This window comes from Eleutherodactylus coqui, chromosome 13 (genome assembly GCF_035609145.1).
Source record: "Eleutherodactylus coqui strain aEleCoq1 chromosome 13, aEleCoq1.hap1, whole genome shotgun sequence".
Taxonomy (NCBI): Eukaryota; Metazoa; Chordata; class Amphibia; order Anura; family Eleutherodactylidae; genus Eleutherodactylus; species Eleutherodactylus coqui.
The window spans coordinates 37,577,827-37,722,005 of NC_089849.1; the positions used below are offsets into that span (position 1 = coordinate 37,577,827).

The 144,179-nt window shown below is 44.1% G+C and overlaps 1 protein-coding gene across 1 annotated transcript; it reads left to right on the top strand.

Moving 5' to 3' along the window:
- Positions 1-3,433: 3,433 nt before the first annotated feature.
- On the top strand, positions 3,434-95,816 carry RND2 (Rho family GTPase 2). Its single transcript, XM_066585829.1, has 5 exons — positions 3,434-3,663; positions 27,785-27,872; positions 63,465-63,574; positions 89,861-89,995; positions 95,064-95,816. The coding sequence occupies exons 1-5, from the start codon at positions 3,487-3,489 to the stop codon at positions 95,310-95,312; spliced, it is 759 nt and encodes a 252-aa protein (XP_066441926.1). The 5' UTR covers positions 3,434-3,486; the 3' UTR covers positions 95,313-95,816.
- Positions 95,817-144,179: the final 48,363 nt, after the last annotated feature.

Below are 144,179 nucleotides of genomic sequence, written 5' to 3' on the forward strand. Positions count from 1 at the left end.
CCTGTCTATGTTATACATGATACTCTTCAGCCTATATTATACACGATAGTACTCTCCAGTCTATATTATACATGATAGTACTCTCCAGTCTGTTATACATGATAGTACTCTCCAGTCTATATTATACATGATAATACTCTCCAGTTTATATTATACATGATAATACTCTCCAGTCTATATTAGACATGATAGTGCTCTTCAGTCAATGTTATACATGAAAAGACTCTCCAGTCTATGTTATACATGTTAGTGCTCTCCAGCCTATGTTATACATGATAGTACTCTCCAGTCTATATTATACATGATAATACTCTCCAGTTTATATTATACATGATAGTACTCTCCAGTCTATGTTATACATGATAGTACTCTCCAGTCTATGTTATACATGATAGTACTCTCCAGTCTATGTTATACATGATAGTACTCTCCAGTCTATGTTATACATAATACTCTTCAGCCTATATTATACATGATAGTACTCTCCAGTCTGTTATACATGATAATACTCTCCAGTCTGTGTTATACATGATAGTACTCTCCAGTCAATGTTATACATGATAATACTCTCCAGTCTATGTTATATATGATAGTACTCTCCAGTCTATATTATACATGATAGTACTCTTCAGTCTGTGTTATACATGATAGTACTCTCCAGTCTATATTATACATGATAGTACTCTTCAGTCTGTGTTATACATGATAGTACTCTCCAGTTTATATTATACATGATAGTACTCTTCAGTCTGTGTTATACATGATAGTACTCTCCAGTCTATGTTATATATGATAGTACTCTCCAGTCTATATTATACATGATAGTACTCTTCAGTCTGTGTTATACATGATAGTACTCTCCAGTCTATGTTATACATGATAGTACTCTCCAGTCTATGTTATACATGATAGTACTCTCCAGTCTATATTATACATGATAATACTCTCCAGTCTATATTATACATGATAATACTCTCCAGTCTATGTTATACATAATACTCTTCAGCCTATATTATACATGATAGTACTCTCCAGTCTACATTATACATGATAGTACTCTCCAGTCTGTTATACATGATAGTACTCTCCAGTCTATATTATACATGATAGTACTCTCCAGTCTATATTAGACATGATAGCACTCTCCAGTCTATGTTAGACATGATAATACTCTCCAGTTTATATTATACATGATAATACTCTCCAGTCTATATTATACATGATAATACTCTCCAGTCTATATTATACATGATAATACTCTCCTGTCTATGTTATACATGATAGTACTCTCCAGTCAATGTTATACATGATAATACTCTCCAGTCTATATTATATATGATGACACTCTCCTGTCTATGTTATACATGATAGTACTCTCCAGTCAATGTTATACATGATAATACTCTCCAGTCTATGTTATACATGATAGTACTCTCCAGTCTATGTTATACATAATAGTACTCTCCAGTCAATGTTATACATGATAATACTCTCCAGTCTATATTATATATGATCACACTCTCCAGTCTATATTATACATGATAGTACTTTCCAGTCTATGTTATACATGATAATACTCTCCAGTCTATGTTATATATGATAGTACTCTCCAGTCTATATTATACATGATAGTACTCTCCAGTCTGTGTTATACATGATAGTACTCCCCAGTCTGTGTTATACATGATAATACTCTCCAGTCTATGTTAGACATGATAATACTCTCCAGTTTATATTATACATGATAATACTCTCCAGTCTATATTATACATGATAATACTCTCCAGTCTATATTATATATGATGACACTCTCCTGTCTATGTTATACATGATAGTACTCTCCAGTCAATGTTATACATGATAATACTCTCCAGTCTATGTTATACATGATAGTACTCTCCAGTCAATGTTATACATGATAATACTCTCCAGTCTATATTATATATGATCACACTCTCCAGTCTATATTATACATGATAGTACTTTCCAGTCTATGTTATACATGATAATACTCTCCAGTCTATGTTATATATGATAGTACTCTCCAGTCTATGTTATACATGATAATACTCTCCAGTCTATATTATATATGATCACACTCTCCAGTCTATATTATACATGATAGTACTTTCCAGTCTATGTTATACATGATAATACTCTCCAGTCTGTGTTATACATGATAGTACTCTCCAGTCTATGTTATACATGATAATACTCTCCAGCCTATGTTATATATGATAATACTCTCCAGCCTATATTATATATGATAGTACTCTCCAGTCTGTGTTATACATGATAGTACTCTCCAGTCTATGTTATACATGATAGTACTCTCCAGTCTATGTTATACATGATAGTACTCTCCAGTCTATGTTACACATGATAGTACTCTCCAGTCTGTTACACATGATAGTAATCTCTAACCTATGTTATACATGATAGTACTCTCCAGTCTATATTATACATGATAGTACTCTCCAGTCTGTGTTATATATGATAGTACTCTCCAGTCTATGTTATACATGATAATACTCTCCAGCCTATGTTATACATAATAGTACTCTCCAGTCTATGTTATATATGATAATACTCTCCAGTCTATGTTATACATGATGGTACTCTCCAGTCTATGTTATATATGATAATACTCTCCAGCCTATGTTATATATGATAGTACTCTCCAGTCTATGTTATACATGATAATACTCTCCAGCCTATGTTATATATGATAGTACTCTCCAGTCTATGTTATACATGATAGTATTCTCCAGCCTATGTTATATATGATAATACTCTCCAGCCTATGTTATATATGATAATACTCTCCAGTCTATGTTATACATGATAGTATTCTCCAGCCTATGTTATATATGATAATACTCTCCAGCCCATGTTATATATGATAATACTCTCCAGCCTATGTTATATATGATAATACTCTCCAGTCTGTGTTATACATGATAATACTCTCCAGCCTATGTTATATATGATAGTACTCTCCAGTCTATGTTATACATGATAGTACTCTCCAGCCTATGTTATATATGATAGTACTCTCCAGTCTGTGTTATACATGATAGTATTCTCCAGCCTATGTTATATATGATAATACTCTTCAGCCTGAACTATATGTGGTCATATTCTACAGTGGCCCGCGCTATATAGTCTGTCCTTGCTTGTATTGTACGGGTTATACTAGTCCTATACGGTCTACGCTGTGCTCTATCACAGCCGCCTTCAGCACACTGAGCGCTTCTCTCGTTAACCCCCTGCTGCCCGCACATGTACGGGACACGCTGCTGCAGCCACAATCCTCATCTATTCACTGTCTCACGGACCGCTGAGCCCCGCCCATTATGGTAATGAGGACACCTATAGTCGGCTTCTCATTGGTAGGAGGCGTGTCCCCCTCCCTGGCAGGTCGGAGGCGCCGCTGTCCGGACTGTGCAGTGCAGGAGCGATGTTGGGAGGCTGAGGACGCGGTGCATGTGTGGACTGTACCGGGGGGCGCTGATCCGCTGGGTTGGGGGGCTCTCCATGAGGGAGGACACAGGGGAGACCATGGACAAGCAGATGTCGCGCTGTAAGATAGTGGTGGTCGGGGACACTCAGTGTGGGAAGACGGCTCTGCTTCATGTGTTCGCCAAAGACTGCTACCCTGAGGTAACCGGCTCCTGTATACCTGTCATCACTCCGGAGAGCAGGGCTAGTGTGTAGTCAGCGACTAGTCATCGCAATAGAGCTAGTAGATAGACTACTACTAGTCATCACAATAGTGCTAGTATACAGACTACTACTAGTCATCACAATAGTGCTAGTATACAGACTACTACTAGTCATCACAATAGTGCTAGTATACAGACTACTACTAGTCATCACAACACTGCTAGTAGATAGACTACTACTAGTCATCACAATAGTGCCAGTAAACAGACTGCTACTAGTCATCACAACACTGCTAGTATACAGACTACTACTAGTCATCACAGCAGTGCCAGTATACAGACTACTACTAGTCATCACAGCAGTGCCAGTATACAGACTACTACTAGTCATCACAACAGTGCTAGTATACAGACTACTACTAGTCATCACAGCAGTGCCAGTATACAGACTACTACTAGTCATCACAGCAGTGCCAGTATACAGACTACTACTAGTCATCACAACAGTGCTAGTATACAGACTACTACTAGTCATCACAGCAGTGCCAGTATACAGACTACTACTAGTCATCACAACACTGCTAGTATACAGACTACTACTAGTCATCATAATAGTGCCAGTAAACAGACTGCTACTAGTCATCACAACACTGCTAGTATACAGACTACTACTAGTCATCACAGCAGTGCCAGTATACAGACTACTACTAGTCATCACAGCAGTGCCAGTATACAGACTACTACTAGTCATCACAACAGTGCTAGTATACAGACTACTACTAGTCATCACAACAGTGCTAGTATACAGACTACTACTAGTCATCACAGCAGTGCCAGTATACAGACTACTACTAGTCATCACAACACTGCTAGTATACAGACTACTACTAGTCATCATAATAGTGCCAGTAAACAGACTGCTACTAGTCATCACAACACTGCTAGTATACAGACTACTACTAGTCATCACAACACTGCTAGTATACAGACTACTACTAGTCATCACAACACTGCTAGTATACAGATTACTTCTAGTCATCACAACACTGTTTGTATACTAGCACTGTTGTGATGACTAGTAGTAGTCTGCATACTAGCACTGTTGTGATGACTAGTAGTAGTCTGCATACTATCACTGCTGTGATGACTAGAAGTAGTCTGTATACTAGCAGGGTTGTGATGACTAGTAGTAGTTTGTATACTGACTACTTCTAGTCATCACAGCAGTGCTAGTATACAGACTACTATTAGTCATCACAGCAGTGCCAGTATACAGACTACTACTAGTCATCACAACAGTGCTAGTATGCAGACTACTACTAGTCTTTACTACTGTGCTAGAATATAGACTGCTAGTCATCATAATAGTGCTAGTAGACAAACTATTACAAGACTTCACAGTAGTGCTAGTATACAACATATTACTAGTCATCATAACACTGCTAGTATACAGACTGCTACCTATATAGTGCTAGTATACAGACTACTACTAGGCTATTGATAACTACTAATTATATAGTGCTAGTATACAGACTACTACTAGGATACTGATAACTAGTAGTCATCATAATAGTGTTAGTATACAAACTACTAGTTATATAGTGCTATTATATAGACTACTGATTATACTGCTAGTATATAGATTACATTTACTAGTCATAATAATAGGGCTAATATATAGATTACTAGTTATAATTATAGAGCTAGTTTACAGATTACTACTAGAAGTAAGAATGGTGCTAGTTTACAGACTACTAGTCATAATAATAGTGCTAGTATACAGACTACTAGTCGTAAAGTGCTAATATACAGAGTACTAGTCATATAAATAGTACTAGTTGACAGAGTACTAGTCATGAGAGTAGTGCCTGTATACAGAATATTACTAGCAGTAGTATACAGACCAGTAGTAGTCATGGTAATAGTGTAGTATACAGACAGAGTTAGTAAGTAGCATGTGCTTGGAGTAGACACATTAGTGTGTACATTATGGTATTCTATACTCTGTAGTATTGCGTTACTAGTCTACCATAAGGACGTGTGTGTGTGTGTGTGTGTATATATATATATATATATATATATATAAATTAGTATGTGTAGTAGCTAGTTCTAGTATACTGGACGATGTGTACTAGTGAGTTATAATAACCGGTGTGTTGAATAGCCAGAAGAGTACCATTGCTAGTGTATTATGCATGCAGTGTGTCTTAGCTACTAGTGTTTTATAGCAGCTAGTATATTGCAGCCAGTACAGTATAATAATTACTAGTATTGTATAGTATAGCCAGTACAGTGTTATAGTTACTAGTATTGTATAGTATAGCCAGTACGGTGTTATAGTTACTAGTATTGTATAGTATAGCCAGTACGGTGTTATAGTTACTAGTATTGTATAGTATAGCCAGTACGGTGTTATAGTTACTAGTATTGTATAGTATAGCCAGTACAGTGTTATAGTTGGTAGTGTATTGTAGCCAGAGGTGCATTATAACTGCTGGTATATTGCAGTCAGTGCTGTATTCTACTAGTTTAGTTGTATATTATAACCAGAACTGTCTTATAGTTACTAGTATATTACAGCCAGTACTGTCTTATAGTTGCTGGTATATTACAGCCAGTACTGTCTTATAGTTGCTGGTATATTACAGCCAGTACTTTCTTATAGTTACTAGTATATTACAGCCAATGGTACATTATAGTTACTGGCACATTATAGTTCTATTATAACTTCTAGTCTGTTATAAGCAGCATTGTATTACAACTAGTTACTGCATTACAACTGCTAGTTTTGCAATGTCTTATAGGGCATTCATTATAATCCATCCTGCCTTATAGCCACTAGCGTTACAAACTATAATGCCAAGTGTGTTATAGCCCCTAGTGACTTATTTGTTTACTGATCTGTTATATATACTGTTGTGTTGTAACTAGTAGTGTGTTAGTGTCGTGTTTTTTATCCAGTACTGTTACTTTTGTTTTATAATTACTAGTCTGCTTATAAATTTTTGCACATAATGTAACTAACTAGTAGCACAGTATATTTACTATTTCGTTATAGCTAGTTTGTTAAAAACCACTTATGGCGCATAGCTACTTGCCTGCTATATGCTAGTACATCATAGGCCACTAATGTGTTCTAGCTACTAGTCTTATATACTAGTGTGTTATGACTAGCGGCGTTACCAGTAGTGCATTATAGTTAACTGATATGTTATAAACCACAATAAATGTGCTAATGTCAGTAGTGTGTTATCTATACATTTACTAGTCTCACCAGCAGGTGTTGGGGCCAGTAGTGTATTATAGCTGCCATTATTATACTAGTGTGTTCTAACCATCAGCGTGGTAAATAGGATCTTCCATCTCTCCTAACATGTGTTCTAGTAAATAACTGTAAATAGTAATTCAGGAGCATGTATTCTTATAATCCTGCATTCCTCTGTTATTCTGCCTGGAAATTTATGAATAAATTGACAACTGGGTGTTACCAGCTGGGGGTGTGTCTCACTGCACACTGACATTGGCCAATCAATAGTGACCATGTAGGGACAAGGTGAATAGTAACACCCAGTTGTCAAAGTAGTCATAAATTTCCAGGAGGAATGATAGAGGAACAGCACAATACAGAAGTCTGAGAAAGAGATGCTATAGAATTGTTATCTCAGAGGTCTTAAAGGGAACCTGCCATCACATTTGAGCATCATAAACTATGTTAAAGGTAAGGGGACTGGGAGTCCAGAAGCTGTATTTCATACTCATCAGGCGCTCCATTCCAGTGGCGTGCCCCCATGACGTTGGCGTCTGCCAGCAGCTTGACGTTCTGCACGCACACTTCCCATAGAAACGAATGGGGGATATGTGCACAGAAAGAGTCAAGCTGCTGTGCGCCAAATTTGCAGGGACACTGTATTGGAACGGGGTGCCCAATGAGTATGAAATGCAGCTCCCAGATTCTGTGTTCCCTCACCTTTGAGCCCCATTAATGTAGTATATGAGGCTCAGAAGTGATAAGTGTCACAACTAATTTACTATCGCTAGTAGTCTGTTAGTTCTGACTGGCAGAGCATTATCATTAGTAGTGTATTATAAGCTACAATGTTGTTACATCTACTAGTCTGTTATAGATATTAATGTGTTTATTATTTGCAGCCATCATAGTATAGTAGTATATTACAGTAGTACACAGATAACTTGTATCTGCTGATGGTAGCGGACTGGTATGTCTGTGGGGTATAGATACTGGTATATAAGTAGTCCCTGCAGTGCAGTCCTTAATACAGGTCTGATGTCCTTCCTGCAGGGTTTTAACTGTTTAGCATGGGATCTTCCCTGCCAATCATTGTCCTATTGATGGTCATTTGGGCTGGACAACTTCCAGGACGCAGATAAGCTGATATATGCTAGTGGGGCCAACCACATTAAGTTGATTTCTATTGATGTCTAGCCAAATTGGGCCACCAGAAGAGTCAGATTGGCTCTGGGCACTTGCATATGAATTCAGAGTCCTTGTACTATTTACTCTCTTGGTTTTGAAGGGATTAGTTCTGGTTCCCTAGCTACTAGTTGTATTGACTTCTATTGATTTTGCTACACACTGTAACTCCATATCGATACAATGTATCATATGTGGAGTGTCACAAATCAGTATGCAAGGTGTAGTCAAAAACACAGATCCAACGCTGTATGTCAGTACTGGTGTCCGGTATTGAAATAACAGCATTCTGGAATAGGAAGGCATGGATGTGCTACATGATGGTATGGCTGACGGGCCCCTGGATTTCACTTTTGTATTGTGGCCCCTGTAAGAGAGAGAATAAAACCCAATAGCAGAGTTGAAGAGTAGCATGTGAGAAGCATGCAAAATATTCGCCCGCAGTAGGCAGTGAATTGAACCCATTGATTTAAATAGGTGCAGTCACATGCATTTGGGTGTGCATTTTGGTTGTGTTACCTCCCCCACAGCATATCCTATTTTGGTGCATATTATGCACCAATTAGCTCATATTAAACTTAATTGGCCATTGAAATTAAAGGGTGCATGCTTGCATGTTTTTTTTGCGCTTGCAAATACGCAGGGCATGTGTGTGCAAACAATACAGTAAAATACACAGGCATGCTTAAAAACGCAACACCCATTGTGCAATTGCGCAGTGCAAATGTGCGTGTAAATACACCTATGCCTGTGTGAAACTGGCCTAAATCCTATGGGATCTCCACTATGACTGAAGTAAGGAAAGCATACTCAAAGTGACTTCCAATACTGTGATACATGTATAGAGCCATCTTTGGACCTGTGGTCATTCCAGGGACTCAACGCGGTACCTAAATCTGATGCACACAAGGATGGATGACTTCCTGGATGAGCTGCACCTATCATAACAGAAGGAGGCCACTTCAAGTACGCTTTCCTTACTTTAGTCATAGCGGCGGTCCCACGGAAGAGATGTGGAAGACTGATTTCAGCTTCTCACACGCTACTCTTCAACTTTGAAATTGGGTTTTACTCTCTATCTCTTACAGGGGCCACAACACAAAAAAATAAAATCCATGTTCCAGGTCCCCCGGGGGCCCGTCCACCATACCATCGTGTAGTACATCCATGCCTTCCTCAAGTATACTATTGTTATTTCAATATAGGACGCCAGTTTTTTGAGATATAGCGCTGATCAGTCCTGTATTACAGTACTATACGGATAACCTGTATCTGATGGCAAAGGACTTCTATAAGGGTTATATCTGCTGATATGTAAGCAGTCCCTGCAGTACAGTCTTTATAGCACCTCTGATGTCCTTCCAGCAGGGTTTGAACTATGTAGCATGCGATCTTCCCTGACAATCATTGTCCTATTGATGGTCATTCGGGGCTGGACAACTTCCAGGACGCAGATAAGCTGATATTTGCTATTGGCGCCAACAGTGTTGGGTTGATTCCTATTGATGTCTAGCCAAACGGGCCACTAGAAGAGTCAGGTTGGCTCTGGGCACTTGCATATGATTTCAGAGTCCTTGTATTACTCTCTATGGTTTGGAAGGGATTAGTTCTGGTTCCCTAGTTGTTTGTTTAACTTTACTTCTATTGATTTTGCTACACATCCCATATTGATACATTGTATCATATGAGGAGTGTCTTGTAGAATAAATATGAATGCTCTATTGAAATCTCTCTATGGCAACATCAGAATACACCCCCTCCATTGTGTGGAGTGATAATGCCCAGCGGTGCCTGTGGGGTGCTGATAACGCTTTGATATATTTGTCATGTTTCATGTGACAGTCTAGCCTCGCCTCTTTCTGTGTGGCAGCGTGATCCATTCATAAATCCAGAGCATGGTGACAATGGTAACTTGTGCCAATTCTAATCTACTGATAGTTGGGGTCACACTGCTGGCATTTCGTCATTTGTGTGCCCGGAGTTGGTTCTGCATTATGTGATCACATTGCTGCATTCCTGGGAAATTATCGCCGTGCAGCTCCACTTACAGGATCCACGCTGCGCCTATCAACTACAAATGCATTATATCGCGGGTTAGAACAGCAAGCGGGTTATTTACAGGTATATTGCTTGCACTATTAACTCCTTAGGTGACAGATCATAGTTCTTGTTAGATTGTGTTCTGTGCCAGCCCATTATGCAGTAGAGCCCTCTGAAGGGTTAATAAAGTATGCGTCTACAATAGCATCCAATTCAGGCAGCTCAGTAAAATATCCCCCCTTTTCTCGCCCCAAAGTGGAATCATATGTCAGTTTCCAGTAGAGTACAGTGGAATCCTACAGAGGATTGTTCCCAGCGAATTTTTATTTTTTTTTTGCGTTTTTATGAAGCGCGTTCTTCCACAGAGACCTAGCGAAATCCTACAGCTATATACAGGGAAGGGTGTAGCGTGTATGCCAATAAGCAAGCATGATCATGCAGAACCAAGCTGTATATGTCCAGTAAGTTAACCCTTTGGAAACACCAGGATCTCTGCATTGATTGCTAATAAAATGTGCTCTGACTGTTATAGACAAAAATGGTCAAACTAAACCAATAGCACACAAAAAGTTGTACCGTTCGTGTCCTTTTAAGCACATTGAGTAGACGCCCATAATGCAGGGAGAAGAAGTAAGGCCCATTTAGAGGAGCTGATTCTCGTTCCAATGAGCGAACGGGGGAGTGATGTCACTGCTTACTCGTTCGCATTCTAAAATGACTGGCAAATACATCGTTGGCGAGTTCAAATGAGATTCATTCAGAATCATTCAGTCCCTGTATAATGGTCCATTGAGATGAGGCGATTCTCGTTTGAATGAGCGAGTGACGTCACCACTAACTTGATCGCACTCGTGCAAAGTGCATCGTTGGCTCATTCAAATGAGAATCATTGAGTCCCTGTTTAAGTTAGTACAGGGGCTGAATGATTGCAGTTTAAACCAAACGATAAGTAAACGAGCCAATGATGACTTTTATGCCTTCAGAAGCTGAACGACAAACAAGAAGCGAATATTCTCATTCAGTCGTTGGCTCATGTTTCGCTTGTTTGAACAGTTTTTTTTTAAAGAGAGTCATTCCATCTAAAGACAACCTAAGTGAACCTCTGTGGTGTGGATTTCTCCAAGACCTAATTGACAAAAGGAAATGAAGGAGATATGAGTTTCACATGTGCTTTGCCCACTAAATAAAGGCACACAGCGCCTGGTTACTGATAGATCTGTTATTATCAAAGATTGATGAGTGTGATCCTTGCCGTAATGCAGACAACTTTATGAAGGCGCGTTATTGAAATGCATTAAACAGGAAAATGCTACAAAAGTGTTGCTAAAGACCTGGGTGTATATAATAGTTAAGCTGTTATTATACGAACGCTAGCGGCTGCCACTAGCATTCACGGGTTGAAACCACAAGCGCAGATGTAGCCTGACAATCAGCACTATTACACTAGTGTTAATGGAGCTTGTGTGGTAGCACCCTTCATGGCCCTTTTACACGGGCCAACAATCGGGTAAACGACTGAACGAGCCCTGACGTCACCGCTATGGTTCTTAGCGCCTGCACAAGCATTACGGCTTGCTGGCTTCTCACTTAGGGCTTCACCTTCTATGTTAAGCGCTGAAAAGGGGTGGTGGTGGTGGTGGGGGGGGGGGGGGGGGTTAACAGAACGATAAGACCACAATCCAGTGATAGGTAAAAACCTGTGAACGAAAAGTGAGCAATTTTTGTGCGTTTAGGCCTCCTGCACACGGGCGGGTCGGACTCTGCATGCAGGAATCCCGCAACGGAGTTCGACCCGGTGACCCCAGCCTACCTCTCCCCCGGTCTTCTTCTCCGCTTCGGATGTGCGGTACAGAGGGCACCGTGCTGTCGCTATGGCAATGACGTGGCTCCCGTGACCATACTGCAATCAAGCTGGCTGTGTGTACCCGCACAAAATCGCACCATGCTGCAATTTCTCCCCCGCAAGTGGAAAATTGCAATCGATTCCGCAGCAAATCGCGTATCTCATAGCATGCTAAGGGCTGGATTTGCTGAGAATCCGGAGGAGAAATCCCGCTCCGGATTTTGCAGTGCAAATCTGCCCGTGTGCAGGAGGCCTTAGTGCTCATGCCCATGAGCGATGCGGAATATGCCAGCGAATTTACGCCCAGGAGTTCTGTGAATCGAAACAAAAAAGTGCCAGCAACTGATCGCGTTTTTTGTGGATTCACTTCCTTTGATATCAATGGAGCCCTACCGCTGCGAATCCACGGTAAAATAGAACATGCCGCGATTTTTTCACGCTTGCGGAAATCCGCAGTACAAATCCGCATCTGTGCATTGGCAGGCAGAAAGCTATTAGCTTCAATAGAACGTTGCCACTGCGGAATTTACGACCGGGAAACGCGATGCAAATCCGTCGCTGGGCATTAAGCCTTAGGCCTAATTCCCACAGCCGGATTTCCACCGCGTAAATTGCGGCGGAAATCCACGGCATTTCACTGCAGCTATTAGGTTCTATTAAACCTAATAGCTCAATGTACATGCTGTGGAATTCCGCAGCGTGAAATTACCCGCGGCATGTCCTATTTCCCGAGGGAGTACACATGGACGGCTTCCATTGTAGTCAATGGAAGACGCCCATTACGCCATACTGTAGCACAGCAGAAGTATAGCGTGAATACGCGCCCCGCTGGCCACGTCATGTGACGCTGCTGGCGCGTCATTTGCTGTACTGCACATGCGCGCCGGAGCGTCATGCAGGAATTCGCACAATGGATCCGGAGGTAAGTTTGGGGTCTTTGGGGGGGGGGGGGGGGCGCCGTGACGGACTCCGCTGCGGTATTCTGCTTGCGGAGCCCGTCAGGGCCGTGTGTATAAGGCCTTACACTAAACAATTATCGCTCCGATTAGTTCATTTGAATGAATTTTGAGCGATAATTGTGTAAATATCCCATTAAACTGTTTACGAATGTTATTGGTTTAGTTACTTTGTGTTTTTCTCAGGGTGCGTTCCCTGGTAACGGTTACCGGTACCGGCTGATGGCCACCATTGGGAGCAAAATCTTGCCATTAAAAGGGAACCCTAACAGTGAATTCAGGTACCTTTACTTTGGCCGATTATCGCCCGAATAGTCGCTTGAAACGGCGACTTTTGGTGATAGTGTACCATGTTTACCCCGCCACCAACAGGGCACTGAGCGGGGTCACTGAAACAAAGCAACTTGCCTGCGACTCGGTGTAAACAGGAGTCATTCAATCTGTTCAATGTTAATGAAAGCGGGCGACCAGAAGCACAAGAGTGATAGTCACTGGGACGACAACGCCCTTTACATAACAATTACACCACATTTTATTAGTAATTAGTGAATAAATCAAGGTTATTTCTAGAAGGTTCACTTTTTCTTGCACTGTATGTGCCCTGCCAACTGTACAGACCTGCAGACTTATTATCTGTATATAGCTGTGCCCATTATAAAGTTCACAAATGCCATGGGATCCTGTCAAAAAGTTCAGAGTACAATCCCAAATCTATTATTAGGTCAGAATTCAGGCACTGCCGAGTGCAGCGTGATCCTATGACGCAGCCGGGGTAATCCTGGGGCCGTTCTTTACAGGTATAGGCGCCCGCCTAGGATAACTGCTATTAAATGGGCCGATGCAGTGCCATGGGGAAGTCAGGCTGGACTTCATCATCATGCCATAGAATATTCTAGTGTGTCAGTCCATTGTGATAAAGTATATTATAGTGCCTATTGGAAACGTTATGACCTGTAGGTCTTCCGGCTCTCATTCCTTTTATTGTAGCAGGCGCGTAGTTAGAGGACGCTTGGTGCCAGAATACGCCAACATTTCACTATGCTGTGGCTATGGTACTTAGATGTAAGGGTAGGATAGAACCAAGGGCGTAACTATAGAGGATGCAGGGGATGCGGTCGTACCCGGGCCGAAGAGCCTTAGGGGGCCCATAAGGCCTCTCTTCTAGATAGAGGGAGCCCAGTACTATAAATAAAGCATTATAGTTGGGGGCCCTGTTACAGGTTTTGCATGGGGGCCCAGGAGCTTCAAGTTACACCTCTGGTATAGAACTGAATCTTGGACTCCACTGCTCATGAAGATATATAGGTTCTTGCAGTGTCCATTTTGCCTACACGCTCGAGTGTTAATGTGTTTTCGGTCTGGAGAGGAGAAAAGGTCTTCATACACCTTCAACAACTGTTGTACGAATGATCATTCATTTGGTAGCTGTTTCCACCATCTTCTCCATAGTCACACAAGTTTGGCTCCGACGAGCGTTCATGTTTAGGGAATTAAGCCTCAGCCGGTCCCCTCTGGCTTATCTCCCGGAGAACAAAAAGATCAGGCGTTAACGTTCAACTTCCCGGATCATTCTTTCCATCAACAGTATCTGTCAAAGAAGAAAGTTAAGCCGCCCCATACACAATAGTGAGTCATTTGGCCCTACTGTGGGTCCCGATGACTAAAGTCTATAAAGTGTATGGGAGGCCTTAAGACGCTGCCAGGCACCTCTGGCCAAGGCTTATCTCTTGTGAGAACAAAAAGATCAGGCATGTAAAATTCGGCATTCCCTATCCTTCCCCTCTCCAACATCATCTTTCGAGGGAGAGTTGGCAGACGTCCATACCCATTAAATAATGAGCCAAAATTGTTGGGGTTGGGGATTTTTTCTTTTATGTGTATGGGGCCTTTTAAGGGGACTAGTAGTTGAATGCATCCTATTAATTCCGGTGATTGGTCACTTCAGGCGGGGGAGAGATTGACTATAGAGTGTTCTTCTTTACTGAAGTGCAAAAAAAGTCTTCCCTGGTGATCACTACTTCCTCTCACATATCTCCAGTTTTGAGGACCTCTTGGAACATCTGCCTAAGTATGTGTGAATGATATTGACAGCTCTTCCTATAAAATCCACTTTTATAGGCTTGCAACAGGTTTATGGGCCCTTTAAATGTAACAAGAGGGTGGGTGTGCAATGTGCTGAAGTAAGGAGAATGAGGGTATTGGCCAATAGGTATGCATCGCGTTCTCTTCCAGATGTAGCGTTGAAGGCTATTAAACATGCAGAAGAAAAATATGTCCACTTGCAGCAAAATTCGCAACAGATTTTTTCCATCCCTTCTTGACGTACCTTTTAAAATAAAGCGAATGTCAATGGAAAAATAATAATTAATGTACCGGGTGTTTCACTTGAAGCGTAACCTTTTTTTTTGGGCTGCTAAATTGTATAGAACTGAATTAGTTTTCAGTGGTCTGGCGTTTTTCGACTACTTGTCCCATCACGGGTGTATTATTCGTCAGGGCGCAGCTTTTCGTGGCGCTCATTTCACATTTTTGGAGAAGGTGGGGATCACTTAAAGGGGTTGTCTCGCGGCAGCAAGTGGGGTTATACACTTCTGTATGGCCATATTAATGCACTTTGTAATATACATTGTGCACTAAATATGAGCCATACAGAAGTTATTCACTTACCTGCTCCGTTGCTAGCGTCCCCGTTGCCATGGTGCCGTCTAACTTCGGTGTCTTCTTGCTTTTTTAGACGCGCTTGCGCAGATGCATCTTCTCCCTTCGGCTGGTCTTGGAAGCATCGGCGTTTTGGCTCCGCCCCCTTTTCGCGTCATCGCGTAGCTCCGCCCCTGTCATGTGCCGATTCCAGCCAATCAGGAGGCTGGAACCGGCACACATCATGGGGCGGAGCTACGCGATGATGCGTACAAGGGGGCGGAGCCAAAACGCCGATGCTTCCAAGACCAGCCGAAGGGAGAAGATGCATCTGCGCAAGCGCGTCTAAAAAAAGCAAGAAGACACCGAAGTTAGACGGAACCATGGCAACGGGGACGCTAGCAACGGAGCAGGTAAGTGAATAACTTCTGTATGGCTCATATTTAGTGCACAATGTATATTACAAAGTGCATTAATATGGCCATACAGAAGTGTATAGACCCACTTGCTTTCGCGAGACAACCCCTTTAACAAGGCTATGTAACAGTAAGTCCTCGTTGCGGTTCAGAAGTCATCCTCTGTGGCGCATCTGATCTCATCAACAACAAAGTAGCTGTCAGTATTGACTCTTATGGGACATCATTGTCTTGAACACAGATATTGTGAAATTACTTGGTTGCGCCTCCAAAGTTCAGCTGCGGTCATCTACTTCTAGACTTCATTAGTCCTACTTCTAGGTGTTATGTCTTTGCAAGACTACGCCATCCGTAATTGCATCATGCGACCATGGAGGCCAATTGCTCCTGGCTATAGTGATGTTTTAGTCATAGTGACCAAATAGTTGTGTCTTTTATTAGTCATAGTGACCCAATGGCTGTCGCAGTCACTTGAGGTCAGGAGTGTAGCTAAAAGATCATGAGCCCGGGTGCAAAAGTTTATCTTTGGGCCCCCCAACTTCTTTTAACCCCTTTAATGCAGAGGCGTAACTTGAAGCTCCTGGGCCCCAATGAAAAACCTGTAACAGGGCCCCCAACTATAATTCTTTATTCCTAGTACTGGGCTCCTCATATGGAGAAGAGAGGCCTAATGGGGCCCCCTAAGGCTTCTGGGCCCAGGTGCAATCGCATCCTCTATAGTTATGCCAGTGCTTGAGGTCATTATGGATGGTATATCATCCACATAGGCTATAAACATTGAAGTAGTAAGATTAAATAAGGTCAATAAGTGGAATAGGTGGAATAGAGCATCATTTTGAAGGCAAGTACATTACATATAGTCTTTTCTCTGATTTGTGGGGTCTTCGCAGATGGTGGCTTGTGTATAGGAAGGTGCTGACCAGAATTGCCCACCATTTTGCTCAAGTAGAAAGAAACCAACATTGCTCATTATAGACACTTCAATGTTAAAGCAGTCAGAACCCCCAAAAAACCCATGCCATTCTTCTAGGATGGAAGGTGGCCTGATGTCTTGGAAGACGGGAGTGGGAGCATGAAGAAGCATGGATCCATTTGGGGCTTTTCCTATGGAGCCTTCTGTCTTCTACACGTGTGACCCTTATTTTCTATGGAGACCCTGTTTTCACAAGCTGGTTCTATAAACATGGTGCCAGAGCCAACTCATTGTTCCTAGAAAACGTCCTTTAATCATCGTTGTTGACTTTGCATCGCGTTGTGGTGCTGCGTTCGGATGTTCTCCACCTCCTGTTTACTCGGCTTTATGTGGTAATTGTTATCACAGCTCATTTTTGATATGATGTTTCTTTTATGGTCAATGATGGCAAGAACAGTAAAGGCTCGTATCTATTGTCGCTTACTAATTGACCACATGTCTCTGAGCCGGTTTGGATTTCCGAGAAGGGTGTTTGGATTTATGATATCCTCAATATTTCCTCCACTTGATGTGTCTCTGTCATCCCTCTACTCACTTCTTAATTATATTTTATGATATGTTGACTTGTCTCGCTGCCAGTATCCAGGTTTCCTTGTAGCGCAGGTGTAGGTCAGCAAACAGTCTTCCACTGTAACTTATGGTCTTTTTTTCCCTCACGATTGTAGGCTTTTGCGGGCTGACATATTTGCTAAAGAGATATATTTTCCAGATTATATTGTCCACACATGTTGTGAGTTTGATGGTTGATCAGGGTATAGCTAGAATTAGCTTTTAGCATTATACAGTGATTTATTGAATGACGTATCCTCTACTGGACCATAAAAAGACAGGATAACAAGTTTCATGCGGATGATAGAATACCAAAGTGACTTCTAATATTGTAGTAATTTACAGCAGGGCTTTATTATTTCTTAGAATTCGCAAGGTTTCTTATTGGCAGTGCTGGAACTTTTAAGTACCAGATATGTGGACTACTCAACACCGGACCATGAGGGTAAAGGTGACCAAAGCTGCCAATTTCAATCAAAACACTAATGTTTTAGCCAACCGATGACAAACCATTATCATTTGGAAAGAAGGTGGCCATGTTTCAAATTTTCATCCTATACGTAGTTGCTAGTAATTGACTGTATTCGGTGCAGTTGGCCATCACACAAATGATCATCCCGTGGAAGAATGTTCAACAAAGATCAATTGTCCGATGTCATTGAAGGTTTATGGACAGTTTGAAGAGCAAATGGCCAAGATGGATTAAATGTTTGACTGTTCATGCATAATGATCATTCACAAGATGATCAAGGACGATCAATGGTTAGAGATCACTCTACGTCTGTCGAAGGTGTACACTATCATACCAAAAATATTAGTAAATATGGATTGTGTCTTATTAGCATGTCACATCTCCTAAACAAGGCTATATAAGATGCAGATCCTTGGATATGTCAGCCATAGTTTGTGATGGGAACTACATGATATTGGGTATACGGGTTATGCTGCTGCACACATGCCGTCCATCATAAAGTACCGTGCATCAGTCCCGACTGCAATGGTGCAACTGTCGTCATTGGACAGTTGAGCAATGAAGGGATGTTCTATGCAGTGACAAATCGCGGTACTCCATCTTCAAATCAGATGGCTGTATCTGGGTGTGGAGGATGAGTGGGGAATGCCTTTTGTATGAGTGTGTTGTGCCAACAGTTAAGTACAGAGGATTTTCTGTTATGGTCAGAGAATGTGTTACGTGGCATTGTCTCGGGTTGATTGATTGGTTGTAGTGACAAGAACCATGAACATGGAGGTGTAGCTTGACAATAATGTGCTGCCGACAATGTGGCAATACACTGGAAATGGGCAGCAATACTTTGGACCATTTCTTCTTCAAAGCTACTTAGGGTTCTTCTTCAGGCTTGAAGACTGAAGAAGAACCCTAAGTAGGTTTGAAAGCTCGTTATAACATTATGTCTTTTTGTTAGCCATTAAAAGGTATCGTATCTACAAGATTATTTGGTTTCTGTGTCTCCCAATATGACAGAGCACCATGTCATACAGAACACAGTATTGAGGCTTGGTTTGAGGAGCAGAATGTCTGAAAACTTCATTGGCCAGCCCAAACTCCGTATCTTAATCCCATTGAGCATCTTTGGGACGAACTAGAACGCTATATCCTTGCACGCCTAATACCCTATCATCCCCTTTATCACCATATAGCACTTTCCAAGAGGAATGGAAGCAAATCTCTCCATACATCTATCGGAATTTGGTTAAAGCATCCCTAGGAGGGTTCCTGCAGTCATGGTGGCCAAAGGCCGTCCAACATCATATTGAAAAAAAGTCATAAAATCGAATTTCATCACCTTCTATGTGTGCCAAAATACTTTAGTCAACATATTTTATGTGAGCCTCGCAAAATATCCCCAACAATTAATATTGGGGAATAAAGAAGAATCGGGGATGTAGAATTTTAATTCCCAATCTTTTGATTCCCCTTGGAGTTAAGCTCATGTCTGAGCTATCTGGCTGCATCTTTCTTAACTGTCCCCATGTCAAGAAAATGAACATGTAGCAGAACTAAGAATTCACGTGTTTGAGAGAGTCTGTGGAAATGGCTATCAGTCATTAGATTGCTATTGAAGGTTTATGGGCATCTTTAAGGACATTGAATTCCATGGTCCTGTCGAAGATGCGAAGTGCAGCCTGAGGGAACTAGAGCAAGCACCGAATAGGTCATATTCACACATGGCAGATTTGTCAGTGAACTTTGAAAAATCCATTCAAGACATCTAAGACGGGTTGTTTTTGCGGCATAAGCATGGATTTTTGCAACACGTGAATTACCCTTCTTCATTATTATTTCGGTGTCTAACTTACATGGCCAGCTTCAGTTACTGTGGACTAGATTTAAGACTGAGATGTTTAATGTCTACGGATGGTGACCTTTCTTTCCATTTTAAGATGCTTCTCCAATCCTGCCTTTCTTAAGAGGCGGTGAAGTCGGGAGAAATAGTTGTTGTTGGCCAAGAGCTGTTGGAGGTGCACCTTCCATAGTCCTCGGTCAGATGATTGTTCAGCCAATGACTATTTTTCCTGACTTCTCTACACACATTTATGCTCCGCTGGGTATGCCTATGTTTTCAATTGGGGGGAATGGAGATAGTAGCTGCCAGACGCCTCCGATGGTGGCTTATCTCCAGGAAGAATAAAAGGGTTGGGTGTTGAAATTCAACATGCCTGATTCTGCTTTCCCAGAAATCTTTTGTCAAGGGAGGAATCAGGAGGCCGCCATACCCAGCAGATAGTTGGCTGGTCTTATTTGGAGAAAGTGCAATCTAAGTATCTATTTGAAGAATAATTCGGGCAAGAAAATGGAAGCATGTAGAATTATTTAGTAAATGTCAAAGGGGTTAAGTGTTTGATCATTGGGAGTTCGACCACTGGGACCCCTACTAGTCACAAGAATGATGGGGAGTGGGGTCCTTGTTCTCCTCTATGACCGTAGTGGCGGTTGAGCATGCGGTTCTCAGCTTGTCTTCAGCGGTATCATAGAGATAAATGGAGTGGCAGCATGCACGTTCGGCCGCTACTTCAGTCATACAGGTGGAAAATAGGCCCTCCATCAGTGCCAGCCTTAGGCTAGATGGCATCCCCGTGCTGGTGCAGAAATCAGTAAGATAGCAGCATACCCACACCAGAATAGCTTATTGAATAAACACTGTACCAGAACCAAGCTCATAACATAAGTGTAGCACCAGAACCGCATTCAGGACATAGATACAGAACCCAGCTCAGTATACAAATGTAATACCAGAACCAAGCTTGTAACATAAATACAGTAGCAGAACTTAGCAACTGTGTTGCAAAGGCCCCAATGGGCTGATTGCAGCCCCATCAGAGGAGAGCAAACCGAGCCAGGAGGAGGATGATTCATGTAGCTCCACAAAACACTGCCTTATGGAGGATGATGACCTAAGGGGGGCGAATGTCCCCAGCCTACATCAGCCTGGTGCCCACCTTACAGTCTGGTGATCGGTGCCTTGTGTAACACAACGGGTCGCACTTAGGCAGGCCATGAGCCCCGTACTGGTGATCAATGGGGGCCCAGCAGTCAGACTCCCACCAATCACGTCATATACTGATAAGTTGCGTCTGTTGGAGGTCGTCTTTGTTAGTGACTCTTCACTTTGAGTTATAGAGGGGGTCACAAGCAGAAAACCCCCCAATGTCGTCTGTATGCTGTAATGTAATACATAGAAAAGAGTTATGGAGATTAGACAGCGCCCTTAATAAAACGAGGCAGACTGCCTACACAATGTCCACTAATACACACTTTCCGTCTAGTTTTGCGCCCTTCTGTTTACTTCCCGTAGACTTCAAACAATTGCATTAGCTGAGAACATCTGGTCTTAATCTCATTAGGAGGGTTTTAACGGTAGTGAGTGCGGATTAACACCCCGATGCCTTTACATTTCTGTCTGATATTTTAATTGAAAGTGCACTTATCAGGTTAAAGTAATGAAACGTTAAACATTTGGCTGCAGATGAAATGTTTGGTGACAGAAGTGCAAATATCGATACTATGGTAACAAAACTGACGGAGTGCAAGGCGAAGACTGGGTTCAGTAAGAAGTGGAGCCGCTTTCACATTGTCTCTTTCTGAAGTCGCGCAGTTGTTGAGTCGTCACATGGGCTTAAAGGCAAAACATTTTGGAGAAACCTGCTTGTGGACAAAAACATAAAAGAAGTAGTAGTTCTCTCCTCACCTTACCCCTAGCGTTCCTATTCCGCAGTGATGCCGCCGACAAGAGGCACATGTGACTGCTACAGCCAATTACTGGCTGACCTCATTCAATCAGTGATTGACTACAGTGGTCAACATTATCGAAGCGTCACCGCTGCGGCAAAAAGTGGAGAGAGAGTAACAGGACTTCTCAGCCCCATATTGCGCTCGCCCATATGAATGTAGCCTAAACGGAGATGCCGGACTGCACCAGGTACCACTTTAAAGACAAAAACTTCAATCTGTGTGACCAGTCAGGCCAGACTGAGTAAAACAAGCAGAGCCTGATGAGAGGATAAATATGCACTGACTAATGACGATTTGCTGGCTTGGCTGTTCTACCTCCAAGCCAACCAGTCCACCCATACACAGAAGCAGATGTGTCATTATGGATGCCCAGCACCAAAATGACAGTAAGCCTGCAGCATTGTGAGGACCTGGGCTCATGGTGTGACATCACCCTGGACCTGATCCTCGCACCATGGCTGGTGTCCATGACCGTCATTCTTTGAGGTCCACAAACTCGGATCATGATGGCTTTCGGAAATCTAGAGCTCTAGAAGTTTGACTATGCATTAGAGATTTGACTTGGCCACTTTCCGACTGTCTTGTTCCCAGTTGGTCTTTGGAGGTTGTCCTTCTGGACAGATTGCATCTGCCATGCTTTCATATGAAAAAAAATGCACCAGCCACTGGTCAAAAGGCCCCCATGTACATCAAGCAAAAGTCTTCCCAGCCCATTGACTTTGACGGGACTGGATGACTGTTGAATGTCTATGGGAGCCTCATGACTTTCCGCCAACAGATGATGTCCTGGGTGGAGGAAGGAGGAACGGACATGTTGAATTTCAACACTCAAGGCTTTTGTAGACCCTGGAGATAAGCTAGTGTCTGGCTACAACTTTCCCCTCTGTCCCCAAATTGTGCATTCACGGAGAAGTGGTGAACGAGTGTTTGGCCAACAGTTCTTGAAGCTGTATGGGCACTTTCAACCTTTGAGAACATTATAAGTTGCCGAACTTTTGGGGTCTCTGGATGACCTGTATTGTTTCTGCGCCTTCCTTCCCCATTTCTACCTCGCCCGTCTATTCTATCCCTACCAGTTTTAGCCCTTTTGAATGTTCTCCTTTGTTAGGATGTGGAATGGGACACGTAGCAGCCAGATCAGCCAAGGAATAGTAAGCTTCCCTCGCATCCCATAGGAATAAGCCAGCCTCATTTACATAACTTGTTATAAGGTGATAATTTCCTCCACATCGCCGGGGACTTTTTTCTTCACTATTCCACAAGATGAATAGGGTTGTGGAAGAATTCTTGTGATTCATTTATCATCTTCATCTCACATTTAAATGAGAAGGTCTGGCAGCTTGAAATGTGAAAGCATAAAGGAAATATAGCTGCATAGGGAAAACTGAGAGAGGAGCGCGAGTTCTTCTATGCAAAGGAGCTCATGATTTAGCAAATGAGTTACATTGGTCCCTTCCTGAAGCGAGCTAAAAAAAGGCGATTTTAGTACATGTGAAAATTGCAAGTGAAGCAATGTGTTTTTCTACAATCACAGGAAAAAAAATTGCAGGTTTGCAAGTGTGATATTGGTCCGAGTCTCTTGGACCTATATATTGCATGTAGTGCGCACCCTTAGTGCTGAGACTTGTAGTTCCATGGCGTTCGTCCTGCTCTATAGCACTTGTGACAGGGGGGATTTATCAGTGTATTCACTGAATTTCTGCCTGGAGGTTCTATATTGCAGCTTACAGTCATAGCTTATAGGAGCTACAGATGTAGCAGAGCTAGTAAATGTGCCATCTGGCACAACTCAATATGGTGATGATGGGTTATATCTAGTTTTACTGATTTTTGGCTCGGATAGTCATCACAGCTCACCACAAATAGTCATTGCATGTAAAATGTAGCATAATAATATATCTACATGAACATTTATTTCATAGTTTTTACTTGATTTGTGCAGAAAACCTCTGTATTGACTTGGAAACTGTCAGCAAGTAGGCTGTTACTCATTAATTTTATCATGGCCAATCTTTAATTTTACTAAGCTTGCACTAATAGCACATGATTGTGTTGGGTGATTTGAGGAGAAGGTAGTATAGTGCCTACACTGGACTGCAAGGGTTAAGGTGTAAATAGCCAATTCATGTCCACAGCACCATTATGTGTCCATTTGCAAAGTAAAGACATGTACAGATGTAGCAAAGTTTAACTCGATGGGGATAACTTTCTGCAGAAAGTTATCAGACGCCATTGAAAAGCTATTGTTATAAGGGGTATTCTGGGACTTAGCTATTAATAACCTACTCTCAGGATAAGTCATCAATAGGTGATAGTGGGGGGTCCGCCATTTGCTCAGGAGCTCTGCAGATCAGCTTTTCATCAGACCCGCTGTCATTGTAAACTGAGCTGGAAGCGGACAGCTCTGTCCATGTTGCAATGCCTCAGGTATCATATCTACAAGATTACGTCGTTTCTCTTGCTGAGAACAATCACATTTTGCTCTACTGGCTAACACGGTACCAGATCTTTGTGTTCAGGTTGGTATTGCATGGAATTCAATGGGAGCAGTGCCTGCAATACCAACCACTTCCACTGTATTGTGGACAGAGCTGTCAGCTTCTGTAATGACAGCTTTCCCGTAACAACTTATCATCTAGGATCCTGAGAGGCAGATCCCAATGATCAACTACTGGTGACTTATCCTGAGAATAGGTCTTCGATAATTAAAAATGTAGCTGTGGTTTCTAAAAACTTTTGGCAAGTCATAGGAACATGCTAAATGTTTTGATCGCTGGCTGTTAAGTTGCAGAGGTCTCTACTGATCAGCTAGAGAATGTGCTCATCCAAGTGCCGTCATTGCCCACAAGCTGAAGACGAGCCCATAACATTTCTATTAAGCTTGTCTTCAGCTACCAAGCTGTGACGGCACTCGGCCGAGTGGTTCAGCTGGCTTCCTCTAGCTATCACTGTGGTTTCAGCAGCCAGACCCCCGTGATCAAAACTCTTGAGATGTCCCTATGACATTTTAAAAGTTTTTAGAAAGTGCAGTTACATTTTAAAAGGGGTATTCCCATCATGGCTGCTCATAGCCAAGATGGGAAATTGCTTGCGTAGCTAGTGGCCACCCGGCCAGAACCTACGGATGGGAAACCCATGGGAAATTGCTTGCGTAGCTGGTGGCCACCCGGCCAGAACATGCAGAATCATGAACGCTTTCTGTAGCTCTTCTTGAAGTAAATGGGAACAACGGAAACTGCGTAGGTGTAACTTGGGGAGTTATGGTAACAGTGTAGCATGCTGTGCTACTCTGTTTTCGTAGCTCGCATTCATTATAATGAGCCCTATGGAAACAGCTTGGCGCTACGCATTGTGCTCTTTCTGACAGGTAGTTAGGTAAAGTGGTCAGGCTTTCCATGGCTGACATGGGAATATGCCTTTAAATCTTGGAAAACCCCCTTAACACAATAAAAGCCATAGTAGAGCAGTTGAAAGGACAAACGGTGGCACAGAAAGTTACACTTTGCTACATCTGTAAATAGTATTCATCAACAGCACCTTGCTGACAGTTTCCTGCAGAACAAGATTTTTTTTGCACGTTCGACAGAATAAAAACAGCAAAATACGTGAAAACAGAAAACATGGCAAAGATGTTACAAAGATACTGGATTTTACTTCTGTTGACTATAGAGCCGGCTTGAAGGCAAATCTTCCTTTTCAATGTCAAATTCAGCTCTGCTACATCTGTAACCAGAGTGTAATAAGGAGAGCACACAAAGCCTTGTCTAGTAGTAACTGCTCAAGTAGCTGTCTTCATTAATCAGACCGTGTACCAAAAGTCATTAGTAGGGAGTAATTGGCTTAGTAAATGGATCTGTCTTGGCTTCATTGTCTCGTACAACAAAGATTTCCCATGCGCAAATTTTAATCTGGATGCTCCTAGATGGGTGGGAATACTGTAACCGGCGCACACCGCGGCGGCTGCGCTGTGCTCGTGGACGCACCGTATTACAGAATTAGTCATAATGCAGTCCCATAATAGAATTGGTCCATATTAGAGAGCCGTTATAAAAAGGGGTATTCTGGGTCTTAGTATCGATGACCTATTCTCAGGAAAGTTCATCAATAGTTGATCGGCAAGGTCTACCGCCTAGGGTCCCCGCCGATCAGCTGATCCTTCTGCCCACAGTCAGTGCAGCAGGTCGGACATTGCCATCAGAGGTCAGGGCTGTAATAGACTGCTTCACCCTCATTGAAATCAATAGGAACCATGCCTTCTGTTATACTTCTGGCTCTGACCGCCACGAGGTGCTGAAAATGTAATAGGAGGCATCGCTCTTAATGACTTCAATGGAGGTGAAGCCTTCTATTACACTTTCTCCCCTGATCACCAGTGATGACATACAGCCCCGCCACACTGACAGTCTGCCGGAGGGTCAGATGGTTGGTGGGGATCCCGAGCGTCTGATCCCTGCTGATTAACCATTGATGACATATCCTGAGACTAGGTCATCAATAGTAAAGCCCAGAATACCCTTTTAGGTCCCTGTGTGAAAACTGTAACGGGGCCAACACCTACCATGTGCCATTTATAATACTGATGTCTTGTGTGGCAGAAGTAATTTTGGACCCCATCCAGCAACCATTGGCTTATGGTTAAAGTGGCCCTAGGTGTCGGATGGAGGTAGATGCCAATAAGCCGCCCTAGAAATTATCTAACTGGGTTGCACCAGGAGGATCTGGACTGGACAAGGACTCCACCATGTAGAGGAATAACCAGCGTCCTTCAGGAGGAGGAGCTGGAATACATATACTATAATAGTGGCTGATTGGCTGGCTGGGGACATCACCTTCTCACTAGCCAATCTGACCACAAACGAGCAAATGGATGTGCAAACAGTGCGAAATAGCAAGGCGCATGCGCGAATATCACCGTCACATGGGTCACCCTGACATCATGACGCCAGCCAGGACCCTCTTCCGTGTTGCAACCTTATCTAATTGGCTCATATAGCTTTATGTATACTAACCTATATTTATATATATAAAAAAATCTTGACCATTGTACAAGCACTTGTACCTGTTGTATCATCCTTATAGAATGATAGACTGGTAGGAAGGGCTGTCCAGGGTCATTGGGTCCAACCCCCTGCTCAGTGCAGGATCACTAAATCATCCCAGACAGATGTCTGTCCAGCCTCTGTTTGAACACTTCCATTGAAGGAGAACTCACCACCTCCCGTAGTAACCTGTTCCACTCATCGATCACCCTTACTGTCAGAAAGTTTTATCTAATATCTAATCTGTCTCCTCCCTTTCAGTTTCATCCCATTGCTTCTAGTCTTTCCTTGTACAAATGAGAATAGGGCTGATCCCTCTGCACTGTGACAGCCCCTCAGATGTTTGTAGACCGCTAATAAGTCTCCTCTCAGCCTTCTTTTTTGTAAGCTAAACATTCCCAGATCCTTTAACCGTTTCTCATAGGACATAATTTGCAGACCGCTCAGCATCTTGGTAACTCTTCTCTGAACTTGCTTCAGTTTGTCGATGTCTTTAAAATCTGGGGGCCCAGAACTGGACACAGCATTCCAGATGAGATCTGAGTAAGGAGAGTAGTGGGGAACAATGACCTCACGTGATCTAGACTCTGTGCTTCTCTTAATATTGTGTTTGCTTTTTGTGCTGCTGCATCACATTGTTGACTCATGTTCAGTCTGTGATCTATTAGTATACCAAAGTCTTTTATTATTTCCTCATAGATTGTAAGCTCTTGTAAGCAGGGCCCTGATGTCTATTGTTCAACTTGTTTATTAGTTGACTCTTGTATGTAGTCTGATTTGTGGAATGTGTTGGCGCTAGAGAAATTAATAATTGTAATCAATGGTGCTACTATACGGAACAGAAAAACGTAGTCAGCATTTAGGGAAAGTATCTGAAAAAAACCATATACTGATCCGCATCCTTCCTTCCTACATGTATGTCCGTATAGCATTTTCTGTGTGTGCTTACTGTCCTATAGTAATCTTGTTCTCTCTGTTTCAGAATTATGTCCCAACTGTGTTTGAGAACTACACGGCCAGCTTCGAGATAGACAAGCAGAGAATCGAGCTCAACATGTGGGACACGTCTGGTGAGTCTCTGCTTCTGCTCTGTATCGGCAGGCTGTCTGGGAGTTACACAGCGTGGCAGGTGTGCTGATCTGTAGCTGGAAATAATGAGCTTTTTATGTGTTTTCTGGATTTTCCCAGCAAAATAACTTTTTTTCTTTTTTTTTTTTCTTTTAAAGAGAAACTGTATCTAAAAATATAAGCTGCTAATAAGAACTACCGCGGTAGCCAGTTATTATACACACATACTGTATATAATATTTCATAATTACACTGAATGGCCACTTTATTAGAGACCCCCGTTTAGGAGTGAACCGCAGCAGTTCGCCTTGGAGTAGATTCCAATAATGGTGAAATCGTTCTACAGGAATTTTGGCCCCTGTGGACGGGAGGGCCACTTGCAGTTGACGTAAATTAAATTGAGGTACTGCTATGCTCTAAACAGCTGACAGGAAGGGGTCACCGATTCATGCTGCTTGTGCCAAATTCTTATCTCACCATCATCATGATGCAACAGAAATCTGGATTCATCTGACCAGCCGATGTTTCTCCAATACTCGCTGATCTAAGATTTGTGCTCTTTAGCACACTGGAAACTCGTATTACATAGCGATGGCGCTGGACCTGGAAGTACGAGTTCTGCATTCGGGCACATTAGATGGAGAATCGGAGTTGTATTCTGCTGCAATTTGCTTGACTGTGCGACAAATGATTTTTGACATCCTCCGCTGACCCCTTTTGCTGACGAGTTGTTTACGTCCACCGGATCCCCTTTCGCTGGATGTTTTATCCCATTCTGGTTAAACTCTACACACTTAACATGAGAAAACCACACAAGACTGGCAGCGAAATCCCGGCTAGTCTAGGACCGATGATGAAGCTTCGTTGGAAGTTTTTCTGATCATTGGATTTTCTCTATTGTCTAATGTGGATGCACACTGAAACTGATACACGGAAAACAGCACTGCGGGGGGAGCTGAAGTCGATAAAAAGGCAGGTGTCCCTAATAAAGTGGCCATTTTGTATGTGCTTCTCACAAATAGGCTGGGCCAAGAAAAAGTAGCCCGCCACCATAAGGTTATGAGTTCAACCCCCACATGGTTCAGGTAGCCGACTCAAGGTTGACTCATCCTTCCGAGGGAGGGATGGGAATAAATTACCTGAAAGCACTGCGGAATAAGTTGGGCTATACAAACAAGGAAAAAAACGCTGCGGATTTTCTAACTCTAACCGCGGTTTTGCTGCATTTCCACTGCGGAAATTGTGCAGCGTTTCTGCAACGTGTGAATCAAAAATGCATCACTGTGACTATCGCGCTTCCTTGTGAATGTAACCTTAGCAGGTTAGACATTTTTTCGGGCCTGTTGGTCATACATTCCTGTACAAGGTGCGGGATATTTCACTCTTTCCGCACGCCGCGCGATGATTTATAGATCTCCAGACGCAAGGGCCATTTTACTTGTAAATAAGGACATATTTTAGCGTCTGCCTCGCTATTACCGGTTGGTTAGTAATACGTGTGAAGGGAGTCTATCATTTATAGAAAGAGAATTGAACGTTGTGCGCGCCAATAAATCAGGCGCCGTAGATCTCGGCTCAGGCCCCTCCCACTTGCTGTTGTATGGGAACATAAATCACTTTTAATGCCAGCCCGTTGAACCAGCGATTATATATCCAGTTATTGGCATTTGAAGCTGTCATACTGGGAAGTAATAAATGTGTTTTATACCAGAAGTAACGTCAGGATAATACCCTGTTAGTTTAATGTCACAAGAAGCCATCATTATCCGCTTTTATGGCCTCCTTCATCTTGGAACGCAGTCTTCACTTCAATTCCAATTTTTTTTTTTAAACGTCTTCTAATATGTGTATAAATGTGTGATGTGATGTGGAAGGAGCGTATAACGCCCGTCCGTGCGGCGGGGAGGTCACATGATGCAAAACAAACAGGGGGGGGGGGGGGGGGACATTTGTATCGGAAGTGATCAATATCAAGACTGCAGACTGTTTATTGGGCCTCAAGATGGTCTAAGAGGAAGTCTGGATGTGTTATCTATAGTGACCAATCGCAGCGCAGCTTTCATTATACCAGAGCAGTTCTAGCAATGAAAGCTGAGCTCTGATTGGTCACTGTGGGCAAGTTTAATTTTTTTAGACAGTCTTGATAAATAAAGCCCAATACATTTTTGATTTTTTTGCTTTAGGTGTATTCACACCCAGGATTGGAATTTTGATCTGTAAGAAATTGTCCAATTTTTCTTGCGCTTTTATGTGTTTTTGCAATTTTCATACCCAATTTCCATTTATTTTGCATTAGTTTTTTTAGGAGCATTTAAGGCCCCCTTCACAGGAACGTATGTGTATTTGCACACAGCTGAGCGCTGTATATTTGCTGAACGCTCTACGCTTTTACGTGTGGGCATCGGCGTATTTCACTGTACGTTTTGCGCCCACAAGACATGTTCATTTGCACTCAGAAACAAAGACGCACCGATTGAAATGGCTAATTAGTCTAATGAGTTCCAGGTGGGTTCTTCTTCCTGCACGATTACAGTGTTTCACCCACCTAGCATATTTTGCGCACATTTGCGCACCCCTATTGACTTCTATGGGGTTTTTCAGTGTGCAAATCTGCAGATTAATAGAACATGCTGCGTTCTTTTTTGCGCTCACGTATTGTCCAATTCCTAGCCACAAATGTATTTGCATGTAAGGCAATATATTTGATTGCCTGCGAATTACCGCACCTCACACGCGCAATATGCAGTAATCTTACGCTCGTTTGACCCTAACCCAACACGGCCATTTCTGCCGCTAATTCATTGTAAATATATTTCCTCGTGGATAATGCGTCCCATTTGGACATACCATATCAAGAAATACATCATGTTATTTGTATAGCACCAACTTATTCTGCAGCGCTTTCAATTAATTTATCTGTTAACCCCCAGCAAGCTGGGTTCTCATTCTACCGACCTCGTAAGGATGGAAAGCTGAGTCAGCCTTGAGCCGGCTACCTTCAGGTTGTGAGCGAGAGCTTAGGACTGCATTTCTGCAGCTTTAACCCACTATACCCCACATGAGGCTCTGTTGTACCCCTACAAGACGGGCAATAAATGTATTATCAATGGGGTCCAACCACTGAGATGACATGAGTCCCCCGTCCCCCATTGTGAAAGGAGTGATGGTCGCCCATCAGAGGCGTAACTTGAAGCTCCTGGGCCCCAATGCAAAACCTGTAACAGGGCCCCCAACTATAATGCTTTATTCATAGTACTGGGCTCCATATATGGAAAAGAGAGGCCTTATGGGGGTCCTAAGGCTCCTGGGCCCTGTGCAACTGCATCCTCTATAGTTACGCCCCTGTCGCCCATGTGACAGAGATAGCGAAACGTTTTCCTTGGATTTCTCTGTGTCTCATAGACAGTGGATGGAGCACTAGTGGTGCCAGTGAGAAGAGGAAGGGGGGGGGGGGGGGCAGCTTGGCACATTTACCCCTCACCGCTTCTCTTTTGGCCATACAGAAGAGCTGGGAAGAGTCACGTGACACCTATAGTCTAGGAAGATTGTTTGTAAGGAGTCGGGAAATGGGCATCTTGCTGGGTATTACTGGGCACATAGATACCATAATCTAGATAGAATCAGGCTTCCTCGAAGAGCTAACTAACATAAGGAGCCCAAATGTATGCAAAGCCATGACCCATAAAGACTAGTCATGCTTATTAAAGGGGCCCTCCAGGCAGAGCTGACACTGTGCGGTGCCTACTGCATGGCCGAGGGGGGCAACACATGGCACAGGGATTCTCTTTTCTTGTGTGTAGCGGGCATAACATAACAGTAATCACTTCTGCCTGGAGTTCCCGTAAAAAAACAAAAAAAAACCTTTCCAACTTTGTTGTCTTCGGGGAATATTCCTGTATGTGAGCTCGGCGACAGTAAACATTTTACAAAAGCGGGTAACGTCGATCAAGCGTAACGTTTCAGGAAACACAAAGCCATTCCCTGCATGGGTAATAGAAGCCAGATGTGGACGCAGGGCCTCGGCTTTTTTTCTTCCTTTTTCTCCATTCTTCACTATGAGCCATAACTCCAAACACAGCGAAAAAAGTGCGCCTCCTAATAATTCACATTACCACTGAAAACGCTCCAATTCCAGATATTGGCTTTTACGATGAACCGAAGGCAGCTGTAAAATATCCGCTGGAACGTTGCAGTCACGCCGGGCTAATTTAATGCAGGAATGGAAAACAAATTCTGCTTTTCATTTATTTTCGCTAATATTAAGAAGTGGAGGAAGCAAAACTCCGTCCGACTCCCAATAACAACGATGACTCATGGTGGCGCTCGTAGGCGGGTAACGTGTGTGCCGTCATGTCTGGAGGGTCATGGGAGGCAAATTGCTCAATGCAGCTTCTTCCTTACCATATTGAGTCACACCCCGACAGAAGTCAATGTAAACATCACTCCCTTTGTTGTGGTCCTATGAAGTTTTTATTGCTGTCCATTGCAGGTGTGCCTCGGTGATGTCCCGGTGATCCAGTCAACACCACGCATGACTTTACCCGCGTTGCGGCCACATTGGTTCACACTGATGCAAGTGTGGTTTGACTTTGGAACCTAAGAAATGCCTTGTGGCAATAGATGTTGTGTTGCTTGTGGTTAGGGGTGTATCCAGAGGAGCAGCTTCATGAGGCCCGTGTTGCGTATACAGTATATACATTGCCGTTTAAAGTCGTGCCCACACCAATTCATTGCCTTAAAGGGGTTATGGGAGATAAAAAAAACAAAAAAATAATAATCTGATTTCCTCCAGAAACAGCGCAACTCTGGTATTGCAGTGTAACGCAATTTATACAAATGCATCTGAGCTGCATTACATAGTTAAGAATAGTGTCGATTCTGGAAGAAAACATCCAGGTTTTTCTAATTTTCTACATTCGTAACTCCTGTATGTACCAGCCAAGTTCTCTACCCTACAGAAGGGGTTAAAGAAAGTCGAAATTTTATGCTATACTGCTGCCAACCCCCAAGTCTCCCTGCGCTGCAGTCGCCCCGTTGTACGCATTTATTACCATGTTATTTGCCAGATAAATGCAGCTCGTTCTGCAATGTTTTTAATATTTTTTCCCCCAAACCACAGCAGTCAGATATTGACCGGAGGTATAAAGAGGTAAGCAATGCGCTACAAACAGCGCGGGTCTTTTGTCGTGTTTTTCCTGTAATTTTTGGTGTATTTTTGGAGTCCATGTTTTTTTTTTCAAAACATGGCAGACTGTAATGTGTTTTTTTTTTTATATTTTTTATTTTTGTCAGTCTTTTTCCTGCAAGCATAAGTCAAAAATATGAGACCAAAAGAAGTGGGACGGAAGCAAATGCTCCATTTTTGTGTGTGTGTCGTACTTCATGTCTTCGCTTTTTAGTTACTTTTAAAGTCTAAAAGTGAAATCGGGTTGCGATAAAAGAAATAAGACACTTTACAAAGTTGTACAGAACCACAACCGTCAAACAATAAGACACGTTGGGAGGAAAGTCTTTGTAACTGCAGCTTACTGTGATGCGGAGCGCCCCTGGGGCAAGAAATACTGGCTGTTTGTACAAAGGGAAGGGTCCTGGGAGACCCCTGTACAGTGGCAGATTAAGGGGGCCGTGGGGCCGGGACTGTTCCAGCATTGAGCGCCCCCTCACACACAATGCACAACCCTTCCCCCCTCAGTAGAATATTCCTTGGTAGGACATTGAATAACTATTTGCCGTGGATGTGCACTGGATTTTGTCCCTCCGGTTGATGCGGTGATATCTGCTGCAGATCTCTACCAAATGCTGTGTTGCAGATTTTCCCGTTGTGGAACATCCGCCACAGATCTGCTACATGTGAATTTGCCCCCGCTACAAAAAACTAAAAAATGCTCTATAGGAGAAGCTTTATAATGGGGCGGGCTTGGATACAACAGCTCAGATTTAGTAGACCTCGACATAATACCGTTACCATATAATGTACTCCAGCGGGGTTAGTGAGTACAGCGCAGTTACCTTCAGTGATCACGGGTTAGGTCATCTGTTTGGAGTCGTCCGTATTTGGTTTTCTTCTCTCCATGCTCAGACCACCATTGAGACATCTTCTAGCTGTGACTCTCCTCTGCACACTCATCCCATCCTGCTACTGCAACCCCTAATCAACTTTTCAGTGCCCCCTTATAGTACTAATGTCTCTACTGTGGCCCTATTTAGTAATAGTGACCCTTTCTGTAGCCCCACTTATTAATAGTGACCCCTTCTGTGGACCCAGTTAGTAAAGCGGCTCCTTCTATGGCTCCACATATGTGCCTTCACTTTGTAATAGGACCCAATCTGTGGACCCAATTAGTATTAGTGACCCCTCTGTGGCCCAGTTAGTACTAGGGTTTTCTCTATGCCTCAAATAGTATAGTATTATGGGTAGAGGTCACAGTTGCAGGGAGAAGAGTGGGTTAAGTTCCACACTGCCTTCTGACACTGTGTAGGATCTTGCCCAAGCTGGTCACATGACATCTTTGCTCCTCCCCCTGGCTCCAGTACTTTGATACAGTGAGTGCTGGAGCCAGGGAAGGACGGATGACATTGTGCTGCAAACCTGTGCAAGTTTCTGTAGGAAGGCAGTGTAAGAGCATTCAGGAATTTAACCCCCTCCTCTTCAGGAATTTAACCCTCTCCACTTCAGGAATTTAACCCTCTCCACTTCAGGAATTTAACCCTCTCCTCTTCCTGAAACCAGAGTTTTAGCAGCAGGGCTAAACTTGCAGCAATGGATTACAATAGAGGCAATTTGGACAACCGTGCACCCCAGCAGTCGCACACCATGGCTGTAGATAGTGGCACCTTGCAGGACCAGACTGTCCTGATTGCAGTGTATTCATCCTCAATGCCATATAATTACAGGCAAATTAAGAGACTATTAAGATGTGGCCCTCGCAGACTAAATACCTGAATATATTCTTCTTGCTTGGAAAATATTATAGGAAGGTAATGAGGGGATCTCTCTCCACCAGGCTGCCCGCTAACTGCTAATGAGGCCGCCTTTATAGCTGCAGTTAAGTTGTACAATGTCTGCGCTAATTGCTCTGCTATGTTCAGGCTTGAGGTCGGCTCCTTGTACGTTGTGTGATTTCACTATGGTAATAAGGTGTTTTAGGGTTGCAGATTAAGAAAATGTAAATATACTTTGCATTCGGGTTATACAGTGCAAAATCAGACAAAACTGTCACAACTTGTTGCTCCAGTTATAGCATTCAAAGGGGTCTCTAGAATGAACAAGTAATGTATACATAATCTGCTGCATGTAACCAGGGGTTGTACAAATTTAATTCTTGGTGCTCCGGGCAGTGCTGATTTAATCCCATAAATTGTGCCCCCCCCTCCCCCCCCCAAACCAGAATTTACAGCCATGAAGCAGGATGCAAAGAACAGCAAATGAGAAGTTAAGGAGGGTCTGGTGTATTTTAGAAAACTTTTTAAAAACTTAGGTACACTTTTAAAAAAGTTTCACTCGGCTCAACTGTTCCACCAAGTCCTGTGACAGATCATGTGACTGCTGTAGCTGAATGTTGCTGAAGCAGGTGGGTGATTGGCTGCAGTGGTCACATGTACCTGATGCAGGAAGTAGAAAGCAGCTGGAGGATTGGGCATGTGCGAAACAGCAGCAGCAGGGGAGCGTGAGTGGCGATTTTCCAAAAATGTATTTTGCCTGGATAACCCCTTTAACCCTTTCCAATCCACTGTCTGACCTCTAAAGATATCATGATTTAAGGCTGTACAGCCCTGATGTTGGAAGACGTCCGTCAGGGTTCTCTTACTGTATATTGCCAGCCTCTCTGCTGTCAGCGCCTATCCAGTGTGTCATCTCATGCACTACTGGCTTTAGCCAGCAGATAGCGCTGTTGTATAACGGCAGAAAAAGAGTAAGCCCCCTAGGAAAACCAGGATACAAATTGGATTGGAAAGGGTTAACAAAATCTGTCACTTTTAATAAGCCTTAAGGGGTTGTCCCACTTCTAACTATTGATGATCTATTCTCCAGAGTGAATTGAAGTGAACAGGACGTGACCTGCAGTAGTACCACTCTGAGCCACTGCATAGTTTACAGAGTTTTCTGCTTCCATATGTTCATATATTACAGCATTGGCCCTGGGAACAGCTGGCCAGCATGGTTCCTGGGTGGTGGACCCCATGGATCAACTAGTTAGAAGAGGGATGACCCCTATCCTCAGGATAGGTCATCAATAGCTGATTGATGGGAACATACTGCTTGGGATCCCAACCAATCCATGAGACTGGTCACTGTCTATACCAAGCTGTCTTTGGTACTGGAAGCATATAGCTCCGTACAGCGTGCAGTGGCCTCAGCTGGTATTGCATGCTAAGTCTCTTTTACTTCAACGTTATCTGTTGGTGGAAAGTCAGGAGGCATCCATACACCCATGCACATTATGATAGTCTGCCAGTCCCACTGAAATCTAAAGGGTTTGGATGCCTTTTGCCTTAAGCGTATGGGTGCCTATAGGGGCAGAATAGGAGGGCAATAAGTCAGACACATCCATTGATGACTTATCATCTTTGAGAGCAAAGAATCGGAACTGTTGAAAACCAACATTTCCAAGCCCTTCTTTGAAGAGTTGAACAACCCTATACATATTAGATGTTCAGCCTGTCTTGCTGAAGTTGCCGGGTTCAGCTGACCTTTATCTAATATATACGTCCATAAAGATGGCCAATCCGATGTCTGTGGGATTTCCAAACCCCATTATGTGAGTTAAATTAAGCCCCTTTTACACAGAATGACTTTCGGGCCCTTAAGTGCCCAACAGCCATCTAGCGATAATCACTGCTATGCTTTTACACAGGAGTGATCATCCATCACCCAATGACTAGAGGCGGAGCGGATCGGGGATTGTTTTAGCCAGCCCACCTCCCTTTACACTAAACAGGCCGTCGTTCGTGGATGAACGATGCAGCGGCAGACCAACATTTTTTTCCTGTAGGCCAGATGATTTTTAGGTCTGCATGAAAGATCTGATCAGCGATATATTGTTGATCGGTCTTTCCCTCCAAGCACAATGATTGTGTAAACCGCTCAATCTAACCAATGATTTGCGCGATAATCGTGCCATGCGAATGGGGCTTTAGCCATGTTTCATTCTCAATGAGCGATCCAGTAGTTCCCATCAGATTCGGCGCTGTCAGTCGCGCACTCCTTTCTCCACCGATTACCTTGCCCACGTACGGACTTGTACATCTAGTCAGACGGTCGGTTTTGTACATCCCATGCCATTTCAACAATACTGTGCCATCAATTCAATCGCGCTCCGTTGTCTTGCAGAGCAGTTGACTGGTCAAGGACATCTCTTGTGGCCATAGGAGTGGATGAATGGAGTCGTGAAAGAAGGGCTTTTATTTATTTTTCTCTTTTTCAAGTGTAGATTTTCTTTACGTCTCGAGGTTTTTTTTGTAAAATATAATGGTACTTGCCTGCAATCTCTTCAGCAACATTGCTAAGCCCTTAAAGACCGCCGACTGCTAATGATTGCACAGACTGAACAGATTTCTTACTCCACTAATGTCTCCACTAATATATTATTCAAGAGCTCGTAATTACTACCTGTGTTAATTGATTATCGGCTCAACAGCCTTCTGTCTTTGTATTCTGCTTATTGATCTTTAAGTAACATTAACTACTGTGTCCTCCTTTCTTTAACTCCTTCCCTGCTGGGAGGCGTAATTCAAGTCTGCCATACACGGGATGTTGTGTTTGCTGTCATTGCCGATTAATTGCCGCTAGAATTCCAGAGAGGCCTTTGTGGATCGGCTTTTCTGCTCGCTGTTATTTGCTGATTTTTTAAAGTAAATATTTGGAAGCCGGTTTCTCTGTTTGAAGGCCAAAGAGCAGTAATGACAGGAGCGTAAGACGTGCCGGTCATATAACTCTGCTTACACAGTGACCCCCCCCCCCCCCCCTCCATCCGGTCAGACCAGACCATCAAGCTCTACATTGAAATGCATCTATTCTGCGTATTGTATTCTACACATTGCAGAAGGCTTCCTGGATGAGACTGTGTTCTCCTGTGTTCTCTACATCAGTCCCTCTGCAAGTACCACCACTCAAGGTGGAAAATTGATAAATTACTTCTTAATCCTTTCCAATCCACTGTCTGACGCCTGAAGACGTTATGATTTAAGGCTGTACAGCTTCGATGTTGGAAGACCTCCGTCGGGGTTCTCTTACTGTATATTGCCAACTTTTCTGCTGTCGGAGCCTATCCAGTGTGTCACCTAATGCAGTACTGGCTTTAGCCAGCAGATAGCGCCGTTGTATAACGGCAGAAAAAGAGTAAGCCCCCTAGGAAAACCAGGATATAAATTGGATTGGAAAGGGTTAAATAACCAGTAGTCTTACTCTTTTAGGACTTGTAGCATGAAGCTCCCATGGCCCAATGCAAAATCAGTTGGGATATGTTCAGAAACTTTTTGCAACCAATTATCTGAACGGGGTTGTTTCGATGGCAAGCACATTCATTTCTCCAAGCCTCATTCAGATGAGTGGCATAAAGTTATGCAACTGATCTGTTCCGTCTAAATATACCCTAAAAGGATCCTTCAGACTAGCAAATCATCTATAAGCATTACTGGCAAAGGTGCAATTCGGTTCCTTCAAGAACCAGGATAAAACTGGTCGTAGGTATTGGATAATTCAACTTGCCAATTTTGACAGGACCAGTCAAAAAACCTATTTTATATGGTGGCCTCTCAACTTTGCTAATGGCAGACGTTGGGGTGATTAGGATCGGCTCACTGGATTTCAGTTGCCTAATCCTTTTTATTAAAGGGGTTGTACCAAGATACACTTTTATCACCTATCCACAGGATAGGTGATAAAAGTCTGATTGGTGGGGGTATAACTGCTGAGACCCCCACCAAACAAGGGTTCTGGTTTCCTGTCCTTCTCACTAAGGACTTGCTGCCCCCCTACAGTGCAGAAGAAGCTGGGGCTGCCCAGAGTTGGTCCATGCATTTTCAGTGGTACCACTGGAGATAGCAGAGTACAAGTGCTTGGCTATCTCCGTCAGCCCCATGAAAGTGAATGGAGCGGTGGCCGCATATGCACAATCACATCACTGTGGGTAGGAGAAGTATCCCTGCAGTAACAAGAAAAGTGGGACTTGGGACCCCTATTCTTAGCATCATGGAGGTCTCAGTAGTGACACCCTCACCAATTTGACTTTTATCACCTATCTATGTATACACCTATGTATCTCGGCGTAACCTCTTTAAGGGAGATAAGCCAGCATTAGAAGTTTCTGGCAATGATTAATTCCCATTTCCACATTCAGAACATATGCACATTTGGCTTAGGATGCCTCTGTATTGAGGCGTCACATTCGGACGACAGCTCTCTAATGAGAAAGCCTACCCTAAGGCTTATTTCGCCTGACACCCCTATAGACCTACACACTCTGCTTGGCTGAAGCTGCATGTGTTCTGGATATGGAGATTGGAGAAAACCATTGGCAGAAATCTGGCTAATCTCCCCAAGAACAAAAGCAGCAAGAATCTTGAAGTCCAGCTGCCTGATCCTTATTTCCTTCAACATCCGCTATCAGGGAAGAGTTGAGAGCCCACCCCCCCCACCCTCCCTCATACACATTGGTTGATTGTCCAGACCATGCAAATTCGTCAAGCTTGGGCGGTCATGCATTTAATGTGTACGGCCCACCATAGTGTGCAACCGCTGCAAATACAATCCTACAATGGATACAGCAGGTGCGATATCAAGTTTATACTTGTCCAACACTATATACAGGCAACCAAACATGGCCCCTTGGCGATGGTAGTGCTGATGAACAACCTCATATTAAGCCTCTTCTTGGCATTGTCAGCTTGTAGTGAGTTCCCCCATAACAATGAAGCCATGTTGTGGAGAGGTGACGATTTTCCCAGGACACCCCTTGTTTACAAGAAGCCAGATCTCTGTCCTTTCTGGGATGTAAGGTTTTCTGGCTTGGCTTTTTAACATTTGTTTTCACCCTCTTCTATTGACTACCCTGCTGGGGACAATGCTTCACTCAGAGCTCCATCATTCTCATGCTAATTTCATGGCGTTTCCCCAGAAGCCTTTGCTGAACTTTGCAGTAGACAATTCTCCGTCCCTTTTGTCAGGGGAGCTGGAAGCAAAATAGTTGTGTTTATCAGAGCAAGACAACGACCCAAATATGCAGTGAATAAGGGATTCTGGGAGATAGCGCTGATTATCGAGTTGCTTGGCTTGTGTTCTTCATGTCGCCAAAGGATTTCTCTTCGGTTCTCCTTTCTTAGACTGTTAATGTTAACATCTTTCATGCCAAGATGATGTGCTTGATGAAGACGATATATTCCAAGTTGGGTAACTTTGAACTAAGTACTTTGTGTTGTGAAGTCCATTTAAGGTTCCTCTCGCTATTCGCCTAGGTTATGTCAGTCTGTTGCCAAACCTAAAATGATGGAGGTCCCCAAACAGCACAGGATATCTGTCTTCAAGGAAGGTAAAGATCAAGAACTCCTTAATGTGATGATTTAGGACAATCTGGAGCTACGAGGTCTGAAGGAAACTCTTGAGGGCTTTCATGATGGGGTTGGTCCTTTAAAAGGAGAAGACCAATATAGACAGAATGGAAGGGTTAATTCACATGGCCATATTTTCAGTCCGAGTGTCGAGACGACAACGGACTAGACTCTTGACAGCTCACGGTCCCATAGTGTAGAGAGTGTAGCGATTTCTTTTTTTATGGATCTGAAAAATGTGAAGCATAGGCAAGTTAGAAAAACCCCAAAACCAGCCATGTGGACTGCATATGGCTAGGAGAGGGTAATGGTGATCACTGCTTTCACAGCAGGCAGAGATGGTACTGGCTCTAGCTGCCCATGTGAAACGGTGCTGATGCATCATGGGATGGCTAGCACAGCATAGAGGAAGAGAAAGCAGGGAGAAATCTAAAAATTAAGATGGTGTCTAATACGTATCAGACAGGAGGCTGCACTGCATGGAAGTGACTGCAATATACAAGAAGATGTCCAAAGTGTGACAGACAACCAAGTGAGGGATGGAAAATGTGCTTTTGCTGGAATAGCCCTTTAAATATGACTTATCTGTAGCTTTTTATCATAGACCTAGCCTACATAAATATACGCTATTAGTAAGTTAGTATGTATACTTTATTCCCTACCCACAGGATAGGGAATACGTTTCTAATCAATAGGGATACAACTGTTGGGACCCTCTCAAATGACAAGAATGGGGGTCCCATGTCCCCTCTATGAATAGAGTGGAGTCTGACCACAAACACTGTTCTTCCATTCATTGCTATTATACTGTGCTCAGCTATCACCGGCAATCCCATAGAGATGAATGGAGCAGCAGCATACATGCTCTGCTGCCACTTCATTCATACGGGGGACCTGTGAACCGTTTTCGTAATTAGTGGGGATCCCAGCCATAGAACCCCACTCATCAAACCCTTTAAGCCCCCTATACACCAGGGAATATTTAAGGCTGTAGCGATCACAGCTGTCGGGCACTGAAGGGCCAATTGGCTATCCCATGTAAAAGGGGCTTAAATCTCGTGACAACGCCTTTTTAAAGAACTGTTTACTAATAAAGCGGAATTATGGAAATCAACGCAATTTCTAGTGTTGTCTTTATAGTCATTGAACCCCTGCAGTGGGCCAATACTGGACGCACGTGATTCTATATACATATGAGAAATGATAGAATTGCGCTATTTTAACCATTATTCACATCGCACGGAGCATAAAATAATGACTTGCATCAGGCAAACAATCAGCATTTGCTGGTTTAATAATTTCTGTCTGTGCGCCGGTCCCTTGTGTGCTATATTGATAATTATTCATTGAAGATGAAAGTGTTCCCATTGTTTAATCGCTCTCTGCAGAAATCATTTGTATAAAGCACAAACTATATTAGAAAGACTATTCGGTGTATTATGAAGACGCCTCAGAAAACTAGAAAGCGTCTGAAACTTGTTAAATCCCCACATCCAACACTCGGTTGTAGAACAGGGAGAAGAGGTCCAGTGGGTCGGTGCCCGGGGGTATCTGGCACTGGGCTTCCTCAGCAAGGCTGGGCATGGGCAGTGGTGAATGTTTCGCTAACAGGAAGTGCCTGATGCCTGAGCAGACCCTTGTAGTGGAAGCGGAAACTCCTTTTCTGCACCCAAGCTGTTGTTTTATATAGCTCCCCATTCATTTGGATGGCCGGAATGTAATATAATTCCTGTACAGTAGGCATGTATATCTGGCTGCACTCACAGCAACCCATTTTAAGGGTTTAGTCACACTTTGTTTGAACTCTACGTTTGGCATATACAACTAATGTAGGCATAGAGTTCTGTTGGCCAGACATATGCCGAAAACATGTTTCCTTGACATCTTGTTATCCAGGATATGTCCATTTGTCTTTTTATCTACTGTATTAAAAAGTGTGGTTGACTAAAGGCCCCCATATACATTAGAGAAGTTGTCTGAACCTGCCGATTTGGTGACTGTCCGATTGTCGAATGTGTTTGGGGCTTCCAAACTTTCCCGATAGTTGGGGAAAGAAGTTAAACTTGTTAAACTTTAACGCCCAACCCTTTCATTTTAACCAGAAAGACGCCGTGACCAGAGCTGTCTGCCTGCCACTGTTTTTACTGCTCCCATAGGGCAATGCATGAATGCTTGGCATAACTAAGCATCCATGTATATGGGTTTACAGCTTGGCTGACAGGTGTACGGGCACCTCAAGCCTTTTAATACAAGCTAATCCTGCAAAAAATGTACACTGAATCATCCCTTTTACTAGAGCCCTCATCTATTATTAGAGCACGTTGGAGCTCTTTTAGCCTTCAGAGCCGCAGCAGTTCCTCGTGGCATAGATTCCACTAGGAGTGTTGGATGTGGAAGCTTCTTACAATTGGCAAAAATTAGATGGAGGTCATGACATGTTCTGAACAGCCGACAGGAAGGGTTCATCAATTCATGCTGCTTGCACCAAATTCCGAACCTCCTATCAACACGGTGCACTAGACATCTGGATTCATCTGACCTGGCGATGGTTCTCCACTGCTCCGTGAGGGACAACGGGTTGTGAGTTCAGACACGTTAGACGGAGCGCCACTGTTGTATTTGGCTGCAATATGCTTGACTCTTTACTTCCACAGGATCTCCTTTCGCTGGATGTTTTTCCTTGACACCATTCTCAGTATACACCACTACCCAAGAAAACCCCAAGTGGTTGGCAGTGTATGAAATCCTGGCCCCAGCTAGTCTATCACTGAGGACCAGGTCTTCCTGGAAATCACTCATATCACTCGATTTTCCCATCTAATATGAATTCACACTGAAACTGTTCCATAGAAAATTCACTTTATTTTATGCTGCACTCCAGGGTCACATGACTAAATTTCCATACAGGCCAGCTCTAACCGTGAATGAGCTGGAGTCTCTAAAGTAGCCAATCGGTGTATCTTTGTTGCTGTCGGAGTCGATGGCCACCAAATGCACTTTCATAGTTGCAAACATCTCGAGAACACTTTATGTCATAGTAGTAGAGTTGCAAACTTCTCGAGCACCCTTCACATGTCATAGTCTTACAGTTGCCAAAACTCAAGCACACTTCTTCACATGGTGTGAACAGAGCCTAACAATGTTGGATGACCAGTCTGTGCTAAATACTTAACAGTGCGAATCTGAATAAACCCTACATTCCTCCATACTAATGATTTCTGCAGACCACCATGAGGATTAGTTGCACTAGAAGAAATGCTGCAGGGTCGGTTCGTTTGTCAGAAAGTCATGATAAAAAGAAAGTTAATTTATCATGAAACCCTTATTAACACACAATGGTATAGGCAGGGTGATACGTAGAAGAGACCACCCGCCTCTTGGACATTTGGTTTCGTCAGAAGAGTGGGGTTGACTTTGGGTAGACAGTATCTTGTTTCTGTGCAATGGTTTAGAGGTGAGAATGAGAAGAATGATGTATCTCTTATTTCAGATGTGTAGATTGTGTAAGCAGATGGGAGGGGACGGGTACAGATGAATGGGAAAAGTCACCAAAAGAACATGACACTTGAGGGCTAACTGTTCCCTTTGGAGGTGACTGTATATAGTTGTCTGCGGTGACTGGTGGATTCCAGTTTGTCAACTTGTGTTCAGATTGGCTTCAAGCTAAATCCTGAGTTCTCATGGCTCTTGAAAGACACAGTAATTACCACATTGTTCTTGTGCAGACAATAGGTTTTCGAGTCCCACGACTCCCGTCATCATTTAGTAATTTTCTAATCCTCGTTTAGTGGCATTCTTCATCTCCCCTATGATTATGGCCATCTGGATTTAAAGAACAGGTCGCTAAATTACATCATTGCCCTCCACCTGTCTAATAACCAGGTTGTCATGAAAAAATAGACACACAAAGTTATAAATTAACATAAGCAACTAATTAAAAGATCCTCTGTACCATGTGATTAGGGAATAGGTTGCTTGTCAGTTGCAAGGATATTTTTGTCGCATAATGTATACTTTACAGATACCATCTCAGTTCATCCTCATTCAATTTCGGGTGCCATCTCGGGTTAACCTTGTCCCATCGCTGCTGCCACCTTGGCTCATCCTCATCCCATCTCAGGTTATCTTCATCCAATCTAGAGTACCATCTCAAGTTATCCTTGTCCCATCTCTGGTGCCATCTTGGGTCATCCTCATCCCATCTCAGGTTATCATTGTTCCATCTCTGATGCCATCTTGGGTCATCCTCATCCCATATCCGGTTATCTTTATCCAATCTTAGGTGCCATTTCAGGTTATCCTCATCCCATGTTGGGTGCCATCTCTGGCTATTCTCATCCCACCTCATGTGCCAACTCGGGTTATCTTTAGCCTATCTCAGAGTGTCTTCATCCAATCTCAGGAACTATTTCAGATTATCCTCATCCCATCTTGGGTTATCCTGTCACCAGTCGTGTTTTTGGGTTCTCTTATCTAATAGTTGGATGAAAATGTTTCTATCGTGTTGAGTTGCACTTGGTTAGTAATCTCCCAATTTTGGATTTACACAGACTTGTGTTTTGGCATCGGGATTTGTGGGTAAATTGAAGATTGAACAATGAATCCATTTGGCATTAGACATAGAAGAGAATGTTATGAAACCTTTGATCAAGCTTTTAATAATGGACCACCTGGCTAAGGAGATGGCCCACCACAGTCTTAGGTTCTCCAGTCCAAGAGCACAATATCACACACTAACGAGGCAGACTATAGCAGTGGAAATGGTGGTTGAACATTGGGGTAGTAGTGACGGTTATCAGCTTTATCTAACCTGTTCTTTGATACAATAGTTGGATGTAAATGTCTTTCAGCATGGCCACCATTGGAATACGGAAACAGCCATGTAGGTGACGCTAGCGGTTTTTCTAACTCACATGGTAGTAGTTATGGGAAGTCTATACCGCATTGAGCTACTGTATCTGTAGCGGTGTAAGACCACCTACTCAGCTGTCTCCGCACTCCCAGTCGACACATACAGTTGGAATGGGGTTGGTGGAGGGCAGATATTGAGATAGATGTGGGTCACATATCCTGCAGATATGACATTAAAATTGGAGATTTGGATATACCCATTTAATAGTATGCAGGTTTATACCATTTGATGTGTAGAAAAACACTCATGCAAATTTTCAAAAAACAGCTCACCATAAGGCCTCATGTCCACGGGGAAAATCAGGCCCGCTACGGATTCTCCATGGAGAATCTGCAGCGGGTCCCTCCTGCCCCGCGGACATGAGCGCTGAAAATAGGAATAAATCAGAATAAACTTACCTCCCGCCCGCTCTGGATCCTTCCTTCGCTGCAGCGTCATCTTCTCTGCGTCGCGGCCGGATCTTCTTTCTTCGGCCCGGCGGATGCGCAGGATGACGTCAGTGACGTGCCCCGCGCATGCGCCGGCCCTAAGAAAAAAGATCCGGCCGCAGCGGAGAGAAGATGGCGCCGCGGCGAAGAGAAGAACCGGAGCGGGTGAGTAAAATCTGATTTTTGTCTCCCGCGGATCCGGACGGCTTCCATAGGCTTCAATAGAAGCCCGCGGGAGCCGTCCCCACGGGAGACCCGCATGAAAATGGAGCATGGTCCAGATTTTTTCATGCTCCATTTTTTTTAAAATCACTTTTATTGACCATCCGCGGGTATTTATCTACCCGCGGGTGGTCAATGCACCCCTATGGGATGCGGATCCGTGGGCAGGAGAAGAATTAAAATCCGCTGCGGATTTTAATTCTTCTTTTGCCCGTGGACATGAGGCCTAAGTGTTGAATGTTTTGACCGTGTCATGATGTATGTTAACATGTCATTTATTTTCCGATGGATCTGCCTTGTGGAAGACATATGTTTACTGAACTCTGACTTATAAAAAAGGAATTCCTGTAAAAAGGAAAGCCTTGGCTCCTCGGCCGCGCTCTTCTGTGGACATCGGTATGTTAAGAGCTCTTCTTTTCACGAGAGCTGTAGTCTGTAATAAATGTTATTCTTTCCATATCTGTATTGACAGACGCGCCTCTACTTCTGTTTGCTTATGGAAAGTCTTTGTGAAATGACTTCTCGATGCTGACAGTGATGCATATGCATGTGTGCGCCTGTGTGTCCCCTGTGATGTCAGCTCCTGATTGCCAACAGTGGAAGCAGGTACTTACAGTATATACATTTAATCTAGTGTGATCCACCCAGGGAGCCTGACTTGGAATATTTATACCATGTTTTTTCCAGTCAAGAATAAAGTTAGTTACGGACATAAAATGATAGTTTTCGACTAAAGTTGGCCTAACTTAAAGCAGCCTTCTGGTTTAGCAGCAAACTTGTCCTGGGATTGGAGGGGAGGGGTATGCATTAGCTGCAGTTGTTCTTTTCTGACATCCCTGTAATCTACTGGTTTTGGGGTCCTATTTTCGGCTATCCAAGGTGGTTAATGCAGTTTTCAGGCTACCTGATCCCCCACAGTGCATTGCTAGTGTTAGTCTACCAATTGTCTATATCCGCTCCCTGATTGGCCAAAGCTGCCCATGTGCTCAGCACTGGCAAGTCGGATAGCAGTGCACAATGTAGTTAGAAAATTGTTGCAGCCATCTTGAATGACCAAAAATGGGGCCCAGAACTGGTGGGTCAGTAAGGAACAACTACAGGTAATATACACCCCTCCAGTCCCTGAACTATTTTTTTCCCCAAAGAATGACGCAGGGGAGCCCAGGGATGAATAGCCCCACAGCCGTGTCACATGGTTGCAAGTGCCCTACAAAACGTTTCCTCCCATATCTCTTCTTCACCTCTTGTAGTGTGGCAGCTAAGCAGTAAGCATCTAATATAATAAAGCCTACAGGCTCTTTCTTGCACCACTCTTTGACCCCTGTTCGTGACCTTTGGTGGACAATTTTGGTGTCATTGGATTTGTGACATCCTCACCACCACCGTAAAATCATAAAATCACAAAGTACCAGTGAATGGGAATGGTGGCATGAAAATAGTTGCACTTGACTAGTTCATCACTGATGATAGAAGATGATTTCGACAGATCTTCTTTCCTACTGGAACTAAAGCCCAAGGGTTCAGGGTGCAGGTGAAATAGTAGAGATCTATTTACCCATGACACTAGGAAACACATGCGAGTGCCAAGCTCCCCGCTACATTCCAGCTAGACAATTTACCCCAGTCATATATAATTCATAGTGGGATAGTGTTGTGTGTCGGCACACTGCTCTTCTTGTGTTGCTTGTGAAAGAGTCAGTGTTTGCATTCAGCTGCTGTGTCTGCGAGAGCCGAAGGAACGTCGGGAGATTTAAGTGACTAGAAATATACAAACATGCCAAGTCTGCACCACCTAACACTTCACACGCCACCAGCCTGGTAAACTAAAATATTTACGGGGTATTCTAATTAACGGGGCGCGGTGACTGTTATTTATTCATGTGCGTGCAGCTGGCTGAAAGGATAGTAGAGTGCAGGAGGTCCATTATTCTTCATGGGCGTCAATAACCCCCCCTACAAATTAGCCATGTTGACCGATATGAGCACTCAGGGGCCAAAGGTTACATCTTAGGAGGCTACATTACTGCTCAATCAATTGTATATTATTGATAAAAGCTGTCAAGCATATTTAAATATCCTCTGATAACTGTTTATGCTTTGTAGAGCATTGACTATAGAGTTGTCTACAGTTGGGTCCTTGATGGGACAACTCTTGAATTTCTTGCCTTCTATCTAATCATCGGTCATCTGGACGTTGCATAGCAAAAGCTCAAGGTCAACTTTTGGTCAACCTATGATTCTGAAAGGTTGGAATAACCAGAAGGACCTCAGCCAAAATAGTACGTGTTGGGTCTCTGACAACAGTCTTCTCTATTGCTGTTAAGAACTTCCATTCTTCTGGTGCCGGATCTGCCAAGTGCCAAAAAGTAATGCTCAACTGATCCCATTGACAGTAACGGTGTCCATTGGGTTTTCGTTATGGAGTCTAGCATTTTGCCAGAAATAAATAAATAGCACTGTATGCGGTACCATTTTTTGTAATTGAGCAGAATCTGCAATGGATGCTACAGACAAAACCTCTGGGATAGATGAAAACAAGGTCCTGCGTTTGAGCCCCCAATAGAGACAGAGAGAGCGAGAGAGACAGTGAGAGAAAGAGCAATAGAGAGACATTGATAGAGAGACCATGATAGAGACAGACAGAGAGAGCAATAGAGACAGTGGGAAAGCGATAAAAACACAGCAAGAAAGCAATAGAGAGACAGAGAGAGGGAGAATGAGAGAGACACAGAAAGAGAGAACAATAGAGAAACAGACGGAGGGAGAATGACAGAGAAACGGAGACCGCAATAGAGAGACACAGAAAGAGAGAACAATAGAGAGACAGAGAGAAACAGACAAAGAGAGGGATAGAAAGACAGAGAAACACACAGAGAGAGCATAGAGAGACAAATAGAGAGCGATAGCATTAGAGACAGAAAGAAACAGACAGAGAGAGCAATAGACAGAGAGAGCGATAGAGAGACAGAGAGAGCAATAGAGACAGAAAGAGAGAGTGAGAGAAAGACAGAGAGGGACGGACAGACAGAGCAATACCGAGACAGAAAGAGAGAAACAGAGCGAGTTAGACAGAAACAGACAGAGACAGACAACGAAAGAAGCAGAGAGAGAAAGGCAGACAGACAAACAATGAGAGAGACAGACATAGAGAGACAGACAAACAGAGAGAGACCTGTAGGCTTTTTTTATATTAGATATCTGCTCCATATACAAAGTGACACTCTAAATAATCACCTAATCAAGCAGATTTAGAAGCTTACAACAACCACCACTTTTGAAACATTTTATGTTCGCGTAGCGACCATCGGGTCAATGTAGATTTATAAAAAGTGATTTTGCTACCAGATAGCCGATATAAGTTGAGTGGATTTTGCTTGAAAGCCCCCCCAACTTCATCCTTCATCAGTGGCTTCAGTTTGTAGGGACCCTTCTTACAATTCTGACAAGTACGAAAACAACCGCATTCCAATGAAGTTGGAGGCACACATGTATATTCTGGACGCATTTGTGTGTTCATAATATGGGTGAGTGCCCTGGCTTGACTGCAGGTCTCCCGGCCCACCCAAACTCTGAGCATCATCAATTCCCATCTATGGAGCATGAGCAAGAAAGGAGAATCCCCTGGCCAAACGAATTAGTCTTATGATGGAACTGAACAGCGCCAAATTGACCCCATTGACTATAATAGGGTCCATTCAGTTTCCGCTCAGCTGCCCAACATTTTGCCGGTAGAATAAGCGCTGCATGCAGCAGTGTTTTGTACCGGATCTGTGATAGACCCTCCGAATGTCTTGCACTGGGGTCCAGGGTTTAGGCTCAGATGTGAACCTGGCCAAGGCTACATTCACACACAATGGATTTTCTACAGCGGAATATCCGCATGTAACATACACATTTCACCTATCACTGGAAAGGGCGAAATCTGCAATGAAAATTTGTAGCATAAATTGGCACACTGTTGCAAAGTGTTAGGGCAGCAGAAGTACAGTCCAAAGCTCTCACTCACAACCTGAAGGTTGCAGGCTCACTCCCCGCATGGTTCAGGTGGGCGACTCAAGGTCAACTCGGCCTTCCATCCTCCTGAGGTCAGTAAAATAAGTATCCAACTTGGTGGGGGGTAATAAATAAAGTTACCTGAAAGCGCTGCGGAATACGTTGGCCGTTTAGATGAGGTTTAAAGTGACCCTCTGATTTCGGGACAAAATTCTGTTCTGGGACAGAGTGGTGGGGGGCATGTTGCATGCAGTTCTTATTCTCAGCCGTCCATCAGGTTCATCTTTTTGGACCCTGTTTTCGGGCCATCAAAAATAGATTCAACGATTTTCTAACTACCTGATTCTCACTGTGCACTTCTCTATGATTGGCCAGTGCCGGTCACATGAGCAGCCCTGACTAGATACATTTCATTAGAGTTTTTGCTACATGCGGAAATACAGTGTTTTAGTAAGGGTGCATTTAAGGAGCTGCATTTCTCATATCCGTTTTTTTTGGCAAAGGTTCCTCCTTGTTGTGACATCTTTGTTAAAGTATCTCACTTTATGACACGTTGCACTTAATTAAGAGATCTACTAGTTAGATGATCATTTCCCTTTACGATGGTCTAAATCTCTACAACCCACAATAAGCACCGCTTGTTATATCTTTGTGGAGCAGGTGACAAAGGCCATGTGTTCCTCTCAAGGTTGTCTTTTTCAGTCAACCACAGGGTCAAAATGCACTGCAACAGCTGCGGGATTGTGAACACCCAGGGATTGTTAGACCGCACTGCCATCCCACGCTTCATATTAAGTGTAATAAAGCTAATTATCTGGCAGCTGTAAATTCTCATCCTTCCGTTGACCCCTGGTACAGTGGGTGACTGTCCTACGGGCATCGCGGGACTGATGTGTAATAGTAGCAGGCTCTCCTTACTGTAGAGAAGGCTGCAGGGGACGGATATCTATTCGAATCTTTTACAATAACTGGTAAAGCAATTAATTTGATAAAAAAATGAAATGAACCCTTTTGGTAATGATAATATACACACCCATCAATACATCATTTATGGCTTTCACGTTGTTTTCAAATTACCAACCCCTTAGCAATTTCATTTGGTAGAAATAAGGCATTAGTGATATGAACATGGGCCATTAATTTTTCAGAAGTGGTTCCCAGTGTGTTATCAGGCACGAGCGCTGGAGGATTAATGGTAATAACAATTCACTTTCAGTAAAAATAAGGTAATATATGAAAATATTAACCTCTTAATGCGCTCCTGGTTGGTAAGGCTGTGCCAGCACTTGACGGAAGCGCAGTTGTTCTAATGTAGAGTACATCCCAAGGTCTTCTGTACTTTAGTTCTCTAGTTCTTGTCCTGATCACTATCGCGTCATCATGGATTCTAGGAATTCGTTTGTAGAAGTATGTAAGGGTCACATTTCTCGTGTTTCTAACTTTTACTCGCTTTCAAAAACTCCATCGTTTATTGGAAAACAATTGGTTTGGCCTTTCTGATGCTCTACGTCAGGGGTCCCCCACTCCAGTCCTCACGGACCACCAACAGGTCATGTTTTCAGGATATCCTATGGTAAGAACACCTGTGGCAATGTCTGAGGCACCAACAATAATTACATCACCTGTGCAATACTGAGGACATCCTGAAAACATGACCTGTTGGCGGTCCCTGAGGACTGGAGTTGGGGAACACAGCTCTACGTTACCCGATACCACTTGTAGTATAAGGGTACCTTCACACAGTTCTATGCCCACCTCCATTCAGAGTAAACAGGCAGTTGTTCATAGATGAAGGACTACCTGTTTACACGGGCCGATAGTCATTTGGTTTTTAGCTCACCCAGTCCAGGTAGACTACAACAAGTGAGCTATTCTTACTCACTTGCCCTGTTGGACCCCATGTTTACACAGGATGGCAGTCTTCCTTAATGGCTCTTTATAGCGATCACTCGAGCAACTATCGGCCTGTGTTAAAGTACCGTAACATGAAGCTCTTAAGCTCTAATGCGAAATCTGTAATTGGGCCTACCGACCTACCATGTGTTATTTCTATCACCGGCGTCCTCTTATTTGGCAGAGGCACGCTTAGGCTCCCTCAAGCTTTGGGGCATGGCATGGCTACTACTCTTTAAAGTTACAATAAACACAACATTAGGGTTGTATTATGGAAAGCCTGGAAACAAGGCTTCAGAGTTGAACATATAGGTAAATTGGGCTAAAGATAACTAAGCATTTTTTTTCATAGTTTGATTTGAGAAGCCTTGACGAATGCCAATCAACGAGATTGGCTGTCATGCGAATCGCTCCACGGTGGCTCAGTGATTAACACTGTAGTCTTGCACTGGGGTCCTAGGTTCAAATCCAGCTAAAGACAAGATCTGTATGGAGTTTGTATAGATTGTTTGCAGGATTTTCCTCTGGGTACTCTGCTTCCCTCCAAAAAACATGCTTAGGATATGTTCACCTGGAAGTGGTGTGAAATCTACTGCAGATTTGCATCAAGAACTGTGTCAAAATCCAAACCAACAGTGTCAAAATCAGCACCATTTCTGTTACGGGGAAATTTGAAAATTGTGAACCCCAGTTGAGACGGGGCCCATAATATCAATGTAAAGTGCTGTGTAGTATGTATGTGGTATATAAATAAAGGTGATGAACTGGCCTTCACAAAGGCCAATTCAAAATGTATGGGGGAGCAAGCGAATGTACGACTGTCCTGCATACAGTTTCATCATTGCGGGCGGCACATTCCCTGTGTGTATGAGGAGGTGTGATGCCTACAGCGATGATTCTATTTCAGCTGCACAAAAGATGTAATCAACTGAGAAATGAGAGTTTATGTGTTCATCAACTTGCCCTGCGCTAGGAGAGGAAAGCCAGCACCAATGACATAGCAATAACATAATGGCAATGCACATAACATACACAATAAGTACAAAGATGTAGCAGTATATACTATAAAAATGTTTCTTTTTTGGAAGGCAGCTCCTGCCACTACTTTCATAGACACGGCCAGGCCAAGACTTTCCTAGCGGCATTAGTTCGCCTCTGTAAGAGGATCCTGTGATTCTCGTTTCTACCATAATTAGAACATATAAGATTGCCACTGATTAAATACTAATTAATAGTGTGTTTCTTCCTATCCGGTTGTCATTCTTGATGCTGATACTGGGCCATACAGGGAAGCCCCATGCTGTAATTTCAGTGATATCTCACGCTTTCATGTTCTGCGCTTGCCTTCTCCGCACCACAGATACGCATCTGCTTGTCTTCCCCCCAAGGCCACATTGATAACGTACTGGCAATATGTTCATTACAGCCTAGTGATGCAGTTCCTATAGTTGTGACGGACGTTGTTAAGGCCTGACCAAGCTGCCAGAGTCGTTACTTCGGCTGTGTTCCCTCCGGGTGTGGGATACGTGATACAAAAGTTGCTAAGGTTGGGTGAAGGTTCACAATGTTACATAATTCAGTCTTCCAAATCTTGGAACTGATACAGTGTCCACATTGCAGCTTTATATCGCAGGAGGTATGTATTGACATTCAAGGCAGTAAGTCCTTTCCGGCGGTCGGTTTTCAGCTCGCTGTATGCACTGGGATTATCATAAGGTTCTGCGGTTAGAAGGAGTCAACTGAAATGTAAAACAAACAGCAGGGGCACGTCTATATGCCGGTGTCATGCCGGGAGCATCCACAGCTTAACTGGGTAGATGCAGATAACCTGCGAGGAAAGAAACACGAATTGTTCTAAGCGCTTCCATATTTAACTGTTTGGTGAAGAAAACCCATTTTAAACACTAGATAAGGGCTCTGCATTAGGAATTGCCATTTTATTTCTGTCTGTTTCATTTTTTGGAGCAGGAAGAAAAAATTCAAATGGAATTAAGCGTTTCCATTTTCCTCATTGAATTATTAGTGTGTTTTCTTTAAGGAATGCTATCAGTTTCATTCCATTCCGCTCACTAACTGGTGGCGTCACATGAGCATTCTTGCCATCGGATGTGTAAAATGCCCTTCAGGTTGGCCATACATGAATTTTGAAAATAACAGGTTGTGTGCGTAGATGAGGTATAACACAGTTTGTTCATTATGACTTGCGGTTTTCACTAGTTCTTCTCTCTGGAGATTCCATCTCTTAATTTTCAGTTTTCTCTGAGCTGGTGGGTAAAGACTAACTGCTATGAGGTGTTCCATACACTGTGCATGGAGCAAATGGTAGATTCTGCTCCCTAACTTTCTCTAGCACAGACTGAGAAATGGCAACATCACGTAAGTCAATGAGCAATGTAGATGTGATTCCAGTAGCTACAACCCAGTAAAGCCCTCACTGTGGCTGCCATATCTGCATGTGTCTTTCTGCTCTTCTCACTCTTCAGCAGCTTCTTCCTTGCCCTTTAATTTCCATAGACTTCTATGGGCAGCATGAGATAACTCCTGCCCCCTTCTCCTGCAAGAGCTCTATATGTTTTTAATGCACCTTACAAATGATTGATGTGGGCACCGTTGCTCCTTTTTTTAATAGAACAAACGGCGCTGGAGATTGCTCGGCCCTCTGCCAGTACGGACAGCGCTGGAAGCAGGTAATACTGTCAACATGGCAGTGGCCCGGTTTGATACTACATGTATAGCTTTCATTGAATTAATTGTGACCTATGCCTGTAGTACCAAACTAGGCCGCTGCAATGTCCATACTGATAGTGGGCCCCAGCATTCCAAATGGGGACCCCCACCGATCAATTGTTAATGAAATAGTTTGTGGATGTGTCATCCATAATAAAAGTCCTGGATGACCTCGACTTTAACCTTAGTTCAGACATGGCAGATTTGTTCTGGATTCCACACTGAATATCTGCTACACAGGACGGTACAGAACGTGAATGAAGTTTTGAAAACCCCATTCACTTGATAGATTTTTCCATTAAAGGCTACTACCAGGGTCACAAGTTATCCCCTATTAACAGGATTGGGAATAACTTGTGGGTCACACCACTGACATCCTCGCCGATCTTAAAAATAGGGAGTCTCATGTCCCCTTTTGCCTGTCACTGCAGTGATGTCATAATGAAGGGAGCGCTGGATGAACATGTGCAGGCGGCGCTCCATTCATCATTGGGGCTGGTGGAAATACCCAAACTCTTGTACTCGGCTACCTCCACAGTCCCATTGAAAGTGATTGGAGCGTCAGCACAAGTAGCGCTGCATTCATTCTCCTCATCACTGGGAGAGGAGGTACACACAACTGCTGTTGGTGTGACCCCGAGCAATCAGCAAGTTATCCCCATTCTGGGATAGAGGATTACTGGTGATGCAGGTACAACCCCATTTTAAGGGCAGGTTGCGGGTTTGCACCTCTGTAACATAATGCTTGTCTTAACAAATACAGTCAATGTTTCACCCTCGGATTCGTTTGGTAAACAGTTGTGTCTGCGGCATTAAGGAAGTAACACAAGAACAATCCATTACCCGCTCTGAAGAAGTGCCTCAAGCCTTGGGCGGCATAATTACATAATCGCCTCAATACATATATTACTGCGGTGTAACTGTGACAGTACAAGTAAGGGCTCTTTAAACGACTGCATCTTGGGTTTATTTTCCCTTACGTACAGGGGTGTAACTAAAGGGGTGTAGAGGTAACAGTTGCACCCAAGACCTGGTTCCTTAAGAGGCCAAAAGACTTCTTTGTCACATCTTCAGACATCAGTATTACAAGTAGTACTTGGTAGATGGGACGTGGATGGATCCTAGCAGTGGTCTAAATATAAGTTACAGAATACCGTAACTGTCTCTAAGGAAAAATATTGCTATATGGTTGCTACATACCGTGTTCAGCCTTGGAGTAGGGGGCCCATGTAGACCATGACAGAAATGGGCCAAGCTGGGCTGATAGGAGAATGCTGGCAGCTGGGGCGTAACTATAGGGGATGCAGTTGCACCCGGGCCAGAAGCCTTAGGGGGCCCATAAGGCCTCTCTTCTCCATATCGGGAGCCCAATACTATGAATAAAGCATTATAGTTGGGGCCCTATTACAGATTTTGCAACAGGGCCCAGAAGCTTCAACTTCCATCTCTGGCTGGCAGCGTAGCTGAATTTGGAAGGCGTCGTGTAAGGCACCCATGCTTAATACTTGGCTCTACATTGCAGAAATATCATTATAGCGATAGTATATGGGATCATTACTGGTGTCATTCAACTTCATTCCTGTGTCAATCTGGTAGCAGAGGAGTTAATGAATCTCTACAGAAGCTGCAGGTTTTCGCACACCTCCTGCTGTCACACTCTTCAGTGTAGCTAATTATTCCTTCCACAACTGCAGACAGCGGTGTAATGAGGGATAAGACGATTCCTAGGGGCTGCGTCAGCAGTACAGAGGTAGGTCCCATACTGAGAATTGGACCCATTGCAGTATTGATGACTATTAAGGTAGGTCCTTTGGTGATATAGACATACAGTGATATAGACATATATTTTCTTGGGCATAAAGTTGAGCACTTCATTATTAACTGACCAGCAGGTGGCGCTGTTATATATTACAAGCAGTGCTTTTTTGTCTATCTAATTTGGCATTAATATAACCGGTTCTTGAGTTGTAGTCATACCCAAGGTTGGCGCTGACCCCTGTGGATGATAATATTATTTGCGGCCCCTTCTCCTGAAAAACACACGTAATTGTTTTTTTTTCTTCTTCGCTTTCTAAAATATGCGGTTTCCCCGATCCTTAACTATTTGTCAAAAACCTATTTATTTTTCACTCTGCTCGTTCAGTCCTTGACCTTTACCTCAATGTTCTTACTTCCTACACATGCTCTTCTGTTGACTCCGAAAATCATTTTGCCACTTAGTGTCATCCAGCAGCTGTCACCTGCTGTGCCGAGCGCCCGGATGTAGGGTCATACATAATTTAGCACCTTGTCTCCCCTCTCCAGGCTAGCAATCATTGTACTTATGGATATAGGAAAAAGGCAGATGTGACTTTCCGGACCATTAACCCTGTAACGTACCTTGTAAAACACTTGTTCCCATCATCTCAAAATGGCCGCCATGCTTCGGGTGACAGCAGTTATTACTTTTATGGCCCTCTATTTATGGTTATATATCACGGGCGCAGTGAGAGGTAATGAGGGACCTTGCTCATGCGAGTTTACAATGTAATAATAATCTCTCTCTATAAATTTATGGCGATGACCGACGGCTGGACATCACCGAACAGATGAAGTAAACAGCGTGGAAGAAAGTGATTACAACTTTCACTAGAGTCATCTATAAAATGGTCAGAGCATCAAGATACTTTGGGTAATTTAATAAAAACCTTCACTTCTATGGGTTTGATGTTTTGCACTGCAACCAAAGATAAAGGCTTTCCAAACATTCCTTTAGCAATCCAGTAGATACACTCAATTGCCATTCTATTAGAGACCCCCATCTAGTAGCCTGTTGGACCTCCTTTAGCACCACAACTATTCTACTAGGTGTTGAAATCATTCTACAGGAGTATTTGGCCATGGGGACAAGAGACCTTGTAGTTGCCACAGATTAGATAGAGGCACTGACGTTCTGAACAGCTGACAGGAAGGGTTCATCGATTCATGCTGCTTCCACCAAATTCTAACTTTCTTATCAGCATGGTTCCACAGAAATCCAGATTTATCTGACCAGGTGATATCCCCACTGCTCAGTGATACCGTCTTTGAGCTCTTTTGCCCACTGGCAGCTCATGTTTCTGTTTCTCTTAGCATTGGCGATTGAACTGGTCATTGTGCCCATCTGTGCTAAGGAATGATGAGTTGTGCATTCGGAAGAGTTACTTGGACACCAGTGTTGTATTCGGCTGCATCTTGCTTGACCTTGTAGTATCTATTCATCAGAATGATTGTTGACATCCTTCTCCGACCCCTATCACTTACACGTTGTCTAGGTCCACCGGATCCCATTTGACCGGATGATTGGCCTTGATCACACCATTCTCAGTATACTCTCCTCACTCTTGTACAAGAAACCCCCATGAGGTTGGCAGTGTATGAAATCCTGGCCCAGCTGGTCTAGCACCAATGACCAAGGCTCATTGCAAGTCACTCCGATCACTCAGATTTTCCCATCTAATTCGCATTCACAATTAAACTGATCCATCGGAACCTTGTTCACTTGATTTTATGCTACATTCCGTCTAATTTGCATACAGGGAACCTCTAATTGTGGAAGGACTGGTCTGTTTGTAGAAGCCCTTTGCTTGGGCCCTTACAGCGAAGTCGAGGACCTCTCTATGATGTAAAAGTAGGGCAAATCAATAAGCATTGTCCTGACGAGATTCATCTTTTGGGAACATTTTCTTTAATTGGGTTAAGTCCTGAGTTTTGATTTTAATACATCACTACTTTGGCCATTTCCCAGTTCTAACTCTTGTTGCAGGCCCTTTGATGACATTTTTGGACAGGTCAGATGTATTTTTCTCCCTGTCCAATGTCATGCAGTTGGGGGGGTTGATGAATCGATGGTGCTGTTCAGGTTACATTTACTCTGAGATTAGATCTGATGTGTGCTATGTGTCACATATTATGTTGCTATGTGTGTCTGCGTTCGTATGCAGCCTCCCTGCAGGCTGCCATCCCGTCTGACCTGATTGCTCGGCTTGCGTTGGCTCTTGGTGATTACACAAGGCGAGGTCGTCTCTGTGTATATGTCACAGGTATGCTTTGTTGCACTGAGAAATATTTCTCTTTTTTCAGAGGTTTGTGCTCGCAGCCAAATTCCGGTTACGAAAAGTGTCAACTCGGTGTTTTCCATCATGTGTCACAGTGAATTGGGCAAGATGTAGCTCAAGAGGAAGGGACACATGGCAAGAAAATGAAAGGCCTTGCAAAAGGGAAAGACTCCTACATTGTGCTACGTGATCAGATAGCCACAGCTGCAAAGACAACCGCTAGTGGTCTGACTGATTCGTTGTGTCTGTAGCACCAAATCTACTCCATCTGTTTTGCCATTTTTCTAGTTCGTCTTTAGCAAAAAAATATCCAAGCTTGTTGAAGTGGCGGGAAGCTTTCCATCTGTGTGTAGTTGAAGGGTCGTTCATTTATGGTCATCTTTACTCCAATGTGACTATTATATCTCTAGGGAGTATTGTGTAGTGAGAAGCAATTATTAGAGTTTGTGTACCGGTAGAGAATATTGTGTGGATAGGTGAAGATATGCTAATTCATGTAATTATGTTTTGAGCCATATGTGAAAGTGGCAAGGCCGTGATTTCGGGAGTAGAGTCGAAGTCAGAGACTAGGTTAGATGGTGGGCAACAATGGCATACATTGTATAAGGGAGGCCATGCCACTGTTTTGGGACTTCTATGTAGGGACAGGGTTCAGCGACATCCCTCCTGATGTGCTAATCTTGTATAGCTAATACTCCCAGAGCCTTATGAAAAAGGGAAAATCTTTTGGATTGTTAGCCTTGGCAGTCTCCTCCAAAACTGGAGTCAGACGTAGCACCAGGGCAGCCTGGCACTATTCATTGAGGATGCTTGGAACCATTCATGTGGCAATCTATCACTACTCATGGATCACTCTTGCAATATTCACAGGGGCAGTTGGCCACTGTGACATTATGTGACAAATTAGTTGAATTGGCTATCGAAAAATAAATATATTGAAGGAGTTGCTCAGTTGTAAACTATTGATGGCCTATTCTCAGGATAGGCCATCAGTAGTAGATTGGCGGCAGTTTGCTGCCAAGGAGCCCTGTCCATCAGCTATTCTCTCAGCCAGTGAACTCATGTGTGCAGGATTAGACAGCTCAATTCCAACTGCAGTGGTCAGGCTTGGTATTACAGGCAAAGTTCCCATTGAAATGAATGTAATTCCAAGCCTGGCCACTGCAGTGGGAACAGAGCTGTCTGCTTCCTGTAGAAATCAGCTCAGTGCACAAGCATTTCTGATTATAGAACAGCTGATCAGCAGAGGTCCCTGGCGATTGATCCCTGCTGATCAACTATTGAAGACACATCCTGAGCATAGACCCCCAGTAATTTATAGCTAAACAACCCCTTTAAAGTTAGGGGCAGGTTAATGAACACTTGGAGGTTCCCCCCGCCCCCGTACCCCAGCTGCCCAGTCATTCTGCACTGATACCCCTAGTACAGTCATTGTGCTGTTTGCTCTCCTGGCTGCTGTGACCGCAGTCGGCTTACTGTGACTTGCGTACAACTTGAGGTGTTTTGTGCTGCTGCAATGCTAAACCTTAATGTGTGGCATCACATAAACTGTCACTAAAAGGTCTTCATGTGTGTTTTACAACCTGTGTGTAAATCACAAGTTACAGCTCAGTTCACTTTATATTTATGTCCCTTTTTTATGCTGTCGTCTTGGCGTTTTCTCATATATTGCAAACTGCTTTGACGTGGGGAAGAAGCGGTTACAGATCCGGAGAAGAAAGGAAAGTGCAATGTGATACAGAGATTCTCCAAATCATATAAATGATAGAAAACCTTAATCTTAGATTCTGTGTAAATGACCCAAGCTCCTGCCAACAAGCCATAGACGGCCATCGACATCCGACTATAGTCTGTAATAGGACTGGGAATTGATTCGCTACATTCGGTTGTATTAATATTCGACTAGGTCTTGTATTTGCTTGCTCCTTTGGGTTAGTAATAGACATTTTTAGAGGTGTACACATGGTCGCCAAAAGATGGAAGGGGGTTGTATGTTCTTAAAGAACACAGTTCACTTGTTAGTATAACTATTGTCTGAATAGTCGCTCGAAATGGTCATTAAAAGCCGTGAGGTTCTTTGGAGGCTTGTTTTAGAAATGTAAACCCCTCCCCAATGCACGATCACTGATTGCAAAGTTCACTGATCGCACATAAATACATGTGAGTAGCCTTTCAGTGAACACTCGCTGCTTCAGTCTCTTGCTGGTGTATCGTGAGTGTATCCTCGAAGACCAAAACCAAAGACCGTAGTAGCGGGTGTTCTCTCGAAGACCAACAAGGACTGTTCAGTCGAGGATCACTTGGATGTCTTTGTGTTTTCGGGAACCAATCAGCATGAAGATAAAGGGCAAAATGTTCAAAGAAAAAAATCAGGAACCAATCAGCATTCGATGGGAGGTGCACACCAAAAAGTGTAGACCTCCCTGCAAAGTTGTTCAAAGGCAACGATGACCTGTTTAATCAGACTATGATTAAAGGGGTTGTCTCGCGGCAGCAAGTGGGTTATACACTTCTGTATGGCCATATTAATGCACTTTGTAATATACATCGTGCATTAAATATGAGCCATACAGAAGTTATTCACTTACCTGCTCCGTTGCTAGCGTCCCCGTTGCCATGGTTCCGTCTAACTTCGGTGTCTTCTTGCTTTTTTAGACGCGCTTGCGCAGATGCATCTTCTCCCTTCGGCTGGTCTTGGAAGCATCGGCGTTTTGGCTCCGCCCCCTTGGACGCATCATCGCGTAGCTCCGCCCCATGACGTGTGCCGGTTCCAGCCTCCTGATTGGCTGGAATCGGCACATGACGGGGGCGGAGCTACGCGATGACGCGAAAAGGGGGCGGAGCCAAAACGCCGATGCTTCCAAGACCAGCCGAAGGGAGAAGATGCATCTGCGCAAGCGCGTCTAAAAAAGCAAGAAGACACCGAAGTTAGACGGAACCATGGCAACGGGGACGCTAGCAACGGAGCAGGTAAGTGAATAACTTCTGTATGGCTCATATTTAATGCACGATGTATATTACAAAGTGCATTAATATGGCCATACAGAAGTGTATAACCCCACTTGCTGCCGCGAGACAACCCCTTTAATCAAAAAGAGACTATTTTTTAGGGGAGCTGAAAGCGACTAGTGAATGATTACTCTCTTAACTCTTTCCAATCCAATTTGTATCCTGGTTTTCCTAGGCGGCTTACTCTTTTTCTGCCGTTATACAACATCGCTATATGGTGGCTAAAGCCAGTACTGCATGAGGTGACACATTGGATAGGCTCCGACAGCTGAGAGGCTGGCAATATACAGTAAGAGCACCCCAACGGATGTCTTCCAACATCGGAGCCGTACAGCCTTTAATCATAATGTCTTTAGACATCAGACAGTGGATTGGAAAGGGTTAACATCCAGTTTGTGGGCGTTCTATTCAGCAACCATCCGGACGATAGTTGTCCCGTATAAGGCCATCCGTCTGCAGCCGGTGTTTGCCACAGGCGGCACACAGACACATTGACTTTTTCACATATGCGATTATTTTTCCTGTTTTTTTTTTTCCACAGACCCACGGTCTATGCAAAAAAATCTTAGCATATCCTATCTTTGTCCATATCATGGGTGAGAGTAAAACATGCAATGCCCACTACCCGCAGGGCTTGGCCAGCATACTAGTATACCCCATGTGCTGTCCGATGTGAGTTGTGCTGGAGAATCTCATGAAACACATGAAAAGACCAGCCAACGCCAAACTACATGGAGAGGACGGACATGTCCGACCAAACAGAAGCACACGATACTTGTAAAGTATATGGAGTCGTGGTCGCCATTCTTTTAAAAATTTATGAAATAAAGTTGGGAGTTTTAGGTTTCTGCCGAGTCTTTGGATGAGTTGGATTTTTTTCTTCAACTCTTATCTGCATTTGTAAATAATCTCATAACTAGAGATGAGCAATCATACTCGCTAAGGGCAATTACTCAATCGAGCATTGCCCTTAGCGAGTACCTGCCCGCTCGGAAGAAAAGATTCGGCTGCCGGCGGCAGGCAGGGGGCGGGGAGGAACGGAGGGGAGATCTCTCCCTCTCCCCCCCCCCCCCCCCCCGCTCCCCCCTGCTCATTGCCGCAACTCACCTCTCACCCGCGCCGGCAGCCAAACCTTTTCTTCCGAGCGGGGAGATACTCGCTAAGGACAATGCTCGATCGAGTAATTGTCCTTAGTGAGTATGCTCGCTCATCTCTACTCGTAACTCATTGACTTGCCAAACACTAGAAGGGGATTCCAGGATTAGAAAATAGGGTGTTCATTGGCACCACTCTTGCCCATGGGCTTAGTCTGGCATTACAAGTCAGCACCGCTCACTTCAATGGGGATGACCTGCAATACCAGACATAGCTGGTGGCGCTTCCAGAAAAAAGCAGATAACGGTCTAGGCATTCCGCCTAAGAAGCTAGCTGAAGAGAATTGCTAATCACATGAGAGATGAGAATACCAGAAAGATTTATGTTTGCTGGTAATTTCCTTCATCGAAGAAGGTGTCGTGAATATGGGCCGGACTTTGGAAGATGGTTGATTCCCGGAGGCCAAGGGTTCTGTAAAACCCAATTATCTAGGAAGGACTGTGGGCATGATGTGCTGGACGGTTTATAATAACGTTTTTATTTCTACCCAGACCGTAATGTATTTTCTTCTGAAAGTTTTATTGCTGTATTATAACGTGTAAGTGATAGAAAGACATTTACTAATCTCTCTTCGCTCTGGGATAAGATATAGAGACATCGAATGGAATTGGCTAATGTTTTCTCCATTTGCAGGCTCAGCGTATTATGACAATGTCCGTCCTCTGGCGTACCCGGAATCCGACGCTGTACTCATTTGTTTTGATATCAGCCGGCCAGAAACGTTAGACAGTGTATTAAAAAAGGTAAGTAGGATTATCTTCTAATATAGATCTACCCTAATGGGAAAATGTCAACGTAAGTTATGAGCAGTGATTGGAGTAAGTTCGAGACTTAACTCCTACTTAAAGGGGTTGTATACCATTAGAGAAAATACGGCTACTTTCTTCCAGAAACAGTACCATGTCTGTCTATGGGTTGGGTTTGGTTTTGCAGATCGGCTCCCCTAAAGTGAGTAGGGCTGAGTTGCAATACTATACGTAGCCTGTGGACAGGGGTGGTTCTGGTTTTGGATGGAAGCAGCCATGTTTCTCTGATCCTGGACAACCCCTTTTTTCACTGATGACCTATTCTCTGTCCAGTTAATAGGTCATCAGTGAAAAAAAAGGCAGACAACTCCTTTTATGGTATATTTAACACTGGATGTAATGTAGGCAGTGTGTGTATAGAGGACAGTAATAATTGAAATAATTGTTCGTTCACAACTTTACTCCCCAGTGTTCAAGGACAGGAGTGTTTGCAGTTTATCTGTGTTTCCCTTTCATCCCATAAAAAGTTAGTTTTCCCATCAGATCTATTTCCTCTGATCACATTGATATGGAGGGAGGTAGTCCATGTTGACATGACCCTAAAAAGCTAAAGTTTCCCCTTGCCCATTTCCTCAGAAGCTGTGGGAAGCCAGATAGTTCCTCTGCAGTAGCCGCTGTAGGCAAGTTGGCCACTCACATGACCTTTCTATAATATAGGGGCAGCACAAAGTACGGCCAATGGAGGTTCTCCATTCCGGGTAACGGAGGGTATCATCGGCCCAGCACAAAAATGTTGGTTGAGGGGGGGGGGGGGTTCCTGGAGCTGGACCAAGGGCAATTTACTGTTCACCCTGGCTGCCACATTCTGAAAGTTGATGAGTCTTCAGAAAATGGGGGTGATGATGGCAGTGCTGTGATGTAGGACCTCAAGTCAGCAGTTGGAAGAAAAGCCTTCATTAGCAATGCATTGCTTTGCCGAATCGGCACCTACATCAGGCTGTTAACAAAGATACAAGATCTGATAAAAGTTTAATTAGCAAACGTATAGATAACGGCTTTTCTTCCCACTGCTGACTCAAGGTCCTGCCTTACAACAATGCCATTATTCCCCTCTTTTCGGGACATTTATTGCTCGCTCACGGAGGCCATCACTGGTTCTTTCTGGAGGCTGCGGCTTTAGTAATAAACGGTCATGTGTCGTACCGGCTGCTCAACACAATAATGTACCAACATTCCTCTATCCTGTGGACCATGGAGCGCTGCTTTCTTTTTTGTAGTCTAAGACACTACATGCTGATCTGATTGGCCGGTGCTGCTCACATGGACAACACTGGTCATCTAAAACAGCTGTAGTGTCTTAGACTAATGATGTACACTGTGCGTCATGTAGTCAGAGAAGCCGTGCAGCCATCTTTGGTACTTCAGGACCGGAGGTCGGCTTTAATTACAGTTACATTCTGAAAGGGGTTGTCTCTGATAAGACAACCCCTTTAAATGTCATTCACCTCTTAATAAGCCTGCTACATCTTGGCCTGCCTCTACGCCAGAAACCGAAATACATACCTGCGGTGAGAACTCTGTATTATAATTTGTATCAATTTTTGGTCTAGGTAGTCAATGGTAAAGTTATAAAAAATCGCTAAATTATAATGCAAATGTGTCGTCATGTGCGACTGGAATAAATTGTCATAGAAAATTGGATAATGCTTCGGTTTTCACTAAAGGGTACTTAAAGTGTGTTAACCCTTTCCAGTCCACTGTCTGACCTGTGAAGACATTAGGGTTTAAGGCTGTACAGCTCCGTTGTTGGTAGACGTCCATTGGGGTTCTCTTACTGTATATTGCCAGCCTCTCTGCTGTCGGAGCCTATCCTACGTGTCACCTCATGCAGTACTGGCTTTAGCTAGCATATAGCGCCGTTGTAGAACGGCAGAAAAAGAGTAAGCCCCCTAGGAAAACCTGGATACAAATTGGATTGGAAAGGGTAAATAGGCACAGGGGCACCATGGAAAATTGGGGCTACTTTGCTTAGAAGTGCTTAGGATTCCTGCCCAACAACACTCTCATTGATATAGAGCTATTCGGGTCAAACAACTATTAATATTGAATATTCTATATTCCCATTGGAAGAGTTGCAGGGCTTTCATGAAAGGAACAGAGACAAGTGTCTGAAAGTAGCAAGTGCATCAATAAACACAAATAACTATGGCAATAAAAAGTACCACCACACAAATCAGTTGATGTGATCAGACAACATATGATTGTGAAGAGGAGCATTAGGATAATTTTTTTCCTGTCTGTCGGATGGCGCTATATTGTTATTATCACTCATTTGTAGTACTTTAAAATCTAGTTGCCATGGAAAAAAATGACCACTTATCTTTCTATAGAATTTTATGTTGTTTTCCTCCATTTGTATGTATTTCCTTCTAGTTTAGAGGTCTGAATTGCCGACGCTTGCAGAGATCCCACAATTGTATCATTGTTCATGTTTAGAAAATGACTATGTAGATGGAACAGTATAATTGCACGGTCCCTGCCTGATTGTACTACTACATCACCAGTTGTGCTAAAAGTCACCACTAATTTTGTTTATTTACCACCTATTGGGAACAATACGAACCTTCACTTTTTAAAATCTCATTCGAGGTTCTACCAAGATTGATTTTTATCACTCATCCATAGGACTGGTGATAAAAGTCTGATCGGTGGGAGTCTAACTGCTGAGGCCTCCACTGATCCTGAGAATAGGTGTCCCATGTCCACCCTTACTCCTCATTGTGAGCCCACTGTGCACCCCCAACAGTGAGGAGGAGGTTGAATGGAGCAATGGTTGAGCATGTGGCGTTCTGTTCCATTCAGTTTCAGAGGGACTGCCGGAGATACCCGATTACTTATATTTGGTTATTTCCTTCAGCCGCATTGAAGAGAATGGCACCACACATGTGCGACCACTGCTACGTCCAATCTACATGTCACTGCAAGTGGTTGCAAAGAGCCCACGATGGTGAGAAATTGGAGACACTGGATTGACGGGGGTCTCACCAGAGATATCCCAACCAATCAGACTTTATTGTCTAATCTATGGTTAAGTGATGTTTGTATGGCCTTCTTAAAGATTATATACTAAAAATTTGAATAGATTAGATTGATGTTAGCCAAACCTGCCAATTTTGGCTGGATTGTCCGATCTAATCTGTATGATGACCTCCTGCCTCTCCCATGACGCCAATTGTCGGAGAAGAGAATGATTGGGCATGTTGAAATCGCAACTGCCTAATCCTCTTCCTCTTAGGGAGATAAGCTACCACCAGAGGCAGCTCAGTGTGTGCAGAGTGGTCAGAAGAGATGGTTTTTGGCTGAACTGGAAAGCCAGCCTTATACTATTTTTATTGCTCGTCCCTTTAATGGCAGTCCTCTATCCTGGGACAGTTGGGCTCAGTGCTTGTGATCCTTCATCTTCCCCATCCCATGTGCAATTTTGTGTCTCTCCTTTGTAGACTGATTCTTGTAGAAAGAACCATCCATATGATCACACCTTCCATGGGTAAAGTAAGGGGTCGTCTGAATAAGACCACCCATTATGTGAACCATGATGGAAAATCTGAAATGGAAAAGTCCAAAAGCGCTAATAGTATTAGAACTATTTTTTGGATTTGAGGTATAATGGTATAAAGGATTATAGAAACAATTAAACACGATCCCTTTTAATGTTCTCGTAGTACACCATTCCAAATGTTTCCCAAGTAAAGCTAAAAGATCTCTTGAAGTTGCTAGGTCCACCTGCCCATCTGCGGGGAATGTGAGAAGGGAATGCATTTATTTGGGCAGTTTGCTCAGTCACACACATGGGCAGCTGTCCCAGAATAGTCGGATCACAGTCTAGACTGGCTTTTGTTTAGAGCGCTACAGGATGTTCTGTACCGGGCACACATCAGGGTGCTTACAGTCCCTTGGGTTGGTTAATTTGTGAGCGTTTTCCATACAGTGTTATCATGCATTAATCATCACATAGAATTCTGCAATGGAAGTGTTAATTACTAACCTCCTAACACTAGGTGTAGATATCTAATTGATGCCATAGAATTTACTAGAAATCATAGCTTCTTGATTTCATTTGCCGGTAGACCGCCGCCCTAGTTGGCCCATGCAGTGTAAAGAGCAATCACTATTTACCCCAGTTCTTGCTGTTATGGTAATACCATTAGACTGGCCATTGCTATCAAGCAAGAGAAAAATTGTTCTATGTGAACAGACCCTAGAGTGAATAGATTTTTAGATTTAATGCTCTAGACCGGTAGTCTCCAACCCGTGGCTGTCGAGCTATTGCAAAACTACGAGGGTTGCTTCAAATCTAATGCCCCCTATCTCATGTTGGCACATGACGTCAGAAGTGGATGTTGGCAGCTGGGCAATAGAGTTTTAATCTTCCTGCCAATATCCGGCAACCTGACATTCATCAACGCATGCTGAGCCTTTATGGTGACCAAACATTGGATGTTGGTACAGTGAGGTGATGGGTGGCACCAGAGGCGTAACTTGAAGCTTCTGGGCCCCCATGCAAAATCTGTAACAGGGCCCCCAACTATAATGCTTTATTCATAGTACTGGGCTCCCTATATGGAGAAGAGAGGCCTTATGGGCCCCCTAAGGCTCCTGGGCCCGGGTGCAACCGCATCCCCTGCATCCTCTATAGTTACGCCCTTGGGTGGCACGTTTCAACAGTGACAACAGCAACTTGAAAGACAAGTTACGCTTTACACAGCTGTCACATCATGAAAATGGCATCTTGATCAGCTAATTTATGCGAATTGACTAATTAGAACCAGGGAATATCCGCTTCAATGCATTGGAAACGATGATTTGCCATTTTGTACATATATGCTGATCGAGACGCTCTTCATTTCGCAGTGTGCGAGCTCTGCATGGCCATCCGGAATATGACTTGTCTTTCACATGGCTGTTACCACTGTTGGCACGCGCTACCACCTCCTCACTGTGCTAACATCCACTGTTTGGGCTCCGTAAACACTCATCACGCATCGGTGAGTGTCAATGGTGACATTTTTTCCGCATGGAGGAATTCAATTACACACCTTTTCTTTTATACCTTTCGTGTCAGACACCATTTTGTCAGACTCTGCTCCCATCTGTCACATGGCAACAAACTTTACCGGATATTGGCGTGAAGGTTCAAACTCCAACATCCGCTTCTGATGTCATGTGCCAACATAAGAAGATAACAAGCATTAGTTTTGGGGCGACTCTCGTACAACTCTCAGCATGGTTTGGAAGTAGCTACAAAAGTGCATGTTAGAGATTGCTGGTCTTGGTATCCGTCAAAATGGGGTGGGTAGTTCCTTGTGTCCCACCCCTACCAACATCTGTATGGCACATCTACCTGTCCTACGTCCATATTTCAGAAAAACGGCCATTAAATTTGTGCTTGGAAAGAGAGAAAGTAAACTGCACTATAGATGCTTCTAGTAATGTCTTTCTAAATGCTTGCAAAAAGCCTTCTTAAGATTCATGAGCATTAATGAGGGTGTGAATATCTTATGCGCCGGGCAGGAACGCGCTCGCTGTGACATCATACAACTGTCAGAGGTCTGCTAGCTTTTCCGGAATTGCTGTAAATAATTACTGTTTATTAGTGTCACCGGATTTCTGGCCCGGAGGGTGCTGCTCAGCAATGCGCCTCACGTCACGTAGTATTTCATGGCTGATCACCCACTGAGACAGTATTATATACACCCAGGACCTTTTATTACGATTGTAACATCATTAAAATAAGGTAATATGGTGTCACATCCTATGTTGTAGTATATACAACATACTGAATGACACTTTATTAAAGACACCCATGTAGGAACACATTGGACCTTTTTTGGCCTCCAGAACAGCGGTGGTGTCCATCCACAGATATCAGAGGAACCGGGGTGTGCCAAGAAACCATTTCCCACACCATTACTCCACCTTCACCTGTCAGAACAATTGACATGTGACAGGAAGGGTTCATTGGTTCATGCTGCTTGTACCTCCCATCAGCATGGTGCAACGAAAATCTGGATACATCTGACCAGCCGATATTTTTCCACCGCTCAATTTTCATTCTTTTGCCCACTTGAGTCTTGTCTTTGTCTTTCTCTTAAACAGCAATGGCGCTGGAACTGGTCATCTGCTATTATAGCCTATCTGTACTAAGGCCTCATGTCCACGGGCAAAAGAAGAATTAAAATCCGCAGCGGATTTTAACTCTTCTCCTGCCCTCGGATCCGCACCCCATAGGGATGCATTGATGACCAGCGGGTAGATAAATACCCGCGGATGGTCAATAAAAGTGATTTAAAAAAAAATGGAGCATGAAAAAATCTGGACCATGCTCCATTTTCGTGCGGGTCTCCCGCGGGGATGGCTCCCGCAGGCTTCTATTGAAGCCTATGGAAGCCGTCCGGAGACAAAATTCGGAATTTACTCACCCGCTCCGGTTCTTCCCTTCGCCGCGGCTCCATCTTCTCTCCGTCGTGGCCAGATCTTTTTTCTTCGGGACGGCGCATCCGCCAGGCCGAAGAAAGAAGATCCGGCCGCGACGCAGAGAACATGACGCCACGGCGAAGGGAAGATCCGGAGCGTGCGAGAGGTAAGTTTATTCTTCTTTTTAGCGCTCATGTCCGCGGGGCAGGAGGGACCAGCTGCGGATTCTCCATGGAGAATCCGTAGCGGGCCTGATTTTCCCCGTGGACATGAGGCCTAAGGGTTGATGAGTTGTACATTCGAACATATTGGTCGGGGCACCAGCGTTGTATTCGGCTGCAATTTGTTTGACTGTGCACTGCCTGTTCATCAGAACCATTTTGACATCCTCCTCTGACCCCTTTTCGTTGACAAGTTGTTTCTATCCACATGATCCCCTTTTGCTGGATGTTTTTCCTCCCTCACGCCATCCCAGTATACTTAAAGTTAGTGGTGTATGGACTCCTGGCCCAGTTCGTCTAGCACCGATGACCAAGCCTTGTTGGAATTTAAAAGCTAAAAATGGAAGGTGGAGCAAGACCCAGTGAGAGCGGTGAAATAGTTCTGGAGGTGCTGCCATCCAGATGACGCTCCACCAAGGTGGGCATGAGTATGGCGAAAGAGAATGTGGTAAAATACTGGTGGTAAAGGCACAACACCTTAAGCCAGCTGAAAGCTAACGGTCCAAGATGCGATGGTGAAAGCACTTCTTTTTTATTTAACAACATAAAGAACCAGCAAGTGAATACGCGTTTCGGGTCGAGCCCCTTCGTCAGTTCGACTGGATTAAACATGACAGGATGCCTGGGGGTGACACAATTCACTTTGCATTTTGGACCTTTAGCTTTCAACTAGCTTAGAGTGTTGCGCCTTCACCGCCAGTATTTTACCACATTCTCTTTTGTTGGAAGTTCCTCCGATCACTGGATTTTCCCATCTCATGTGTATACTGAAACTGATCTGCGGAAAACTTGCTCATGTGATTTCATGCTGCACTCCAGGCCACATGCCTAATTAGGAAAGCTCCATTTGTGAAAGGGCCGGATGTCTAATGGAGTGACCATTCAATATATTTTGTACTATTTTTAATGTTTTTTGACAACTTTATGTGTAACTCGAAGTCTAAGCTTTGCCTGGCACCATCTATATGCTATGCATGCTCATATCAAGATGGTAGCCATTTGGAGGGGACATTTAAAAAGTCTTTACACCAGAAAACTGGTGTAGGAAAGTTGCAAAATTTGACTTGCGAACACTTGCCAGGAGGGGTGTGGCCCACCGGCGGCAACAGATTTATGTATAGTTTACACCAAAAACTGGCGTACATTTCTATCAAAGTGTACGGAGCTGCCGGGGATCTGCTTAATACATGAAGAGGCTTGCGATGGGGAAAACTGTACTAATCCCGGCATTGGAAATGGTGCGCTTAGTAAATTTGCCCCTTTTTGTTTTTGTAATGAAGAATGGGAGAAATTTAGTAAGCTTGTCATTTCCAATGACAGACATAATACAGCTTACCAGAGTGTACAGCAGCTCCGTACGCCGATCAGGCGTACACTTTTGGCATAATTTATACCAAATTTGATGGTCCAGGTGGCCATGCCACTTCCAACAAGTCCCCTCCACCTTCCCCGAAAGTGATAAAGCTGGTTCAAAAGTCATAAAAAAATTAGTGCAAGTATCCCTTGTGCCTAATTTAACGACCAGAAAACTGGCGTAAAGCCTTTTTAAATGTCCCCTATACCTATGAGGAATGTGACAGTTCTTCGTTTAAGAACGTGCGTAGATGGCATGTAGGGTCTCGGGCTCAATTTTCTTCTTTATAAGCTTTTACAATGGGTGAGAGAGTGTTGTATGAGCAAATGGTTCTTATCTGTGATCCCATCGCAGACCCTGCTGTCATGGTGGGAGAAGGCGTCTCTCCTAGAGCCTTTGTATCGGAGGTGTGAGGATGCCACACAGCTTCTGTCTGGAGAGGTGCAAATGAATGCCGCTTCCTCCTCCCTTATTTACCAAGCACCTCCTGGGTCTCAATAGAGTCTGATAGAAAGCGGCCGTGAAGCTTGTTAGCAGAGACCTGTGATGGAAGGGTGATAAGTCTATGAGCACATGGTGTAGAGTAGACCTTCTCAAAGACCGGCGGCAGACGGGAGTACTATCTGCACTAAAAACCATTTCTAGTCACTTCTGTGTTGCTTCGCACTTCGTTATTCGTAATCATTAGTAATAATAAAGCAATCTGCAAATTATCTCCGGTCTCTTTTATGATTTGGAGAACATTTAAGAGCATTTATTGGCCTTGTTGAGAGTCTAGATTTTAGTTTTTAGTGAACCGATGGTCGTGTGGGGAGTAAAATCGCAGTATCTCAATAAGAAATTGTCCAAGGTTGATTACTTCTTTTGAAGTACACTTCTGGTCAGATCTGAAGATTCTTCTACCTACTTGGCCCATCATTATGGTCTTCAGGGAACATTATTATAGTAAGTGGCCATCGCTAATGTTGAGTAAATCAAAACAGTCGAACCCCATTTCAGGTCAAACTTTGCTTACCGCGAACTTGAACCTTGGGTGGTTCATCTCGGCTAAACCCACTAAAATGACTCGTCTTCTGTCTTCTCCTCTCTTCTTCCACTTTCAGAGGGATTGATGAAGTTCGGGTTTGAACTAATTCATCTTGAACCAAACTTTTAGCCCCAAAATCTGCGAACCAAACAAACTTTTGAAACTTTCGCTCACCACTAGCAATCACATCCATTATAGTGATCTACTGCTGCTTGGGAATATCTTTAATACAGTGAAAGTGAAGCTATAGAAGTCAGAAGATGGCGAGAGAAATAATTGTTTTCCAACAGCTTTTTTTTATTTTAACCCTTTCCAATCCTCTGACGTCTGAAGACATTGCGATTTAGGGCTGTACAGCTCCGATGTTGGAAGACGTCCATTGGGGTTCTCTTACTGTATATTGCCTGCCTCTCTGCTGTTGAAGGCTATCCAACATATCACCTCATGCAGTACTAGGTTCAGCCAGCAGATAGCGCCGTTGTATATCTGCAGAAAAAGAGTAAACCCCCTAGGAAAACCAGAATACAAATTGGATTGAAAGGGTTAAAGTATTGCAACAAAAAATATATAAAACTGCGTTTTTTCCATCCATTTCACTCCACTTATTTCACTCCATAAATGAAGAAACCAAAAATAGGCATGTGCTCAAGGGGTTAAAGCACAACTACAGACTGTGGCGTACCTATAGCGGATGCAGAGGTAGCAGTTGCTCCCAGGCCCTGTAGCCTTAGGGGCCCCTCCGTCACATAAGAAGACACCAGTATTCTAATCAGCACATGGTAGGCTGGGGGCCCAGTTACAGATTTTGCAGCTTTTAGTTACGCCTCTGACTACAGACACCTTCTTATTTTACATTGATGCCATTGATGGATTGGGTTGAACTTCCATTTAATACCTTATTTTAGTATGGTAACCCACGGCGTGTCCTTTCTAACCATTGGGTAGATTAATGTTAGCAACATTGATGTTGTTATTGTGGTGGCACTTCCAGAATGATATAGCGCTGACATGTAACTATGCTTGTCACCGCACATATCACCTGTCACCATAAGGACCCTCTTATGGCCTATTGGCGATGATGTTGCTTTCACGCATGCTGCCATCCCAGTGTGCAGAATCAATCTACGAGGAGCTTCAGAGCCCTTTTTCATTCTCCGCTCATCAACAGGTCTTCATCCAAATGGATCACTTGTTGCTTTGCTGTCATTCATGAATTCTGAGAACGAGCAGAAAGCTTTCTACATGAAATTCATCCAAATTACGTAAGCCGCCACGAAAGCCGCGGGGTTGAATGACCTTGGTGCATTTTCTAGACCGGCCAGCATTCTGCGACTAGTCTGTGGCCATTGCTGACCCACATAACTCCATGTTTATCCTCTGCAGCTGATAGGAAGTGCCTGGAAGTTATCCAAAGAAGCAGAATGTCCTGGGCAGTGCACACAATGGAGCCATACACGACTCCCACAATGCCTCTGTGTTCCAGACAGATGTCTGTACTTAAAGAGCGGGCACTGCAGGGCGCAGGGGGACAGTGGAGAGCAGTATGTAGAGGCTTAATATCCTCCATAATAGCCGGCCACATAAGCCTTGTTATATTATCAGCGGATCTGCTAATGGCTCATTAGTTTTACGTAGGGAGGGTTCAATTACTTCCGTTTCCCTAAATCCCCTTTTTTCTAGTCTATTTCCATTTAACACATTTATATCAAAGCCACCAACACCTTGTGCTGATTGTAAAAAGTTTGTAGAGCTTGAAACAAGTTCGGAGAGAATTTAATTTGAAGGAAGATTAAACAACCTCGTATCCCACCGTCGCCCCCCCCCCCCCCCCCCTAAAAAAAATATTTCCGTCAAGATAACTTCATAAAATAGAGAATGGATGTGACATGCGGAAGAGGATGTAATGGGGAATGAAAAGCAATCGCCAGGAAATGTAAACTTGGCTGTAAAGCGTAAGTCTACGTTTGCTGTTTGATTAATTTTAATTAGGCTTTATGGATTTAAAAGGTTAATTATGCAGAGTAAATTAGCATAATTATGCATATATAATAGTGCAAATAAAGTTAAACTAAGTTGCCGGGGGCATCCAATGTATTCTGCCAGATTAATGGCTCCTTTATGTATAGGGGACTCCTGCAGGCCAGTATATATTGCATCAAATGCAGGGCAAGGCTCAAGGCCAATATTGCTTGGCGCGAATGTCGCGGGTGGGGATCATAATGCAGATTCAGGATATGATGCAGCCGACGGAGTTCCAAAAATATGCTATATTGATTAATGAATAAAGAAATGCAAGTATAGTAATAGTCTATTAACAAGTACATGATTAACCTTAATGTGGATTCACCTGTCACTAAGTACAGCGATCTAAATCCTAGAAATGTTACCTGGTGCACAGCGCAAAATAACCGCGATATACAGAATTATATCAATAAAGTTTGGCAAGGATTAGTCCCGTTGCATAAAAATGCAGATCACTTGATAAAACGCTTTGTAGTTCTTTGAAGGATTAGCACTTCACTATGATGAAAACAGTCTACAGAAAATAGAACGTACAGAACCCACTTGAAATGTCCCTCCTACGCAAGTACGCATCCTTATAACAGTATCTCACTATGCGACCAATGGAGATTTACTAACAACTCAAGTCTGTTGGGCGTATTGCCCTACCATATAACAGATCTGTTGTTTAGGTAGTAATGTCCCTATGGGTGCGAACACCTTTCGGTTTTACTGAGGCCGGACTCACTTACAACTTGATACTGACAAACTCTTCAATGTCGTGTGCTCTTCTGGTTTTCTAACTCCTCCTTGTCCATGACTATTCGGACTTCTTTAACCCTGACCTCCTATATGTTTATTGGACTACTCTTTGCCAGCTGTTTGCCCCAACTTGGACTGTTTATTATATTGCACCTGTTCTGCCAACCCTGACCTCTTGCCTGACTTCCTTACTCTAGGTTTATGTTACCTTCCCCTCGGCTACGTCTCCTGCTTACTTCTCTGTTCACACCCTCAGGTATGGCGACTTGGTCTTGTGTAGTATCAGCTCCCACACAACTGAGGCTATTTCTGAGTAATGGTCTGGGTACCCCACAGCAAAGACCAGATCCCAATTGGTAGGGTAAAGACAAGGTCACCCATATGCTCTCCAGGCTTAGCCCAAAGCCAAATCAATGTGTGGCAAAGCAGATCCACAGTTTTTAGTAACTCTCTCTCAAGGCACCGAAACACCTCCAATTCCTGTTGGAAAAATATTCATCTCTTCCAGCTCCCCCATGTACATGCGTGCTCGCCTCCGAAAAACTGTGTTTTCATTAGGGAAATGGAGAGTGGCCAATACAATGATTTCCGTTGGATTTGAGCTGTCCAATCCTTTTGTTCTTGAGGAGATGAGCTTCGTCATACAGTTCTGGTAGGGATCTAGCTCCCCAAGAACAAAAGGATCAGGCAACGCAGTTGCCAATCCTTATCTTCCCTGCCCTGATTTCGCCCTCTCTGCCTTCAGAATACATGTATGCTCGGTCAAGCTGTACATGCATGTGTATGTGGTAGTTGGGCAAGACAGCTGTTGGCCAAGTGATGGCTAATATATAGTATATAGCCACATCTAGTGATGGTTTATCTCTTATGAGTTGAAAAGGGCTGATTTTCTCAATTTCAGTAAGTCCAGTCCTTTTTTCTGACATCACTTGTTGGGAGGCCCCTATACACTTAGGATAGTTGGCCGGTTCTACTGAAATCGATGGGTTTGGCCAACTTTTTTCTTAAGTATATTTGGCCTTTATTGTCAAAGTGTTAGAGACCAGCAGCTTTCTTTGCAACTTTTTTTTTTCCTTTGGTCTGCTGCATAATCTTGTTGAAAGCAGACCTCCGCTGACGTTTCATTGACACTGGGCGGTAGAGACCATCCACATAATTGAGTAGTATTGGGCTCTAAAAGTAATGGGAGCCATTGTGGGAGAATAAAAAAAAAAGTGTAAAGTGACTGTAAAGGTATATGGCTTCACTAGAGGCCCAAAAAAGTGCTCTCCTAGGTCAGGTTGAACCTAGTGAGTGATGTGATGGACCAGCATCCTCACCTGTCAAACCCGAACAGTTGCTAGGGCCCATTGAACCTGGGGGGTGTCCCCTCAGGCATGGGATCGAGCCGGTCCTTATTCTTTGAAATCAATTGTATCTGCATCTTTAGTGGGGTTGTGCAGTTGTAAACTAGTAATGGTCTATCCTTAGGAAACATAGACGAGAAAGCACAAAATGGATCCTAAAGGAATAGCAGATGGTTAGCTTACCTGGCGCTAAGCGGGGCCCCCAACATACAGGAGGGGGTTAACCCACTTAGCACCTGTAGTCCAGGTGAGTTCGTAGTATAAAGTTGTCCCTGGTTCCTGTAGATACAGATACAAATGTCAGTAGGAGATTTTTTACTGCTTCGGCAGTTTCTCATTTGATTTAAATATCCTTAGGATAGGTCATTAATAGTAGATAGGTGGCGTTCTATTGCCCAGGACCCCCACCAATCAGCTGTTCACCAGTAAACTTGTGCATTGGGCTATTTCTGCAGCAAGTGAACAGCTCTGTCCTAACTGCAATGGCCAGGCTTGGTATTGCAGGCCAAGTTCCCATGTGTTTCAATGCCTGCAATACCAAGCCTGGCCACTGCAGTAAGAATGGAGCTTTCTGCAAAAATAGGCTTAGGTAATGAGTGCTCTAGCCCAGCAAAGAGCTGATTGGTGGGGTTTCTGTGCGACAACTTTTGCTGATCTACTACTGATGACCTATCCTAAAGATTGCTTCCTGTTCCACCACCCGGCACCCTCTCTGTCATTCTGGCAGCATGATGATGTCATTGCACTACCTGAATTGTTATGTACAATCTTGGCCAGAAGAGGCCAAGGCAGAGGATGTATGCAGTGGGAGTGTGGCAGAGGTGTGCGAGTTTATTATTTTACTGCTGGGACATAGCAGGGCCTATAAATAACTCTTGGCACAGTGAGGCCTATAAATAACTCAGAAGGGGCACAGTGAAAGCTGTAAATTACCAAAGAAGCACAGCAATGACTGTAGATAACTAACGGGGCACAATGTGGGCTATAAATTAATAATCGGGCACATTGGTTGCCTATGAACTGCCATGGGGGCACAGTGAGGCCTATAAATTGCCATGGGGGCACAGTTGGGGCTATAAATTACCATGGGGGCACAGTTGGGGCTATAAATTGCCATGGGGGCACAGTTGGGCCTATAAATTTCCAAGGGGGCACAGTGGAGCCTATAAATTTACAAGGGGGCACAGTGGGGCCTATAAATTTACAAGGGGGCACAGTGGGGCCTATAAATTGCCGTGGGGCCTATAAATTGCCATGGGGGCACAGTGGGGCCTATAAATTGCCAAGAGGGCACAGTGGGGCCTAAAATATCTCAGGGGCACAGTATGAGATATAAATTACTAAGGGACCCATGTAAACCTGCAGCCGGCCTAGGTGAGGTGAGCCTGCAGAGGGCTCCCTCTTCCAACAGGAGTGATATTGGCAGCCAAGAGGGACGAATCGTCCCTATGTGGTCTAAGACATTAGAAAATCCACCCGGAACTCCGCTAGTCCACGGTGCACGTGTCTAAGGTCGTAACCCCAAACAATCAAATGGAAAAGAAAGAACCGTCACTCATATATGGCTTTACGAAATCCTCAAAGGCTTAATTCCCATCAGGCATGGATAATGACATAACTCGTTTCAGCTTGATACGAGCCTTTTAAAAACAGGCCTATGATGCACATTTGAAAGGCTACTATTGAGTCAAAAAGCCTTACATCATTATCGATGCCTACCGCGAATTAAACCTTTTGAAGATTTTCATTTGATTTCCATTTGATTGCCCCTATTTGGGTCTTGCTATTCTGACTCCTATAAGGGGGAAGGGGCTGTGCAAAAAAAAAAAAAGTTGGGTCTTTTTGTCCTCCGTAGTGAAAAAAAAAAAGAAGAGGGCAATAAAAGACTTGCAAATGGAATCTGGATGCTGTTCTTCAATTCAGCCAAAGGATGGCCGGGAGTCAAATAATTAATTAACCCTTTTAGGTAAATATCCCTTAAAGGAAGGCATTGTCTAGCTATGAATGATATCGGTAATTGCACAGAAGGCGGATGCCAGTATTAATAATCATCACGCTACTATTGTTGAGTTGTCTGTAGCCAAGCACAATGGCAATGACCGTAGTGCGGTGATAGATATCCTATGTTGCAAATAACCGTACACAGGTAGTCATTAAGCGTACAGCAGGCTGTGATTTCTTGTGCCTTTTCGCTCTCCGGTATTGAAATCCAAGACGCAGGCAGCGACATTGCTGGGAGACGTGGAAGCAGCAGCTGGTTTCTGCCACCTGATTCCAGCCCCCTTTTGTAATTCCACAGTAGCTCTAATAACAGGTTTCTGCGTGAATGGACATTGTTCACAACAAAGCGAGCTGCAGAAGACGCTCTGCAAACGATTTCACGTGCGCAGATTCATACGGCGCCTCGCTGCGGGGACAATCCACTCCAACTACAAGTCCCTGCTGTCAGCGTGTGGTCGGTAGGCTAGCTGGCCCGATGAGGAGCGCGAAGTCGGTGCGGCAGTTAGCGTGCGTGGGCGTTTGTATGTTTGTGTAATTTATTTATATATACGGCCAACCGTGGATACTAAGCTTTAGAGGATTACAGCAAACAAAGGGTGCAATATGGCAAGTCCCGCAGCAACAGAGATGTCTGATACACACAAGCAAATGGTAGCAAAAGCACGCTTTTTAGGAGAATGCGTGCAAAATCCTCTCCGTAGGAATGAGTCACGGCCAAGGCCATCCTATAAAGCAAAGCAACGGTTAACCATACTAAATTGATTACATCGGAATTTGGGCATCTGGGGCCAATCTGCAGGTCGCCGGTTACTGCGTATCGTAGGTTGGTCGTCTTGTTAATCTGGATGTGGTAACCAAACCCTATGAATAAATATTTTCGCAGCCGTTTCACATATTAAACATCATTGAATCACTTTTCTTAAGACGTAATAGATTCGTACTGTGCAAACATACTTGGCAGATTGGGATCAGCCGCAGCCCCGTTCAGCTTGCAGTAATATTTCTCTACGGCATGTAGGGCCCTTTACATGGAACGATTATCGGTCAGGTGATCATTGGATCAGGCGAAACTGGAAGATAATCGTTGAATGTGAACACGGCCAACGATTGAACGGTGAATGATAATTTGTTTGCTTATCGCTTGTCATTAGAGATGAGCGAGCATACTTGCTAAGGACTATTGCTTGAGCGAGGATTGTCCTTAGCGAGTACCGGCCCGCTCGGAAGAAAAGGTTTGGGTGCTGGCGGGGGGCGGGGAGCGGCGCGGGAGAGCAGGGGGGAACGGAGGGGAGAACTCTCCCCCCCCCCCCTCACTCCCGCAGCTCACCCGCGCGTGCACCCGAACCTTTTCTTCCGAACGGACAGGTACTCGCTAAGGACAATGCTCGCTCAAGCAATTGTCCTTAGTGAGTATGCTCGCTCATCTCTACTTGTCATTCCTTTTATGCAGGCATGAAAACCATGACAGTAATTGGCCCTTTTAAACAGGCAGTCGTTCATCCATGAATGACCACCTGTTTACTCTGAATGGAGATGGGCGGCCGGACGAGATCTCTGGTGCGCCCTACCTGCATTCACTCCAAGAGCAATAATCTTTGGGACGACAGTCATCCCGTAGAAAACCACAAGAAGAAAAAGAGTTACAGCAGCACTCCAAAAGTTCAGTCATACCGCTGGTGCAAGGCACTATGCAATAGCCCAGTTAGGGTCCCGACTCCCCGGGTCCACCGTTGGTCATCAATGCAGAAAAGGAGAAGAACTAGGCAGCATTCATTAAAAATCCTCGTCTTTATTAGAATAGCATGAGGAAGCAAGCAGCCACGTATCGACCCTGTGCTCGGGTCTTTATCAAGCCATACAATGGCTGGAATAAAGGTCTTTTGCATGGGCCAATGGGCGGTCACGATCATTGGCTCGTGTGAATATGCCTGCGAGCAACTTGTTTGCTGATTGGCTCTTTTATGTGGGCATGAAAATGCTAACTCATTGGCGGCACATCTTCCTGCTGATGTGCTCTTGACAATCGCAATCTGCATGGGTATGAATGATCATATTAAAGGGGCTGTACTCAGATTGACTTTTATCCCCTAACCACAGAATAGGTGAAAAAAGTCTGATTGGTACTTAGCTATTTCCGACCGCTCCATTGAAATGAATAGAGGGGGGCCATGCATAAGGATACAAGAGTGTTGTGTGTCCCCCGGGTTAGTTGGAAGTTGTATAAATTTGGGGTCCTGTACCCACCCTCATTCTTGGGGTGTAGTAGTGTGGCATTCTGGGAAAGCGTACTGTGAGAGTGTGAAGAGCACTTGGCGCAGAGATGTTCAGTAATTCATGGGTTGGGCTTTGGAAATCAGTTCAGATACAGATATTGCACATGTGGAACCATGGGCGTAACCATAGAGGGTGCAGGGGATGCGGTTGCACCCGGGCCCAGGACCCTTAGGGGGCCTATAAGGCCTCTCTTCTCCATATAGCGAGCCCAGTACTATGAATAAAGCATTATAGTTGGGGGCCGCTTCAAGACAGCTTCAAGTTATGTCTCTGTGCAGCATGGTTTAGGTATGGGTATGGGTACAGATACAGATAGAGGGGGGGCCCAGCTCACGTTTTGCATCAGGGCCCCTGAGCCTTTAGTTACGCCCCTGTGTGGAACTATGGTGGATTAGAAGGTTCAGAGTGCCAACAGAGGGAGGGAGCGAGATAAGAGCACCATCTGCCTACATAAATACAAGTTTCGAAAGTCAAGACATGTGACCATTACATAGCCTCTACAGGAAAGAGGTCACCGCTGCCAACTTTTAGTTGCACTGGCCTTGTTGTGTTAAGACTATGCCTTGCATTGTGGCTAGTTTCCGCATTCAATAATCATTTCCGCTAATTCCTGGACTTCTGTCATGCTATGTATGACAACCCTGCATTCCGTTCCTCCCCTGACTTACAGGCATACAAAACAGGAGGGGTTAGTATCAACACCAAACTGAGGCTACTCTTGTTTTAGTAGTCGGGGCTTCGCTTCTGAGAGCTAGAAGTTCTATAGGATTTCATGTCTCTGGCAGTTTTGACAATCTGGACACAGTCTGAAATGTCTCAACGGAACCAGGATTGAAAAAGAGTCATTGAGGAAGGGACATGTTTGGCTTCCTCGTCGCTCTATGGCTACCATTGCAGTGTCTTGCCCCGCCTGTATAGTAGGTAGGTCACTGCTTACCTGTATGTTTTGGATGGTGATGAAAATGTGAGACTTTCATGGAGACACCAAAACATTGTGGGGCTCACTGGTTGGAATTAATGTTATGGCCGCAGAGAATCTGTCAATCAGGCCACATTGTTGCCCTATATTTCCTCAATTTTACGTGTCGTTGCTTTTTTTACATTTAGAGCATGTTATATATGTTTTGGTCTGATTGATGGTGCTGTATGATGTTTGTGTTCTAATCGTATTTAGGTGGGTTTCCTCCAGGTACTCTGGTTTCCTTGAAAAACATACTGATAGCTGCATTGGCTTCCTTTTGACGTTGGCCTTTGTGTGTGTGTTTTTAACATAGAATTTAGATTGTGAGCCTAAGGGTAGCCATACTCATTAGACAGCTGTCTCATTCAACCAACAGTTATCTCCCCTGACACCCCCATACACATGCATGCTTAGCTCGATCAAACATGCATGTGTTTTGAATAGTGTTGAGCGAACTGAACAGGTGAACCCTGTTTCGGGGAGAATATTGCCAAAAGTTCGGTTTTCCTTCTTTCCCCCTCATTCCTCCTTTCTTCCTTTTCTCCCTTCTTCTGTTATGCAGGGCTTTTATAGCTATTAGACAGTGTTATACACCAGTTTCAGTGGAATCGTTGAACTTCCTTTCCCTTCTTTGTTCCGTTCCTTTCCTTTCCCTTTCTTCATCTCTTTCCTTTCCCTTCTTTCATCTCTTACCTTTCCCTTCCTTCCTCGCTTTCCTTTCCCTTCCTTCATCTTTCCTTTTTCTTCCTTCATCTTTCCTTTTTCTTCCTTCATCTTTCCTTTTTCTTCCTTCATCTTTCCTTTTTCTTCCTTCATCTTTCCTTTTTCTTCCTTCATCTTTCCTTTTTCTTCCTTCATCTTTCCTTTTCCTCCCTTCATCTCTTTCCTTTCCCTTCCTTCATCTCTTTCCTTTCCCTTCCTTCATCTCTTACCTTTCCCTTCCTTCATCTCTTACCTTTCCCTTCCTTCATCTCTTACCTTTCCCTTCCTTCATCTCTTACCTTTCCCTTCCTTCATCTCTTACCTTTCCCTTCCTTCATCTCTTACCTTTCCCTTCCTTCATCTCTTACCTTTCCCTTCCTTCATCTCTTACCTTTCCCTTCCTTCATCTCTTACCTTTCCCTTCCTTCATCTCTTACCTTTCCCTTCCTTCATCTCTTACCTTTCCCTTCCTTCATCGCTTTCTTTTCCCTTCCTTCTTCCTTTTCCTTCCTTCTTCCCTTTCCTTTCTTTTCCTTTCTTCCTCCCCTTCTTCCCCTCCCAGATTTTATGGCTTTTAGACAGTGCGCCAGTTTCATGGTAATTGGTGAAGTTCCGGTTTGATTCAAATTAATTTGGACCGACCCAAAAGTCAGTGAATCGGCCAAACCAAACTTTTCAAAAGTTTGCCCATAACTAGCCCTAAATGTAGAGCGAGTGTACTCCGCTGCTAGACATGTGACGGCAGCTTATCTGCCTGATCCATATTTCCCCCACATCAGCTGCAGGCGAGTCAGTCGGCCGCCATATACGTATTAGATCGGTCTCATCCACCCATCCTGATCACAGACAGGGACTGATGTCGGTGCTGACCATGCACAGTACTGCAATCTGTTAGTGCTATATTGGCGAACAGGAAATAAATCTCCCCTATTGGTCCAGTATGACAGCTGAACCTCCCATATACACTTTCCTTCTAGGTCAAGTGACATATCAAGTACTTTTTAAAGAAGTTAAATAATAGTATTTTTGGGTGGCACTCCAATAAAAACATTATTTTATTCAAATTACACTACTGATACACAATCCCGCATCTTGTATGTTAGGTTGACATTACATTGGAGGCGTAGCTTGGAGTTGGTGCATATTTTACACTGGGTTGCTGAGATTCCAAATTGTCACTTTTTATCAATAGTGCTATTATTGTACCATGGGGCCTTGGGACTATTACTAGGTGCAACTGCAACCCCTAAACCCCCTATTACTGCGTATTTGTGCAGGCTGGCGGTTTTTCGCTAAGGATTGTACCGCAGGAAATGTCAATATTGCATTATTTTAAAGCCCATTTTTTTTCTTGCTTGTAACAGCATGTCGGCTCCCGAGAAGGAAGCATTTCCATGAGAACATTGCAGCTCTAACATAATGATGCTGAGCAATCAACACTTGTGTGTTTCATTAAACAGAGCAGTGTGGGGCTGGCAATGCGATTCTGCCCCAGACATCATTATGCAGTGTGTATGAGGATGGGAGGAAGGCCCGTTGCGTATAGCAGATTTCTTTCATCGCCGCTGCAACTTGTACTTATAATTTAAACAAGACATGTTTCATCAAATAGAGGAGGCTCTGTTCTCTGCGGGGAATCAAGATGAATAGCCGCACGTTGTTGTTCTTTTGTTTTCCCATATCACTCCGGTCGAGATAAGAAAAAACGCTATCTGATGCTACTGTAATCACTGGCAGCCAAGGGGAAGGGAGTTGGGGGCACCAGAGCTGCAGACACAGATGTCCTGCTGATTGATGAGCCATAATGAAGTCATCATTTCATGCTGTCATTGAGCTGCAGAAGTGTGTGGCATTTGAAGGGTTAATTGTTTGGGTCGCTGGAACGGTGCCGCTGGCTTTATCGTGGTTCGGGCAAATGCATGGGTCTGGTGTGATGTCATTGCGTCGGTGTCGGACCATGTAATTAGCTTGCTAGCGTATGCGCAGTGGCATTGGACGCCAAGGGAGAAAGATCTTCCTGCTGTTATAGTGCTGATAGGCTGGCTGGGCTGGCTGTCGCCTTAGTCAGCCTATCGGTGTTTTTCTTAGGGTTTGTGTTCCGTCTCCTATTTGTAGGGGATGTAGAGGTAATACATGTGTATGCTGGTCGCATTCAGTGGTTTAGGAGGGTTTTGTGTTTCTAAGAGTTTCTGTTAGTGCCTTTCGTTTTTAGAGATTTTGGACGGTGACTATAATGTTGCTTTTGAATTTTGACTGTGTCTTGTTCATTCGTCTTTCTGTCCCGCCCTGTCCTTGTATGTTCCCTCTCCTTTAGTGTATACCTAGGGATGCATAGGGAATCAAGTGAGGTTCTAGAAGTGGGGTTGTCTTTTTCAGGGCGGGTGCACCACTTAATTAGGTTCAGTCAGGGTAGATCAAGGGAAAGATCTCACACCTCATCTCTGTTTGTAGCACCTTCAGTTGTCTTGTCTCCAATGTCTCACAATGCAGCAACACTCCTGTTCTCTATATGTCATTCAGCCTGTCCTCTTTTTTTAGACTCTGTTGGTCAGTTTCCTTGACAGGACTGGTAACACAGGAAACAAGAAGGAGCCTGTTTCTTCCAGTGATTAGCTCAGCCTGGTATTGCGTACTGCCTATCAGAAACCTTTAATGTGCCCTTACACCTTCAATAGCTGTCAGCCAAATGCTTCCTTAGCCGACAGCTATTGTTCCCGACCTCCCATTTTGATGCATGCTCAGTTCGTCCGAGTGTGCATGTGTTGTGGATTTGGAGAGGCTAGTAGGCCACCACGAGATACCTAATAGTGGCAACATATCTCCTGCCCCAACAAAAGGAGTGGACATTGAAATTTAACATGCCTGATTCTTCTCTTCTTTCACATCATCTGTCAGGGAAAATTGGGGAGGTGCCTATATAAATCACATGATCAGCTAGTCCTTCAGAAATCAAAGGATCCATCTGGCATTAATGTAGTGTGTATAAGGACCTTTAGATCCTTTAACATGGGGCGAAAATTGCCTAAACGGTCATTCAACTTGTGCCACTTCTACATCACCTACCAGTGGGGCTGCACTCACTAGAGGCTGCCACGTGAAGAAACCACTGACAGCGCAAACAATTGAGATCCGCCCTATTCTCATCTGCACAAGGAAAGACTAGAAGCAATGGGATGGAACTGAAAGGGAGGAGACATAGATTAGATATTAGAAAAAAACTTTCTGACAGTGGGGATCATCAATGAGTGGAACAGGTTGCCACGGGAGGTGGTGAGTTCTCCTGCAATTGAAGTCTTCAAACAAAGGCTGGACAAATATCTGTCTGGGATGATTTAGTGATCCTGCACTGAGCAGGGGGTTGGACCCGATGACCCTAGAGGTCCCTTCCAACTCTACCATTCTATGATTCTAGTAAAATCTCACACTGATTGATGCGTTGGTTGGTTGGGGGGTGGGTGGTTGAGGAACCTTGCCTCTCTGATCAGTGGTTGTGACAAGAACTCTGCCCATAAGTAGATACATTTTCTGTTGCAGACTCTTGTCCTGGGATTGGCTATCTACTAGTATGTAGTTATGCAAATGACCAGCCTCAAACCATTGTCTCCTATGTAGCTGTACAATGGGTTTAGGTTAAATATATCTTTAGAGACATGCATGAAAATAGTGGATTGCGCCAATGCCAGCTTCTTTTATTTTAGTGACACTTTTAGACATTTAGCCAGTAGTTTATCTCCTGTGCTTTTATCAGCCTCCACAAGGCAGACCATGGCGGTGTCTTCCTGCTGTCGGCATGTACTTCTTCCTGCCCTCGCTGGGAGGTTTCTGCTGAATCCGCTGCCTCGTTTGTTATGTGCAACTGAGGTCTGTTTGCAGCCAACTGATCTCGACAAATAAGAAAAATGTGGCTACTTAGCATTCAGCATGGGGAATGAATGTGTTCCATTAAACAAGAAAATGAATCTGAGGGGCTCAAGAGCTGAGCTTATCATTTATTAATCCGTACAGAGAACATACTATGCAGGCCTACATTGATTGTAGAGGTAGAGAGTGAGCTATGGAAGGCCTTGTCTCTCTTCGATGACCTTGCTCGGGTTCAGCATTGCAACACTTGACAATTGCTGCTTATTAATTATGTACTATGCTCAATATAATTCTGTATAGGGCAAATGGAGGTCCTGATAATTAGAAAATTGCTAAATCTACTTTCCCAATACTGTACAACTCATTCAGTGTTGACTGGATAAAAGTGATCCATGTTCTGGATATGTGCAATAAGTTGACTAAAAGTTAAGGCCCATTTAGACACAACGATATTCGCTCAAAAGCCATCTTTTGAGCGATAATCGTTGTGTGTAACTGCACTGACATCGTGCAGTTTTCGTTATCCCGTCGCTCATCATTGTCTTTGAACGTGCTGAAAGACGACGATGAGCCTTATCAGGGATTCACAGCGGGATACAGCTGATACTATTGTTTCAGCTGTATTCTGCTCCCTGATAACAGGCTGGGTATGAAGAACAGAGCGGTCCAGCTCTGTTCTCCATACCCGGCATGGAGCGCTCAGCTGTATAACAGCCAGGCGCTCCATGCAGAAAACATCTGGATGCAGAAGACAAGTAGGGACACCCCGCTTGTCTTCTGCATCCTCCGTTCCGAGTGCTCGGCTGTATAACAGCCGGGCGCTTGGAGCAGGGGAACAGCTGGATGCAGAAGAAAAGCGGAGACACCCCGCTTGTCTTCTGCATCCTCCGCTGGCAGCGCCAGATGATCGCTCATCTTGAGCGATCATCTTGCTCTATAAATGACACACCGATGATCGCTCAGAAGTCGTTTGAGCGACATCTTTTGAGCGATTATCTTTGCCTCTAAACCAGCCTTTAAGGCATTTAGACAGATAATTTTGTTGTCCTTGTTGTTAGACTTGATATCAGCCTTTCCTCTGATTGGTTGACATCTACAGAAGTTTAAGGTGCCCATGAGCCTTTAACTGCTATCAGTCAAAGACTGCTTGACAGCTAGTTCTCTCCAATCCCCCATACACATGTATGATCACCTCAGCCGATTGTGCTTGTGTTTTCAACAGGGAGAAGAGAGTAAGCCACTGCCAGACCCCTGAGAACAAATAGATCGGGCATGGAAAATTCAGCATGCGCGATCCTTTCATTCCCTGGGGTCATCTGTTAGTGGGAGAGTCAGGAGGTTCCTATACACTTAAGATAGTCATCCTGTCTCTCTGAAAACTGTGGGTTCGTCTGACTTTTCCATTATTTATATGGAAGGCCTTGGGATATATTGAAAGCTGTACTTTACATGTAGGCATTGGGTAATGAGCGCTACATTGACATCAAGGGCTAGTGAAAACTTTTCATTAGTGACTGGGCTTGTATTGAAGAAGGGGCCACCAGGCAGTGGTATTCTATACTATTGATCCAGCAATGCCCAATGTGTTTTATTCCTGCACTAGGACAATATACACTATCCTACCAAGTCTAGTCCCGGATGGAAAACAGGAAAATGGTTCTATTTGTTGCCAATGTATGAAGTATCTAATACAGTACCTTTTGACTTGGCAACAGATCATTGTAATACTATCCTTCCAAAAGTAATTGGACACCTAAGCAAGACTCAAAGTTAGTATCTATTTACATATGTTTGTTCTTAGTGGGGCTCCTTTGGCCATGATGACATCAGGTACTCTCTGTGGCATAATTTCTACTAATTGCTGATACACTTCAGCTGGTATTTCCCTCCATTCATCCTGAAAACATCTGGTAAGTTCTCTCAAATAAGATGGACGCTGTTAATATTTCCTGGCCCAACATTCCAGTTCATCGCAAAGATGTTCAGTAGGTATCAGGTTGGGACTCTGTCAGGCCAGTCCAATCGTGGAACATCCATTGCGTAAAACCAATAAAGAACAGCATTGGATTTTTGACAAGGTGCGTTTTCATGTTAGAAGTATTGCTGACCGTTCCCAGAGTTTTACCACATTATTGTCTACAATGTCAGGGTACAACTCCGTGTTCATGGTTCTTGTCACTACAACCAACAGAACGAGACCATGGCACGTGAAATACCCCCAGGCCATAGCAAAATCTCTGCCGTACTTTACTGTTGGCACAACACACTCAGGCAAAAGGTGTTCCCCGGGCTCCTCCACACCCGGTTGCACCCATCTGATTTTTAGATGGAGTAAACTGTTCATCACTACATGGAGCGCTCTTCCATTGTTCAACTGTAATGATGGTGCTCCTTGTACCATTGTAGATGGGCCAATGCTTCTTCTTTGAGAGAACTCGTCAGATGCTTGCAGGATGAACTGAGGGAAAGACCAGCTGAAGTGTATCAGACGTTAGTAGAAAGTATGGCATGGAGAGTACCCGATGTCAAAATATCCGATGTCATATGGAAATAAGTACTAACTTTGGTTCTTGCTCAGGTATCCAACTACTTTTGGTAGGATAGTGTATTACATTGATCTGTTGCCGAGTCAAAGGTACTGTAGATAAAGTCCCCTGGGGCAAGCACCGAGTCATGACTGACTCCTCGGCTGACGTCACATCGTGACATTTTCTAGGCAGACTGTTTTTGCAGGGTGGTTTGCCATTGCCTTCACCCAGTCATCTTTAACCCCCAGCAATCTGGCTACTCATTTTACCGACCTTGGAAGGATGGAAGGCCGAGTCAACCTTGAGCCGGCTACCTGAACTATAGGTGCTGTATTATATCGCCAACACTCAGAACCATTTTCCATCAAGAACAAGACTTGGGCATGAAACTCCTTTCCTCTTGGTTATCATAAACTGTGATTTTTTTTTTTTTTTTTTAACACCTATCTTTCAGGTGTGAACATATTCCTAAAAGATACCTGTAAATTAATAGGTAATATTAATACTCTGCTACCAGAAGTAACTTCCTGCAGTTCCAGAATTTTGCCTCTTGGTTATAAAGTTTGATGTTATGAATGAATATCATGCATGAAAAACCACTTGACGTGTTGAGCGAGTTGAGGTTATACCCGTAATGTGTTGTAATTTTCATTTTCCCATGAGTCTCTTTGTTCACTTAGAGAAGGAAGGTAACCAGTGCAGCTTCTGATAATGTGAATTACTGAGTATCCAGAATCTTTTGTGAGCTACATTATCTTTCGTTCTCCACAGTGGCAAGGTGAAACTCAGGAGTTCTGCCCAAGTGCCAAGGTCATCCTTGTAGGCTGTAAACTCGATATGAGGACAGATATGAACACTTTACGGGAACTTTCCAAACAGAGACTTATCCCCATCACGCATGAACAGGTGAGAACATTTATGTATACCGTTCAGACTCCGAAGTAGCAAGACGAATACTATATAGAATCAATGTAGCCTTGAAACAATTGGCCAAATTGGTTCAAAGGGATTGTAACAAATCGCAAATTATTCCCTTTCCATAGAATATGGGGGATAACTTGCTGATCGATGGAAATCTCATGGCCGAAAACCCCACTAATCTTGAGAACGGGGGACCCATGTCCTCCTCTGCCTATCACTGAGGGGTCATTTTTCCTCCTGAAAATGACCAAATTGCAGCCAAATTACAGGAAAGTTAGTCACATACAGCATACATCGATGTCTATGGCGGAAATAAACTTTAATGCATTCTGTGTGTACCAAAAAAAGTAGCAATGATCAAGATGGGAATTCTGGTATATGATGAGAACGGACTGTGTTCCTAAAATGGAAAGACTCGTCCTGTGTTTATACAGTTCCCACACTTCATTCCTTCCATCTCCTAATCCACATCCTCTCCGGCCCCGTACAGAAGACGTTTACATTCCCATACGTAAAGTAGGGTCTGACACGTCTCTTCTTCAGCCAGTTCCCAGCAGTCTAAACAAAAATGACAAAGAGAAAATGTTATTTATATGTACGGAGGGGAAATGAATTCGTAGGGGATCTGGCTCACAGGCGGGGTCAAAACTTCAGAAGTTGCAGCTGGATTATGGCCATTACAAAAAAAAAAGTTTCAGTAACTTATCACATTAAGACAGAGGAATCCGTATTCGCATCAGTAAACATTGCCAATTTTTGCTTTTCTAAAGGCAGAATGATTAACGACCCCATGTTCGGTCAGATTGCAGCTTTCAAATGATGGTAAATGACCCCATTTACTTAGTGGATACAGCACCTATGTAGTCTGGACATTTAGCAGTCGCGGCTTTTGTGGAATTAATTGGCACTTTCTAACTTCTCAAAGTTCATTATCTAATGAATTATAAAGTTTCGTACTTTAATTTTTCGGAAATCTGATTAATAGTTAATATGGAATGATGTAATATGACGGCTTTCCCTATTCTACACACTTGAAATTAAAAGTCTTTTTACGGTTCTGGTAGTTTTGGCCTTTCTAACATCTTCCTAGAATTTCTTCAAGCACATAGCTGTAGCAGATGTAGTTGTAGTTGTTGCACCCAGGCCCTGGTGCCTGAGTTAACCCAAAAGGCCTTCAGCCACATGGTAGGTGAGCGACCCTGTGACTAATTTTGTATAGGGGCCTATGATGTTCCAGGAAATTCTGGACTTCATTTCAAGGCTCAATTGCCACTGATGACTAAAGTTGCCCATACACATTAGGCTGAAGTTGGCTGAAATGCATGATTTCAATCAAAAACATTTTTCCATTTCTACACTGATTGTCACACTCTGGAGGTCTCCGCTGTATATTGCAGTCACTTCCATGCAGTACTACTTCCTGTCCGATACTAGTCAGGCACCATCTTAATACTTAGATTTCCCCCTACTCACTTTCTCTTTGCTCTGCTAACACTCCCACAATGCATCAGCACAGCATAACATAACCAGCTAGAGACAGTACCTTCTCTGCCTGCTAGGAGGAGAGTGCCATTACCTTCTGTATTGTATATTCCCCTAAATAAACTGTAGACCATAATTATTCAGTTAGGGGGATGAGCTGTTATCTCCTTCATTGTAACTGTGTGACAGAAGTCTCTAATTATCAGCAGTAACTAGGATAGGAGTTTGTGGTTCCCCCCCCCCTGTTGAGCTGATGTGGTACAGTCCATGTAATATCATCACAGAGGAATTATGATGGCTTAAGGTTCATTCAAGTCAGTTTTTCAGCCAAGATATTCCCAGGTGGTCACAATGCAATCACACGAGAGAAGGACTACGTAAAGATTCAGGTAGAAAGGAAATATTTCCCAAGTCAATATTAGCCGATTGGAGGACTTCTCACATAATGAATGACAAAAAAAGTTTCAATGGAGCGTCCGTGTAAAAAAAGAACGTTCCCTGAAAGATCTCAGTCCTTTGTCTGGTGACATTGAAATGTATGACGAGTTTGAACAACTATGGCGGCCAATATGGAGTAAATGAGTATGGCTGGCGAACATTCGCCAGATGATTGTTCAACTCATGTTCAGCCATCAGCCTCCTTCTATTTAATGTGTTTGGCCACCATAAGAGGCTTGGTGGTACTCAGCCCATACTACCTCTTGACTTATTAATTAGATTTCTGGCCAAAAAAATACATTTAGGCGCAGAACCTACATGAATGAATAGGGAGCTTTAGATCTTTCCTCCTTGGCACATGTCAACATACAATATATCCTTCCATTATAGTACTATACAAAGGGATATTCCCCTTGAATTGAATTTGCAGTGAAAAATAGCTTAATTATACATCATTCTGCTCTCGCCTGTGAAATTGTTATTTCATTAGAGTAGAAAATAAAATTCTCCCGCTCTTTAATTGAGATAAGATGGTACAAAATATAAAAGACTTCTTTTAACAGTCTTATAATTTATAATTGAGAAAGGTCCCCGCGTGGTTATTTGATTACATGAAAACACAAATTGGATGCGTGAACTTTCTTGGGGTTACTTTGGTGTTTAGTATCTTGACCTCCTAGACGTAAAGGGAACAGGCCACCAAAAAAGTCATATTAAAGCTACCGTCATAGCTAGAGATGTCGAGTATACTCGCTAAGGCACATTACTGGAGCGAGTAGTGCCTTAGCCGAGTATCTCCCCGCTCGTCTCTAAAGATTTGGGGGCCGGCGCGGGTGACAGATGAGTTGCAGCGGGGGGGAGAGAGGGAGAGAGAGAGAGATCTCCCCTCCGTTCCTCCCCGCTCTCTCCCGCCGGCCCCCGAATCTTTAGAGACGAGCGGGGAGATACTCGGCTAAGGCACTACTCGCTCGTGTAATGTGCCTTAGCGAGTATACTCGCTCATCTCTACTCATAGCATAAAGCCGCATTGCAAAAGTATTCCACAGGTTTGAATCTAAGAAAAGCCATTCAGTATAAACTTAAATTCATTCTTTATTTCTATCGCACCCATTATGCAAATACACTGCCATGCGCCAAAGAGCATCATCACTCCGAGTCAGCCTGTCACATAGGAAACTGCCTCCTGCCCCAATCACTGCCACCCCCTGTGTAAAGACGTCAGTGCTCCTTGGCATGGAAATCCCACGCATGCACAGGCACACCGATGTATACCTCTAGCCACCATCCCCTGTATGGGCATAGAGGCTGGAGGACATGGCGGTGTGAGTTTTCAGCACCATGAGCTGTCTTTGCACAGCGGGTGGGAGTGAGAGGGATAGAAGACTGGGGTTCCTTTGTGACAAGCTGACTCGGAGGGACTCGAAGCGGTATATTTGTATAATGGGAGTGCTGGGTATTATTTTGTATAAACTCATTCTTAATTGTTTTTTTTTTTAGGTTCAAACATGCCTGGAATGCTTTTATAATACTACTTTAAGCTATGGTGGCAGCTTAAATATGAATCTTCTGGTGACAGGTTTCCTTTAAAGGACTTTTCCCACCCAAAGAAGTTATTCCTTATCAATAGGCTAGGGATTTGTAGGGTTAGATTTCTGAGACCCCCACGATCACGGAAAGAGGGTTACCGATGGTCCTAAAATGAATTACTGCCACTACATTAATTTCACTTAATACTGTAGCATATAGCCAAGAGCAACCATCTGGCTACTTCCATCAGTCCTACTGAAATTAATGTAGCTGCAGTCCATTCATTTGGTGATTCGAGATCTCAAACCCCCACTGATCAGTTAGTTATTACATATAACTATATTTAACATCCTTTTGTGGGACAAGCCCTTTAAATAATGTTGGTGACTAAAGCATTGCATCACATCTCATACAACTAGAGTGGACAGTAGACCCAAAATGGGATGCAACTGCTGCCTTAACTACTTCTCCGGCAGGACCTTGGGGTCCATCTACCAATGCTTTTAGGCCAGTTTCTGGTGTAGAAAAGTTGCAAATGTTTGAGCAAGGCCCGTTTGTGCTGCATTTTTGCAACTTTTCTTCCTTCTGCATGGCTGCCCTGGACTGACAGATTTAGTACATTTTAGTGAAGTTGAATGGAGGTGCTAGGATGTACCAAGTGCATGAAGAGGGGTGCACCACTTTATGTATTCCATATACCATGCAATTCGGAAAAGTCGGCGCAGGACATTCTGGGCTTAGTCAATTTCCACCTTTGTCCTTATTCCTTACAACACTATTTTGGTCAGTTCATGGATAGCCATAATGTAAGTTATTTTGCCCTATCTTCAGCAAAGTAATCACATCTACTACTAGGTCAATGTACTTCTCGTCCACTGCTGTACATCAACCAGCAAACCCATTTTGTGTTCGAGCACTGATCAGTCAGTCTTTCCCTTTAATTGTAGAAATGGTTGGAAATAGTGTTGTGCGGTCCGAACTAGTAGAACTCTGTTTTGGGTCAAATTTTGCTAAAAGCTCGGTTTGGGATTGTGTTGAACTGAACTTTTAGCAAAGTTCTACCCAAAGCATGGTTCAACTGCTTCGGTTCAAGGAACACTGCTGTATAATACTAAAAGACATACAAACCCTGTTTATCACTGTTATTCAGGGCTTTTATGGCTCTAAGACAGTGTTTGACCAGAAGTCCACAAAAACCCCTAAAACTGGTGTATATCTCGAACCTATTTGGACTGAACCAAACTTTTTGCAAAAGTTCAGAACTGGCTGGACCTGAACTTTTCAAGAGTTTGCTCATCAGTAGTTGGAGGCTTCTATGTCTTTTCCATGATCTCTATGATTCACCATTGAGTTTACAAAGGCTTTGTCTGCATTCCTTGCAGAGGCCATTGAGGAATGAGCGTTCATGTAAAACATGGATGTCCCGAGTCCACCCAAATCAGAATCCCTTAGCAGTCCTCTACATGGGTTTATAACATCCCTCTAAGACACTCACATGCCCTAATAGAGTATTTGGACAAGATCTGGACAATCTTTAATTGTTATTTACTGAACTTTTTGTGTGGTTGATTTCCTAAAGCAATGACTTTCTCTTCTCTCACCCCAGGGTAGCACTCAGGCCCGTCAGATTGGAGCGGTGGCCTACGTAGAATGTTCCTCTAAGGTGTCGGAGAACAGTGTAAGGGATGTCTTTCATGTCACCACCTTGGCTTCTGTTAACCGTATCCACAAGAACCTCAAGCGTAGCAACTCCAAGAGGGGACTGAAACGTGTCTCACAGCTGCCCGGACGGACTGAACTATTAAACGAGACTGAAATGCGCAAAGACCGCGCCAAGAGCTGCTCTATCATGTGAACATGTGCCTAGTGGCTGTAAATAGAATGTGCAGAGGTTCCACTCTACACGGTAATACGGCCATTCAATCCACAGAAGAGGCAGCTTTCGCTTTGGCCGGTGTTGTGTAACCATAGTTAGACACCGGCCCGTGACTGTTATGGTTATTTTTTGGATTGCCGTAGAAACAAAAAAAAAAGAAACACATTGAAAATGCAAGTCGATGGCGATATAAACCAATTAACAAGTAACAGCGCATTAAGAGTTTGCTTTTGTCCTGCTGATTCTGTCCCCATCAGTGTATTTATATGCGCGCACAGTTCACGCCCATTGTACAGAGCAGAGAGGAGGCGTCTGTGTAAGGCCTATGTAACGTGTGTATATATGTATGTATGTTTATATGTATATATACACACACAGATGACGCACATTGTGTTATGGAGAGGTGTGGAGGTTGTGTCGGTTTGAGAATTGAAGCATTGTTGTAATCCAAAAGTATAATTAAAATCAATTTATTGTTACAAAGTTGCGGCTTCTTTTGTGATGTTATTTTTTTTAAAGCCGAAACGGGATGTCCAGATGGGATACATGCTATGGTATCGACTCATTACCTGTTATAGAAATGCTTGTTAGCGGGTACATACTTTGTGGAAGTCTGTTGGCAAACACTAGATGTCAGTCACCACCCTACTGCACTTTGTTTCGCAACGTGACAAACAAAAACGCGGAGGTTCCATTATGGTCTGGGGATGGGTTAAGTGGCATGGTCTTGGTTTTGGCTGTATTGGCAAGAACCATGACCACAGAGGTGTACCTTAACAATGTAGACAATAATGTGCTGCTGACAATGTGACAATACTCTGGGAATAGTCGGCCATACTTCCAACAAGACAACGCACCTTACCACAAATCCACAGCTGTTTTAGGTTGGTTTGAGGATATGGATTTTCCATGATTGGACTGGCTGCACAGAGTACCGACCTGAACCCTACTGAACATCTTTGGGATGAACTGGAGCATGAGGTCAGGAAATATGAACAGTGTCCATCTTCTTTGAAAGAACTTGTACAAGTTTGCAGGATGAATTGAGGGAAATACCAGCTGAAGTGTATCAGACATTAGTAGAAAGTATGCCACAGAGATTAGCCAATGTCCAATGTCGTTAGGACCAAAGGAGTTCCACTAAGTATTAACATATGGAAATAAATACCACTTTTGATTAATACACAGGTGTTCAATTACTTTTAGTAGGAAAGTGCATATAAATTTCCTATGCATATGGACAAGAAGATCCAAGATATGCCTTCATGTCTAGCAACAAAGTTCTGACTCATTCCCAGCTATTCATCTAAGGATGCCTTTACGTGGGATGACTATCAGCCAATAAAATCACTAGGAAGAGTGAATACAAATGATGGAACGATGGTCGTTAAAGGGGTTTTCCAGGCAGTCCTCACTGTCACGGCCAAATACATCGTAGTTGGAGCGGAAGCCGCTCCTCCGACTCAGTGTAGTGGCCGGCGTTCGTAATTGCCGGTGCAGCTCTCATTGAAATCGATGAGAGCTATGCCTACAAGAACGAGCAAAGGCCACTACACAGGGGTAGGAGCAGCTGCATCCGCTCTTACCCCGACAACCACTGCTGCCTGGAAAACCTCTTTAAGCGTAAACATGGCCACCAAGAGGGTGACGAGCAATAAGTCGCAAGTCCTTTAATTTTGAGCTTACCGGAAAAAAAAGTTGCTAGTTGATCAAAAGTCATCCAGAGTGAAGTCACAGTCGTTCACCATGAAAATGTGTTTGCAAGTCATTCAAATACGATTCCCTCTATGAATGATGTCTTGGCAAACAAGAACAATCATCGCTCGGTGAAAAACAACTGTCATTGTACGCTTCAGCGACTTTTCTGAGTGACTACCTGAATGATAGTTGCTCTATTCAAAGGTACTTTTGCTTGCTAAATGGTTTTTTTTTTTTTTTTTTTTTTTTTTTTTTAAAGGGCCACACCATGGAAACCTTTTATCGTTTCCCTGGGGTGCAATTGCCATAGAAAGTACAATAGCGCAGGTGACTAGTAAGATGTCTGCGTTCCCGTAGATAGACACTGCAAACTGTTTTTATAAACACAGGTAATTACAGTAAGTGCTTGTAATATACCGAGAAACTGAGGTAAACTTGGATATATCAAGGACTCTCATCGTTAACACTTAGATGGCTGGCCACGCTAGTAATCGCTAGAGCAGAGATTCTATCCACATGATATTACATCTGTTTTGTGTAAAGGCTGTGAGTCGTTTAATCATCTGATCTAGATTCAGATGAAGTCAACAGGTATCTTCATGGCCTGCAGCTAGTCTTATCTATAAGTACAAATATCCCTGTAAGCTGATGATATCACCATACCTACGGAAAGCAGAATGGACCAAAATACAACCAACATGTTCTCCTCTGTCAAGTAAGTAACATACTGATCGCTACTTTGTTTCAGATAGAAAGTAATAACTAACCAAAGTAATACTAGCTAACTCATATATACTGTGGGATTAGTTACATAATGAACGGGGAAAAAATTCACTTAGGAGCCCTTTAAGGCTAGGGCACCACAGCCATATGGAATCAACCATGATTCGCCATAACCTCACAGCATTACAATAACTTCGAATGAGAAGAAAATTTGAAAGTGCCCTTGTAACAAAGTACAGTACATGGTAATGAGTAGATGGAGGCATACATAGTTTTGATTCTGGTGTCAGACAAGGCTAACCATTTTATACTCGTATCGTTGTATTGCCATTTCTGTAATTCTCTTAAAGGGAACCTATCACCAGATTCATGCTGCCCCAAACCCTGGGTAGTATGAAACTAGTTATGCTTAGTACCCCTGTCTATGTGTTATTCTGAAGCACTGTGGCATTTCAGAATAAGTACACTTTGAATTTTGACTCGAAACGGAGCTGCAAGTCAAAGAGATGGGCTCCACCGGCCTTTACCCACCCACAGCATGTTGACTGACCACTCTCTTCCCTTTTGTTTATAGGGAGAGAGCTGTTAGTCAAACATACTGTGGACAGGAGAAGCCGTCGCAGCCTGCCTCTTGGACTCGGAGCTCCATTCTGAGTCAATCTTCAAAGTGTGGTTATTCTAAAATGCTGCAGCCTCTTAGAATAAAACACACACAGGAGCAGTGGGAACACCTTTCCTGGGTTCTAACTGCCCATGTTTTGGGTAGTATGAATCTGGCGGTAGGTTTCCTTTAAGAGAATTAATGGCCTGGCAATACTGTTTTCAATATGATTTTCCTTCTTACCCTGGCAGCACTGGACTAGAGAGCCCAATTTTCTCACATAGCATATTAGCTATTTAGGGTGCTAGCTATATATATATATATCTATCTATCTATCTATCTATCTATCTATCTCTATATATATATATATATATATATATATATATATATATATATATATATATATATATAAATAATACATATCTATATAAAATGATTGGCCTTGTCTGACACCAGAATCAAAACTCTGTATGCCTCTGCCCATTCTTTACTATGTACTGTATTTTATTACAATGGCACGTTCAAATTTCCTTCCCATTTGAAGCTATGGTAATGCCGTGAGATTATGGCTGATCTCGGTTGATTCCTTATAGCCGTGGTGCCCCAGCCTTAAAGGGCCACTATGGTGAAGTTTTTTCCCCATTCATTGTGTAACTATTTCCCCAGGACATATTAACTAGCTAGTATTCCTTTGGTTAGTTATTCCTTTCTATTTGAAACTTCCTGGAGTCCTTCTCCTCAGGTGGATCATGCGATTTCAATTCTGACCACCTAAGAATTACTTGGGATTAGGTTCTTTCAAGAAGTCACTTTTTCATAAGCAAAATTCCTGTGTAATATTACATGGTCTCTACCATACAAACTCTTCATAGGGGAAGATGGAAACTCCTATCACAATTATTGCTCATGTATAGAGGCTCCTGTCGCATAGTTATGCCGGGTGCACACTTACCGTGTGTGTATTTGTATGGTCTCTAGTGTATTTAGATTAATATAGAATAAAGAAGGCAATGACACTGTCCTTCCATCAGGCAGAGATGCTACAGTCTCTAGCTGTGCTGATGCATCATTGGGGCATTTGTAAGGGTGTATAGCCATGATGTTATTTGATATAGCTGAATGATATGACATTTGGGTTATTGTGCCTTTAGAATGGATCATAGAGCTTAGACGACTGAAGCATATAGCTGGGGTCTCTGGGTGTGTCTGCTTTTGCTCTAATCTCTTGTGATCTCTGGTCAGTTCCTGGGCAGAGAAGAGATTGAGCAAGCTTCAGTGAGAAAAGGAAGTAGACTGCACGGAAGGTAGCCTTGGAGACTGCAGTACTGTTGTATCTTGCCTCCACCAGAATGATGGGTGGAGACCTAGTGACACAGTATCCGCCCACTTAACTCCCCCAAGCTCCTGATTGGCTAGGGTGGCGTCTTGGCATGGCTGCAGTGTTACGGGTTGGGGCTGGAGGGTTAGGGTTAGGATTAGAGTTTGTTCTACTTGCCACCCTGCTGTCAGTGTCCCCAGTAGGCAATGGATCTGTGGCTGTGAGGCTTCAGCAGTGGCTGCGCTCAAGGTATTCCCGCTGTGACTCCCTGGCGGCAGCCTAACAGCGTGCTACAGACTCTGCTTCTCCCTGGTGGCCTGTAATCCTTGTTCGGCTGTGACAGGAGCCAGAACCTGACTGCCTGCGATCTCAGGTCCCACCGCCCTGCGACCTCTCTGTTCTCAACAGCAAGCTGCGCTGACCTGCATGCAGTGAGTGTCCCTGGTGGCCTCAGCACTCTGTTCCCCGCCGACCCTCAAATGCATAGCATTGAGGACAGTACTGTCCCCAGCGGCCTCAGCACTGTGGTTTCGCCAGCGCTGTCACTCTGCACCACGGCTGCCCACCAATGCATGGTACTGAGGAAATACATGCCAGGGGCCAGAGATAGCTCCGCACAGCGGCAGAGGGGTGAATGAGGAGTTGGCAGCGCTCATCATCGCACGGCGCAGGGTAGCAGTACACGCTGGCAGCATGGCAGCAGCATGGAATGGGTAAAAGTGATAAGCTCCTGCAGCCAATGAGGAACTGGGGGCGTCACCTGGCTGTCAAGCAGACTAACCCTTGTCTCCACCCATCACTTCTGGTGTAGACAAGATACAACAGTACTGGAGACTGCATAGGGATTGTGTTCTAGACAAACAAAAGCCACCGCATAAGACAAGAGGCAGCTGCTTAACTGTGTATCCTGAAGTATTGCTGTTTCCAGTAATCTGTGCTCGGAGTGCAAGGCTGCAGGGGACCATACTGCAGAATAAAAGAGGTTACAGCCAGAGGGACCACCATCAAAACTACTACACAGAGAGATGCGCTATTTCACAGTTTATCAGATTGGAGATCACGTATGAAATAGACTTCAGGAGTCTTCACCCCAACATCACTGTGCAGAGTACTCTAGGAGGTCGTAAGTGAGGTTCAGCCTCAGTAAAAAACAAGTGTACACACTTACATAAGGAAGGACTATTGAAAGTACAGCCGGCAAGCTAAACACATTATATCACTCAGTATATGCTTAGGGAAAGAAAATAAAACTTCTCTGTTTATTATTCAAAAACATTTCTTTGGGAGTCTTAAGCAATTTCATACTCTTTACTTAAGGACTATTTTCTGGACGAACTTGCGTTTTATTGCAGACTGTGAGAGACAAGCCTCTATTGTTGGGTTAACACGTGTTGTTCATATGTTTACCATTTATTCTTTGGTTGAAGTGCAGAATGAATATTGTGGTTACAAACAATTAAACCACTGAACAGACATAAACCTATTTCTGCTATCAGTTAGTAATAGTTAAAGGGGTTGTCCCTGACTTACTCATTGTTCTCCACTTCTCGTTTATGACAAGGTTAAGTATGTGCTAACCAGGCAGACACCGTAGGAGCGGCAGAAACTTCCAGCAGGTTGATATCGCCAACATCTGCAACATCTAAATCTTAAAGGGGTTGTCCCGAGGCAGCAAGTGGGTCTATACACTTCTGTATGGCCATATTAATGCACTTTGTAATGTACATTGTGCATTAATTATGAGCCATACAGAAGTTATAAAAAGTTTTATACTTACCTGCTCCGTTGCTGGCGTCCTCGTCTCCATGGTGCCGACTAATTTTCGGCCTCCGATGGCCAAATTAGCCACGCTTGCGCAGTCCGGGTCTTCTGCTTTCTTCAATGGAGCCTCTCGTGCAGGATGCCGGCTCCGTGTAGCTCCGCCCCGTCACGTGACGATTCCAGCCAATCAGGAGGCTGGAATCGGCAATGGACCGCACAGAAGAGCTGCGGTCCACGGAGGAAGAAGATCCCGGCGGCCATCTTCACCGGTAAGTATAGAAGTCACCGGAGCGCGGGGATTCAGGTAAGCGCTGTGCTGGTTTTTTTTTAAGTCCCTGCATCGGGGTTGTCTCGCGCCGAACGGGGGGGGGGTTGATAAAAAAAAAAAACCGTTTCGGCGCGGGACAACCCCTTTAAGATTCAGAAGTGGGCCTGCATCTGTTAAAGGGGTTTTCCGAGTTGTGCAATTTCTGTAAATCACAAACCCCATGCAGTAAAATAACAAAAAAAGCATATACTGAGCTCTTACTGCTACCGCTGAGTCCCATGGCACTGCTCCATCCTCTGTGCCTGTGTTTATGTACAGGCTGCAGCCGCGCCAAGTCTACAGAACATCACAGGCGCTGCAGCCAATAACAGAACTAAGTGATTGAGTGCTGAGCTGTTATTGGCTACAACACATGTGACGTCCCCTAAAGTCAGAAACGCTCTTTTCTCCTTAGGGAGAGCAACTATATACTATAAACTAAGTGAGGAGACTCAAATGGCCACGCACGCTCCTCTGGGTAATATGCAAATAAAGGAGATGGAATAAATCCTCCACAGTGCCACCTATTGAAAGGCAGCTGCTGCCTTTCAATAGGTGGCACTGTGGAGGATTTATTCCATCTCCCTTATTTGCACGTCCCCTAAACAGACTGGGGAAGCTATAAACATGACATCAGAGAGGAGACACAGTGGGAGCAGGACTGCACTGCATGGAAGTGACTGCAATATAAAGAAATATCCAGAGTGTGACAGGCAATCCAGTGAGGGGGGCAGGAATGGAAATTTGTTTTGCCAGAGTGGTCCATTGAAATAATTACTTGCATATATGACACCACTGTAAATGTGTATTCATTTCCTTTCCTAGGCTCCTATGTATATGGGAGCTACCAGACCCATTATGCCATAGTATCTAGCAATCTCTCATCTCCTATTCATTTGATTATAATTAAAGGTGTATTCCAGTTATTTTAGGGAAGCCAGGGGCAACCTACCCCACGAAAACAGTCTTCCAAGTAAACGTCAAGATGTGACGTCACCTTAGGAGTCGGTCACGATTCGTTGCTTGCACCAGGGGACTTTACCTTACCAGTTATTTAATATTGATGCCCTAATAGGGGATTGGTAGGGGTCGGCTGCTTAGGATCCCCACTGATCCTTCAGCCTGCTATCAACGTAGTAGGGCTGGATGCCACATTGAGGACCTGGAAGTGTAACGGAAGGCATCGCTCCCAACAATTTCCATGGAAAGGACTATTAATGGCCCATCCTCAAGACAGGTCATCAATAGTAAATGACCGGAAGGTGGTTCAGCTGAGCAGAACAAGAGCGGTAAGGAAGAACTGGTCATCATCACACTTATTGACGGAAAGGTCTTTCGGCCACCAGCGATTTTATATCTATGACCAAATGTTATTTTATATATTTACTTTACTTTCAAAGATACATTGACCTTTTCTATCACACAAGATACGGAATCTGACTGATTCAACAGTGAGGAAATATGAGCATCTATTAGCCAGAGATAACAGAAAGCCCCTTATAAATCTGTGCATTAGCGGGCTTGTCTTGATGGACTGGCGCAGTAATGGGGGTCATCTGTGGCAGGCCTGAGTTCATCACGATGGCTTTCTCCCCCATCCTGTCCTGCGGGATCTTAAATCAGCCTTTTCCTTTTATTTCTAAATTGCAATGGCCTTTTCAAGGACGCCACACTAATGAGATTTAGATGGCACACAATGTAATATCCTAAAAGGGAGAGTGGAGCAAGGATAGGAAGAGGTTTAATGTGACTTGTTTATGGGGGTCAGAAGGTGAAGCAGTGGAACCGCCGAGTCTTCCAGCTGAATGAATACACAGTGCAGAATGAGGGATCTGTAGACAGGCCTCTTGGCAGGAGAAATAGCACATTCATGCAACGGCTTTCTCGCAGTGCTAGCAGGAACATAGTGTATTAAAAAAACGGCAAATGGACAATACGAAACATCAACGTAGGGGGCATTTATTTACATGGGTGTCAAAGTTGGATGAAATATTGCTAACAAAGCTGAACCTGAGGTGCTTAACCCCTTATAGGGGTTGTCTAGGGAAATACTATTGATGATGTATCCTCAGGATAGGTTATCAATAGTTGATCACCTCGGGATTACAACCAATCAGCTGATTGGGTGCCAACTGTCAGCACCACAACACACGGGGGTATGGAGGGGAAGCAGATTGCCCCGGCCCCTGTACAGTGCTTGCGCTCGTAATTGTAGGCACAGCTGCCATTGAAATCAATGATAGATGCACCAGCAATTTTAAGCGCTGGGCACTACACCGGGGTCATAGTTATCTGCTTCCACTCTCTACACTGTGTTGTGCTGCTGACAACAGGCGCACGATCAGCTGATCAACCACTGGCGAAACTATAGGGGATGCAGAGGATGCGGTTGCACCCGGGGCCAGGAGCCTTAGGGGGTCCATAAGGCCTATGTTCTCCATATAGGGAGCCCAGTACTATGAATAAAGCATTATAGTTGGGGGCCCTGTTACAGATTTTGCATTGGGGCCGGGGAGCTTCACATTACGCTTCTGCGATCAGCTATTGATGACCTATCCTTGTATGAAAAACCCCTTTAGCCCCTCAAAGACCAGAGATTTTAATTTTTTAAAATTTTTTTGTTCTTGTCTTCCAACAACCAAAACACGCTGTTGCGCCATTTTTGCGGGGTTAGTTTTTACAGTGTTCACGATGCAGTGAGAATGATATGTGAGCTTTGTTCTGCGGCTCAGTGTGATTATGATGAAACCAAATTTCTCTATTTTTCTGTGTTCTTCCAATTGTAAAATAATTATTGTTTTAAACTAAAATTGCTTTCTGTCGTCATATTTAGAGATGAGCGAGCATACTCGTTAAGGCGATTTACTAGAGAGAGCATCGCCTTTTTCGAGTAACTGCTGGCTCGTCCCTGAAGATTCAGGGGGGCTGCGGAGGTGAGCGGGGGGTTGCGGAGGGGATCGGGAGGGAGAGAGAGATCTCTCTCATTCTCCACTCCGCTCCCCTCTGCCGCCCCGCGCTTCCCCCCCCCCCCCCGAATCTTCAGGGACGAGCCAGCAGTTACTTGAAAAAGGCGATGCTCTCTCGAGTAAATCGCCTTAACGAGTATGCTTGCTCATTTCTAGTCATATTCTGTGACACATAACTTTTATTTTTCGTCAGTTGGGCTGTGTGAGGACTCTTGTGTTGCAGGGTGAGCTATAGTTTTTATTAGTGCCATTTTGGGGTTCATTCAGGGGTGTAACTATAGAGGATGCAGGGGATGCGGTTGCACCCGGGCCCAGGAGCCTTAGGGGGCCCATAAGGCCTCTCTTCTCCATATAGGGAACCCAGTACTATGAGTTAAGCATTATAGTTGGGGGCCCTGTTACAAGTTTTGCATCGGGGCCCGGGAGCTTCAAGTTACGCCTCTGGGTTCATGCATCTTTTGGACAACTTCTCATTCAATTTCTTTCCAAATTCGGTCATTCTTTTTTTATGGCTATATTGGGATATTTTAATAGTACAGATCTGCAGTCAACTTTGACCACAGCATCTAAGTTGTTAGCTGCTAGTAGATGCTGGTGGTTGTCAGCTGTGAAAAACAGCTGGTAGCCACAGGATAAAGAGCACACTCTGCTCCCAACCCCACTTCATATACCCTTCACAATTGCATGACGTACATATACGTACAATAATTATTAGGAAATTATAGCACCAGTGTTTCTGGTGGCACAATGCGCCACCCAGCTCGGCTACATGCACATTATACACACAGCACTACTACATACATGTTATACACAGCTCTGCTACATACATTGTTTATCCCATACAACAGGGATGAGAAGCAGCACAGCACTGGAGATGAAGGACCTGTGATGACGTCACAATCATGCTCCGCCCCTGATCACATGACTGTGACGCTCATCCCGAGTGAATGACTTACATGCTCCGCCTCTTATCACATGACGGTGACGTAATCAATGGTCCTGCATCCTTGTGCAGATTACAGGTGGACTACAAACCCCCTGCAGCCTCAGTTGCTATGGAATACTAACGAACACCTACCCGGACAGCAGCCATGTGCGTACAGGACCTGTGATGATGTTATCGTCACGTGATCAGGGGTGGAGCATGTAACTCCATCACTGGGGATGAAGGACATGTGATGACATCATGTGATCAGGGGCGGAGCATGTAAGTCACTCACAAACTCACTTGCTCACTCATGCACGGACAGTCAGGTCGTCATTAGTTGTTTGATGGCGATCATGATGGGGTTAAAGAGTTCTTGTCCCCATACAGAGATGTTTCATTCTTTACTTGAGAATAACAATGCTAGAGTGTCTTTTCTTAGAGCCACTTTCTCTGTTATTTCTGTAAGTTTACGCATAAATTTCTATTTGGGTCTTGGGAGGTGTGTGGGAGGTGGTTGGGGGGGGGGACGACTCTGCTTATTGATCCAATTTTTGCACTCTTTGGCCCACTGGAGCCTTTGTTTCGTTTAGCAATGGCACTTGAGCTGGTCATTTGCCCATCTGTGTTGCGGAGCGACGAGTTGTGCATTTGGACACATAAGTAAGAGCACCAGCGTTGTTATCAGCTGCAATCTGCTTGACTGTGCGCTGCCTGTTCATCAGAGCAATTCTTCACATCCTCCTCTGACCCCTTTCGTTGAATTGTTTAAGTCCTTAAGATCCCCATTGGCTGATTGTCTTTGCTCGATCGCACCATTCTCAGTATACTCTCAACACCTTTGCCTGAGATAGTCTGGTCCCTGGCTAGTCTAGCAGGCCTCGTTGGAAGTCGCTCACATCGCTGGATTTTCCTGATCCATGGAAAACGTGTCACTTGATGTTATGCTGCACTCCGAGATCACGTGTCGATTCTGAAGGGGCCGGTGTCTAATAAAGTGGGCATTTAGTGTATATAATATATAGCCGTATCTCTTCAACTACAATCACATTTTATCCCAGCAGTGATTTATAAAGAAAGAGGTTGTAGAAATCTGTATAAATTCTGCATCATCTCATGTAATCTGCATAAACACATACATTCGGAATCATTACGAGGATTTTACAGTATTTTATGCCAGGCAAAATGGAAATTGAAGAGGGAAGACTATTAAATAAGGCACTTGTCCTTCAAGATTTAGATTAGCTTCTACTTGGCCACAAAAGCCTTGTGTATTTCTGCGCCGTTGTATTTATCAGCTCATTCATCCATTTTTGATGTCACGCATGAATACTGTGCCCCCTTTCAGACTCAAAATATGAAAATGCTAATATAAAGCCTAAATGTCATCCGAGTTTCAGATTTTTTAAATTAGCTCCTGTTGTGAGCAAAACTCCCTTTAACATTACCTTATCTAATAAGACTCACATTTTTTCTTTGGTGCCCGCTACGGGCAGAATGTTGTGCTTCTAAAAAATGCTCCATGGCACTCAAGTGAATGTTATGGCAAACTGTAGCGTAAAATAATTGTACTGCAATGGTGTTCTGTGGGTCCCCGGGCAAATTTTGGTCTCTCCTCCATCCCCAGGGCATTGTTAGATTCTGAGTCTACGGTTTACAAAGGGGAGGGGTTCATGCCCCCTCCCCCCCCTAAAACATGGAAAATCGTGATCTGGGATGGTAAGCCACCTGTAGTGGTAAAAACAAATAAAATAGGCAGCTGTTATAGCCTGCAACCAGTGGAGTCGGGTAGGGGAAGATGTTAGTTTGTCGTGACGCCAGTCCGTATATGGGTAGGGACCCATTCCGGACAAAAGTAATACACATAAAAAGTGGATACATTAACAATAATAGGGGTAGTAGTCCTTGCTCCTGGAGCATTAGTGTGGTACCTCAGTGCAGTATGTCTTTGATGGGAAGAGACTCCAGGCAACAGATTTAGAGGATGAAACAACTTTCAACCATTTATTGGCAGGGAGATAGAGAGTATTTGACATTGCAGTTATGATATAGATTGCACTGTGTTAGTACTCACACTTTTGATGCCTTAGCTCCCCACTGCACTGGCTAGTGTAGATGTTCTCTGTGGACGATTTTGTGAAGATGTGCGCCTTGTTCCTCCCTGGTCTCCATCTTTGGACTGTCTTCTCTCCATGAATCCAGGACTAGACTTGCTCCAGGAATAGACTGACTATTCCCGCCCAATCGCTACCTTTTATACTCTAAGTCCCCACAAATCCTGAGCTAAAGGAAAGCTAACTAGCCAATCCCAGATCTAGCTAGTGGTGACCGACAGGTGTGAGACCAGGTTAGGGTGCATTCTGCTAAATCATGCAGTGTTAGTTGGTAGGAACACCAAAAGTTAACACATTATTGACCATTTAAAGCCATATACACATAATTACACACATTTCCAAATTTACACAATTAACAGGACAGTGACTGGAGCAGTGCTGTGGAGCCCCAACTCTGAATTACTACACTATGTATTTCCTCATAATTAAGGTTTATTTTACACAGAGGAATTATTTGTTGGAATGAGCGAATGAATAATTCTCTTTCAAACAAAGTCCATTTATGAGTGCAGATAATTCTTTACATTTTTTTCACATTTTTTCATTCAGCTTGTTCAGTCCATCGTTGGTTTGTCAGGGGAGTCTGGAAATGCCTGGGAACTATTTGCGAACAACTGAACGATCTTTTGCATGCAACAACCAGTAATTATTTTTAGGCCTGTGTAAAATGAATGACGAACAATAAGCGAACAAATTATCATTCATCATTCAGTCTTTGGCAATATTTACACCAAATGACTATCGTTCATTTTTGCACAATTCAATGATTATTTGAAAGGTAATCGCTCAGTTTAAAATTGCAAGAAACTCGCATGGGAAACTTGCCAGTGTGAGTAAAGCCTTAGGGGTGTTTTCCATTTGTCAATTATTATCTGAGTAGTCACTCAGTAGAGTGAATGTAAGGGCTTATTCCCACGAGCGTATATCGGCCGGCGTTTTCATGGCTGGCCGATATACGCTACCATCTGGGGCATAGAAGCTCATGAACAGGTGCACACATCTACCGTTTTGTGTGCCCGTTCACACGGCATGGGCCCCAGCGCATATACATCGAGGTCACCATGCTGTCACCCCTTTCCCCTCCCTCCCCTTCACAGGCTCACCCCTGCACTCCTACCCGCTCCTTCTTGGCAATGGGAGGAGGCGGGGTGGAGCTAGGCTCCGCCCATTGTCAGCAGGGAGCAATGGGAGGAGCGTGGGATGGGCGGTGATTAGCTCCACCCCCGTCCTACCCCCTCGCATTGCAAAGAACGAGTGGGGAGGATAGCAGAGGTGAGCTTGCATGAGAGGAGGAGAGCAGAGGTGAGCCTGCGAGCTGGGGGGAGAGCAGAGGGAGGGAGTTTAGGTGCCACGCTGCTAAGCTCCCTCCCACCTACGGCTGCTGTCATTGGCTCCCATTGGAGCCCATACAGCGGCCAACGTATTCCGACCCAAAAGATAGTTCCAGGACTATCTTTTGGGCCTGACATAAAAACACCAGCCACTATATTGTTGGCTGGGCGCTTTTACGCTTCAGGAATACGGCCATGTGATCTGATGCATTGGAATCCAATGCACCAGATCATAGCATATATCAGCCGACCGTGAAAACAGCCGGCCGATATACGCTCGTGGGAATAAAGTCTAAGTGACAGTTTTTCCGTTTAAACATGGCCACCAAGTGGGTAACAAGCAAGAACACGTCAGGTAGTCGCTTCGTTTCAGCTTATCTAAAAAAATAGTTGCTAGTTGATTATTTATCATCAGGTTTAGGGTGGGTTCACACGAGCGTGTTTTTGTGCGTACTTAGGTGCGTACATATGTGCCCACCTAGGTACGAGCAAAAACATGCGTGAACACAGCGGCGTGCTTGTTGTCAATGGAGCCGCGGCTACTTTACATATAAGCCCTTCCCTGAAAAAGAAAGATTTTAGTGTTAAAAAAAAAAAAAAATATATATATACTTACCTGTCCGCTGCTGCCGTGACCCCCACGGGGATGAAGAACACATCTGCCGCATGCGGCACATGTATCCTTCATCCCCGCTAGTTAAAAAAATTCTCTGCTGCTGCATCTGCCACATCTGTGACAGATGCAGCAGAGGAATTCTTCAATTCTCTACCGCAGCTGTCACACATGTCAGCTGCGGTAGAGGATTCTGCTGCCGGCAATTGATTTCAGGGAAGGGCTTTAAATATAAGCCCTTCCCTGAAAATCAAGTAAAAGTGGTTTAAAAAAACAAAAAAATAGATACTCACCTCCCTTCCGCTGGGGGCTCAGCCGTGTCTTCTCCTGCTGTTCCCTGCACTGTGGTGCTGATCTATTAGCAGGCTGAGGTGCTCAGCCAATCACAGGCAGCTCTTCCCGAATGAATGACAGGTCAGAGCTGCCTGTGGCAGATGTGTTCTTCATCCCTGCGGGGGTCATGGCAGCGGCAGACAGATAAGTGTATATGTATATTTTTTTTTACACTAAAATCTTTCTTTTTCGGTTAAGGGCTTATATGTAAAGCCCTTCCCTGAGAAAGAATGCAGGGGTGCTGGCAGAGCATTGTTTTCAATGGAGCCACCAGCAGCAGCCGCGGTTCCGTTGAAAACAATGCGTGCATTCCGAATGGTGCACGCATGTCCTATCTTTGCAGGTACATGCCTGTAAAGCACGGACATGAGCACACACCATAGGGAATGCAATATTGCAAACACAAGCGTGTTTTTGTGCGTGCATATCCACGCACAAAAACACGCTCGCGTGAAGCCACCCTTAAACAGGTATTTTTTGCCTTTCAACGACCAGCTAGCAACTTTGTTGGGAGGTTTGCACTTATTCAGCGTGCACCTCTTAGCAAACACTGATTGGTTCTTGAAAATTTTGCCCTCCCACTAAAATGGGGTACATGTATGAACAGACTTGAACAGAAAACCCAAAGTCCTTGCAGGTGAGAAGAACAGAAGCCCGCAGCACCGACTGCTTGGTCAAACCAGCGAGAGGCTGCAGAGGCGAGTGTCCACCTAAAGACTGCTTTTACATTCAGTAGACTTGGAAACCAAGGAGTGAGTATTGGATAGAGGTCAACATTTCGAATAAGTGCCCATCAAGGAACCTCATACACCCTAACTAGTCAAAAACTGATACTTCGGCCTGTGTAAATGCTCCCAACAATTCATTCGCTCTGTGTAAAAGCAGTCATTCTAATATATGCTTTAGTGACTATTTCGAGCGACTACTCTAATACCACCCTAATACACGATGTTCTGCTTGTAATATTTAGATTTTTCCTTTTTTTATCTTTAACCAATATATTTCTCTGGGTTTGTGACTATATAGCAAAAAAAAAAAAAAACACAAAAAAATCATAGTACCGCAAAAATCCTTCCTACGATGTTAAACAGATGGAGGAACCGCACTGGATAGAACTTACTGTACACAATGTTGTTTTAACTGATGAATTGATAAATCAGTTTATTTACCTATCACATCTGCAATTTTCTCACAAATTGAATTTTGCAGGCCACTAATGACTCGCCATCACAGACTTTTAAGAAACACTGCCACCAAGTGGCCGGACACATTATCATGACTAAAAGCTCATATTGACTATCTGTGCTTGCTGCAAGTCTTGCAATTGTTTATATTAGGATGTTTCAGCAGATGGAACTGTATATGTGTCCCATCACAGGATTAGTCCGTTTGTATATACTGGTATTCTCTGGGGAAAGTCAGAAGCAGCATCATTAATTATTATGGGGGCCTCTTCATAGTCCGTCCACTTAGGAGCTTTTTCCTCATAGATACTACTTACACATATAAGCCCTCACCTATTAGTTTGCACTTATTGTTCTATGTTAGTATTGTGCCCAGACAGGGATATGTATGGAACCCATGGGGACTTATAGCAAAATGTGGAATTTAACCCCCCCAGACCCCTCCAAAAGAGTTATATATATATATATATATATATATATATATATATTGAGCTCAGCTCTACTAGTATGCCTCTAAATATTGCAGTCACTGTATAAGTTAGATACCAGCTTTACGCAGTAATAGTGATTACAGTGCAGTTACCTCTAGAGGTGATGTCTGCTTTCCTTCTTCATCTGCATCTGGGTCCAGGCTCCCCGGACGAATTGTTCCAGCCACAACTCGTCTGTATACACCATCTGCACTGCACCATATCCTTCCACTAACTTCAATGCCCCCATAGTAATAGTGTCCCTCTCTGGCTCCTACTTAGTAACAGTGTGCCCCTCCGTGGTCCCCACTTAGTAAGTGTATTCCACTTAGTTCTTGTTTCCCTCTTTGTGGCCCTCATTTAGTAACACTGTCCCCCTTTGTGGTTTCTGCTTAGTAATAGTGTCCCTCTTGGTGAGCCTCACTTACTAATAGTATTCCCTTTTGTGGCCCCCACTTAGTAATGGCGAACCAGCGCCCAGTTTCACCCACTGAACCACCAAAGGCCAGTAAGAATCTTCATACAAACTCAAACAATCACAGAGATGTTAGTCAGAGCTCTGGGCATCATCCAGCTCCTTACAAACCCTTTGTGAATTCAATGGTGAGTCAAAGAGATCCTGAGAAAGACATAGGAGCTTCCAACTAGCGATGAGTGAACTTGTGAAAAGTTTGTTTCTGCCAGTTCAAACTTTTACAAAAAGTTACAAAAAGAATTATCTCAAACCGAACCAGAAAGTCCACTAATGTCCATAAAACTTGCGTATAACACTGTCTAGGAGTCATTAAGGCCCTGAATAACCCTATGAGACTGTTATGCAGGGCTTTCATGGCTCTTAGACAATGTTAGACACCAGTGTGCAGGACTTGCGTTGAAAGAACCAAACCAGTAGGACCCTTATTCTGGTTGGACTTTGGTCCAGGTTTATGCCTAACCAAACTTTTAGCAAAGTTCAACCCAATAAAAATTCTCCTGGTTTTTGGTTTTCTCAACACTAGTAAGTGGGACAATCCAAGATTTGGGCAGCTGACTCACTGTCCTGAATGGCATGCCACTGTCTTGTGTCGCCATTGGGTCCCTCACTCTACAAACTACTTTCATTTGCAGTAAAGGCATTGTGATGTGATTGTACTCATAGGACATGACAGTGCACTGGATACAGCACAGCTTCACCCCTCCTGCCACTCCAGACGTACAGTGATAAGAACAGCTCTGGAGGGGATATGGGAGTGAAGTCGTGCTGTGTGCGGTGCATTGTTAGGTCCCGGAAGTGCGATCACCTCAGTAATTGGGGCACTATTAGTGGGGCTACAGTGGGTCAATATAACTATGAAGGGGCTAAAGAGGCAGCATTGTAAGAGGGTGCACTACAACTAACACTTTAGGAAGGGCCACAAAGGGTGCAGTATAGCTAAGTGAGGTCACAGAAGGGGTCCTCTTAAATGGTGGGGCCACAGAGGACTCACTATTACTATGGGGGGTTATTGAGATGGCCATAGCAGCAGCAGGATAGGGAGAGTGTGTGGAGATGAGTCATTGCTGGAAGAAGTCTCCATGGAGATCTGGGCTCAGAGAGAAAATAACAAAAACGGATGTCACCAATCAGAGAAGACATCACCTGTGATCACTGGAGGTAACTGCACTGTAATCACTATCAATGTGTAGAGCTGGCATCTGATAATTATTTAATGATATACTAATATTATGAGGTGGTTCCTGAGGAGACACAAAGGGTATAGATTAGCAAAAAGGGGCCATGGTCTAATGTTAAAAAAAATTGCCAAAGTTGTCTCTCTTTATATTTTCAAAAGTTGTGAGGTATGGAGAATGTCCATAGTAGTAGTGCATGGTCTCTTTAAGGATCTTTGCATATGCAGAGTGACCATATATGCGACCTCCAACAATCAGACATTTATCTCATAGCCCTTCAACGCACTATTTATGTCTATGGTGGGAAACTAGCTTTATGATAGACCTCTATAATGATAGTTGGGGCAGATTTATGAAACTGTTGAAAACAAATCTGTCTTTGATGCCCAGAGCAACCAATCACAGCTCAGGGTTCATTTTTCAAGAGCAGTATAGGAAATGAAAGCTGCGCTGTGATTGGTTGCAGATTTTTTCTATGTAAATAATGGGCATTAAAAAAGCTTAAAACATCCCTGACCATATGATGGCCTTTTCCACGGGCCGATAACAGCTGTTTAGAGGATTTCCGATCAACCACATCGGCACTTGTTTAAATGGCTTTTCCAAAGGCTGTGGCCAGCTGTATTCAGGACGAACAATTGCCAATCCAATCACTCATTCTCCATATAGCATTGTCAGGTGTGAGTTCATGGCCGATAGTCAGCTTGTGTAAAATGGCCTTTAAATGGGTTTTCCATGGAAAATACTATTGATTCAAGATAGGTCACCCATAGTGGATTGGCTGGGGTCTGCACATAGATAGCCCTCTGCACAGGCTCTCCCATTCATCTCTATGGGGGAGCGTGTGCAGTCATCTGAAAACAGACATGTTGTGTTCATGCACCGACTAAGTGGAGACAGAACGCAGGAACAGGGTCCCCAATGAGTATCCCCGGAGTCCTCGGTCACTCACCTCTGATCCCCATAACATAGTTTATAGGGCTCAAAGGTGACGGCAGGTTCCATTAAAGTGAAAACTTCCACACCCGTATCCAAGTAAGTGGAAAACACAACAGAAGCCCCTCTCCCCGGAGAACTGCAGGAAGTTAGAACAAGTAAATACTGAGAATTGCTTTTTTTCCCTCAAGATAATTTGATTTCCCACAAATTAAGTGGAGATATTTAGCAAAGCCTTTCAGATGAACATGCTCAGTTCTATACTGCTGGGCTGCTAATTGTCATTATTGTCTTAATAGCACTTCTCCATGCATAGGAGCGTCATTCATTACTTACCAGGGCATACAGTAGGTGTCTGACTATTTGCACATTAGAATAATCTAGTTTGTTTTTAAGAAAAGTGCTAAAAGCCAAGTTCTGACGTCTGCGGTCTTGGAGATATAAGCGGCGCAGCTTTTCCGTTTATTCTTTATTATTTGCCAGTGTTTATATGCTGCTCAGCCAAGAAACATCCTACCAAATCGCCCACGGAACAGTGCATGACGTGGAAATACTTGGCCACAGAAGATACAAATGTAATATGTCATCTAATTATATAAAGCTTATAGAAGACCTACAACGGGCATTTGGGGCTTCTGGCGTGGATGCAGCAGAATATGGCAGACAACATGGGAAAAATGCGGGCGGGCATAACAGAATCCTGATAGGCCCCATTATTCTTCAGGTGGACCGGTAGGGGGCCGTTTATACCCATCACTTCAGTTTTATTTCCTATGAGGGAGCAGAACAAATATTCTGTAGTGCTAGGGTGAATGAAGCCTAACACTATAACAATATATACCCAATATCTGATAGGATGAGGTTTCTGAGGGCATTTACAAAGCAGTGTCTATTTAAAGTGGTTGTGCAAAGATGGCATCCCCTGTTCATATGCCCCATTAGGGCATAATTGGGGCTTCCTAACTCCACTAAGCCACTTATGGACCTAAAGCCTTTGAAGGATCGAGACAAGATTCATGGGTTGGCAAGGGCAGTCGAGCACCCCAGGTCCATTTGGGGTCATAGACACAGATGGGTTCTGGTTGATATAGCATAGAATGGGCTTAGACATCGTCCTGGTCACAGATATTTCCCATCAGGTACAGCACATATAGCGGAGATGTAATAAGACATGGCTACATATTAAATAGTTTAACTTCTAGCTCAAAACCCGGTTTAAGTCAGAACTTGTAAAAATAAAACACTCATGGCTCACCAGCCAACAGACTAGCAGCAATCAGTGGACACCAATAGCATAGTCGTTCTAGTCGCTTCCCACTTCCCGGTTACTTGAAACTCCTTCAAAACTGGAGGGTCTCTCTCTCATAGAGGGTTCAGCCTCGGACAAAGTCCAGGTAGTCCAGGCACCAAAATGGAAGCTTTTCACAGATTGCCAGATCGTACTCCTTCTGCAGTGTTCTATCTCATCTGGTTCTGTCTCTCCTTTCCAGTTCCCGCACAGAGAGTGATTCTGCTGTAATCAGATATTATTTAAAGAGACAGTTACTTTTTGCACAGAACCACTCAAGAACAGTGCTTTATGATCAGCAAGGGTCTGACCTTTGGGACTCCTGATGACCTTGAAAGTGAGTGGGATTCCGCGATTGGAGTTCGTATGTCAAATCACTTTTCCCCATTGAAATGAATTGAAATGCCATTAATGCGTTCTGGATTATTGGCATTTCAATTCATTTCAATGAGGAAACTAACAACACCTACCGCCGGTGTTCTTGTCCTCGCGATGGTCTGCAGCACTGCTTCAGGTTGCCGCCTCCTCCTCCTCACCGAGAGAGCACTTCTTCCTGGAAGCGGGGCTTGAATACCCCGCCTCCAGCAAGCTAATGCTCTGATTGGTTAATCCAGTGCCGCATCAGCCAATGAAAACTGGCGCTGGGTTAACCAATCACAGCCATTCAATAACATCATTGCTGGGAATCAAACAGACCCCCATTATGGTCATTAGATGGAGCCATTTGGCCAGAGAGTAACGTTTTCCTGATCTCCGAATGGAGATAGAAAACATAACCCCCTGACGCTGATGTGAACAAACCCTTACAGTTTTGATAAAAAGTATGTGAACCTTTAGGAGCTTCCTGGATTTTTGCATTGATTGCTAATAAAATGTGGTCCGATTGTTACCTAATTTACAAGCAAAGAGAATGAATAGCACACCGAAGTGCAAAACATAAAAAGGAAAGCTTGCTTCCCAAGCGGGAATAGTTCAATAATTACCGAGCTCGATGTGTACAAGAAAAGAGAGCAGCGTCCTAATTGTGGTTAGAAAATTCTGAGTTCCTGTTCATTCCACAAAATGCAACATTTTGGCTTCCATTAGCCTTTTTCTTTATTTGATTGTTATCTAAGTCACAATTATAGACAAACACAATCTAACCAAAGGAATGACACACAAACACTAGTACTGTTCATGGCTTCTATTGAGCATGTTAAGGAAACATCAACATTGCAAGAAGAAAAAGTAAATGAACTTCTGAATGAATGACTTCTTTAAGAGTTAATTGGCAGAAAGTGTTTCAATTAAGGAGATTTGATTGGAAGTGTGTTTTTCATGGGTGCTTTGCTCCTTAAATAAAGGCACCCAAAGTCTAGTTACTGACAAATCTGTTCTTCATAAGTAAATTCGGTTAGTGTGAACCATACTGAGTTTCAAACAACTTTCATAAGACATGTTTTAGATACGCATGAAGTTACATTTTACTTTTTTTTTGTATGCCTATTAACTACTATTCTCACAAGTACCTGCCTATTTACAACAATAGTACTGCCACACATATTCTATTCATGTACACACAGTGAGACAACAACCATACATACTATGACAGGACCATTATTATCATCTTCTGAAGACGTGCATAAAACAGAAGCCATTCTATGCGGGGAAAGAATGATATTATTCACAACTATTCATGCTTACATAATGGCCATGATCTTCTCCCCAGTAAATGATCCTAAAAGAATCTTGGCATCTAGTACTAAGACTTTGAGTATGTCACGCCCAACGCATACATTCACATAGACATTAACAGTGGTGTAAATTAAGATTTGATTATTAGATGAAATTCATCTACCTACGATCTAATGTACATGGCATATTACAGCTCTACAATTTATAAGTAGTATGGAGTCATAATGCACTCATTTGTCAGAAAAAAAATCAAGCACCTAGAAGGAGTTATCTGAATGAATAATACTTTCTCTGTGTGATGGTAACATTGATATAAGTGATTACATTATAAGAGCAAAAGGAGAATTTATTGTGGAGAACTGACCCTTTGAAGGGAGGCTCTAGTACCCTGTTGTACCGCCTCTAGCTTGGATACAAGATGTGATACGAGTGGGCATGGAGGGTCTAGTACCCTGTTGTATTGCCTCTAGCTTGGATACAAGATGTGATACAGGTGGGCATGGAGGCTCTAGTACCCTGTTGTACCACCTCTAGCTTGGATACAAGATGTGATTCAGAGGCCATGGAAGCTCTAGTACCCTGTTGTACCACCTCTAGCTTGGATACAAGCTGTGATATAAGTGAGCATGGAAGCTCTAGTACCCTGTTGTACCGCCTCTAGCTTGGACAAAAGATGTGATACAGGTGGGCATGGAGGCTCTAGTACCCTGTTGTACTGCCTCTAGCTTGGATACAAGATGTGATACAGGTGGGCATGGAGGCTCTAGTACCCTGTTGTACTGCCTCTAGCTTGGATACAAGATATGATATGGGAGGGCATGGAGGCTCTAGTACCCTGTTGTACCACCTCTAGCTTGGATATAAGATGTGATATGGGAGGGCATGGAGGCTCTAGTACCCTGTTGTACCACCTCTAGCTTGGATATAAGATGTGATATGGGAGGGCATGGAGGCTCTAGTACCCTGTTGTACCACCTCCAGCTTGGATACAAGATGTGATATGGGGGCCATGGAGGCTCTAGCACGCTGTTGTATCACCTCCAGCTTGGATACAAGATGTCATACGTGGGCCATGGAGGCTCTAGTACCCTGTTGTACCGCCTCTAGTGTGGATGCACGCTGTGATACTGGTGGCCATGGAGGCATACAGATTCCATATGGTATCCTGCAGTATATCGCTCCACATTTGCTGTAACTGAGAATCAAGATCATGCAAACTCATAGGCTGTCGAAATTGGTGTCCCAGATGGTCCCATACATGTTCTATTGGCATTACAACTGGCAACCGGGCAGGCCACGGAAGTGCGGCAATATTGTGGAGACATTCCTGTGATTCCCTTACTGTGTCTGGCTGAAAATAGCTCTTGGAAGCCGCCATTAGAGACAACAAATGTGGCTGCAGGATGTCCTGAAAATATTGCTGAGCTGTCATTGTTCCTGATACTACTACAGGTGACCTGCTGTTGTATGTGATGGCCACACAGAAAATCGCACCAGCTGCAGAGGTGGGATTGAGGTACTTACCCATACGTTTCCAGGCAGGAACACAGCTGTTGTTCCACTCTGTAGCATTCCAGTTTTATCATTTACGACACCACTGTAAACAGGGGTAACAATGGTTAGGTGTCAAAGGCAATAAATGTAATGGGCACTTCACCCAAGTGTCTGGAAATGGTTCTGACAGGCACAGGGGCCTCTATCAATGGTCTCACCTCTCTTTGAATGACGGGCAATGAAACAGTTGGAGCTGCTCGTTGGAAGATCAAATGATCCACTTTGCTGTTGGTCTGTGGAAGGCATCCTAAGTCCAGTTGCCTTGTGTGCATGTCCCCACATACCCACTGGTCTCAACATGTCCTAACAGTCTAGACAGGATGGCCCAGGTGATGGGCAATTTGTTGATTTGACCATCCAGCTTCTCACATTATAATACGCCCCCTCTCAAACTCTGTTAACTGGGTGAAATCTCTTTGATTGCATTGTAGAGGCATCTAGTGGTCAACAAACTCTGCACAAGCAGAAAAAGAGGTCACCACATGTAAGGAGCCTCTGAGATTCTTTTTACAGGCCAAAGGGGGAACCTCAGGTGGCAAAACCGTTTGTCTAATCACGCCACAACTCTAATCATATGTATTCTATTATGACAGCGTGTATGAAAGAGTTAGGCCAGAACCATGAAAGAATTACTACTAGGATGAACTGAATTCAGGATACTCTAGCATAGGGATCACGTACATTATTCTTCTCCCCACAGAGAAAAGAATATGAAGAAAGTGGAATGAACATCACTTCCTCTGAAAAACAAAATACAATACTGATGCAATACAGGAAAAACATAAGACAAGTGGAATGACCATTACTTTCTCTGAGGAAGAACACTGTGATGAGTGGTAGCTTAAGCCTATACCCTCTTATCCGGGACCAGAGAATGACGTGAAAAGGATGCCCCACCTACTGAGACAGATAGGACAGTGGACAGACACTAGCACAAAGCTGCATAGTGGGGAATAAAACCTCCATGCATACACATTTAACACTCACGCTATTCACACGGTCACATTCAAACAGGAGCTCTTAACTAGCATATGAAAAATTACTTTACTTATATTACTATTTTGTTACTCCACCTGCACATATTCTTAAACTTTAAAACGTTACATAAACACTTCAATACATAGCAGCATAGTGCATGGCATAAACAATTATCATCATCAGACTATACATAGAGGAAGCATAAACTGTTTAGTCCTTATACTCAAAGGGGCTTAACGGGGAAACAAAGAGTCTCTTACATAAAGAGTCCATTCCTTTTCTTTTCTTTAAAGTTTAATAGCAGCAAGTGCGTCTGGGCGGAACCACACTTCAGGCGGGAACAGGCTCGTCTGGCTCCGAATCAGTAGACCAGCCAGTGGGGGTGGGTAGACTAGACCATGTGCTGATCCCCAAAGAGGCCAGAGACGAGGGACTGTCAGGGTCCCAGACTCTAATCCCTCCAGTCTGTTCAGGAATCAGTAAGTGCTCTAGAATTTCTTAACTGCTTCAGAATTTCTCCAAGGGAAACTTGGTCTGTCTCTTTTGCCTGACGAGGTGGTCCTACCAGTGGATGACGCAGCTCTCCCCACAGGTGCAACCTTTCACGGGAGTGGAAGTAGACTTTCACCCCAGGGACCTCAAAGTCCTGGACAAAGGGACGCAACCCTGGGGGTATGGCTGTTCTGGCCACCTGGTTCTCCTAGTGAATGATGATCCAAGGCAGAATCATTGTTCTCTGCAATGGCTACTAATGGCTAATGGCTACTAATCCTAATGGCTACTAATCCTAATGGCTACTGTAGACACGGGAGCTCTCTCCCCAATGATAGGTCGCACTGCTTTCCTGGGCCTGGCAGGCTTTAGGGTTCCTGGCCAAGTAAATACTGTAATCAAGGCAGGAACTTTTTGGCGGGTAACGTCTGGTGAGAACTCTGTGGTGGGAACATTCTGTAAAGAAGAACAACAACAAGATGGCCGGGTGCCATCTAGAATGTCCATTTTGTAATCCACATGGGGCTTTGTAGCAAAGTCCATTAACTGTACATGGTCCAACAACACGACAACATCATCTCTCAGTGTATAACACATCCTCGCTACAGTGGTTTGAGAGGAATGTTCTTGCTCTACTTCTAATTCAGACAGGAAACTCAGTCCCGGCTCTCCTGAGTCTTTTTGGGCAACGGCAAAAGACATGACGGATACTTGCATACACTTGTATGACAGTTATGGAAGGGCCAGATATATGTACTTTGGGCCACTACAGTTGTATCAGTGTAGTGACTGACACAGAATGAAGACATCGGTGTAGTGAGAGGCACAAGGTGGAAGTATCAGTGTTGTGACTGGCAAGAGTGGAGGCATCGGTGTAGTGACTGGCACAAGGTAGAGGTATCAGTGTTGTGACTGGCACAGGGTGGAGGCATCAGTGTAGTGACTGGCACAGTGTGGAGGCATCAGTGTAGTGACTGGCACAGTGTGGAGGCATCAGTGTAGTGACTGGCACAGGGTGGAGGCATCAGTGGACAGAAAGATAAGCCTGGCTGCTGCATTCGGGATTTGAACAGGGAGAGTTTAACGAGAGGAAGAGCAATCAGTAGTGAGTTATAGTAGTCAAGACAAAAATGGGTATGGGCAACAATAGGCCTTTATTGTTTCTACACTAAGATAAGGCTGGAATCTAGAGATGTTTTTGAGGTGCAGGTGACAGGAGCATGCGAATATAATTAGAGGGACTATATCACCAATTTTTTGTATTAATTAAAACCAGATAGTAAAACATTTTTCATTTTCTAATCTGTTTTTATTGTGCAATTGTAGATTTGGGGGCGGCCATCTTTCCTAAACTAGATTTAACAACATTTATAGAATTTAGACATATATGTTACAGCAGCTTCATGGGCCATTCACAAAATGGACAGAAGGGGACTAAAAATGAGCGAGTATACTCGCTAAAGGCAATTGCTCGAGCGAGCATTGCCTTTAGCGAGTATTTCCCCCGCTCGAGACTTCAGGTTCGGGTGCCGGCAGCGGGCACGGAGCTGCGGGGGAGAGCGGGGCGGAATGGAGGGGAGATCTGTCTCTCCCTCTCTTCCCCCCCGCTCCCTCCTGCTGACAGCCGCTAGTCACCGCTCCCCCGCGCCGGCACCCGAACCTGCAGTCTCGAGCGGGGGAGATACTCGCTAAAGGCAATGCTCGCTCGAGCAATTGCCTTTAGCGAATATACTCGCTCATCTCTAAAGGGGACCCATTGACTTATATGGCAGACTGTTCTAGACATGCACTGTAACTTGTGCGGAGATCATTGTGCAGTGAGCATTAGATAGTCACAGCTTATACCTATTGTGAATGATGTATCCTGTGTTATCTACTGTATGTATATAGATGGTACCTCACAGTTTAATCCTGCCATGATTCGTGAGATGACTGCTGCAAAGTTTTTCTACACATCAGGAAGTGACAGACTAGTATTAGGTTCTGTGGACAGTATGACAACTGCAAGATTTTAGGATTTTTAAAAAAATACAAATTGTGATCGAAAGTTAAAAATAAAATCACCAAAAATTCTTAAAAAATATATTTAACACAAAAATGTGATTTACATAATAGATCATTTTCTGATGACACATTCCCTTTAAATTTAGGGAATGATACAAATTCGCCTGTGTACTGCAGAGCAGTTATGATGACGTCATGAGCTGCTGATAGTCTATGTCCATTTTCTACTCTGTTGTGCGGCTCCGCTGGCCGTGTTCTAGTAATTCTTTTATCACTATGAATATTGCTACTATGTCATAGCACTGACTTGATAATGCTTGATAGCATAATGCAGCATAGAAAAGATGCAAGTTGACACCTTGTACCATGATATAGATCCCAGCTTTGTATTCACTAAATCCGGAGGTCATTTTCTTTTGAAGTATATGGCTTATGACTCTTCAGATGAATCCGAACTTCTATAAACCATTTATCAACTGCAAGATGAGAAACATGGATAGTGTGCACTCAGGGCGTCTCCACTCGCTGAATCCCTCAGAGTACTGTATATCAATGGAGAAAATAGATCCACGCACGGCTCTAATTTAGTTGTTATGTGAAATCAGGCTGCCTAATCAATATTCTTCTGAACGGCTTCTCCATTCTGAAAGATCTTCATCTGCAGCAGAAGACTATGAAGAGTCAGCTCATATATTTCTCCCTGAGATTGATGAGGATAGCTTGGCCGTACTTGGGAATCTGTCCAACCCAAGTCACCTTGATTTTCTCTTCTCATGTCTCCCAAATAAAAAAAGGTTTAAAACAAAAAGTCTGTATTTCTTCAAGACTTTTCTTTGCATTATAAAGGAAAATGTAGTGTTCTTATCAGAACAGGTTCTGTTAGTTCGCTGGCAATCAAAGATTGAAATGGAAGATGCAGCGACCGAGAACCAGGCCTTCAGCCAAGTAAACGGCGGGGTACAAGATGGCAATGGTTCACGGTGGCTCTACTGTCTCCTTCCCTCAAAAACTAGCTCGGTCACTAGCAAGGGAGATAAGATTTTGGCAGACTTGATAACTGCAGTTCAGTTCTAAATTATTATCGTGACGCCAGTGTCCCTAGATAAGTCATAAGTTACTTGCGACAAATAAATGAGTTCACAGACAAAAAGGTGCTTTTCAAAACCAGGGATAAGCGGTTTCTTTTTACTCACGTTCCAACTTTGCTTTTCCAACACAGGCAAATTACTTGTACTTCTGAACATGAAGATACAGGCTTGGAACAGATTTCTGAGCTCTACCTTGCTGAACACACTTGTCAATAAAAGGTGCTTCTCCTGAAACACACACATTCTCAGTCGCTGTTATCTGAAGGACACTTTCTTGTGTTACATGGTCTCGCAAATCACACTCACCTCAGCTGTCGGCTGTAACAGGTTTCTGCGCTTCCCCTCCAGATGCAGTTTAGCTGGGGGCATGTGCGGCTCTTGCATTCCCAAACCAACTTTTAAGCAGCATCTCCTGTGCTCTCTTTCCTGGAGGAGACAAGCCTTCTAGCAGCAGAGACATAGCCACGGCCTAACCCTGCAGGAGCATCAGCCCGTCTCTCCTGCACGCACTCCCTTCTTCGACCACACCATACTTCATCTCCAACTCTTTTACTCACAAGCTCCTCCCTCTTCTCCCCAATCACTAATCACAGCACACTGATGAGAGAAAGATAAACGAACTCACTCAAAGAAAAAACAGACTTACGAAATGATGGTGGGACCCGACTCTGGATCATACAAGGACATAGTTGAATATCTGTGTGCTGACTAGCAAAAAGCCAATGTGACTGCTCTGCAGCTCTCTTTAATATACATGGTGTAGTCAAAAAAACTGATCCAGCACTATATCTCAGTCCTATACTAATGTCCTATATTGAAAAACCAATAGTATGTTCGAATAGAAAGGCATGGATGTGCTACATGATGGTACTGAGAGACAGGGAGTATTCTGACTGCCATAATGGACTCAGAAATTTTTCCTCTAAATGGGCCTTCCTCTGGATCAACAAGGGAGGGTGGAAATAGCCTGAACTAGATGGACATTGTCTTCTTTCAGCCTAACATACTATGTTACTGCGCATGGGCCTCTGAGGGCCTTGGATCGTGAATTTGAATATTGCATTGTGCATGCACAATATATGCATGTTGGACCTGTGTTTATTCCAGGAACTCTCAACGCAGATCAGTACCTAAATCTCCTGCAGATAGTGGATGACTTTCTGGATGATCTGCCCCTATCATAACAGAAGAACATTCAGAGCACCATTACTTCACCTCTACCAGTCTGAACTGTTGGCACCTGATAGGAAGGGGTCATCGATTCATGCTGCTTGCTCCAAATTATGACCCATTAGCATGGTGCAATAGAAATTTGGATTCATATGACTAGGAGCTGTTTTTCCACTGCTGAGTGATTCAAGTTTTGCACTTGTTTGCCCCATGGAGTCTTGCTTTTCTGTTTCTCTTACAGCCATGACACTGTAACTGGTCATCTGTGCTAAGGAAAGGCGAGTTGTTTGTTTGGACACATTAGCTGAAGCACCAGCATTGTATTCGACTGTAGTTTTCTTGACTGCGACCACCTGATCGTCAGAACAACTCTTGACATCCTCCTCTGATCCCTTTGTCAACCAGATATTTACATCCACGGGATCTCCTGTCGATGTTTTTCCTTGATTACACCATTCTCTGTATACTTTCCACGACCGCTGCACAAGAAAACCCCTCAAGTACAACAGTGTATAAAATCCTGGCCCCGGCTGGTCTACCACCAATGACCCGGTCTCATTGGAAGTCATTCAGATCGCTGGACTTTCCCATATAATGTGGATTCACAGTGAAACAGAAAACTTGCTCACGTCATTTTATGTTGCACTCCGGGGTCATTGGTACAGCTGAGCTGCAATTTAAGGCCCAGTATCCACGGGCACATTTGATTGGCGGAATCCTCTATTCAAGCCACCCATAGAAAAGTATTGGCATCGGCACCAGAATTAGAGAATGCAGATTTGTTTTGCGGATCTTTTGATGCAGAAAGCAAATCACAGCATTGCTCTATTTTACTGCGGTTCCGGCACGGATAGCATTCCGTTGACACTGCGGATGGGCCGTAGATTCAGCGGGAAGAGCAGGAGTCTTAAAAAAAGTCTGTACTGCGCATGTCCGACGTTGAGCCGTGTGGACCGTCTGCAGTACAGGTGCCTCGGAAGAACAGCATATCAATTCATACTGCAGATTTCCATGACAGACTTAAAAACAAGCAGTGTGAATCTCATAGTAAATCCATAACAAAATCTGCAGCAAACCCACATATAAGACGTGTGGATTTGTTGTAGACTTTCTGTAATGACGGCCATACTGGTTGTGACAAGGGTTGCTTCCCAACTGATAAACCACCGACTCAGCCAGTAAATTACTCTAGAGGCTGGATCGCTATTTCTTTTTTACCGGCCATAGTGATGGCCGGTAAAAAAAATAATCTCCTCTGGCCGAGCAGCAACTTTATCATCACATGCTATAGCTGAAAGTCAGACTCTGGAAGGGACAGGACACCGATGCAGCGCAGAGCGGATACTTACTCTTTCCACCGGTGCCTTCAATGCATACAGTATGCGTAGGAACGCAGACAGGATCTTCTCTGCAGCGACGTCCTGTCCCATCTCGGCCGTAGCGTGACTGTGAAATATAGCGCTTGGTGAAAGGGTTACTGCACTGCCAGGGGTGCAGGGGTGGAAAGGGCACAAGAGAGGCGCTATTACGTCTGTGGCCGCTAAAGGGGTCATTATTATCACTAGGGCTACTAATATCACTATCGTCACTAAAGGGGTCGTTATTATCACTAGGGCTACTAATATCACTATCGTCACTAAAGGGGGCATTATTATCACTAGGGCTACTAATATCACTATCGTCACTAAAGGGGGCATTATTATCACTGAGGCTTCTAAAGGGAGCTCTATTATCACTGGGGCCACTAAAGGTGTCATTATTATCACTGGGGCCACTAAAGGTGTCATTATTATCACTGGGATCACTAAAAAGGGCACTATTTTCACTGGGGCCACTATTACCACTATGGTCACTAAAGGGAGCACTATTATCACTGGGGCCACTATTACCACTATGGTCACTAAAGGGAGCACTATTATCACTGGGGCCACTAAACGTGGCATTATTATCACTGGGACCACTAAAGGGGGGCACTATTTTCATTGAGGCCCCTATTATTACTGGGGCCACTAAAGAGGGCGCTATTATTACTGGAGCCATTAAATTACTATTGGGGCAACTAAGAGGGGGCACTATTACTATTAGAGCCACTGAATTGGGGCTAATGGGGCCACTGGAATAACAAAGGTGGAAAAATACGTTGTGATAAGCCATGCCACTAACCACACCTCAAACTATGCCCTCCTTTACCTTGGCTGATATTTTTTGGTGACAAAGGAAGCAACCCTAGTTGTCAAACAAACAGATCTAAGAAACTTGCCATAAGTGGATATCTCAAGGACGTATAAGACAAACCCTTCATAGAGGAACTATTAAAGCAGGAGCACAGCAGCTTCTCTATGTGCGTCTGGCTTCTTCGTCCCTCCAGTCTGTGTGCTGTGGACCTTTAGCTTCGCTTTGCTATTCTATGCCAGTATGTTGGGAGTCAGAACAGGAACGTGATGAAAGACCTTTGTTCTCTGGGCTCTGCTGTACAACCACTATAAATAGCTATTCGCTGGCTGCAATACATCACCTTGCAGGGTATTGTAGTTCTTTATATGGGATCATCGCACTCAGTGTTTATTCTAACCAACCATACTCTTCTACTGTCTGCAGGGATGGAGGGTATTATATGAAAGTACAATGCATACACAAATAATAGTGTCTAGTGCTCTGCTGCGTACTCTAGATGCAGTGTTCTGCATCTTATTAGAATATTCTGCATTGCAAATACTGCAGTCGGAGCTCTAGATATCACCGTGATGCTCTGCAAGGACATTATTAAAGGGGATGTTATGCTTGGACAGCTGGTCAGGGTCTGCTGCAGGGAAAAAAGAGATTACATAATGTCCATTGATCTATTGAAGCCAGCAGCTCTAGGTCGAGCATCTACTATATATGTAGAAATATGTTCCCAATGTATGTCCAATGTGCTCATAGAAGTATAGCAGACATATGCCAAGAGTGTTTCTTTTTGGCATATGTCTGGCTGATAAACCTTTGCTTTAACTGTATTGAAAAGCGCAGAAGACTATACTCTTCCATATAATTGTATGCAAGGAAGAGTATGGTTTCTCCTTAAGGAGAGCACCTAGAAGGTGTGAGCAGACTTAGAAGGCCATCCATGCCCTTCTGGGAAATTTATGCAAATATGAAGATGGAAGGATACCTCTACAGCACCACCTATGGGAAATGAGCATTCCAGGAGATGTTTTCCCCTGTAACTGAGGCTCTTATGGATGCGGCTCCTATGTGTGTCCCAGCTACAGTGGAAAAGTGTGTAATACAAAAACCAAAACATGTGAATAACCCCAAGAGGTCTTATATGACATCATGGGGAATATAGATAGTAAAAAAAAATAATTATATACATAAGTAAAACAAAATTACAGAATAAAAAAAAATATATACATAAAAAAGAAAATAACCCAAAGCCGACGCCAACCAAAACCGTCATCATATGCGCCCTGTAATCCGATCCCATAAATATTATATATCAAACTGTCCGAAACAAAATGAGGAGCCCGTTCCCATACTTTATTTTAGCCTATACTTACTCATTAAAAAAACCCAACTATAAATGGTAAAAAAAAATCATTTTTTAAGCTTCTTACCCGCCAATAAAACTAAAAAACGGGAAAAAAAGTCAGTAAAAAAGATATGTAAAAAATAGCCTATTTGTCACGGAAAAAAAACACAGCAAAGATAATTTTGTTAGCTGGTGGGAAAAAAAATAGGGCAGTCGAATCACCACATGGGTAAAATCCCTAAAAAGTGTCTGGTCCTTAAGGTATGTGGGAGATTTCCAATAGGTTCACCAATTTATATGTATTTTCTGTATTTTTTTCTCAACTGTGAAGATGCTATGTTGTGTTTCTGGTCTGAACCTCTGGGGGAAGGGAACATCGCCCCCCCTACCTCCACAAGAATTGGAGGAGCAGTGCTCTGTGTCCATAAACTGGTAAACTGGTTCTAACTGGCAAAAACCTATCTAGGGTTGTCTTTGTCTTTATCTTGGTCAAGCAGAGAGGAGAAACAGGATGTTCTTCTCATGAGACCAAATTCAAGAATGAACTGAGCGTGCTCACCGAAGTTCCTCCCAGATGGATGACCTATCAGCTCACTAAATAATGTAACTGTATCCTAAATTACTTCACTTCCTGTGTTGAGATTTTATTTAAACTTTACGTGCATGAATAAAGACAGACTCTTTTGGGGACACATGATGGTCAGATGTGTGGTCTTTGAAAGGCTCTCCAGGCCTGTACATATTATCTAATTTGAAACACACAGTATATCTGAAATAGTGAAAATTGCGCTAACAGGTATAAAACAGCCTGGTCCTTAAGGGGTTAAAATATGGATCACAACACTAAAAAGAAAAAGAAAATTACCGAAAATATGGTTTAACATAAAAAAATTGATTTATACAATAAGTCATTTTTGGATGACACATTCCATTTAACCCTTTCCAATCCAATTCTGGATTCAGGGTTTTCTAAAAGGCTTTCTCTTTTTGCTGTTATACAACGGTGCCATCTGCTGGCTAAAGCTAGTGTGTGTGCCAGAGAGGCTCCGACAGCGGAGTGGCTGGCAATAGACGGTAAGAATATCCTGTCGGATGTCTTCTGACATCGGAGCTGCACAAGCTTCAATCAGAATGTAGGAAGACGTCAGACAGTGGATTGGAAAGGGTTAAGGAGTAAATTATCCCATGTAGATTAAACCAAACAACCATATTTTCTATGATAGAGTTTGACGTTGATTAGTAATTAACAAGGCAATCAATAAAGTCTGAGAGTCTTATCCTAATTTTGGATAAAGCACATCATGACTGGCAGTAATTTGCATGAACACACCCACAAGCCGGACTTTACTGTGGCCCACCCTGTAGATGCTATGGTGATGATGAGTGAGGGTGAGGCATAGCTGTAGTCACATAATGCAAGATCTGCATAAATTACATACTGTTCTCAATAAATGTTGACTTGCCCAACAGAAGTAGAAGTGACCATAAGAAGGACGTGATGGATCCTGCGGCTCGTCCGTGTGCTGCGCACTTTGTCATTCTGTATAGGTCAACAGTTTACAGGAACAAATCTGTCTCTCTGTAAATAGCAATGTGCGCAGTTGGCAGCGCGGAACCTGACTGCAATATTGCTTAATGTAATTCTGCTGGAGACTTTTCTACAAGAGGATGTAACATCTGACCTTAAAAATATTTCTCCAGCCTGTCTGTCTCTTCAGCATTAATATGGGAGAGGATTTAGCTTCCGAATAATAGAACCAGTTAACCCCTTGCATTCCCCTATTGAAAAAAAACATGACTTGAAACTTTAAAGGGAACCTGTCATCAACTATAAACACCATAAACAAAGTTTATAAATACAGATAAAAAAAGTTATGGTACTTATAGTTTAGATGATATGGAGTCCGAGGAGCTTCTTTTCATACTGACCCGGTCCCCTGTTATTGTGGTGTTCAGAAAATCAAACCCTGTTGTTACCATGCAGGGTGGCGCAGGGTCCCGCGGTCGGCGCGCGCCGCTCCGGGGTCGGCTCCGGCGTCCTGGAGCTCTGGAGTCGGGGCTCTCCCGGCGGCGTGGGGCAGCCAGTGTGCGGTGGCGTGGGCGTGTCCGCCCGTAGGATGCCGCCCGCACTCCTCCTGCTTTCTTATGCAGCAGTGGGAGAGTTGGCTCCTCCCACTCTCCGCCCCTGGGCGAAGTCTTGCAGTTATAAGGCTTGCAGTGACCTGAGCTCACTGCCAGTTATTGGTTCTGTCAGCCACTAGTTCGTTCTGTCTGCAGCCGGCCTCTGCCAGTTCCTAGTTGCCTGTCAGCATCCCTTCTAGCCTTGCTTGCTCAGTCTTTTTCCTGTTGGTACTCCATCTGCCTTCTCTGTCGGCACTCTGTCCCCCCATTAGTTAGTCACATCTTGTCAGTAGTTAGGTCCCTAGCCAGTGCAGGGACCGCCGTCCAGTTTTCCGCCTGGGGTTAGCCAGGGCCGAGGCAAGTAGGCAGGGACAGTGGGGTGCGGGAAGTTCAGGGCACCCCACCTGGCGCTTGGGGGGTCAGAGTGCCGTAACACCTGTCTTATATTATTTTCCCCCCCAAAAGAGGCGCTAGGTCTTATTTTTGGGGGATGTCTTATTATAGTTACCTAGCAGGCTCGGTCCAAGTCCCTCCTGCTGCTCTCCTGAGCTCCAATGCGCTACTTGCAGTCCTTGGCTGCCGACAGAAGATCTCTTCCTGGTAATTGGATTCATAAATGACACCTCCAGGAAGTGATGGTTCTGATTGGTTTTCAATCACTGCCCAGGCAATCACTGCAGTGCTCCATGAACCAATGCAATGGCTGTGATTGGTTCATCAAGCACTGCATTGATTGGCTGAGCAGCAAACAAATCACAGCCATGGCGTTGTAGAGGCGGGATTTATGAATTGGCTGAGCAGCAGAATTAATCGGTCAATTCGTAATCCCACCTCCACAACTCAATGGCTGTGATTGGTTCATCAAGCACTGCATTGATTGGCTGAGCAGCAAACAAATCACAGCCATGGCGTTGTAGAGGCGGGATTTATGAATTGGCTGAGCAGCAGAATTAATCGGTCAATTCGTAATCCCACCTCCACAACTCAATGGCTGTGATTGGTTCTTCGACTGCTGCTCAGCCAATCAATGCAGCACTCGCTGAACCACTTGCAGCCATCACTTCATGGCGGTGGAATTTATGAAGCAGAGGACTGCAAGAAGCGCATTGGAGCTCCAGAGAGCAGCGGGAGCACCTGGACCAAGACTGTTGGGTAATGTATTCTTTTTTTTTAATGTAATGCAGCTAGGGTGTTTTTTGGGGTAAGCCTTCCCAAAAATCCAGAAAAATTAGGGTAGGTCTTATTTTCGGGGGATAGGGGTATACACGCATACAGCCTTCGGAAAAGAGTCAAGCTTGCTGTGCATGTGCTGACTTCATTGTGGAACTGGGTGCTTCCTTATCTTTTTTTTTAACGGACACTATGCCTTGGAAACTCCTCGCTTCCAGAGCAGGCGCCGCACCGCTCAGGCGATCCAATCCTGTCATTCCAACATCCCTACCATATGGCATGCATGCCCCACCTCCTTTTATTCCCAACCGTCCCCTCAACCTTACTGCACTTCTCTCTTTAGGACATGCGCTGGAACCCTGCTTCCTGCTCCTGACAGTAGGACCTGCACTGCCAGTCTTGACTTCAGCTCTTCTCCTCACTCCTGTTCATACCTATAGGTACCGCGCCTCAGCCTAGTCCAGCGTCAGCAGTTATGTAATCGGGACTATCTGTGAGTGTAATGCCTTGAGGACCCCGCAGGTAGTACCACACTACGGGGGGGTTAAGCGGTAAAACCTCAGATAGCCCACAGCCAAACCGATGTGTTGCAAGGCAGACCAACATCATTACCCAATTTTTTTATGACTTGGGCAACCCCTTCAAGCCTTCTCGTTAAAATCTATCTCTAACCTGAAGAATGAGCCACTGTAATAGTTCACAACAACTTAAACAACTATGAAAAATTCTGAATACATCAATAGTCTTATGACGCAGTTAGACCAAAATTAGCAATAGACAACCTGCTGTGCGGCTACGAGACGTCCAGCTCTCCATTTTCTGTCACTTGGTAAATGTACAATGAGTCACATTTATCCCTGTAAATGTGGCGATGTTCTATGTGGAGAAAGGTCACACTGACTAATAATATATTCTCACCATTTGCTTCAGCCTTATACACCTGATTCACCATGAGACGCAGATCTGAAGTGTTATTCTTGGGATTTTAATGTTTGTTTTAGGGAAATGGGATTTTTATGTGAATTATTTTACATTTAGCCCTTAATCGTTTTAGGTCCAGTGTACCAATTAAGTCAGGCAGTCAGACCAGGAACCATGGAAGAGTCTGTAACTAATGACATGTTCTAGTCTAATCACTCTGGAGCTGGCTAAAGGTTACATCTATTATTAGGATTACAAGACAAGGTATCTAATTAGGTACATCCTGATAATAAAAGTGTTTATCATGAAACTGGATTTAGGATTTCCATCTTGTGATACCTGCTAGATGTACAGGGTAATTCAAAAGTCAGGGCCACACAAAATATCTTCTGAACAGAAAGAGATACAAGTAGAAAACTTTGTAGAAGAATTAAATGGGTGGAGAGAAACTTTTTGGCACTATGTTGATGTCTGCTGGCAGCTATCTTGGATTCAGCCCAAGACCAAATTTCTATAGAAGTTTCTTGGGCTGAATCCAACATGGCCACCACAAAGATGCCGACAAGCACTGCCATGGGGCCAAAAAAGTTTTCTCCCACCAATCTAAGTGTTCTACAGAGTTTTCTACTTGTACATCTTCTCGTTCAGAAGGTTATTTTGGGTGGCCATGACTTTTGAATCACCTGTCTATTAGACCGAATCTCATTTTAACCAAAATTAGGATCTTGCCCCTGAAACCCCCTTATTCTTTCTTGGAACTGTGTATAATATCTTATACTTCAGTATAGGAGCGTATTGATAGAGTTAGCAATTGCACCTTGGATCTGGTATCTGTCAGGGCCCCAAAAAACCCTCTACCACATAAAAAGACATCATTGTTGTAAACTGTACATGGTAGGTTGGGTTTTCTGTTACAAATCTAACTCTGGGTATGGATAATATGGTCCAAATGGATATTGGTGAAGGTCCTGTCTGAAAGACTGTTGCAAGGGAGCTTGGGGCTGCGTATTGCCCCAGAGCAATGAATTAGTCTCAATAAGTTCAGCATCATTCTGGGAATGGTTCCCCTTGCCCTAGTCAAAGGCCAAAGTAAGACACATATTGAGAGAGAGCATGTGGCATGAAGGAAGCCAAAGAACATCGGATTTATTTAGAGGTGGTTGGACCAACAAGTCACTATAACACAACCAGTCTGTAATTATCCTTCTCCTGCAAGTAGAGTATGGTGCAAGTGAGACCTAGAAGCCAGAGAGAAAAGAGGTATAAATAGAGAAGTTACTGCCAAGTGGATTTGTATACTGTTATTTCAAGTTTAATTGGGACTCTACTTATAGACTTGAACCTTGTTATCAGGGACTGCTCTTTAAGAAACACAAGTATTATTCTCATTTGCACAAGGAAAGACTAGAAGCAATGGGATGAAACTGAAAGGGAGGAGACGCAGATTAGATATTAGAAAAAACTTTCTGACAGTGAGGGTGATCAATAAGTGGAACAGGTTGCCACCGGAGGGGGTGAGTTCTCCTTCAATGGAAGTCCTCAAACAGAGACTGGACACACATCTATCTGGGATGATGTAGTGAATCCTGCATTGAGCAGGAAGTAGGACCTGATGACCCTCGAGGTGCCTTCCAACTCTACCATTCTCTGATTTTGTAACTGTAAGTGATTAGGAGTAGTTATCAAAACAGGTAGTGGCCTAGCAATGACAGAGACCCCCGGAGGTGCCAGGATATCCTCATATAAGAGACTAGTGCAGCCCAAGGAATAATACCTAAGGTACAGCATTCTGTGGTAGAGAGCAGTCTCTTAGACTCATAGTGGCACAGAAGGTTCTTACAAAAGTAATCTTTGGACACAACTAGACTTCCTGGAGATTTGAATTGCAATTATTTAAGAAAACTTAAATAATGTGGTGGCATAAATATGCTGAACCCAAAACTAATACTTTGTTGATGCACCCTTTGACTTTATAACAGTATTCAGTCTTTTTGGGTAGGTGTCTATTCACATGGCATATCTTGAATTGGCAATCTTTGCCCACTCATCCTTGCAAAAGTCCTTCAAATCTGTCAGATTTTGAGGGCATCTCATGTATAGCGCCTTCTTCAGATCGACTCACAGATTTTAAATGGGAATCAGTTTTGGGCTCTGGCTGGGCCATTCCAAAACTTTGATCTTCTTCTGGTGAAATCTTTGTTTTGGTTTGGAGATATGCTTTGGGTCGTTGCAGTGCTGAAAGGTCAAATTCCTCCTCATCTTCAGCTTTCTAGCAGGGGCCTGAAAGTTTTGAGCCAAAATGCAATGATATTTGTAACTGTTGATAATTCCCTCCACATTGACTAAAGAATCAGTTCCAGCAGCAGAAAAACAGCCCTAAAACATAATGCTGCCTCCTCGATCTTCACTGTGGGTATGAAGTTTTTTTAGTGATGTGCAGTTTTGACTTTGCATCAAACATACCTTTTGGAATTATGGCCAAAAAGTCCAACCTTGGTCTCATCAGACCAGCACATGTTCTCCTGTATACGTTTGGCAGACTTGATGTAGGTTTTGGCAAAACATAGCCGGGCTTAAAGGTTTTTTTTTGCTAGAGAAGACTTCTGTCTTGCCACCATACCTCACAGCCCAGAGATATGAAGAATACAGGAGATGGTTGTCACATGCACTACGCAACCAGTACTTGCCAGGAATTCCTGCAGCTCCTTTAATGTTGCTGTAGGTACTTGGCAGCCTCCCGGACCAATATTCTTCTAGTCTTTTCATGAATTTCTGAGGGACGTCTAGTTCTTGGTAATGTCACTGTTGTGCCAAATTTAATCCACTTCTCGATGACCTCATTCACTGTGCTCCATGGTATATGTAATGTCTGGGAAATTTTTTGGTCCTCTTCTCTTGACTGATACCTTCCAACAATCAGATCCCTTTAATGTGTTGTAAGCTCTTTACAGACCAACGTTATATGGGGGAAATCAGTATCACTTTAAATAATGGGAGTGGAGTGCTGACTATTAATTAACATGAGTTTAATGTGATTGGCTCATTCTGAACACAACCACACCCCCAAATATAAGAGGGAGCTCACACTTGTGTAACTGCATTATTTTAGTTTTATTATTTTTATTTTTCCACCCTAAATTATTTTAGTTTGTCTTTCAATGGAATTGTACAGATTGTACAGGTCACATGGAAGGTGGACATAAATTTTTTAACATGACGAAAACATGGCGTTTTAAGAGGAGTGTGCACTAATTCTGAAACTGCTCAACTGTTTTCCTGTTCAAGAGTATTTGTCCGCCTTGTGTGAGAGAAGCCCCCAAATGTATTGCACTTCTTAAAGTGACTGTAACCATGAAGGTTTGGGTAGTGCTTAAAGTAACAGTAACCGGCAAGCTTACTGTGCCTCTGTGTGAAAAAAATTTAGATTCTTGTTTTGCAGAAAAAAACTGTCTGCAATATCCTAGTGGAGTAACAATCCGTTTCATACAACCATTCATATAGATTATCTACTAAAGTTCCCAATGAGCTTTATTTTCCTATGTGGACCACTTTTCCATTTATGTGAAAGGGTTTTTTCTCCCCTGAAGAGGAGACATCAATGAACAAATAATCATACCAGTCTAACGACCTGCCAAGTTAGCTACCGGCCCAAAGAAACCACATTGGGGAATGACAGTGCAAACTGATTGTGGATCAAACTACTCTGTAAGTAGGAACAGCAGTGGTGTTTACTGGTGTGACTGGATGAACTCACATCCACCTGTTTGCTTGTGCAGGGAGACAAGTGAATGGCTCATTGAAAGTATTTATATTCATACCCCCAGCTGTTCATCATACAGTCATAGAAACGTGACCCTCTTGCATAATGTAGCACAAATGGCTGCTGTCAGGCATGTAGTACATGACTATTAAGTGCTCATGTAGCTCAATAGGGCTTACCATTGTATGCTTCTGCTTCCTTTTGAACACATGTAGAGGTTTGTAGCATGTATTTAAGAGTTTTTTCCCCTAAAAGCATTGCTTTCAAGCAGGAACAGCTCCACAATATAGTGCCATACAAAGGAACCATACAGCCATACATAGGGTACCTACAGCTCTGCCATGTTATGATGCCTTAACAGGGTTAGCTCATGATTTACAGTTGTGCCTTATCAACAAGATAAGTTATAAGTATCTCACTAATGGGGGTCTAACTGCTGGGTCCCTATCATTAACGAGTCCCATATTCCCTCTATAGATAGAGCGAGGGCCGCTGCTGTTTCATTCATCTCTATAGGACTGTCAAAGAGAAGCCAAGTACAACATGTCCACACGATATATTATAAATGTCTAGTATGTGGGGGTTCTATCTCTGCACCCCCAGCTAACAGGAAAATAGATTTCCACTTACTTTTGTTCTAGCAGACGAGGCAGACAGTAGTAGCAACATCCAGCTGCCGCATACTAAACGGCCAATCCTATGCATAGCTCTCTCCAGTCAAGTCTATGGCAGTTACATAGAGAAAGTTATACAAGATTGTATGGCCACTCCTCCATTAAAATGGCTGTCCAAGAATAAAATAAATGCAGGGAATGTTATGTACTAAAAAACCAATCACTACTCGCCTGTTAAATCCAGCGCTAATGCTTCAGTAGTCTCAGATAGTATTGTTCATTTTCATGTGACATGCCATTCATCCACCTGGTAGCATCACCACTGAGGTCAATGATTTCCTGCAGTGGTCAGGAGCATTGCTGCTGGAAAATGAACAAAGACCAGTGGGGACCAGTGGAGTGGATTTTGGGTTCTATATCACACTTTACCACCTTTTTTACACCTCTGATGATCATATCGGAGACAAGTCTTCACATTCATGGCCAACTGAGTAGACACATTACAGTTAGAGATGAGCGAGCACCAAAATGCTCGGGTGCTCGTTACTCGGAACGAAATTCCCGTGATGCTCGAGGGTTCGTTTCGAGTAACGAACCCCATTGAAGTCAATGGGCGACCCGAGCATTTTTGTATTTTGCCGATGCTCGCTAAGGTTTTCATGTGTGAAAATCTGGGCAATTCTACAAAGTGATGGGAACGACACAGTGACGGATAGGGCAGGCGAGGGGCTACATGTTGGGCTGCATCTCAAGTTCACAGGTCCCACTATTAAGCCACAATAGCGGCAAGAGTGCCCCCCCCCCCGCACTGTCAGCGTAAAGATCGTTCTCCTCTGCCATAGCTGTAACAGCTGTAGCAGAGAAGAACGATGTTTTCCCATTGAATGCAATGGAGCGGCAACCCCAACTGTCACCTTATACGCCGGTAATACAGTGGAGCAAAGAATAAAAAGCATTACTCACTTCTTCAGACGATCTGCGGCGCTCCTGCAGGCTGTCACTCCCTCCTGGTGTTTGCAGGCTCTTGCTCCCTCCTGGTTCCCGGCAGACTATTGCTTTCTCTACGAAAGGCTTTAAATCCCCGCCTCCAGAACCACAGCCAATCACAGCCATTCAATGACATCATTGTCATTGGCTGTGATTGGCTGAAGGCACATGTGTTTCTGGAGGCAGGGATTTAAAGCCTTTCGTAGAGAAAGCAATAGTCTGCCGGGAACCAGGAGGGAGCAAGAGCCTGCAAACACCAGGAGGGAGTGACAGCCTGCAGGAGCGCCGCAGATCATCTGAAGAAGTAAGTAATGCTTTTTATTCTTTGCTCCACTGTATTGCCGGCGTATAAGGTGACAGTTGGGGGGTCGTCTTATACGCCCCGTCGCCTTATACGCCGGTATATATTTTTATTTTTACACATTTCTGGATGAATTGCAGGGAAGGGGTTATTTATTTAACCCCTTCCCGACAATTCACCCCGCGCACGCCGGCAGCCCATTGCTTTCAATGGAGCGGCTGTATTGCCGCTCCATTGAATTCAATGGGCAAACATCATTCTTCTCTGTCACAGATGTTACAGCTGTGGCAGAAAAGAAGGATTTGTCTTCTATATGTTCTCAATGGGGTCGGCGCTGCTGCCGCCGGCCCCATTGAGCGCATATACAGAAGATTTATGGCCTTTAGAAGGACCGTTGGGGTTCTTGAAGCCTATAATAACTCCTAACACTCTCCCTATAGCAGCTCCAACACGATAGCACTTTCCCTGAACTAATGTCAGAATGCATCTGTGGCGAGCCGTGGGAGGGGCCGATTTATATACTCGGGTGACACCTGATCTCGCCAGCCACTCACTGCAGGGGGGTGGTATAGGGCTTGAACGTTGCAGGGGGAAGTTGTAATGCCTTCCCTGTCTTTCTATTGGCCAGAAAAGCGCGCTAACATCTCAGAGATGAAAGTGAAAGTAACCCGAACACCGCGTGGTGCTCGTTAAGAGTAACGAGCATCCCGAACACCCTAATATTCGCCCGAGCATCAAGCTCGGACGAGTACGTTCGCTCATCTCTAATTACAGTACGTGACATTTTTCTTTGAATGCCCTTGATAAATTAATTATCAACAAGTGTTATCACTTCTATAAAAGCATATGTTCTGGCAGTTTGCTGGCCTGGAGCATTCAGGGGAGTCTTAACACAATGCCAAGGAGGAAAGACATCAGCAATGATCTCAGAGAAGCAATTGTTTCTGCCCATCAATCTGGGGAAGGATAAAAAGACTATTTCCAAACAATTTGAAGTCCATCATTCTGCAGGTTGAAAGTTTATTCACAAATGAAAAACATTTGAGACAGTTGAGAGTCTTCACAGGAGTGGATGTCCCAGCAAATGTACCCCAAGGTCCATGCAATGCTCAGAGAAATTGCAAAACAAAATACACAGAGAGCTACAACACAGACTCTAAAGGGCCTCAGCATGTTCATGACAGTACAATTGGAAAAAGACTAAACCAGATTGGCTTGTTTGGAAAGATTGCCAGGAGACTCTTCTTCCTAAAAAGAACATGGTAGCATGGCTAAAATTTGGAAAGCTCCATCTGAACAAACCACAAGACTTCTGGAATAATGTGGGACATAAATAATAAAACTGTCTAAAATGAAAACTGTCTTTATTGCCCATAGCAACCAATCACAGAGTAGCTTTCATTTTTCATAAGCGCTGCGGAATAAGTTGGCGCTATACAAATAAAGATTATTATTATTATTATTATTATCATAGACAGAATATGACATGAAAGTTGAGCTGTGATTGGTTGTTATGGACAACAGGCACAGTCTTCATTTTACACAGCTTTAGAAATCTTTCCTAGTGTCCTTTGGAGAAACAAAGTGGAGATGTTTTCCCATAATGGCCCGTGCCAGGTTTGGTGAAAACCAACATAGCATGTCAGCACAAACACCTCATACCAATTGCCAAGCACCGTTGTAGAGGGATGTTTGGGTTGCTTTGCAGCCACAGGACTTGGCACCTTGCAGTCATTGAATTGGCCATGAACTCCTATGTATACCAAAGTATTCTAGAGTCAAACATGAGGCCATCTATCCAAAAGCCAAAACTTGTCCAAAACTGGTCCTGCAACAAGACAATGATTCCAACACACCACCAAATCTACAACAGAATGGCTGTAAAAGAAAAGAATCAAGTTGTTGCAATAGTCCAATCAAGGTCCAGACTAGAGATGAGCGAACGTACTCGTCCGAGCTTGATACTCGTTCGAGTATTAGCGTGTTCGCGATGCTCATTACTAGAGGCGAGCACCACGCGATGTTCGAGTTACTTTCACTTTCATCTCTGAGACGTTAGCGCGCTTTTCTGGCCAATAGAAAGACAGGGAAGGCATTAGAACTTCCCCCTGCGACTTTCAAGCCCTATACCACCCCCCTGCAGTGAGTGGCTGGCGAGATCAGGTGTCACCCGAGTATATAAATCGGCCCCTCCCGCGGCTCGCCACAGATGCATTCTGACAGAGATCAGGGAAAGTGCTGCTGATGCCGGAGCTGCTATAGGGAGAGTGTTAGGAGTTATTTTAGGCTTCAAGAACCCCAACGGTCCTTCTTAGGGCCACATCTGACCGTGTGCAGTACTGTTGAAGCTGCTTTTTGCAGTGTTGCACATTTTTCTTTTGTATATCGGCCGTGCAGAGCATTGCGTCCAGAGCATTGCGTCCTGCAGTAATTTTACATAGTCCAGGGCCAGTAGTGGTGGTGAGGCAGGGACAGTGAAAGACATATCCAGTCTATATACGCAGTGGGCTTTTCCAAAAAAATTTGGGAAAAAAAATCTATTTGGGCTGCCTGTGACCATCCTGACTGTACTGCGTCTCTGCTGGGGGAAGTTGTCCTAATTCATACGCAGCCAGCTAAGTGTTACAGCAGGCTTGCGCAAAATTCTTTCCTGGCTCTGCGTTGCCTCTTACATCACCGCTGTCATCCTGTCCAGAGTGAAACAGTCTGCAGTAATTTTACATAGTCCAGGGCCAGTAGTGGTGGTGAGGCAGGGACAGTGAAAGACATATCCAGTCTATATACGCAGTGGGCTTTTCCCAAAAAATTTGGGAAAAAAAATCTATTTGTGCTGCCTGTGACCGTCCTGACGGTACTGCGTCTCTGCTGGGGGTAGTTGTCCTAATTCATACGCAGCCAGCTAAGTGTTACAGCAGGCTTGCGCAAAATTCTTTCCTGGCTCTGCGTTGCCTCTTACATCACCGCTGTCATCCTGTCCAGAGTGAAACAGTCTGCAGTAATTTTACATAGTCCAGGGCCAGTAGTGGTGGTGAGGCAGGGACAGTGAAAGACATATCCAGTCTATATAGGCAGTGGGCTTTTCCAAAAAAATTTGGGGAAAAAAATCTATTTGGGCTGCCTGTGACCGTCCTGACTGTACTGCGTCTCTGCTGGGGGTAGTTGTCCTAATTCATACGCAGCCAGCTAAGTGTTACAGCAGGCTTGCGCAAAATTCTTTCCTGCCTCTGCTGTGCGTTCCGTAAGCGAAGTCAGCCTCCAACCACAGGCCAATAAGCAGCACATTTAATTACAGCGTTCTGTTTCTGCACTACTGGTAATACAGCATGCTGAGGGGTAGGGGTTGGCCTAGAGGACGTGGACGCGGGCGAGGACGCGGAGGCCCAAGTCAGGGTGTGGGCACAGGCCGAGCTCCTGATCCAGGTGTATCGCAGCCGACTGCTGCGGGATTAGGAGAGAGGCACGTTTCTGGCATCCCCACATTCATCTCACAATTAATGGGTCCACGCGGTAGACCTTTATTAGAAAATGAGCAGTGTGAGCAGGTCCTGTCGTGGATGGCAGAAAGTGCATCCAGCAATCTATCGACCACCCAGAATTCTGCGCCATCCACTGCTGCAACTCTGAATCCTCTGGCTGCTGCTTCTCCTTCCTCCCAGCCTCCTTACTCCATTACAATGACACATTCTGAGGAGCAGGCAGACTCCCAGGAACTGTTCTCGGGCCCCTGCTCAGAATGGGCAGCAATGGTTCCGAATCCTCTCCCACTGGAGGAGTTTGTCGTGACCGATGCCCAACCTTTGGAAAGTTCCCGGGGTCCGGGGGATGAGGCTGGGGACTTCCGGCAACTGTCTCAAGAGCTTTCAGTGGGTGAGGAGGACGATGACGATGAGACACAGTTGTCTATCACTCAGGTAGTAGTAATTGGAGTAAGTCCGAGGGAGGAGCGCACAGAGGATTCGGAGGAAGAGCAGCAGGACGATGAGGTGACTGACCCCACCTGGCTTGCTACGCCTACTGAGGACAGGTCTTCAGAGGGGGAGGCAAGTGCAGCAGCAGGGCAGGTTGGAAGAGGCAGTGCGGTGGCCAGGGGTAGAGGCAGGGCCAGACCGAATAATCCACCAACTGTTTCCCAAAGTGCCCCCTCGCGCCATGCCACCCTGCAGAGGCCGAGGTGCTCAAAGGTCTGGCAGTTTTTCACTGAGAGTGCAGACGACCGACGAACAGTGGTGTGCAACCTTTGTCGCGCCAAGATCAGCCGGGGAGCCACCACCACCAGCCTTACCACCACCAGCATGCGCAGACATATGATGGCCAAGCACCCCACAAGGTGGGACGAAGGCCGTTCACCGCCTCCGGTTTGCACCACTGCCTCTCTCCCTGTGCCCCAACCTGCCACTGAGATCCAACCCCCCTCTTAGGACACAGGCACTATCGTCTCCTGGCCTGCACCCACACCCTCAACTCCGCTGACCTCGGCCCCATCCACCAATGCACTGTCCAGCCGTCGCTAGCGCAAGTGTTTGAGCGCAAGCGCAAGTACGCCGCCATGCACCCGCACGCTCAAGCGTTAAACGTGCACATAGCCAAATTTATCAGCCTGGAGATGCTGCCGTATAGGGTTGTGGAAACGGAGGCTTTCAAAGGTACGATGGTGGCGGCCCCGCGCTACTCAGTTCCCAGTCGCCACTACTTTTCCCGATGTGCCGTCCCAGCCCTGCACGACCACGTCTCCCGCAACATTGTACGCGCCCTCACCAACGCGGTTACTGCCAATGTCCACTTAACAACGGACACGTGGACAAGCACAGGCGGGCAGGGCCACTATATCTCCCTGACGGCACATTGGGTGAATTTAGTGGAGGCTGGGACAGAGTCAGAGCCTGGGACCGCTCACGTCCTACCCACCCCCAAAATTGCGGACCCCAGCTCGGTGGTGGTATCTGCGGCGGTGTATGCTTCCTCCACTAAACCACCCTCCCTCCTACGCAACCTCTGTCTCGCAATCAAGATGTGTCAGCAGCAGCACGTCGCCAGCAGTCGGTGTCGTGCGGCACGGCAGCACAGCGGTGGGCAAGCTTCAGCAGGCCGTGCTGAAACTACTCAGCTTAGGAAAGAAGAGGCACATGGCCCACGAACTGCTGCAGGGTCTGACAGAGCAGACCGACCACTGGCTTGCGCCGCTGAGCCTCCAAACGGGCATGGTCGTGTGTGACAACGGCCGTAACCTGGGGGCGGCTCTGCAGCTCGGCGGCCTCACGCACGTGCCATGCCTGGCCCACATCTTTAATTTGGTGGTTCAGCGCATTCTGAAAAGCTACCCACGCTTGTCAGACCTGCTCGGAAAAGTGCGTCGGCTCTGCGCACATTTCCGCAAGTCCCACACGGACGCTGCCACCCTGCGCACCCTGCAACATCGGTTTCATCTGCCAGTGCACCGACTGCTGTGCGACGTGCCCACACGGTGGAACTCTACGCTCCACATGTTGGCCAGGCTCTATGAGCAGCGTAGAGCTATAGTGGAATACCAACTCCGACATGGGCGGCGCAGTGGGAGTCAGCCTCCTCAATTTTTTACAGAAGAGTGGGCCTGGTTGGCAGCCATCTGCCAGGTCCTTGGAAACTTTGAGGAGTCTACCCAGATGGTGAGCGGCGATGCTGCAATCATTAGCGTCACCATTCCTCTACTATGCCTCTTGAGAAGTTCCCTGCAAAGCATAAAGGCAGACGCTTTGCGCTCGGAAACAGAGGCGGGGGAAGACAGTATATCGCTGGATAGTCAGAGCACCCTCCTGTCTATATCTCAGCGCGTTGAGGAGGAGGAGCATGAGGAGGATGAGGAGGAGGGGGAAGAGACAGCTTGGCCCACTGCTGAGGGTACCCATGCTGCTTGCCTGTCATCCTTTTAGCGTGTATGGCCTGAGGAGGAGAAGGAGGATCCTGAAAGTGATCTTCCTAGTGAGGACAGCCATGTGTTGCGTACAGGTACCCTGGCACACATGGCTGACTTCATGTTAGGATGCCTTTCTCGTGACCCTCACGTTACACGCATTCTGGCCACTATGGATTACTGGGTGTACACACTGCTCGACCCACGGTATAAGGAGAACCTTTCCACTCTCATACCCGAAGAGGAAAGGGGTTCGAGAGTGATGCTATACCACAGCACCCTGGCGGACAAACTGATGGTAAAATTCCCATCCGACAGCGCTAGTGGCCGAAGGCGCAGTTCCGAGGGCCAGGTAGCAGGGGAGGCGCGGAGATCAGGCAGCATGTACAGCACAGG

Coding starts and splice junctions, on each gene's coding strand:
- RND2 (XM_066585829.1), top strand. CDS start 3,487: ATGTGTGGACTGTACCGGGGGGCGCTGATCCGCTGGGTTGGGGGGCTC. Junction 27,873..63,464: donor CAACATGTGGGACACGTCTG/GTGAGTCTCTGC, acceptor CTCCATTTGCAG/GCTCAGCGTATTATGACAAT. Junction 89,996..95,063: donor TCCCCATCACGCATGAACAG/GTGAGAACATTT, acceptor CTCTCACCCCAG/GGTAGCACTCAGGCCCGTCA.